This window comes from Pan paniscus, chromosome 19, assembly GCF_029289425.2.
Source record: "Pan paniscus chromosome 19, NHGRI_mPanPan1-v2.0_pri, whole genome shotgun sequence".
In the NCBI taxonomy this organism is placed as follows: Eukaryota; Metazoa; Chordata; class Mammalia; order Primates; family Hominidae; genus Pan; species Pan paniscus.
The window spans coordinates 73230926-73374271 of NC_073268.2; the positions used below are offsets into that span (position 1 = coordinate 73230926).

General features: G+C 46.1%; 1 protein-coding gene and 2 long non-coding RNA genes across 11 annotated transcripts; 2 read left to right on the forward strand and 1 right to left on the reverse strand.

Moving 5' to 3' along the window:
* Window positions 1-12639: 12639 nt before the first annotated feature.
* Window positions 12640-27800, reverse strand: LOC117976564 (uncharacterized). 2 transcript variants are annotated; one of them, XR_004667261.3, is made up of 3 exons: window positions 27594-27800; window positions 22059-22182; window positions 12640-15256 (listed from the first exon to the last, which is right to left on the reverse strand). It is a non-coding gene; the product is annotated as an uncharacterized LOC117976564 (long non-coding RNA). The 2 variants fall into 2 exon arrangements; XR_008621788.2 differs by lacking the exon at window positions 12640-15256 and having other exon boundaries at window positions 21065-22182; window positions 27594-27791.
* A 96-nt stretch (window positions 27801-27896) lies between these two features.
* AKAP1 (A-kinase anchoring protein 1) lies at window positions 27897-64165 on the forward strand. 8 transcript variants are annotated; one of them, XM_034942531.3, is made up of 12 exons: window positions 27965-28168; window positions 29143-29307; window positions 48240-49998; window positions 52845-52978; window positions 54624-54750; window positions 55317-55444; window positions 57286-57463; window positions 58936-59086; window positions 59685-59752; window positions 61203-61276; window positions 61804-61866; window positions 63059-64165. In XM_034942531.3, the coding sequence occupies exons 3-12, from the start codon at window positions 48264-48266 to the stop codon at window positions 63131-63133; spliced, it is 2733 nt and encodes a 910-aa protein (XP_034798422.2). In that variant the 5' UTR covers window positions 27965-28168; window positions 29143-29307; window positions 48240-48263; the 3' UTR covers window positions 63134-64165. The 8 variants fall into 8 exon arrangements, with proteins under 8 accessions (XP_054958132.2, XP_034798420.2, XP_034798422.2 ...); XM_008970603.5 differs by lacking the exon at window positions 27965-28168 and adding an exon at window positions 28492-28844; XM_034942530.3 differs by lacking the exon at window positions 27965-28168 and adding an exon at window positions 28492-28636.
* Window positions 64166-74159: 9994 nt separating this feature from the next.
* LOC117976709 (uncharacterized) lies at window positions 74160-77121 on the forward strand. Its single transcript, XR_004667450.3, has 3 exons — window positions 74160-74299; window positions 75151-75219; window positions 75453-77121. It is a non-coding gene; the product is annotated as an uncharacterized LOC117976709 (long non-coding RNA).
* Window positions 77122-143346: the final 66225 nt, after the last annotated feature.

Here is a 143346-nt window from a genome sequence, read left to right on the forward strand (position 1 = left end):
GTTCTATTTTGTGATACAGACTCCTTGACTGTAACTTGCACTGGTGGGCCAGAAATGCCAGAATTACAGGGTAAGCTGAAACTTAGAGCAATAAAGCACTAATAAGGCACTAATAAATGATAGCTAATATTTATTCAGCACTCACTCTGTACCAGGCATTGGGCTAAGTGTTTATGTGAAATATCTCATTCAATCTTCACAACAATCGTAAAAAGCAGGTATTATTTTTGTCCCCATTCTAGAGACAAGAAAATGGAGGCACAGACAAATTAACTAACTGGCTCAGGTCACAAAACTAGTATGTGATAGAGCTGGGATTTGAGTCTGGCTTGCTGGACTCTAGAGTCTGTCCTCTTAAACACTATGCTAGTGAGGAGCAAGGCAAAAAGATTATAAAAAGAAAGTGCTTCTCAAATGGCTATAATGGCTTTTAGCCATTACTGCTTAATGAGAAGTATAGACAGGTCTATTGATGAAGAAAGAAAAAGAACCTAAAATTGGAGGTGAAGTGGTCATCAAAGAACAAAAGGTCAACAAATTGAGTTTCAAAAATCTGATTAGCTTTTATTAGCAATTCATGAACCACGCAGCATCCAATCTACAAAACAGAAAGGAGCGCCAATGAGCTAGACAGAATGGGTAAGTTTTATAGGCAGAAAGAGACAGAGGAAAGCAGGAACAATGAACAAATGGTGGATTAATCATTTCAAGATTACTTTCCTTGTAAGAATGTAAGTGAAATCTTACTGGCTTAATAGGATTTGGTTATCATCTCTCTCCTGATTTCTTGAAGATCTGATCTTACAAGTAAGCAACTTTGGTTTGATTTGATGACATGGAACTTCAGCCTTGTTTGGGGCCTGCCGTTTTTTTTCTTTTCATACCAGATAGGTAATGTTCGAGACCAGCCTGACCAACATGGAGAAACCCTGTCTCTATTAAAAATACAAAATTAGGCCGAGTGTGGTGGCTCATGCCTGTAATCCCAGCATTTTGGGAGGCCGAGGCGGGCGGATCACAAGCTCAGGAGTTTAAGACCAGCCTGGCCAACATGGTGAAACCCCATCTCTAATAAAATACAAAAATTAGCTGAGCGTGGTGGTGAGCGCCTGTAATCCCAGCTACTTGGGAAGCTGAGGCAGGAGAATCGCTTGAATCCGGGAGGTGGAGGCTGCAGTGAGCGGAGATTGTGCCATTGTACTCCAGCCTGGGCAATAGAGTGAGACTCCATCTCAAAAAAAAAAAAAAGTAGCTGGGTGTGGTGGCGCATGCCTATAATCCCAGCTACCTGGGAGGCTGAGGCAGGAGAATCGCTTGAACCCAGGAGGTGGAGGTTACAGTGAGCCGAGATTGTGCCATTGCACTTCAGCCTGGGCAACAAGAGCAAAACTCCGTCTCAAAGAAAAAAAAAAAATGGAAAAAGGGATGAAGAAGGGTAAGTGGCAGGTCATGCATGCACTGACTCCTCACATATTGGCTCTCATGTCCTTGGTCAAAGCAAGTCTCATGACCATACCTCACTTCAAAGAGAGCATGGAAGTACATGCCTACTGCATGTTTGGAAAAGGAAAGAGAATATTTGTGATGAAAAAAAAATCAAGCATGATGATATTTGTGTCAATGACAGCTCAATGTTTATAGAAAACAGTGGACATTTTCTAGGTTTTATAGAAATTATGTGATGCAAAAATGTTTATCATGTAATACAGATTTTAAAAAATGCATTAAATGACCAGGCACAATGACTCATGACTGTAATCTTAGCACTTGGGTAGGCTAAGGTGGGAGGATCATTTGAGCCCAGGAGTTTGAGACTAACCTGTGCAATATAGTGAGACTTCATCTCTGTAAAAATAAAAATAAAAATAATTATATATTTTAAAATGCACTAAATGATCACCACGTAGAATGGAGAACTCAAAATGAGGTTACTACTTTAATTGGTTTTAAAGTGAGAGAAGAAATCATAGACAACATATCTAGAAGTAACTCTTACTCAGTTTAAATAGATTATATTATGGACAAAAATCATGGAAAACATGTATCATGTAGTATACATATTGATGAACAACCAGAAGGGAGAAAAAACAAAGATATTGAAATCAATTAATATTTCATTGGTTGTACATCTGCAGTAATCATTACATTCAGTTATCTTTGCTATTTCCCCTACTTTCAGTCATGTAAAAACCATAGTTCTATGAATTTTTAAAATTTCATTGTCATTAAAGTATCTGTTTTGTTGTTATAAAGCTATATTTGTTAAAGTAGGGAGTTAGACCATATTTTATTTATTTATTTATTTATTTTTAATTAATTATTATTATTATTATTATTTTGAGATGAAGTCTCACTCTGTCACCCAGGCTGCAGTGCAGCGGTGTGATCTTGGCTCACTGCAACCTCTGCCTCCCAGGTTCAAGTGATTCTCCCACCTCAGCCTCCTGAATAGCTGGGATTGCAGGCACATGCCACCGTGACTGGCTAATTTTTGTATTTTTAGTAAAGATGGAGTTTCACCATGTTGGCCAGGCTGATCTCAAACTCCTGACCTCAGGTGATCCACCCTTTCATAGTTGATGGGAAATAAATGTGAAGCTGCTGAAGGCCATTTTTGTTACGACCTGGGGAGACATCCACTGAGAACAAAGCCCAGGCAAAGGACAGATCGATGAGTGATGACATATTTGAGTACCTGGATCCAACTGTGTCTGAAGCCAACAACCCCTAGACTTAGGTGAGCCAGTAAATAAATTCCCTTTTCTGCTTAGGCCAGTTCTAATTTAATTTTTGCCATTTGCAACTGAAAGAGACCTATAGTATTCACTGGGCTCATCACAAATATTTAAAAATGTTTAAATATTCCATGCTTTTGTCCATAATATAATCTATTTAAACTGAGTAAGAGTTACTTCTAAATATGTTGTCTATGATTTCTTCTCTCACTTTAAAACCAATTAAAGTAGTAACCTCATTTTGAGTTCTCCATTCTACATGGCGATCATTTAGTGCATTTTAAAATATATAATTATTTTTATTTTTATTTTTACAGAGATGGAGTCTCACTATTTTGCCCAGGTTAGTCTCAAACTCCTGGGCTCAAATGATCCTCCCACCTTAGCCTACCCAAGTGCTAAGATCACAGGCATGAGTCATTGTGCCTGGTCATTTAATGCATTTTTTAAAACCTGTATTACATGATAAATGTTTTTGCATCACATAATTTCTATAAAACCTAGAAAATGTCCACTGTTTTCTATAAACATTGAGCTGTCATTGACACAAATATCATTATGCTTGATTTTTTTTTTTTTTTTTTGAGACGGAGTCTCACTCTGTCGCCCAGGCTAGAGTGCAGTGGTGTGATCTTGGCTCGCTGCAACCTCTGCCTCCTGGGTTCAAGCGATTCTCCTGCCTCAGCCTCCCAAGTAGCTGGGAATACAGGCGTCCGCCACCACAGCTGGCTAATTCTGGTATTTTTAGTAGAGATGGGGTTTCACCATGTTGTACAGGCTGGTCTCGAACTCCTGACCTCAAGTGATCTGCCTGCCTCGGCCTCCCAAAGTGCTGGGATTACAGGTGTGAGCCACTGCGCCCGGCCTATGCTTGATTTTTTCAATGCTTTTTTGTAAAATTGCCTTTATTTATTTATTGAGAGAGGGTATTTCTCTGTAGCCCAGAATTTGTTGTAAAACTCTGTCACAGTAGTAACAAAACACTTTGTACTTAGGCTATAAAAATATATATATAAAAAAAGTAACACCGATTTCTGCAATTTCTTTCTCCATCTAAAATAATTTTGACATAAAATTAAATAATTATCTGCCATGCTCATGCAGTGGGAAGTTGTAATGATTAATTTGTGGGTTTTTCTTTTTTTTTCTCTCTCTCTGCCACCCGGGCTGGAGTGCAGTGGTATGATCTTGGCTCACTGCAACCTCTGCCTCTTGGATTCAAGTGATTCTCCTACCTCAGCCTCCCGAGTAGCTGGGACAACAGGCACCTGCCACCACATCCAGCTATGTTTTTGTATTTTTAGTAGAGATGGGGTTTCACCACGTTGGCCAGGCTGGTCCCCAACTCCTGACCTCAGGAGATCCACCCACCTCGGCCTCCCAAAGTGCTGGGACTACAGGTGTGAGCCACCGCACCTGGCTCATTAATTTGAATTGAATTGCATTTTGCTAGAAACATCTTTATGCTATTAGAAGGATGTGATCACCATTTTTTAGGATCACCATCCAAAAAGCATAATAAAGCCCCAGAGGTTTTTGATTTTCACATTCAATTGCAGCTTTTATAAATGCAATTTTCTTCACATACTAATGGACATGCTGGAGTTGTTGCATTTGGGTTTTTGAGTTATAACTTTGTTACAAATAATTCTTTTCTTGTTCTTGTTTTGATCAATAATTCAGTCTTCATTTAGGGAAGAATGTCAAGTTGTACGGATTTCAACGGATCTTTTCAAATTATGGGTTTGAAGATATTTTTTGTTCATTTTCATACGATTAGTAATTAAATCTTTATTAAATAAGGAATTTGTGAAAGTCTTGTCTGCAAATTTTATGTGAGTCATGCTCAGCAGACGTCGATTCACTTTCATTGTTTCCAGTTTTTAGAAATTTAAGCAGACTGTGCCGGGCACGGTGGCTCACGCCTGTAATCCCTGCACTTTGGGAGGCCGAGGCGGGCAGATCACGAGGTCAGGAGATCGAGACCATCTTGGCTAACACCGTGAAACCCCGTCTCTACTAAAAAAATGCAAAAAATTAGCCGGGAGTGGTTGCAGGCGCCTGTAGTCCCGTGAACCTGGGAGGCGGAGCTTGCAGTGAGCCGAGATCGCACGACTGCACTCCGGCCTGGGTGACAGAGTGAGACTCCTTCTCAAAAAAAAAAAAAAGAAAGAAATTTAAGCAGACTGCTTTCAATTTTCTCTTCTTTCAGGCTTTTTGTTCTCTAAGTTCCACTTCTATATTTTCTTTCTTTCTTTCTTTCTTTCTTTCTTTCTTTCTTTCTTTCTTTCTTTTTCTTTCTTTTCTTTCTCTCTCTTTCTGCCTCTCTTTCTTTCTGTCTCTCTCTCTCTCTTTCTCTCTCTCTCTCTCTCTCTCTCTTTCTTTTGTGACACCGTTTCACTCTGTTGCCAAGGCTGGAGTGCAGTGCAGTGGTGAAATCTCGGCTCACTGCAACCTCCACCTCCTGGGTTCAAGCACATTTCCTGCCTCAGCCTCCTGAGTAGCTGGGACTACAGGCGTGTGCCACCATGCCCGGCTAATTTTTTTTGTATTATTAGTAGAGACGGGGTTTCACCATGTTGTCCAGGCTGGTCTCGAACTCCTGACCTCAAGTTATCTGCCTGCCCTCAGCCTCCCAAAGTGCTGGGATTACAGGTGTGAGCCACCGTGCCCAGCCCATTTCTGTGTTTTCTATCTCAATGTGATCTTGACTTATACTTATTTAAATTATTTATTTATACTTATTAAATTATACTTATTCAAATTATTTAAACAAATTTTAAATTATTTTATGTACAAATATTTAAATAAGGCTGAATTTGTATTTAAATTTCTGGAAATACTAATGTTTTTATAAAAATTCATAACTCTAGCATTCAGTGTCAATCTGGTTATCATTGTATTTGTCCATGTAGTTGTCAATTCATATTGTTTGATGAATGTTATCTCTATACCTGAGTATATACAAATATAAGAATAATAAGAATTATTTGATGTTACAAAATATTCAGCTGTCACTTGCAACTGTTGCAAATACCAGAATCATGCATCACTGACAAATGGTACCTTGTTATGCAAGAATCTATTGCACTTGTGCTGAGAAGATTTGACAAGTTCATTAGTCTTTTTTTATTAATGTCTCCTCCTCCCTGAGATCTAAAGCAGTGTCTAGCTCTATGTTAGCAGCGGCACAACTTACAAATCCCCATGGCATTCTGATTAATTTCCTTTTTTTGTTTCAAGGACATAGGACTAGGGTGTAAAGAAGGAATTTCTTGGGCCCTGAAACAGCGTAAGTCATGAGAACAGATGGGTGGGGTATATTGGTTGTATCATGCCAGCACTAAGGGGCAAATATCAAGTTGCAGACACCCATACATTCCTTAGTATACAAATGTGTTGTGTTTGTTATATGTGTGGTCCTCCAAAGCTCAAGTTCCCCGCTTGCCTGGGTTAAGGGCAGTGGTCACTTTGGATGTCGTCTTAGGAACTAGTCAAAGATCTCTGGAGAGTGGGATCTTCGGCAGACTAGAATAGGGAAAGGAGCCATGCTAGGTGAGATTTGAGAGACAGGGCGGAGGCAGATTTACCATGAGGCAAATGAAGCTTAAGTTTTGAGGTCCCTCATTTGTACGGATTGCGCCAAGGTTTTAGTGCTTGCTGATTTTGTGTTCTTTTTCTTGAAGATGCTCCCAGCTCACAAAAGTGAAGTTTAAAAAACTTAAGGCAGGATATCAGAGCCCAAACCAGACAGGTTCAGGGTAGTTCAGGGCAGGGTTCTCTTCTGGCAGTGTCCTGGAATACTTGACAGGAACCAAAGGCATATGAGCTGGGAGCAGAAGGTCTGGGCCAATCCAGTAGGGTTTTAGAGTGACTTCTGCAACTGCAGCAGTGAGGTGGGGCATGGTAGCTCCCAGCACTTTTGGAAGCCAAGGTAGGTGGATGCCTTGAGTCCAGTTTTGTCATGGGCAACATGAAAAGTCCTATCTCTACAAAAATTACAAAAATTAGCCGGGTGTGGTGGCGCATGCCTGTAGTCCCAACTACTCAGGAGGCTGAGGTGGGAGGATCACTTGAACCCGGGAGGGAGAGGTTGCAGGGAGCCGGGATCATGCTAATGCACTCCAGCCTGGGCGACAGAGTAAGACTGTCTCAAAAAAGAAAAAAAAAAAAAAAAAAGAAAGAAAGAAAGAAAAAAGAAACTGCAGTAGTGAGATTCATCTAGAGCAGCCCTGATCAATAGAAATACAATGAAAGTTACATGTATGCTTCTGAATTTTCTAGTGGTCACATTTAAATAAGTAAAAACAAACAGATGAAAGTAATTTTAATACTTTATTAAACCCCTTGTATCTAACATGTTAACTGAGTCCTTAAAATCTGTTTTGTTGTGTTGTTTTGTTTGAGATGGAGTCTTGCTCTGTCGCCCAGGCTGGAGTGTAGTGGTGCGATCCTGGTTCCCTGCAACCTCTGCCTCCCGGGTTCAAGTGATTCTCCTGCTTTGACCTCCTGAGTAGCTGGAATTACAGGCACCCGCCACCATGCCCAGCTAATTTTTGTATTTTAGTAGAGATGGGGTTTCAGCATGTTGCCCAGGCTGGTCTCAAACTCCTGACCTCAAACGATCCACCTGCCTCGGCCTCCCAAAGTGCTGGGATTACAGGCATGAGCCACCACGCCAGGCCTGGTGTGTATTTTATACTTACAGCACATTTCAATTCATATTAACCCCATTTCAACCGCTCAATAGCTACATGTGGCAAGCGGCTACCATATTGGGCAGCATGGCTCTGCCTCTATCTTCCCATCAGCGCTAGCTGGGACGCTGTAGTAGTTTCCTATTGTTGCTGGAATGAATCACCCTGAACTTAGTGCCATAAAATGGCACACATTTATTCTCTTACAGCTTTGGAGATAGAAATCGAAAATGTGTCTCACAGGGCTAAAATCAAGATGGTGGTCAGGCTATCTTTCTCCTGGAGACTCTGTTCCTCGCCTTTTTCAGCTTTCAGAGGCTGCCCATATTCCTTGGCTCATGGCTCTGCACTGCTTGGACTTCTGCTTCCATATTCACATCTCCTTCTCTGACTCTGACCCTCCTATAAGGACCTTTGTGTTAACAGTGGGCCCATACAGATAATCCAGGATAATCGCCCCACATCTCAAGATCTCCACCTCAATGACACCTTTATGGTGTAAGGTAGCATATTCACAGGTTCTGAGGATTAAGATATTTGGGGAGCCATGATTTGGCCTACAATAGGTGCTTAATAGGAGGGGCTACGGTTACAGAGGAAGAGTGCTCAGGCCTGTAGCCAAAATAGGGCTAGGGACAAAGGAATGACTCCATTTTGTCCAGAGTAAGAGCAAAGAACGAGCTGAAATTCCATAGGAGGAAAACTAGGGGAAGCTGAAGGTGTTGAGTCTTACTTAGGAGGACCTATGGTTTGAATATTTGTCTCCTCCAAAACTCATGTTGAAATCTAATTCCTAATGTGGCAGTGCTGAGAAGTGGCACATTTAAGAGGTGATTGGGTCATGAGGGCAGAACCCTCATGAATGGATTAGCTCATTCGTGGATTAAAGGGTTAATGGGTTCATGGATTAATGAGATATCATGGGAGTGAGACTGATGGCTTTATAAGAAGAGAAAGAGACTTTTGCTAGCACACTTAGCCCCTTGCCCTGTGATGCCCTGAGTTGCCTCCAGAGAGACCCCACCAGCAAGAAGACCCTCAGCAGATGCAAACTCTCCACCTGGGATTTCTCAGCTTCCATAATTATAAGAAATACGTTTCTTCTTCTTCCTCTTCTTCTTCTTCTTCTTCTTCTTCTTCTTCTTTTTGGCAACAGAGTCTTGCTCTGTTGCCCAGGCTGGAGTGCAATGGCACGGTTTGGGCTCACTGCAACCTCCACCTCCTGGGTTCAAGTGATTCTCCTGCCTCAGCCTCCCGGGTAGCTGGGATTACAGGCATCCGCCATCAGGTCCAGCTAATTTTTGTATTTTTAGTAGAGACGGGGTTTCACCATGTTAGCCAGGCTGGTCTCGAACTGCTGACCTTGTGATTCACCCGCCTTGGCCTCCCAAAGTGCTGGGATTACAGGTGTGAACCACCATGCCTGGCAATTTCTTTTATTTATAAATTACCCAGTTTCAGGTGTTCTGTTATAAAGAACTGAAAATGAACTAAGACGAGAGAAAACCTGGCCAAGGCCCATCCCAACTAACCAGCAGTCTCCCTATTCTACTCCCTATTCTATTTATTTATTTATTACCTTTTAGGAAACTTGTCACAGTTACAAGTCCTAGAACAGAGCTTTTCCTCCAAAGATTTTATACACACACACACACACACACACACACACACACACACACACACAGACACACACACACACATATTTTTTGAGACAGAGTCTAGCTCTTTCACCCAGGCTGGAGTGCAATGGCGTGATCTTGGCTCACTGCAACCTCCACCTCCCAGGTTCAAGCTGTTCTCCTGTCTCAGCCTCTCGAGTAGCTGGGATTACAGATGTGCGCCACCACACCCAGCTAACTTTTGTATTTTTAGTAGAGACAGAGTTTCACCATGTTGGCCAGGCTGGTCTCAAATTCCTGGTCTCAAGTGATGGCTTTGGCCTCCCAAAGTGCTGGGATTACAGGTGTGAGCCACCTGCCTTGCCCAAAGATCACACTTATTTCACGAAGTTTCAGGCTCAAGCCCTCCCCACTATTCTGTGCCACACATGCCCATAACCTCAGTGCCAAGTCAGAGGCTGAACGCTCATTATGTGCTTAGTGTAGGGTGGATTGTTTAAACATTAAAATATTCATGGAATGAAAAAAATAGGTACATTGCATTTTACCATAGGAAAACTAGTAAAATGGGACCACGTACTCCTGACCAAGGACTCAGAACTGAATAAGTCAAAAATACATCCTAAAAGATTATAAAAATCTGTAATCACCTAAAACAATAAACACGTGCCACTCCAGCATCTATAAAATGGGTTTGAGGTACTCTACACAGTGATTACACAGGGAGTCCAATGAACTGTAGAGCACATAGAAGTACCATTGGATCATACACTTGAACTCAAGCCTAATTTGATGGCTATCATGTGGTCAATTATAATCTTGCTGGACTAGTTAGACCTTAGCATGGTTCATATGAGATGATTTAATGATCCAAACATACCTCAAAGATGCCTTTATTTTCTCATGATCTGTTTCCCTGGAGAGCAAGCAGAGGTATTTGAAACAATTTCCATGAGTCAGTACCTTCAGTGCTTAATGTGCTATTGGTAATGACAGGCCTTCTAGCCAACTGGGTCTAGTATTGAGGAAACAAGATGCACTGGGAGGTGTGGACACCTGGCACATGACACGCCCACTGGGGTGGGGCATGTCCTGGGAGGGAAGCCCATGAGTGTGGGTGCCGGGAGGCCATCCAGTATGGCAGGCAGAACTTGGAACTTGGGGTGCAAGGAAGCTGATAATAAACAGTTTTATAGTAAAATGGGAGGCCTCAGAGTCATCTCGTATAACAAGAGGTGGACAGAGGGTAGCAACAGATCAGATATTTAATTAACACCCTTGGCATTCTTGGATACCACAGTCACCATTCAAAATACTGTGGGGTGATCCCAGAGATCCATGATATGTAGTCATTTGCCATTTTGCCAGGACAAGGATCTTAAACACCTGAGGACCTAAGAACGACTTAAGTGAATGGCTGGCTTTCCATCTCACCGTAACTTTGTGTTTCTTTGTTCATGGTTGGGTATGCAGAAATTTTCCTTCGGTAATTAAAAAAATAAAAATGACCACAGTGGTTTTTCTTTGGAAAAAAGTCAGCTGCTTCTTACTGGTATTAAACTGAAGAGAAATTCAGTCAGAAAATGAAATATAACTGAATGTGAAACTCAGCTGTGCTTGGCTAAAAGGGGTTGACCAGGCCCACTTGCACTTGTCTGTCTGTCTGTCTCTCTCTCTCTGTGTCTCCCTCTGTCACCGAGGCTGGAATGCAATGGTGTGATCACTACAGCCTCTAACTCCTGCCCATCCCAAAGTGCTGGATTACTTGAATGAGCCACTGCCCCTGGCCCCCACTTATACTCTAATTAAAAAAAAAAAAGACATTGAAGAAGCTATTTGAATATGACCCCAAAAAGGGTCATCAAAGGAGAGTTAAACTTTAGTGAAAGTTGAAAAGGAGGTTAACATGAGACGTGAGGCTATCCACAAGCAGCAGCGAGCCTTTGATTCTGGAGAAAAAGGGGCATCTGCATAAACAACACAGAGATTCAAAAAGGCTTGGAAAAGTGTTGCTCAAGCATGTTATGGGTTAGCTGTAATCAGAAATCAAGATTGGGGGAGCTGTTGTTGGGAAAGCATGTCAGCAGGTAAGCAGCATTGCCCCCCCACCGACCCCGCTGGATGGGTGGAGCATGGGGAGGGACTTAGTCCCGGAAGGCCTAGAGGGAGTGCTCAGCAGATCATCATCACACCACTGCACTATGCACTGCAGCCTGGGTGCAGATCCTGTGTCTTAAAAAAAAAAAAAAAAAAAAAAAAAAAGTTGGGGTTGGGGGAGGACTTTTGGCCCCGGGAGTGAGGCAGAAGCTAGCCAACAGAACCTAAGACAGGGGCCAGAAGTCCAAGCAGACCCCAGAGCAAACTTACTTTGTGTTGTATTCCCCAGTACCAAGCCAAACATCCTACTCTTTCTTTCTAAAATCAGGATCGCTCCTAAAAATTGTGGCAGGGCTGAGCCTCCAGGTTCAAAGGAGGTTCAAGAGCTCTGAGATATAGAGAAGAGGGCTGGAAAGGCTAGGAACCAGAAAGGGTGTGAGAAAATTTTCCCAATGAGAAGAGCGGGGGCAGACTGCTGCAGGGCTCCTGGATAAGTCAAATGATGTAACAACTGGTTCTCCTTCTTTGCTGGGGAACCTTTACATAAAGTCCTCAATTTGTGGCTGCCTGGCTTAAGGCTAGGGCAATTTGTACTGTGTCAACTTGAATAAGTTGGGATCTACATTTCCCAGAATCCCATTCCCCATATGGTTTCAAGAGTGAGTTCGCCAAAAGAGGAATTTGCAGGATATTAGACAGAGGTGAAGCAGCAGCCATTACCCTCTGTAGGCTGTCGTGATTAGAAGTGGTTACAGACAAATGCAGAGGTGCCTATGACCACTGGCACCTCTGGTTCCAGGTGTAGGGCCCGTTTTTTTTTTTTCTTGCTGTCTTCTGCTCCCAATCTACCTCTCCTTACCAACTGCTGATGTTATGGAACAATGGTGTTTTTGTTTGTTTTGTTTTGTTTTGTTTGACACAGAGTCTGGCTCTGTCCTCCAGACTGGAATGCAATGGCGTGACCTTGGCTCACTGAAACCTCCGCCTCCCGGGTTCAAGCAATTATTGTGCCTCAGCCTCCCAAGTAGCTGGGACTACAGGCGCATGCCACCACGTCCAGGTAATTTTTGTATTTTTAGTGGAGACTTGATTTCATCATGTTGGCCAGCCTGGTCTCAAACTCCTGGCCTCAAGTGATCCAACTGCCTTGGCCTCCCAAAGTGCTGGGATTACAGGTGTGAGCCATTGCACCCAGCCCAATGGTGACTCTTGACTCACCACCATATACTTGACAGTGATGCACAAAGGCAGTAGCTATGCAAAGGGACGGCTTCCCACTGACCTCCCATGAGCTTGTTTTGCCATCCTATTTTGGGGCTAGATGTGCTTAGCTTCTCAGATTGATCAAATAGTAATCTCTTCTCTGATCCCCTACTTTTCTCCTGGACCTTCACTTTCTTGGCTCCCCTTACAAATGTGTAAGATCTCATCCTAGAATACATTTCCTATCCTGTAAGTAGTAGTTCTGCTTCCCTGGATAACCTCTGACTATATACTAGGTAGACTGAAAAATCCAGGCAGGTGCTTACTTACTCTTAAGGATTATTTGGTTCCAAGAAACAGAAAGCCACGCTGAACTAATTTAAGCAAAAAAGGAGGCCTTTATTGGCTGATGTTCTCAAACCATGAAAGTGCTGGAGTGACTAGAGCCAGGAATTAAAAAATTGTCAGTCTCTTATCTCTGCTGCTCTTTTCCTGTTAGCTTTATTCTTCCCTCCATGGAGAAAGGCTGATCAGCCCAGCTTGGGTCATGTGTCCACTATGTGGACTAATCACAGGCTAGAGGAATAAGGCATTATAATTGATCTACCTGGGTCACTTGCCCACCTCCATGATTTGGAATTGAGCCTATTATTAGAAAAAAGTGTAGCATCAATGTGGCTGCTGAGAGAACTGTAAGCCAGGAAACTACCTCCAGTCACATCTACTACACTACATTTAGTAAAATTAAACTGGGCAATTTTGAGCATAACCAAAGCCCTTTCTAGCTAATGAATTTAAAGACATATCTAGCAGTTGGAGGACACAAATAAGTTGCATAGGCCCTTCATAGAATCTGATATTACAGGCTGGGCATTGTGGCTCACACCTGCAATCCCAGCACTTTGGGAGGCTGAGGCGGGCGGATCATCTGAGGTCAGGAGTTTGAGACCAGCCTGACCAACATGGTGAAGCCCCATCTCTACTAATAATACAAAAATTAGCCAGGTGTGGTGGCGCATGCCTGTAATTGCAGCTACTTGGGAGGCTGAGGCAGGAGAATCACTTGAACCAGGGAGGCGGAGGTTGCAGTGAGCCAAGATTGTACCACTGCACTTGTCTGGGCAACAAGGGCGAAACTCTGTCTCAAAAAAAAAAAAAAAAAAAAAAAAGAATCTGACATTACACTAAAATGCGTTGAGAGTTTTTTTTTTTTTTTTTTTTTTTGAGATGGAGTCATGCTCTGTCCCCCAGACTGGAGTGCAGTGGTGCAATCTCAGCTCACTGCAAGCTCCGCCTCCCAGGTTCACGCCATTCTCCTGCTTCAGCCTCCTGAGTAGCTGGGACTACAGGCGCCCGCCACCACGCCCAGCTAATTTTTTGAATTTTTAGTAGAAACAGGGTTTCACCGTGTTAGCCAGGATGGTCTCGATCTCCTGACCTCGTGATCCGCCCACCTTGGCCTCCCAAAGTGCTGGGATTACAGGCATGAGCCACCGTGCCCAGCTTGAGAGCTTTTTGTACTTTACTGGAAACCTTACAAACATCAGGTTATTGAGGATCTTTAGATGGAGCTCCAAAATGTGTCTCACTAGAGGCTTGCTAAGATGGGCAGAAGACATTCTGACAGTGAAAGAAGGGTGAGAAGAACAATATACGTTTTTTTTTTTTTTTTTAGATGGAGTCTTGCTTAGGCTGGAGTGTAGAGGCACAATCTTTGTTCACAGAAACCTCAGCCGCCCAGGTTCAAGTGATTCTCCTGCCTCAGCCTCCCAAGTAGCTGGGATTATAGGCATGAACCACTACATCCAGCTATTTTTTTTTTTTTTTATTTTTTTTATTTTTTAGTAGAGATAAGGTTTCACCTTATTGGCCAGGCTGGTCTTGAACTCCTGGCCTCATATGATCTGCCAGCCTTGGCCTCCCAAAGTGCTGGGATTACAGGTGTGAGCCACTGTGCGCAGCCAAGAGCAATATAAGTCTTAATTAGGAAGCAAAGGAAGTGAAAGATGGAGAAGATTACATCTTTACTACATTGAGTCTCTCTATCCATAAACATATTTAATAATGTCTCCATTTGTTTAAGAATTATTTTATGTCTTTAAATAAAGGCTATAAGTTTTCTCCATGAATGTTTTGGCCATATTTTAATAGACTTATTCTTAGATACTTTATAGATTTTGGTACTATTATAAATAGTATTTTAAAAATTATTCTAATTGTTTGCTATTAATATACAAGAAAGTATTTCCCCCTCCGGTGCCCCGGGCATTTTATATCCAGAAACTTTAGTGAACTTTCTCATTAGTTCTAAGAATTTATCTGGAGAGGCTCTTGAATTTTCTCTATATTGTCTCCTAATTTTTCACATTAAAGTTAATTTTTGCGAAAAATCCAAATTAAGTAATGTAAGCCTAGGACTATAATATCCTATATTAATGTTTTATGCCTTAACAACTAACAAAATTTATTTAGCTCTTACTGGAAATCATATTGGTCTGTGGAAGTGCTTTGCAAAGTGTGTTCCATCAGCCAGGAGAAAGTTTTCATACTTCACACTACATTCTTTTCTTGGAGATTCACAAAGGCCCTGAGAAGTCCTGCAAAGAATCTTCTCAAAACTGGGTAAAGCCTGCATTCCAAACTGACTTCATCATGGAACCCCCTTCCAAACAATGCTTTCCAGCCTTCTGAAGAACTACTTTTTATAAAGAACACACTTTGGGAAATGATGGTCTAACGAAACGAGTCATGAAAACTGGGTAACCCCAGGATTTTCTCAAGAATCTACTCTCTCATTCACAATGTTCTATGGAAGCTAAGCTGGGTGGAATAAGGCTCTATTTGGCTTTTTCTTTTTCTATTCTTCAGTCTGTAACAATAACTCCCTGTGGGTTAATGCCGGCATCTGAAAGAAAGAAAAATATGCACATTAAATCTCATGAGGCTACCCAGTATGTCTGTTCCTCAGGAAAGGGTCACAGCTGGTCACAGTGGGAGATTGTCCTTGGAATTCCCATCAGTATCTTTTAACCGATGTTGAGATCACATTTTTTTTGTTTGTTTCCCTTCCTGCTAAATCCCAGGCCATCAGCTCTCATGCCATGTGTTTTTCCTTACATTATACAGAACCACAAGTGTTTATCAAAAGCTGTCCTTTCTGTGTTCTGCATTATGTACAAAGGCTAAAAATTTGACAGAGTACAACTAAATAAATGGAAATATAAAAGCTCCACAAATAGGAACATATTTTATGTAAGTTTTCCTTGGACTGCTATTTCTGATCAGGGTGCTTATTACACTATCTGAAAGGATAATAATGAGTGTCCACCTTCGTGGGTCTCACATCAAACTTACTTGAGGAGCTCTGAAAAAATACAGGTTTTTCCCCAACTGGGACCCTCTGAATTAGAATCTCCAGTGACAAGCTTAAGCACTTGTATTTTTAAATGTTCTGGACTTCACTCTCTGGCATTTATTACATGGCCTTTCTTTTTAAATAAATCATCTTTCAAAATGGTCTTGCCTACATTTTTTTTCCTGACTTCGATTTAAAATAACAATAAAGAATATTTTTAAATAAAAAAAATCAATTCCGGCCAGAAGTGACAGCTCATGCCTGTAATCCCAGCGGTGTGATAGCTCATGCCTGTAGTCCCAGCTACTCAGGAGGCTGAGGTGGGAGAATGACTTGAGCCCAGGAGGTTGAGGCTGCAGTGAGCCGTGAATGCACCACTGCACTCCAGCCTGGGTGACAGAGTGAGACCCTGTCTCAAAACAAAACAAAACAGAACAACTTTCCAAACACAAACAAATGATATTTTTTCCATGTCTGGCTCTCATCCTTGTTCATATAGAGAAATTCTGGAATTCTGAATTTGTCACTTAGCATTTCATTTTTTTTAATTTCCGTGCTACCATACGGTAATTGTCATTTTTAGCAATTGCATAATATTCCAACATGTATTTATTTGTATCATAACTTAGCTAACCATTCCTTTACTATCAGACCTTTAAGCTATTTCTCTATTTTTAGTTGCCCTAAGGAGCTTGATATGTATGGATTTTGCTTTTGTTTTGAACCAATTCCCCCGGGATAATTTTCTGGAAGTCTGGTTATTGGGTCAAAGGATATGAACTTTTTTTATGTCTCTTGTTAATGATTACTAAATTGCTTCCCAAAAGGTTGAACAAATTCACAAAGCCATGCCCCAACTCCATGGCATAATTGCTGAGGTTTTCAGAGAGGGGCAGACAATACTAGAAGTCTGTTGGGTTTTCCCATGACAAATCAATAAATGACTCTAAAAATACAAGTCCTATTATTTTACCTAAGAAGAAAGGCAAGAAGCCTAGTAATAACAACAGTATTATTATGGCACTGCTCGACCATCTCACCCTCTATGGGCCAGCACTTTCCTTGCATTCTTTCTATTATATAATTCTAATATATATTCTATAATTCTGAATACCCTAGGAAGTTAGATCTTGCTGCTCCTCAGTTCACAGATGAGACAAAGGTGGGAAGAGAGGTTTAATGCCTTGCTCAAGGGTTATACAGTGAGTTAGTATTGTAATGTGGATTTGAACCCTGTGTTGGGCTTTTAAATTTTATTATTTCGTCTTTTTCAAAAACTTAAATTTTTTTTTTGTTTTCTTTTTTCTTTCTTTGCTGCTTGAATCAGAATGAACCCTGTGTTTTACAACTGCTGCTATGCTATCAGGTTGGTGCAAAAGTGATTGTGAGTTTTGCCATTACAGTTTACTTTTTTTTTTTTTTTGAGACAAAGTCTTTTTTTTTTTTTTTTTTGAGACGGAGTCTCGCTCTGTCACCCAGGCTGGAGTGCAGTGGCACGATCTCGGCTCACTGCAACCTCCGCCTCCCAGGCTCAAGCAATTCTCCTGCTTCAGCCTCCCTAGTAGCTGGGATTACAGGCACATGCCACCACGCCCGGCTAATTTTTGTATTTTTAGTAGAGATGGGGTTTCACCATGTTGGCCAGGCTGGTCTCGGACTCCTGACCTCAAGTGATCCACCCACCTTGGCATCCCAAAGTGCTGGGATGTGAGCTACCATGCCCTGCCTTACAGTTTACTTTTAATGACAAAACCCGCAATTACTTTTGCACCAACCTAATTAATTTCACACCATTGATTCCTAAAGCAGTCCCAAAATCTCACCAGCTAGGTGCCTCCTAATTCATAAATTGGCTGTAAAATGGAATAAGACACAATAGATGCAGCAGGTTAAGGATATCCACAATGTCCTGCTGCTTCTCCCATCAAGAGGTGGTCTATTGACCCTCCCCTTAAGTCTGGGCTGGCCTGTGACTTTTTTTTGACCAATAGAATGCAGCATCACTACATCACACCCAGACTTAGGTCTGACAGCTTCAGTGTTCACCCTCTTGGAGCCCCAAGCCACTATGTAAAGAGAATCAGTCTTTCTAGAGAGACCACAGAAGAAATGTGTGGCCAGCCCAGCTTTTTCAGCCATCACTGCTGAGGCTTTAGACATGATTGTCACCATCTTGGATCCTCTATCCTCAGTTAAGTCACCCAGTTGGCAATATGTGGAACAGAAACAAACCATCCCTGATGAGCTAAAAATCAGCTGTTGTTTTAAATGCTGTTAAATATTGAGGTGCTCTGTTATGCAACAAAAATAACTGAAGCAATAGGGTTTATTCTGGTGAAAACCAAATGCAGAAAGAGTATCAGCAATATGTTTAGTCTTCCCAAACCCTAACACAAGCAGAATAAAACTCACTGACATTTACCACCTCTCATGCCACCTAGCACTTAACCTCTATCATGACATTGACTCTGCTGCACGCAGCCTTAACTTACGTACACGTCTCCCTTCCCTACCAGATTAGGTGTAAATTACCTTGGTAACCACAGCCTTTTACACAAGGCCTGGCACAAAAGAGTTACTTAATACATATTTGTTGAATGAACTTTGACTTGCTCTTGATTGATTGATGAAAGCACTTGAAATGGAATAATAGCTTTTATTTATTGTGCTCAGCATTGTGCAAAGTATTTTACATAGATTATTTCATTTAATCTTCACAATGATCCCATGAAACAGGTCCTATGATTATCTTCATTTTACAGATGAGGAAACTAAGAGGCTAGGTAACTTGCTTGAGGTCACACTGCTAGGGGCCAGCGCAGATTCAAACCCCACTTTGCAAAGAGAAAATATTTTGTTATAAAACATTTCAATCACACAAATAACTATAGAGATGAATGTAACACACACCAATGTACTTCTGCTTCCCCAAAGCCTTAACCTTTTATATTTGCTTCAAGTCTTTACAATGCTTTTAAATAAATAAAATATTACAGATTCAGCTTAAGTTCCTTGTGTACTTGCCACTAGGAGGGTACACAGTGAACTTCAACTGATCTACATCCTTCTCTTCCTCCTTTATCCTTGATCCCAAGATAACCATCAACCTGAATCTGGTGTCACTCATGACAGGCAACTCAGGCCTGTTTTTGTTTTTTCAACGTATGCATGCATTCACAGGCAATGTTTTGTGGGTTTTAAAAAACTACATAAAAGGAATCAAATTGTTTACACCCTTCCATGCCAGAAATGGCTTTTTCTCAGTCAATAAATACATTTTTGAGATTCATCCACATTAATATATGTAGCTTTTTGATGCTGTATAATATTTCACTGTAGAACTACACCATAATTTATTTAGCCATTCACCTGTTGAAGGAAATTGTTTCCAAAAAGAATTTTTTTTTGTTGTTATTACAAACAATGTCTCAATGGACATTTGTATACATGTCTCCCTAAGCAGATCAGTAACAGTTTCCACCTAGGAGTCCAGTTGCTGGATTACAGTTTACATACATCTTTAACTTTACTAGATTTTTTCCAAATGTTGTGCAAAGTGGTTGTACTGATTAATATTCCCAGAGCCCAGTTTCTTAAACATTATGCAATTGTCTTTTTTTTTTTTTTTTTAAGACAGGGTCTCGCTCTGTTGCCCTGGCTGGAATGCAGTGGTGCAGTCATAGCTCACTGCAGCTTTGATCTCCCAGCCTCAAGTGATTCTCCCGCTTCCACCTCCCAAGTAGCTGGGACTACAGGTGCATGCCATTATGCCCAACTAATTTGTTTTATTTTTATTTTTAGTACAGATGAGGTTTCGCTATGTTGCCCAGGCTGGTCTTGAACTCCTGAGTTCAAGCAATCCTCCCACCTCAGCCTCCCAAAGCACCAGGATTATAGGCATGAGAGATACCGCACCCAACCGTAAGCAAAAATCTTGATATCAGTTCTAGGGTTATCACCAAACAAGTGTTTTTAAAGTATCTGTGCTGGGCAAGGCAATACTTTAGGCATTTGCAGCAATTAAATGAATGAAGCCATTGCAGTGTGTGCACAAAATCCTAAGAGGTCTGGTTGGTTGTGTCATGGTAGATAGCACTAGCTCTGTTAGGACTCACCTCCAACTACAAAAGTGTCTCAGAGGGCCATGCAGGTCAAGCCCTGCACATGGGCATCCAACCCAAGGGCAAGTAGGGGCTGAAGTCCAGGCTGGGCTTCTGCACTCCACTCACCATGAAGCCTCGCACAGGGCTGCGCCTGTCTATGGAATGGAACACCTGTTGCCTAATTTGCATAATGCCACTGAATAGGCTCATGGCAGTCCTGGGTAGAATGCATTCATCTGTGGGAAACTGGTGTGCCTGATCAAATGGGAGACAGAGATTAGTAAGAAATTTGCTAGGTTTTAGAATAGGTAAATCCAGAAAATGGTTCCAGAGAAATAGGAGGGGGTGTGTGGAGGTTGGTGGCAATGGAAAATTTGGGTGCAGTGTCTAAGTTCTCATATTGCTATGTACTCTGCCCCATCACTCCTAGGAGTGGGTCACCTTGGCCAAATGTCTCATCCCCAGGGAAGCTCCTGTCTCCCTGAAATTCTGCGAGACTTCTGGGTCTTGCTGTTTCAGACCATCTCAGCTGCAACTGTGTGTCTAAGGGTATGAAAACTAACAAAATAAATATGGTACATGAGATTGCAAACCTCACCCAGAAAGGGTTCACTGCAGTTTCCCTACAGATTCAAGCAATTCAAATGCCCATACACAGGCATCCAGCATGGTTGGGTGGCCTCCAGGAGGATCTCAATAGTTGGACCAGAAGGTATCTCCCATGGAATCAAATGACGTAAGTAACAGTGTTTGATGATTTAATTGCTTCTCTACATGCATGAACCTTGCTGTAGTTAAAGGACCTAAATTGGCTGTGGATAGAACCTCACCCTACCTGAAGGAGTCTGCAGAGTTTCTTAGGCTCCATTTCTAAACTAAATTCCAATTGGAAGAAGCTGGGAAGAATGGAGGGGGCTCTGGGAAGCTGGGAAATATGGCCAACCATATTCCTGACAGCCACCCACTAAACAGAACCAGAATCAGGATCTTAAATAACTAGCTAAAAAATTCCCAAGTAGTATGTGGTGGTGATGGTGCCTGGGTAGCAGGCCCCTTCATCACAGCCCCCTGGATGGGGCTCCTGCCCTGGGAAGCCAGGGCACCTGAGGTTCAGAAGAGAGTCAGCGGACAGCCCTCTTTTATCATGTTCTGAATGACATCACATTCCCTTTTACCAACTGCTGTCCATGGTTCAAGAAAGAAGGGCACTGTGTTAATTTCCTAGGGCCTCTGTAACAAAATACTGCAAACTGAGTGGCTTAAGACAGCAGAAATTTATTGTATCACAGTTCTAGTGGGAAGAAGTCCAAATCAAGGTGTCAGCAGGGCCATGCTCCCTCTCTGAAACCTGTAGGGGAATCCTTCTTTGCCTCTTCCTTACTTCTGGTGGTTTGCTGGCGATCTGGCATTCTTTGGCTTATAGATATATTAATCCAATTTTCTGTCTTCACATGGTGCTGTCTCTGTGTCTCCCTGCCTTCACATGGTTGTCTTCTGTTTTTTTTTTTTTTTGAGATGGAGTCTCGCTCTGTTGCCCAGGCTGGAGTACAGTGGCGCGATCTCGGCTGACTGCAACCTCCGCCTCCTGGGTTCACACCATTCTCCTGCCTCAGCCTTCCGAGTAGCTGGGACTACAGGCGCCCACCACCATGCCCGGCTAATTTTTTTGTATTTTTAGTAGACACAGGGTTTTACCATGTTAGCCAGGATGGTCTCGATCTCCTGACCTCACGATCTGCCCACCTTGGCCTCCCAAAGTATTGGGATTACAGGCGTGAGCCACCGCGCCCGACCAAAACATAATTTGCCCAGGCTGGAGTGTGGTGGCACCATCATAGCTCACTGCAGCCTCAACCTTTCATGCTCAAGTGATCCTCCCACCTCAGCCTTCCAAGTGGTTGGGACCACAGGCACATGCCACCATGCTGCACTAGTTTTTTGTATTTTTAGTAGAGACAGGGTTTCACCGTGTTAGCCAGGATGGTATTGATCTCCTAACCTTGTGATCCACCCGCCTCGGCCTCCCAAAGTGCTGGGATTACAGGTGTGAGCCACTGCGCCCGGCCTGGTTGTCTTCTTATAAAGACGCCAGTCACACTGGAGTAGGGGTCTAATCTATCCCAGGATGACCTCAGCTTAACTAATTACATTTGCAATAACCCTGTTCCCACATAAGGTCATGTTCTGAGGTACTGGGGGTTAGGGTTTCAACATTCTTTTGAAGGGACCTAATTCCACCCATAACAGACCTGTTTCTGTATAAACTGCTCCCTTGGTCTCTGGATTTGCCTCCAGTGGCAGTTGGTTAATCCATGGGTTCCAAGTCAGATTGCTTGGGTGAAAATCTTGCCATTGCTGTTGTGTGACTAAGGTCTGTGGAACAGAAATACAGTGATACAGATTGCTGCGATACAGAAATAAATACAGATAACAAGAGTATCTAGTATTTGAGGTTGATGGAGGATTAGGATAAAGGACTCTGCATGGTGCTGGGCATTAAGTGCTCATTAAGCCTTAGTTACTTAAGTGCCATTAGTATTGTTATTCCCCCAGCTCTTTCCATTGACTTCTCTAGGAGTGGGTTATTTATTCTTCCCTGCAGACACACATGGTCCTGGGGCATAACCAAATGCATCTCCATTTTAAGAGAACTGGGAGTGGGGTGGAGTGTGGGAGGGCTCCTTCAGTGTATACATATAAAGGAGACAGTTCGTATTTATTAGCACTAAAAAAGTTCTTTCTGTAGATGCTTCCAATAGAAAAGTAGGGCATTTCTCAAACATGTGCCCCTGAAATTGGAGGGACTGCCAAGAGAAGAAAACCAACTGACTAATTTTTTTTTTGAGACAGAGTCTTGTTATGTTGCCCAGGCTGGAGTGCAGTGGTGTGATCATAGCTCACTGCAACCTTGAACTCCCGGGCTCAAGACATCCCTCCACCTCAGTCTCTGGAGTAGTTAAGACTACAGGAGTGCACCACCACATCCAGCAAATTTTTTTTAATTTTTTTGAGACAGGGTCTCACTCTGTTGCCCAGGCTGCTATGCAGTGGCACAATCACAGTTCACTGCAGCCTCAGCCTCCTGGAGTCAGGCAGATCCTCCTGCCTCAGCCTCCTGAGTAGCTGGGACTACAGGTGAGCGCCACCATGCCCAGCTAATGTTTTTTATTTTTTGTAAGAGACAGGGTCTTCTTATGTTGCCTAGGCTGGTATAGAACTCCTAGGCTCAAGCACTCCTCCTGCGACAGCCTCCCAAAGTGTTGGGATTACAGGCGTGAACCACCGCACCTGGCCACGTATCGAGCCAATTTCTAAAATTTTCTTGTAGATACACAGTCTTGCTACATTGCCCATGCTGCTGTTGAACTCCTAGCCTCAAGAGATCTTCTTGCCTTGCCTCTCAAAGCTCTGGGATTATATAGGTATGAGCCACTGCACCCGGCTCATTAACTAGCTAACTGTTTTTTGTTTTTGTTTTTTCTTTTTTTGAGACAGAGTCTCACTTTGTTGCCTGGGCTACAGTGCAGTGGTGTGATGGATAGCTCATTACAGCCTCAACCTCCTGGGCTCAAGCAATCCTCCCGCCTCAGCTCCGCAAGTAGCAAGGATTAAAGGCAAGTACCAGCCTGTTTAGCTAATTTTTAAAATTTTTGTAGAGATGGGGTTTTGCCATTTTGTCCAGGCTGGTCTTGAACTCCTGGGCTCAAGCGATCCTTCTGCCTTGGCCTCTCAAAGTGCTGGGATTACATGCATGAGAATTAACTACCTTTTAAAAAGAGACTCACAAGGTGGCATTTACCTTGATGGATTTTCCCATGGTCCTGTGTCAAGCCCTCACTTAGCTTTAAAACAGCTTCAGAAACTTCACCATGTTCAAGTCCCAGAACTGAAAGCTGACTCATAATAAAAATATTCACATGATGTACAAGATACAGAAAATGAGAGAGGGTAGGTTATGTAATTTATAATGATAAAAATGTCATTGGTGGACCAGTGCCTTTCATCAGTCCGATCATGGCTTCTCTCCTTAGTGAGAATGATCAGAAGGCTGCTGGGTGGGTACAGAGTCAGAGTGAGGGGCTTGGGTCATAGAATTTAAATGAATAATAGCATTGGGTTCAGATCTGACTGGTTTGACTTCTCAGAGAGCCCAGCTTCTTGATTAAATGAGATTGGACACCTTCTTCCTTTCACAGACACTACTTCTTCTATTTTTATTTTTATTTTTTTGGTCTCCTTTGAATACTTTTATTTTTTACCTTCTTATTCTGACTGACATACTCCTTTCTGGATAAAATGTTTTGCTCTATTCACCAGATTCTAATTTTTTGTTGTTGTTGTTAAGGTCAGGATTAGAGTCTGATAGAAATGATCCATAACTAATCTGTATCGAAAAAATGCCATATTTATAAGACCATGCAAATGATTTCAGGGTGTTGTGGACATCCTTGATGTCCCAGGTTAAATTCCTATGCATCCTAGGTTAAAATTCCTGCCTTAGGCAGACCTTGCCCATTTTTGAGCTGACAAAGCTGAAGCCTAACAACCTTATCTTATTTTCCTCATGGCCAAGTTCTTAGGATCACCTTCCACCCTCACCTCTCTTCTCATTCCTCTACCTTCTAATCTTATATTAGGGCCACCGTGGTGACCTTGGAACTGTTCAGACCTTGTGGATACTTCCTCAGCCACAGGTACTGGGTTGAGGTCTAATGGTGATTGTAGTCAATCCTATTTTCTCACCTTTCCCCCTTTGACATGTATCTTGCACTTTCTCTAGTATTCCAGTTAACACACTCCTCTTTTCTTCCCTCATTCCTTTTTTCTGGCAGGCTGTGCCCATGTCCCCTTGCATCGGGTATGACTGACATATTTCTCTCATTCACCGCCGGTCTTTGTCCTTCTTTCTCATAACCATATTCATAGCCCCATCTCGCTGTTTTACTCCTTCCATCTTCCTGTTTTTCTTTCCTACCAATGCTTCCAGGGCTTACATCCCTGGACATCATTTTCTCAGTTTCTTTCTATTCCTACCTCCACTACTGCTAAGCATTGCCTTTTTTTTTTTCTCCTTTTTTTTTTTTTTTCCCGAGATGGAATCTTGCTCTGTCACCCAGGCTGGAGTGCAGTGATGCGATCTCAGCTCACTGCAACCTCTGACCCCCAGGTTCAAGTGATTCTCCTGCCTCAGCCTCCCGAGTAGCTGGGATTACAGGTGCACAACACGCCTGGCTAACTTTTGTATTTTTAGTAGAGACAGGATTTCACCATGTTGGCCAGGCTAGTCTTGATCTCCTGACCTCGTGATCCACCGGCCTCAGCCTCCCAAAGTGCTGTGATTATAGGTGTGAGCCACCGTGCCCGGCCTAGCATTGTCTTTAATATATCTTTTTAAACATGATTTTCAAACCATATTTGTATTTCCCATTCAGACCACTCCTCTGAGCTCCAGACTTGCGTATCCAACCTAATTACTATTTACACTTTGATGTCACAAAAACAATGGGTCAAAAATGAAACCAACACTTCTCTGCCCCCAGCTTTCTCCTTCTCAGGAAAGTGCACCCCAGTTCACATTGTAACTCAAGCCAGAAGAATCATCATTCATTGTTCCTTTTTCTTTACCACCACCAACATGAGTAAGTCTGCTCCTCTTTCAAAATATATCTTAAGTCCAAAGCAGTGTCTTCATCCCCAGAGCCATAATCCTTAGCTCAAACTAGCATCATTTCTTACCTGAACCACGTCCAGCATCCTCTTTCACTACTCTCCCTGATTTGACACTGATCTCTCTCTAATCTGTTCTTCCCACAGCAGCTACAGCTTGCTTTTAAAAACAGAAATTATGTCACTCTCTACTTAACCCTCTTTAATAGCTTCCTATTCATTCACGGAACACATTTTTACTGAACACCCTCTATGTACCAGGCCCTCAAAAATCCCTGCCCTCATGAAATAAATGAAGTCTAGACAGGGGTAAGGGTTATGAAGGAAAGAAGGGGTGAGGGATGGGGAGGGAGAGAGAGAGAGAGAGAGAGAGAGAGTGTGTGTGTGTGTGTGTGTGTGTGTGTGTGTGTTTACAATTTAAAAGAGAGTCCAGGCTAGGCACGGTGGCTCACGTCTGTAATCTCAGCACTTTGGGAGGCCGAGGCGGACAGATCACCTAAGGTTAGGAGTATGAGACCAGCCTGACCAACATGGTGAAACCCTGTCTCTACTAAAAATACAAAAAATTTTAGCTGGGCATGGTGCCACGTGCCTGTAGTGGGACTACTCTGGCGGCTGAGGGAGGAGAATCGCTTGAACCTGGTAGGTGGAGGTTGCAGTGAGCTGAGATCGCACGACTGCACTCCAGCCTGGGTGACAGAGACTCCTCAAAAAATAAAAAATAAAATAAAACAGAGAGTTCAGGGAAGACTTCCTGAGTCTGAGTAGGTGACCTTTGAGCAAAGGACTTGAAAGAGGTGAAGACAGTGAGCTTTGCAGAATATTCCATGTGGAGGGAGGCCCTGAGGTAGAGTCATGACTGACTTTGGGACTGAGCAGAATAGAATAAAATCCAAGCTTCACTATTTACTATGGCAAATACTAAGTATTTACTAAGGCAGCCCAGGCCTCTATTCCCCCAAAAAACAAAGACAAGAAATGATCCTTTTTATCTCCTTTCCTGACACTCCCTCCCTCAATACATACCATCCACACTGGTCTTCCAGTTTACCAGAAGTTGTTTCCTGCTTTTTCCTGTGTTGTGCATCTGCTAGGAATACTCCTCCAACCCTTATGCCCGTATACAATTTGCAAGGCTGGTTCCTTCTCATCCAATAAGTCTCAGTTTAAATTTCACTTTAGGCCTTTTCTGACCACAGGACCTAAAACATTTGGGCTCTTTTTGGCCGGGGGTGGTGGCTCACGCCTGTAATCCCAGCACTTTGGGAGGCCAAGGCGGGCGGATCACGAGGTCAGGAGATCGAGACCATCCTAGCTAACACGGTGAAACCCCGTCTCTACTAAAAATAGAAAAAATTAGCCGGGCGTGGTGGCGGGCGCCTGTAGTCCCAGCTACTCGGGAGGCTGAGGCAGGAGAATGGCGTGAACCTGGGAGGCGGAGCTTGCAGTGAGCCGAGATCGTGCCACTGCACTCCAGCCTGGGCGACAGAGCAAGACTCCGTCTCACAAAAAAAAATAAAAAATAGGGCTCTTTTTCTTTCTTTCCTATGTCAGTTTCCTATTTGTTTCCTTCCTGACATCTACCACACCATGCAATTGGGATTCATATATATATATGAATTTGACTTAAATCTCATTAGGTATAGTAAATGGCATCTGTCATTTAAACTTGCATTTGATCACTAGTGAAGATTAAGCATTTTCCCAAGTAATTGTTAGTTCTTAGCATGATCTATTTTCTATATTTTGGCCAAACAAATGTTCATTTAAAGTCACTTTGTTTTAAGGATGACAGCAGGGCTGGACAGCCAAAACCCTACCCTCTCCATTTATTTTGGAGGAATTTATTTTCCCAAGTTCCTGGCACAGATAGTGACTCACCGTGACTATCTCTGCAAAAATCATTCCAAAACCCACACCAATTCAGAGAAAAGTGCTTCATTTCGATAACATCGACTTGTGAAAACGAGCAAGAAAGTTGCATTTGAGTGGTACCAGGTTTCACCATTATGCAGTTATCGAGCAATTATTAATGGCCAACCCAATTATACGCTACAAGGAAATGACGGTCACAGGGAAGCTCAAAGCCCCGAAGCGAGGGAAGCCCTGCTCCTCACCGGCCCCTCCGCCTTTTCCAGGGCGCTCTCCGTCCCGAGGCAGGAGATGGCCTGGTTGACCCTTCGAGACAAGGCGGCAAAACCGGTGCTGGGCTTGCAGGGCAGGGCATCAAGGTTCCTCCGGGTGCTGTACCGTCCCGCCCGGCCCCTCTCCCGGGCACCGGAGAGATGACGGCTCTCTCGCGAGAGCGCGAGCAAGACCCGGCTCCGGGCGGCGGCGGGATGTTAGCCCAGCGCTGTAGACCGCGCCCCCTCTGGCGCAGCTGGGAGAGGCGCGGCGGAGGCACTGCCGGGAGCGGCCGGCGGTGCGCACGCGCAGGTGAGCGGGGCGGGCTCGGGAGCGCGGGGGCACAAGGGCGAGGGGCGGGGCCTGCGTCGCGCTGCGGGCACGTCGCCGCGCGTCTTCAGTATTTAATGTCTCTGTGTTCCACCCGCCTGGGCTAGCACGTGGGGGAGCTGCGGAAGCGGGGAGCTGCGGAAGCGCGGCGCTGCGGGCCGGGCCGCGGGGCACAGCCGGGGGCCGGCGGCGGCGCGCGGACTCCGCATCCCGCACCCCGATGGTAGCCGAGGAGCTGGTAGGTCGGGGGCAGCTGCGCCGGGGACCCCCTGCCGGAGACCCGAAGGCGGCGGGGTCGGGGCGATGGGGAGCCTGAGGTGCAGGTGCAGGGTGCGACGCGCCCTCCAGGTACCCCGGGGGCGGGACGCTCCGGACGCAGAGGTGTCCTGGGGGCTCTCGGCCGCCGCGCGCTGTCAGGCAGGCCCATCTTTCCCTCCCTCGTCTGCGCCCCCTCTCGTCCTCCCCCGCCGGTTGTCTGCCCGCGGGCTCCTGACAGATCGCGTGTGCGCGGCTCTGGGCGGCGCTCTGCGGCCGCGCGGTCCTCCCCACGCGCGTCACTGTCCTCGGGGGCGGGGGGCGAGGGCGCGACGCCCGGGTCGCCTCTCTGCACCTCAACTTAACCGGAGCGTGCACACCCGCCTGCGAGGCTGACCCGAGCGCGTCCCACCCAAGGTCGCCCAGCCCCGCGGGCGTTTACTTTTCAAAGGTCGTGTGTACACAGTCTGAGCCGGAGCTGCCCCTTCACTTCTGGAGCCTCGCCCAACTTCTCACCCTCGGCTCGCCCGCCGGCGCAGCCCCTGGGAGTTCCGTGCGGCGAGCCAGGGGAACTGGGAAGATGGGCCGGGACATCGGCCGGTTGTGATCCAACCGTGTTTCGGGCTGAGGGACCGTTCGAACCGAATTGGGGTCTGGAGGTCGGAGGCTCAGGGGCGTCTCGGGGGGAATTTGCATTCGTAGCCCCTGCAGGCGTGTCCGGAGGGGTGGAGGCCGTCCAGCCTGGGGTGTCTGCCGACCTCACGCCCGGGGGCGCCGACGGTCACGTGTCCGGCCCCGCCTGCGGCCCAGGGCCCCGGGTCTGCGATCTGGAGGGACCGCGCCAGTTTTGGGGTTACGATGTGCTAGGAGAGGCAGTGGCTGGATGCCTCGAACGCGGGCTTTCTGGCGTTCAACTCTTTTGTGCCCTAGCTGAAGGTCTTCCTGTTTCCCTTCCAGGGAGGGATAGGAGAAGAAAGGTGCTGATCGTGGTAGGCGGTGCTGTGGCGACTCGGAACGGCATGGGAGCCCTGGGCGTTTCGGGATCTTCCTCTCCTGGGGGATGTCCTGGGTGGCGGCGCCTTCCTGCCGCCGTTAACACAAACCCGGTGGACTTCGCTCCAGGTGCGAGTCGAGGCCTCTCAAGCTGGGTAGGGTGTATGCGCAGGGCAATTAGTGAGGTTAACCTGGGTATCTTTCCCCTGCTGTAGTGCGCGTTACTTCGTGTTTAAATTTGTCTCCAGTGAAATCTAGGCTGCTGGACCTGGTGCAACAGTATCTGTTAGTTACTGATCAAGGAACACCGTTCACAAAAAGCTATTAATTCTGGCAACTAGTAGCCTTACAAGCTCATGTAACTGCTAAGTCCTTCCCAAATTAGTACCTTTTTTTTTTTTTTAACTCTTTATTTAGAAAGCAAAGCTTGGACTCTTAGCACCACCCATCCACTTTGCTCTTAAAGGTACAGAACATCTTTGAAATGAAGAAGGCTGCCTGACTTGATCATTTATGTGATTCCTCTGATCTTGGCATTGAAGTGGTTCACCTGCTGATTATTTAAGACCCTGAGCACTGGAAGCAAGTGAAGTTATGTTTTGGGAGCCTTTTGACTTGTGTTGAACTTTTCTTTAACCTCTAACTGGTTTTGTAGGTTCTGCATAATTCCTGGGTGTATTCTCTTTGAAATATGGCCCTAGGTTAGTGGAGGTCCTCTGGATCCTACAGGCATGCAAATCACTAAAGCTTGAGTCCATTACTGGATTCATAGGCTCTGTCTTCATGCATGTTGTCAGATGATGGCTCAGAACTTGCAGGTAACAGATCCTAGCCAATGAGTGAGACAGGTCTAATGGATTTGTGTCTAGGTCTAGTTCCTCGTAGGAATATCTCTCCCATCTCCCAGTTGTTTCTAGGAAATGCATTCTCACTTGGCCACTGCAGGGTGACAGTGGAGGTGTCTGTTGTAAGTGGCCTGCTCAGGTGCTGAAGTCGATATGTCTCCAGTGTAAGGTTGCTGAACATCAATATTTAAAAGCAATTTCTCTTGCTGCCTGGTAACCCAAATTATTCTTGAGCTTTGGACATAGGCTGGGTTGCAGCCATATTTTAGGGGAAGGCTGGTGTTAGCCTCTACAGTATTCCCTTTTCCTGTCCTAAAGACAAATGGAGATCATATTTGTGATACTGGGGACTGTGATAGGTGCTTAAGCATTGCTCTTCCCCTCTCCTCCCTGAACAATCCCTGAGACTGACTTTGTTTCTCTTGAATTACTTGAGTGACTTGAATTCTATTAAAAGCACCCCTCTCCTTAGCCTCTGACCCAGAAGCTTGTTTGGGAGGAAAAACGAATTGGTTTCCCTAAGCTTTGCTGGCTAGCCTCCTACTCCCAGCCTGCAACATGACTTGATTGTGTGTGCATTTCAGGGCTTTGAAGAGCAGGCAGCTTGTAGCCAATGTACCCAGAGAGCTGGCCGTAGAGTTCCCCTAGGTCACTCCTTCCTAATCTTCCCTGTGAGTCTGAATGATTGGGCCTTTCTGTAGCTTGGTCTGTTTTCCTATTGTGGGGAAGTCAGTTGTTTCAGGTATGAGTTAATACCTTCAGCTTGTCATTCTCAGGCGTTTTCTTCCACTATGGGGAGGTAGTAGATCCTGTGGGCATCTTGTCCCGTTGAAATCATCTCATATACTGTTTGAGAGTTGCTCATCTTTATGGTGGGGGGTGTATTTTAGTCCTAAATCTTGCTTCTTAGGGCAAGTTCTGTTTCTTCCATGTTCCTTCCTGGTGTAATACCTCAGGCAGTTTTCACTTTTATGATCATTTAACATTAAGTTCCCATCATATGTGGCATCCCACTGAAGGAACCTCCTGGCCTTGGTACCTAATTTGAAGCTTGGGCTGTGGAAAACATCATCAGTGAGCATGTTTGGAGTAGGACAGAGTCTGGCTGGAGAAACAGGTAGTGGGGGAGCTGGGAGCTAAACTTGAGAGGATGCCTCTTTCTTGATAGTTACTGTGCTAGGTGAGTTATGAGCACACTAATCCTTTAATCCTCACACCTCTGAGAACAGTGAGGGTGAAGCTGGAGGTCATTCTGGATTGTTTCAGTGGCTGGCACACAAATTCAAATTGAGGGGTAGAGGAACTAGGAAGTGTGGGTGTGGAGTTAAAACTAGGTCCTCTGGATGGCTTTTGTGAGAAGAACCAAGGAATATTCTTAAATCCCTGGGCTTTTCTCCTAATCTTTCTGCTGCTTTCTAAGTAGATTGTTAACATCGTGTGTGTTATCATTCAGCATTCTGAGAATTAGCTTTCCAGCAATCAATAGCTTTCAAGGTGTCCTTTGCCTTAACTTTTTCATTTTACTAAATGGTGCAGCCTTGTCCACATTCTGTCCGGGTCTTCACCATCTGCTTGTTTTTCCGGCTTGGTTTGATAGTTTGCAGCAGTCAGTGGTAAACATTGTGTTCCCTGTTCTGTAATGGTGGCTGGTTGTGTTCACCGAGCCATGTGTCACTAAGGCCCAGTTGCACTTGGGAGCAAAGAAGGGCCCTGAGGTGAGTCCTGAAAGTAAAAGTGTGTATAACCTAGGGCTGATGGGTTTGTTTCACTGCTGGGCTTTGCTGACAAGAGCCTGGGACTTGCTGCAGCTCTCAGAGCTGAAACCTGGCGGTGATTCTAGGCAGGCTGGTTGGCCTTCCAGATCTTGGTTTATTCAGTGGCTAAAAGAGGGTTGGTCAAAATTATCAGTATTCAGATTATGGTCCTGGGAGCCTTGGAGTTAGACCAAACGTGCCCAGGGGCCACTGGAGTGATGTGTTTGGGCTGGGGAGCACAGCTCAATGGGTAGTACATGTCAAAGACTTAAGGGGAAAAAAAACAACTCACTGTTCATCTCAAGTTCTTAGCTCTAAGGTGTGCTACTGTTCTAAATATTTTTTATTTTTAAAGATAGCTTTATTTGCCTAAATTTGTCCTGGGTGTGGGGAGTTTAGAGCTGCCTTGTCTGTAGGGTAGCTGCTAGCTGTGTGACTAATTAAACTTTTGAAAGTATTTTTAAAAAAATTTCTTAGTGACATTAGCCACATTTCAGGTTCTCAGTGGCCTCGTGTAGCTAGTGGCTGCCGTCCTGGTCACTACAGGTCAAGAACATTTTCCATAATCGAAGAAAGTTTTGTTGGACAGCGCTGGCCTAGAAAGTTTTTTTTTCTCCAACTCTAAAAGCTTAATTGTCTCAACTTGTAAATCTCTAAAGCATAACATGTTTGAACTTAGTCTTCCAGAGTCCATAAACCCAACAGCTTTGGTGACAAATTATCTGCTGGTTGTCTCCATGGCATACTACAAGTGAGTTCTAGTCTGCCAGTTGGGAGTGGACGATCAGTTTTGAAACAGTTTGAGTGAGGACCTTCAGAAAGGACCTGGGGATAGGAGCGTGAAGCAAAGGTCCAGATGCTAAGCCCTTAGAAAGCCCTTTTGGTTTGAAGCCTGTTTCTTATCATAAAGATCCCTGCTGGTTTGTCCTTGGTCTCCAAATGTCAGATGTCAACATATTGTTACTTGGTCCTTCACCCACCTGATGACTTCCTACAGATCTCAGTGCGGCCCTTCTCTTAAACGAGGTTGTGGTTTCATTCTGCTGTTTCCAGTCCACCTAAATGTTAGGGGCCATTCTTCACAGAAGGTGTTGGGGGAGAGTGGGGCCACAGTGTGGATGCTAACGTGTTCTGTTGTGGCAGGGGTGGGGAGTTCTTTGTTTCCAGATGCCCCCTCTTCTAGTCCTGGGTGTGCTTTGTTTGAACCCTGCTAGATTGACCTTTGGTATATATAATGTGAGATCTCTTTTCTTGGAGCCAGGCAGCATAAAGGACACTTACTGATGAGCACCTACTGGCATATTAGTGGCTTTTTTTTTCTAACTGTGTCATTTTTATTCTCTGTCAGCCCTATGAGGTTAGTACAGTGATTAGTTTGTGGGTGAAGAAACAAGATCCGAGTAGAGTAAACTGGTCCCTGGACACAGCAAGGGCTGGACTGGCTTGGACCTGGGCTGGGGCGTGCTCCCCACCTCCTCCTCTGCCCCCGCCGCCCCCCATGCTCATTTTGGTTGTTGCTTATTTACTGCCCCTTTATCACCACATCCTCATTCAGGAAACTAAACTGGGTTTTAGAAAGATTAAAATCATTGATCCCACATATGGAGTCTGACTTAAGTGTGTTCAGCCTCGTTACAACTCTGTGAGGGAGATATTCCATATTACAGGACATCTTCATTTTATGGGAAACTGAAGTACAGGATCCTACTCTTAACTCTCTTGTCTTTCCAAAGCCATATTTTATCATCAGAATTATGCAACCATCGGGTGCTTTTGAAATGCACAAGTAATGACTATGAATAAAAAAAGCTGTGCCTGAGGGCTCAGGGAAACTGCTCTGAAGACTGAGCTGATTGAAAAAGACAATCCTGAAGTCACTAATTTGCCGACACCTGTCAGACCTCACTTGGAGGTCACAGACCATCTCCTGGCCCTGCAAAGGCTGTCACCCAGCAGTAGCTGGCCTCCTGATTAGAGGAGGCAGTAAGATCTGTTCAAGCACAGCCCCAGCCCCCATCCCTTCTCTGGCCTGGGCCTGGATGTGCCTTTGTGAGGTTGGGTCGATGACAGATCTGAAGGACAGTTCAGTCTTCTGTACACTCCTTCTTGCCCCTCCTTTCTGCCACTCCCAAGAAAAAGGAGCAGGAGTGATTCTCACTTTCCTGAACTGCCTTGGAGGGAGACCCACACTCAGCTGTGCCTTTAGCTGTCTCTGGGAGAAAAGGCCGTGCTGCAAATAACCTCCCTGCTTTGTCCTTTGGCTTTGGTGTGGCTCACCTGGCCAAGCATGTGCTGGTGCTATTTTTAGCAGGTGGCATCCTTTAGGAGGGCCAAGTGCATGTGGCTGCAGTGTACGGGACAGGTCCTGGTGCCAAAGCTGCTGCTGTCTCTGCTGCCACCGCCTCGTCAGGAGAGAGAGGAGAATAAAGCCACCCTGGAAGCTGCCAAGGGGTGTGTGGAGGGGGTGGCTGCTTAAGAGGTCTCCAGGGCTGCCTTTTCTATTCTGGATCTGTGGCAGGGGCCCAGCCTGCCTCCTGGTGCAGGCAGGCATGTGACTGAGGCAGCCCGGGGAGCTGGGGAGCTGGGGAGCTAGGTGTCAGACTGCTGCCTGGGGAGTGAGGACCCCTTGTTGCCCCAGCAGGCAATTTCTCAGGAAACCACATAACCCCATTAAAAACATTATTTATTTATTTATTTATTTAGAGATGAGGTCTTGCTTTGTCACCCAGGCTAGAGTACAGTGGCTCGATCATAGCTCACTGCTGCCTTGAATTCCTGGGTTCAAGGGATCCTCCTGCCTCAGCCTCCCAAGTACCCGGGACTATAGGTGCACATCATGATGCCTGGCTAGTTAAAAAAAACTTTTTTTGTAGTGATGGGGTCTCATCACCTTGCCCAGACCCATTTCAAGACTCCTAGGCTCAAGTGATCATTCCATGTTGGTCTCCCAAAGTGCTGAGATTACAGGTGTGAGCCACCGTGCCTGGCCCCATAACTTCATTTTTGTGTGAAGTTGCCCAGCCTAAAGGCTGACCACTAAATGGACACTTAAAAACTCTCTAATAGTGTGGATTGGTGGGCAGTCTGATTCCTCTGCCTTAAACCAAAATGCAAACATGAAAGGAGGCATGGCCATAGACCCCCAGTGAGAATTCTTTACTGTGATGACACAGAAGCTGAAGAGGGATGAAAAAGCAGTTTGACCAGCAAGCTTGCTGGTTCCCTAGGCCACCCTTTCTTCTCTCCTTTTCAGTTCCTCCTTCCTTCTAACTTGGAGCTGCTAACTCCAGCCCATCTAACTGTTTCTGATTAAGAAAGCTTCAAGCCTTATAAGGCCCTCTGTTGCCTATGGTTTATGTTGGCTGGAGAGCAAGGTTGTTTTTTGCAAAGTCTGATTCAAAGAAGTGGCAAGGGCTTACGTAGGCTGTGTGTGTCCGCCTCCTGGGGCTGGACTGCCTTATTGGAACAGGTTCCTTTGAGGGAGCCTGAGAGTAAGGGGGGCTTATTATCCCTTACCCTTAGTGGTGGCTCTGTAAGGCTAATGTGTGGTGTGGCCGCAGGGCTTCCTGGCAAGTGTATTCGCTGAGAACTTCAAGGTAAAAGCAAGCCCCTGTTTACCTACACAGTGTACCTGTCATGCTACCAGCCACAGAGGCATCCTGTTTCAGGAATCAAGTCTGGAAGCAGCTTCTGCTTATTAATTAAGAACTAAAGCCCCTTGGCTCTTCAGGCACATCACTTTCCCCTCTGGAGAAAGTTTGGTGGACCGTGTCCCTTGGGGTTCTTGCGAGTCCGACTGGCCTTCCGCGCAGTGATGTTGGAGAGCCCTTTCTCTGAGAGCCATGCTCTGACCTCATCTTCACCTCCCCTCTTGCTACCTCTTGAGTCAGCCAAGCCTGTTCCTGCCTTAGGACTTTGGCACATGTTCTTCCTGCCTGGAACTTTCTCCCCGCTCTCCTCCTGCCTCCCCCCAGATCTTGGCACAGTTCTCAAGTGTTCCAGTTCTGATGCCACCTCTTCCAAGAGGCATTCCCGCCTCATTCTGTCTGCAGCTTCCCCTTCCAAGTGCTCCATCCAGCCTTTCTCATTTCAACCACAGCACACAGAAAAGGACTAGGTGACCGTTCCTCAACTCTCCCAGCTGGTGCCCTGCTACATGCACAGGGATATAGGTAATTCAACACATGCAAGGGCAGCCTTAGGGTTCAGTTCTCTCAATCAGTTGAGAGAGGCTGCAGGTCTTTATATTTAAGTCGCGGAATCTTTGCAGTATCTTACCTGTAATTTGACTCTCTACCCTTCCTTCCACCTTTGCTTCCTGAGGGATCTCTTTGCCTTATGTGCCCAGCGAACTTGGCTCACAGTGCGTGTTCAACTCTTTGTTAAATGACTGGCCCTGAGAGGTCCAGCCATCTGATGCTGGCTAGCCCTCAATGCCTTGCTTCCAGAGGGATCTAACCTGCCAATAAGCATGCTCTCTTTTTGATATTACTATTATGTCAGCTGGGCAGTTGGGGGTCTCTGAAGCAAAATTGGCATCAATTATTATAGGAAAATAAGGCCTTACAAGTTTGTACACAGATGAGTTGACATTAATGCAAATTTAGGATGGTTAATCAGAAACATAAAGCTGTGTGGTAATAGAGCATGCATTGCTACTTGTATGTATCTTAATAATGTGTTTTCTATCAAAACATTACTTGTAGAAAGGATTTGGCTTTTGACTGTGTACAAGGCTTGAAAGGACAGTCCTTTGCCCACTGCCCCCCACCCCCATTACTTTCAATTCTTCCAGCTGTCCCCATCATTGTCAGTAGTATTATTTTCTTTCTTTTTAAGGATTATTATCTGATTTGTTTTTCTGCTGTGGGAGATAGGATTTAGCTCGTTCCTATGCTTTTTTCTTCCCTCATCATCCCAGTGTAGAGATAGCCCAAGTTTTGGTCAAGTTGCTCTTCAGAATATACATTATTATAATATGAACCTTGTTTATGGCTGCAAGGTTTTTAGTTTCCCATATTTCTTCTTTTCCTTCATTTTCTTCTTCTCCTCTCCTAGTTAATTTCCTTAGTTTCTTTTGCTTAATTTTCTGTCTCTCTCACCAGTTCCCTGAGCACCTCGCAGCCTCCACCATTGCTGTGGAATGCCTGTCATTGGGGGAAAGTGGCTCTCACTGTGGCTTCACATACCAGATACTCGCAACGGTTCCACGTTTCTCCTGGGCGCATCCCTTTTCCCTGGCTCTGCTTCCCCTTCAGCCTTGGAATTCCCTCTCCCCTTCTCTTGTCTCGTTTCTGGATCCAGTGCCCCTCCTTTCTTGGTTGATTTCCTTGTCTTGGGGGAGCCCATCATTCAGTAGCTTGCTGAGAAGGTGTGCGTGGTTTGTGGCCCACAAGAAGCCAGCCGATCCATGCAGGGACAGGCATCTTTGAAGGCATGGATTGGGCCTTCAGTTGGGTGGCTGAAGTCAGCAGACAACTAGGCCTGTGGAGCCCTTCCGCCAGGCCAGGCCAGCAGAAGGTCTGGCTTCACTTTTTAGAGAAGTTATAAATGTGGCGATCTGGATTTGGGTACCAGGTAGTGGTGAAAATGGGTCCCCCCCTACTTTTTTTTTTTTTTTTTTTTTAAAGACAGGTCTCACTGTCCCCCAGGCTGGAGTGCAGTAATGCCATCATAGCTCACTGCAGCCTTGATTTCCTGGGCTCAAGTGATCCTCCCACCTCAGCCTGCTGAGTAGCTGGGACAAGAGGCATGTACTACTATGCCCGACTAATTCTTTTAAATTTTTTTTTGTAGAGATGAGGTCTCACCACATTGCCCAGGCTAGTCTCGAACTCCTGGGCTCAAGTAATCTTCCAACTTCCCAAAGTGTTGGGATTACAGGTGTGAGCCATCGTGCCTGGCTGAAGATGGGTCTTGAATGAAAGTCTATATATTGAATGGGGCATCCCAACTCTCCTTGGCTCCCATAATGCTGGCATTCAGGCTTATATTCTCTCATTCCTACCCCAAGATACTAGAACATTCTAGTCTGAGGACACTGGCACCCCATTTTCTGTTCCTCCTTCACCCCTAACAGGGCACTTCCATGTCCTATGGACAAAACTTTCAGTTGGTCAGTAGCAGAGAGTGGCAGTAACAGGCCCACTGGAGAAAAGGTCATTGCTTGTTTTTTGAGACAAGGTGTCACTCTGTTGCCCAGGTTGGAGTGCAGTGGTGCGATCTCGGCTCACTGCAACCTCTGCCTCCTGGGTTCAAGCAATTCTCCCACCTCAGCCTCTCGAGTAGTTGGGACTACAGGTGTGCGCCACTATGCCTGGGTAATTAAAAAAAATTTTTTTTTTTTGTAGATACAAGGTCTCACTATATTGCCCAGGCTGGTCTTGAGCTCCTGGCCTCAAGCAATCCTCCCGAAGTGTTGGGGATTGTAGGCGTGAGCTACCGTGGTGGCCTGTTTGGGCTATTTTTTTTTTGTTTTTTAATTCTGCCCTCCACTCCTCCCCGCCAAGACTGAAAGTGCCTCGAGGGCAGTGCCTTGCCTGATTAATTTGTGTCCCACCATGCTTTTCTCTGTGAGTGCCAGTAATTATTTGTTGAATAGAAATTACCTTCTATGCTTTTATGTGATTTCTGGGGTGGTCGTAGTTCACTGTCTGCCATTAGGAAGATCAGGGTCTTAGCTCTTTGGTTTTGCCCATGTGAGGTGCTGCGAAGGGTTTCTTGCTGCACACCAACATCTTTTCTGATGTCTTTACTGGCTTTTAAGTCAGGTTGTTGTCAGATTGCCATTTCATACCTTTTGGGCAGTTTTGTGTAACGTCTTCTGTGGTCATGGGCGGGAACTCCATGTACCCAGGAAGGCATTCCTGGCACCTGTGTTGTGACCATCTTTAGAAACCTGGCGGAATTCACTTGTAAAGCAAGATGGTTGTCAAGGCCAGAGGTGAGGGGCAAGGTGAGTGTGACATAGTCTTCAAAGTTTTAAAATCCACACCCCTACCCCAAAATGAAGTGATTAGGAAGACCTTTGTAGGAGGTGCTGATGATTTTTCCTTCACAAAAAGAGGCATGTGACTTGGACCTGCCATGGATTTGGCCAGCAGAGCAGGAAGGAGACTGGGCAGTTCACCCTCGGGTACTAAGTTTTCCAGAGCAGGAGTTGGTTTAACTTTTAGTTGGGCTGGCGGAGCTCTTACTTTGAGGCCATGTCCAGAGATGGTATTTCTGGCTTTTGGCTTGTCTTACCTAGAGCACCTGGTAGTGGATTCAGGGTTTTCATTTTGGCCGTAGAAGGCTTTGCCAAGCAGGTACTCAGACACTACTGGGTTAAGCCTCTGGCCTTCTGGCCTTCCTTCTGTGAATTGGGCTGGGAAAGTGTCCCGAGTTCCTGACAGCTGCTCTACGTGGAAGGGCAGAAGCACCCACAAAGTATGCTGGTCTGGTGGTGCTGGCCCCCCTGGCTTCTCTGTGGGCCATCACAATGGAGGGTGGGGGACAGTCCTGGACAGGACCTCACAACCCCACTGTGAGCTAATTTGGGATCTCTAGGGTACCCACATGAAGTCATAGCTTACTGTGACTTACACAGGCCCCTGAGGATGAAGGTAACAGTCCTGTGAGCACTGAGGCTGGGCTGGGACCAACACCTGAGCCATGGCTCCAGCACTCTGATTCCTGGCCCAGCCATGCTGCTGAGGGTGCACAGCCCAGGCCTACCATCGCCCCCACCCTTGGTGGCAGAACCGAGCACTACCCAGCAAGGTAGGTGTTGGCGGCTGCAGCATGTATCCAGCCCTCCTGTTCATTGGGGCCTTCTGGGAACACCCTTTAGAGCTGCATTGTCCAGTAGGTAGCTGCCAGCTGCAGGTGGAGAGTTCAAGTTAACCTAAAGTAGAATTCAGTGCCCTAGTCACACTGGTCACATTTCAAGTGCTCAGTAACCTCCCATGACTAAGTGGCTGCCAGTATTGGATAGCAGTCACTCTTGAGGGTCACCGAGACCTTTACCTCTTGTGACCTACTCTACTTTACCATGTTGCAACTGCTGCGACTATGGCTCCTGTGGCAAAGGTCAAACTCGTTGTCTCGCCTGACCAGCACTTCAGCTCCTAGGATTTCTTCCTGTTTTACTTTGGGACTCACTGTTCCCTCCCATGCCCAGAGATATTAGAACCTCAATTTATGTCCTTTCCCCCTCCCTACCCACCCATTGCAGCCTAAGGAAATCCTGGTCCTCTTTGAGAAAGCCTTCCTGGGCTCCCTTTGCCCACTTCTCAGCTGCTTGTGGCGCAGGGATGTGTGTGTGAGTGAGTGAGAGAGATTGATTCTTCCATCAGAATCATGTGCTTCTGGTGATCAGAATCTGCTGCTTATAGCAACTTAAACATATTTGAATGAATGAGCAAGGTGAATGACTGTGACCTGATGAGGAAATAGGTAAATGCATCTGATACAAGCCAAGAGGCGCTTTTGGAATCTTGCGGAGAACTCCGAGTTTGTGATTTTCCTCCACCAAACTCCCATGGAAGGGAGTATGCCTCTGCCTGGCCACAGTCTGCTGTCATTCTCTGAATGCAGTGGCTGAAGTGCTGGGCTTTAGGTTCTGATTCCCTGCCCTTGGAAGACCCCCTTCAAAGGGAAGAGTCCCTCAGCAGGAACTTAATGAGCTGGGCACTCTGGAGGTGGAGTGTCTTGGGCAGGCTCCTTCCTATTGGTAGAACACCTGGGGACAGCCTTTGTCAGTGTGAACACTGGAATAATGGAAGAAATGTTCAAATTCCAGTGTAAATGTTCATTCAGAACGCAAAGTGGATGTGGCTTCACTGACCAGGCCCAAGCCCAAATTGGGCTTGTTGGGCACTTGGCTCCTAAGCTGTTGTTTTTATGGTGGACTTTCCCATCAGTTACATGCGGCTCTTTTTGCAGTAACTGCAGCCAAATTGGCTTAGTCACTGGGACCAACACTCTCTGTACCATTGCCAGGGATTTGTTTTCTTGTTTAGCAGAAGGCTGTAGCCTGCAGTTACCAGGTTTGTCAGCTGAGTTGAGAGTGAGGCCATTACTTTTCTGAGGGCTGTTCTGAGAAGCTGCAGGTACCTCCCTGGAGAAAGAAGAGATCCTTTGGAACCTGGAGTGAGCAGATGAATGCTGAGGCCTGTGGCTGTAGCACGTGCCTAACTTCAGCTCTGTGTGACCACTTGGCAACTAGCCAGTATGCATCTATTCCCAGGCAAATGGACCTGCTAAAAATAAGCAGGCAGCTATTTAATTCCAACAGATTCAAGATGACAGAGTGTCCTCCCCACCAACCCTAGGGCAGGGCTCTGCAGCATCCTTCTGGGAGGCTTTTCTCTGACTGCAGACAGGTCTGCCCTTAGTCCTGGGCCTGGCGGAGGAGCCAGCCTTTGATTAGCTTGTGAGTAGGAAGGCTTTGGGGACTACTGTGATACCACTTAAATGTTGAAGTTCAGGTTTACAAAAACAAACACCTCAGGGCAAAGAGAGCAACTCCGAAGAGTCTGGCCCAGTGCAGGAAGGAAGATGTCAGAAGAGCCTTGTAAGGCTGAAGGGGTATGTGTATGTATGAAAAGGTGGCACTACCTGGGCATTCAGGAAAGGCTGATGCATTTTATACCACCTCTTGTAGCCCTGTCGGACCACGTAAATTGGGCAAAATGGCATCTTACCAATTCCCAAGAAGTCTGTTTGACTGAGGTGAGAGTGGCTCAGGGGTGAGGGAGTGAGGGGCTAGCTGATTTTTTTTTTTTTTTTTTTTGAGACGGAGTCTCACTCTGTTGCCCAGGCTGGACTGCAGTGGTGCGATCTCAGCTCACTGCAAGCTCTGCCTCCCAGGTTCATGCCATTCTCCTGCCTCAGCCTCCCAAGTAGCTGGGACTACAGGTGCCCGCCACCAAGCCCCGCTATTTTTTTTTTTGTATTTTTAGTAGAGGCGGGGTTTCACTGTATTAGCCAGGATGGTCTTGATCTCCTGATCTCATGATCCGCCCGCCTCAGCCTCCCAAAGTGCTGGGATTACAGGCGTGAGCCACCACACCTAGCCTAGCTGATTTCTTGACTAGTGGGAAGTGGGGGCTGGTAGAGGGGCATCTGTGAGGTGTCTCCTGGCAATGGGTGCCCTTAGTGAGACCCAGCCAAGGCCTGCTGATCCCAGGGTCTCTTGGCTGTGTTCTTGTTGGAGGATGGTTCACATCTCTAGGCACAATTCCCTGGTAGCAAGGAAAAAAACACATCTTCCACTCTGCTCTTCGGGGATCTGCTAATCTCTGTTCTCAAGTGCTGGTGGAGCGCTTCGAGCCAGGCAGTTTCTGTTCCTGGAAGCAATGGTGTGAGAAGGGCTTTATCTTGAGCCACTCACTGCATAGAAGCAGTGACACCTGGTTCCTGATTGCTCAGCCTTGGGTCTCTGGCTCTAGTCCAGAGTGCGGGGTGAAGGCTGGGGAGAGATGGGCACTGGGAATTTAGGTGGGACATCCTGGATTCTGTGGGTTGGGTGAAATGGGTAGCAGTATTCAGTGCCTTCTAGGAGGCCTTCCCTGGCTTGGAAATGTTGTAGAAACCATGTTTTCCAGGCAGTAATTCTTCAGTAGCTCCAGTGACTATAGGGGTGACTCTAGAGGTGGTGGTCTGAGGGCTTAGAGCCTCAGTCTCTGGGGAACAAGCTGGGCAGGGAGGGCTAGTGGTGGTGTCCCGGTAAGCTACAGAGCAGCAGGCAGAGATGGGTGTTGTGGCCTGCAGTGGCGATTCTGTGCATTCTGTCTGAGGACTGAGAACAGGGCAGGTGAAGTGCAGGGAGCCTAGTGACAGAAGGTGCTGGGGACTGGGTATGGGTGGCCCAGGGTACAAGACCAAAGCCAGGGCAGAGGTGCGTGCTTTGAGTGTTGGGTCTCTACCTCACTGTAGTATAGCCCCCTTATGGGATCTTGGGAGGCTGGGTGTGGTGGTGTGGTGTGGGACCAGCAACTAACGGCTGGAGACAGGCAGGACCCCTTGGGATCAACTTTTAGTTCTAAAGGGGTGGGGCTTCTCCCAGCCATCTTGAGAGGTGGTTTGTGTTTTGAGCAGACAGCCAATTAGAGTCTGCGGCCTTGGGCCCTTGATATGTAAAATAAGGAGAACTGGCCCCCGGTGGGGTAGCTGTTAGGATTGTTTTTCTTCCTCTCTACCCATCCCATTTAATCTTTTTCCTGCGATCAGATAATTGCTATGGGAGTCACAGCTATAAATCTGGGTGAAATGGGATTGCCTAGTTAATAAGGAATCACAATCTAAATTTACTGACCTGGCCAGGCGTGGTGGCTCACGCCTATAATCCCAGCAGTTTTTGAGGCCAAGGTGGGTGGATCACTTGAGGTCAGGAGTTCGAGCCCAGCCTGGCCAACATGGTGTGAAACTCCATCTCTGCTAAAACACACACACACACACACACACACACACACACACACACACACACACACACACACAAACATTAGCCAGACATGGTGCCGTGTGCCTGTAATCCCAGCTACTTGGGAGGCTGAGGTGGGAGAATCACTTGAACCTAGGAGGCAGAGGTTGCTGTAAGCCGAGATCGTGCCCACTGCACTCCAGCTTGGGCGACAGAGCAAGACTCTGTCTTAAATAAATAAATAAGTAAACAAACAAACAAACTGACCGGATGAAAACCTGGGTTTAGACTCCACTCCTCTTCCTGCTGGCATGTCCCCTGTTAGGTAGGATTTGAATCTTCTGACAGCAGGCCACGGGCACACTCCCCTATCCATTGCAGCCTTTCCTCATAGCCACTTTCCCGTCTCAAACTGTCCTTACTCTTTTTTTTAAATTATTTTTTCCAGCCAGACCAACATGGAGAAACCCTGTCTCTACTAAAAATACAAAATTAGCTGGGTGTGGTGGCGCATGCCTGTAATGTCAGGTACTCAGGAGGCTGAGGCATAAGAATCACTTGAACCCGGGAGGCGGAGGTTGCGGTGAGCCAAGATCACGCCATTGCACTCCAGCCTGGACAACGAGAGCAAAACTCCCGTCTCAAAAAATTAAATAAAATTATTTTTATTGGGCAGCCCCCAAACCAGAATAGGTTTAGGGAGACTTCCCTGTCTTTACTCTTTTATTTGAAAGACAATTGAACACAAAGCAAATACAAGGCAAATCTCCCATCATTACCACTTTTTGGGGTGTGGGCGGGTTATTACAGAACAGTGATTCTCTCTTTCTTCCCCCCAGGATGGGGTCTCACTCTGTTGCAAGTGCAGTGGCACGATCTCAGTTCACTGCAACCTCCGCCTCCCTGGCTCAAGTGATCCTCCTGCCTCAGCCTCTGGAGCAGCTGGAATTATACCACCTGGCTAATGTTTTTTAGAGACAGGGTTTCACATGTTGCCCAGGCTGGTCTCAAACTCCTGGCCTCAAGCGATTTGCCGCCCCCTCCACCACCCCCAACCCCCGCCTCCCAAAGTGCTGGGATTTTGGGTATGAGCCACCACACCTGGCCTCAGAACAGTGATTCTCAAACTTGACTGCACATTGTAATCACCTTGGTTTAAAAAAAACCCTGCTGCTGGGGTCTCACTCTAAGATTCTGATTTAATAGGGCTGGTGCTGCCTTGGCCTTGGGCTTTTAAAAGCTTACCAGATGATGCTAATGTGAAGCCAAGTTGGAGAACCGTTGTGAAAGAAATTAAAAATCTCTCCTCCCAAAAGGAGGAAGTAAGACTCTCTATCTGTAGGTAAGAAATCCCAAGGAAATCTACTAAATGGTTAGAATTAGTGAGTTCAGCAAGTTTGCAGGATACAAGATCAGTGTGTAGAAACTTCCCCTCTCCTACAACTGAATGGCTTGTTGTGTGTCCTTCCTAGTTTTTCCATGGGATTATGTGAACATAGACATTCCATACACATGGTGGTCTGTACCTTTTTGTTTTACGTATCCAGGTGATTTTTTCCATGTCGGCACATGAGATCAACTTCTTTCGGTAACATCGGTATGTCCGTGGATTCCGTAATCCACCTAGCAGTGATTCCCCTGAAATGTTTGTTAATCCCAATTTTGTTTCAAATGATGCCTCAGCCTGTGCAGAGGTACGTGGGTTAAAAACATTTTGAAAAAAAATTTTTTAAGGGACTAGTCTCACTGTGTTGCCCAGGCTGGTGGCAACTCCTGGACTTCAGCGATCCTCCTGTCTCTGCCTCTTTAAGTAGCTGGGATCACAGGTGCTTGGCTTTGTGGATTTTTCTTTGTTGTGGTTTTGTTTTTGTTTTTTTAATTTAAAGATGCCAAGTGTGGGATTTCAGAGTTGTAGGATGTGGTTATGAGCTTTTAAGAGCTATCATAAGGCTCTCCGGAAAGGTAGTACAGACTTCCCCTTTTCTTGGCTCATATAGCGCCTCTTCCCCACAGTTCTAGAATAATGGGTTCCAGATTTAATGTGGAAGAGAATTTAGGTACCCATCCCTTGGCTGTATGCCTTGAGCTTTTTTTTTTTTTTGAGTCTCGCTCTGTCACCCAGACTGGAGTGCAGTGGCACTATCTTGGCTCACTGCAACCTCTGCCTCCCGGGTTCAAGTGATTCTCCCGCTCAGCCTCCCGAGTAGCTGGGAGTACACACTCCCGCCACAATGCCCGGCTCTCTCTCTCTCTCTTTTTTTTTTGTATTTTTAGTAGAAACAGGGTTTAACATGTTAACCAGGATGGTCTCAATCTCCTGACCTCGTGATCCACCCGCCTCAGCCTCTGAAAGTGCTAGGATTATAGGCGTGAGCCACCGCACCCAGCCTCCTTGAGCTATTTTAACCTTCAAGATAGTAATTCATTTGGCTGGGCGCCGTGGCCTGTCATCCCAGCACTTTGGGAGGCCGGCTGGCGGATCACCTGAGGTCTTGAGTTCCAGTCTAGCCAACATCGCGAAACCCCGTCTCTACCAAAAATACAAAAATTAGCCAAGTGTGGTGGTGGGCGCCTGTAGACCCAGCTACTCTGGAGGCTGAGACAGGAGAATTGCATGAACCTGGAGGCAGAGGTTGTAATGAGCCGAGATCACACCACTGCACTCCAGCCTGGACGACAGCGAGATGAGAGGAAAACAATCTAGCAAGGTTCTGTGTTTGAATGTGAAGCAAAACGGCAGCACTAAATTTCTTCCCTGAGGAATTGATGTAAAGCCTTAGCCCTGGCCACTGCCTAGCCCTGCATTGTGCTTCAAATGCTATCATTGTTGCTGCTTCAAATATCGCAAGAAAGTTTATCTTTAAAGATATAGGGACTTTCAAATGGAGGTGACCTTCTCACTACCACTGCCCCCACTTCATCACTTCAGGGGCAGAACACACCCCTTAGCATTCCTTCACAAACTGTAAGGGCCTTCTCAATCCCCTAGGGATCTTGTTAAAATGCAAGTCTGAGGTGAGACTGGGATACTGCATTTCTAGCAAGGTCCTAGGCAATATTCAGGACTTCTGGTACATGGATCGCACTTTCAGAAGCAGAGTCCTAGAGTAGTGGTTCCCAGCCTTGGCTGGAAAGTAGAACCTCTCAGGGAACTTTTAAAAGTACTGATGTTCTGGTTCTGCCAGAAAACAATGTAAGTCAAACCAATATGAGTTGTTAAAACATGTGCATTTGTTATCTCTAAAAGAAAACAAACCCAAATAAGGTGTAATTCAGCTTGTCTGTTCAAGGATTTTTGGTTTTAGAAAGACATTACTTTGGCAGAGAGATTTAAAGTTTGCTGGCATAGGAAGCATTGAATGTAAGTGTTCTAGAATAAGCCCATCGTATACCTTTAATGAGTGTTAACTGCTTTGCAAAGAACTTTCTATATCTCAGCTAATCCTTATACCAACCATCCATTAAGAGATGTGTCCCCATCTTACAGATGAGGAAAAATTGAGTTTTCTATCCCCTTTACATGTCTGTTGCCTTCTTCTAGGCCCTTACTATTCCTCCTTGCTTAGACCTAACTGACTTAGGTTTCTAGGTTCCTTCTGCTCGATATACTTCACTTTTCTTTTTTGAGATGGAGTCTTGATCTCGGCTCACTGCAACCTCCACCCCCCTGGGTTCAAGCAATTCTCCTGCCTCAGCCTCCTGAGTAGCTGGGATTAACAGGCGCCTGCCACCATGCCCAGCTAATTTTTGTATTTTTAGTAGAGACAGGGTTTCACCGTGTTGCCCAGGCTAGTCTCAAACTTCTGACCTTAGGTGATCTGCCCAGCTCTGCCTCCCAAAGTGCTGGGATTTCAGGCTTCAGGCATGAGCCACTGTGCCCAGCCTCGATGCACTTTTCATCCTGTTCCCAGAATTGCCTTCTAGAAACAATTTGGTGTGTGTGCCTTGCAGACCTATGCTGGTTCTCTGTTGTCTGCAGGATAAAGTCCAGACTACGCAGTGGGTCCCTAGGACACCCTCACTGACCCCACGATGGTACAGATGCTCCTCAGCTTACAATGGAGTTACATCCTGGTAGACCCATTGTAAGCTGAAAATAGCATAAATCGAAAATAAATACATCTAATGCACCTAACCTACTGAACACCATAGTTTAGCCTAGCCTACTTTACATGAGCTGAGAAGACTCACAGTAGTCTACAGTTGGGCAAAATCACCTAGCAACACTGTCCACTCTGGAGTGCCCGTTGTTCACCCTTGTGATAGAGTGGATGACTGGGAGCTAGCATCGCGAGAGAGTAGCGCATCACCTATCGGTAGTCCAGGAAAAGATCAGAATCCAAAATTGGAAGTATAGTTTCCACTGAATGGGTATTGTTTCCCACCATTGTAAAGTTGAAAAATTCTCAGTTGAGCCTTGGAAGATCAGGGAGCGCCTGTATTTGAATCTTCCAAGTCTGACCTGGACCTTCATGCTGCAGTTTGCTGTGTTGGTCCCTCACCCTGGAGCATCTCCTTAGCCATTGGGAATTTTATTCCTCCTTCATTCTCACTGTCTCTAATTGCTGAGTAACAAAGTTCCATTTCATTGACTCATGATTTTATGGGTAGATGTGAGGGAACCATGTACATGTGGATTCCATGGGGGTTTGAAATGCTCTGATGCCACTTGATAGAAAAAAATGTTCTGTGAGTTTAGAGAACTGAGCCACACTGAGCACAGCTAGCCCCTTTTTGGGGAACATAGGGAGAATTTGGCATCATGAAGTGATGAAGGGAGGGATTTGGGTTAAAGAATAGAATGCTCGGTTTGTTTCAAGAGGGTGGGTGAGTTGGGGAGCATGGAGGGGAAGATGCCTCTTCCTGGCCACTGACCCCCAGTGGATCACACAGAGGGTGGACTGGTACGAGCTGAGAGGTGTGCTCCTCTTGGAGGGCAGGGAAGGCGGAGGAGATGGCTCCAGCCCTACCCTGTTGACTGTCTTGCATGTGCGGTTGCCAGTATCCTCCTACCTGGCTCTGTAACATCCCTCCTCCCCGCTCTCCTGCTCTCCCCAGGTATAATTACTTCAAGCCTCCAGGATGGCAATCCAGTTCCGTTCGCTCTTCCCCTTGGCATTGCCTGGGATGCTGGCGCTCCTCGGCTGGTGGTGGTTTTTCTCTCGTAAAAAAGGCCATGTCAGCAGCCATGATGAGCAGCAGGTGGAGGCTGGTGCTGTGCAGCTGAGGGCTGACCCTGCCATCAAGGAACCTCTCCCCATGGAAGATGTCTGTCCCAAAGTAGTGTCCACACCCCCCAGTGTCACAGGGCCTCCAGAAAAGGAACTGTCCACCGTGAGCAAGCTGCCTGCAGAGCCCCCAGCATTGCTCCAGACACACCCACCTTGCCGAAGATCAGAGTCCTCGGGCATTTTTCCTAACACCACAGACATGAGATTGCGACCAGGAACACGCAGAGATGACAGTACAAAGCTGGAGCTAGCCCTGACAGGTGGTGAAGCCAAATCGATTCCTCTAGAGTGCCCCCTTTCATCCCCAAAGGGTGTACTATTCTCCAGCAAATCAGCTGAGGTGTGTAAGCAAGATTCCCCGTTCAGCAGGGTGCCAAGGAAGGTCCAGCCAGGCTACCCCGCAGTCCCCGCAGAGAAGCATAGCTCTGGGGAGAGGGCAAGAGAGACAGGTGGGGCCGAAGGGACTGGTGATGCCGTGTTGGGGGAAAAGGTGCTTGAAGAAGCTCTGTTGTCTCGGGAGCATGTCTTGGAATTGGAGAACAGCAAGGGCCCCAGCCTGGCCTCTTTAGAGGGGGAAGAAGATAAGGGGAAGAGCAGCTCATCCCAGGTGGTGGGGCCAGTGCAGGAGGAAGAGTATGTAGCAGAGAAGTTGCCAAGTAGGTTCATCGAGTCGGCTCACACAGAGCTGGCAAAGGACGATGTGGCGCCAGCACCCCCAGTCGCAGACGCCAAAGCCCAGGACAGAGGTGTCGAGGGAGAACTGGGCAATGAGGAGAGCTTGGATAGAAATGAGGAGGGCTTGGATAGAAATGAGGAGGGCTTGGATAGAAATGAGGAGGGCTTGGATAGAAATGAGGAGAGCTTGGATAGAAATGAGGAGGGCTTGGATAGAAATGAGGAGATTGAGCGGGCTGCCTTCCAGATAATCTCCCAAGTGATCTCAGAAGCAACCGAACAGGTGCTGGCCACCACGGTTGGCAAGGTTGCAGGTCGTGTGTGTCAGGCCAGTCAGCTCCAAGGGCAGAAGGAAGAGAGCTGTGTCCCAGTTCACCAGAAAACTGTCTTGAGCCCAGACACTGCGGAGCCTGCCACAGCAGAGGCAGCTGCTGCCCCGCCGGATGCTGGCCTCCCCTTGCCAGGCCTACCAGCAGAGGGCTCACTACCACCAAAGACCTACGTGAGCTGCCTGAAGAGCCTTCTGTCCAGCCCCACCAAGGACAGTAAGCCAAATATCTCTGCACACCACATCTCCCTGGCCTCCTGCCTGGCACCGACCACCCCCAGTGAAGAGTCGCCGGACCGGGCGGGCATCCTGGTGGAAGATGCCACCTGTGTCACCTGCATGTCAGACAGCAGCCAAAGTGTCCCTTTGGTGGCTTCCCCAGGACACTGCTCAGATTCTTTCAGCACTTCAGGGCTTGAAGACTCTTGCACAGAGACCAGCTCGAGCCCCAGGGACAAGGCCATCACCCCGCCACTGCCAGAAAGTACTGTGCCCTTCAGCAATGGGGTGCTGAAGGGGGAGTTGTCAGACTTGGGGGCTGAGGATGGATGGACGATGGATGCGGAAGGAGATCATTCAGGAGGTAGGAGGGTCTCGGGTTCGTTTAGAGGATGGGGCGCTCCCAGTATTTCTTGGAGAAAGGCTGCCAGTCTGCCTCTCCCTTCTGCTACTTGTGCAGCAAAGTCATGGTGCTCCTCAGCTCTTTATCGCAACCTGCAGAGGGCTGGACACAGCGTAGAGCTGGTGGGTAACTGAGGAGTTAGATTGCCCTGAAACCCCAAGTCATGGGAGCTGTAACTTGGTTCCTCAACCGGTGACCTTCCCCAGTGAGCCCTTCCCAAGGAACTAGTGCCAAGTTGGGCTCGCTGATTAACATTAGTGTGCCTCTTTTTCTTTGTTTAAAAAAATTATTATTATTTTGGTGCAGATGGAGTCTTCCTTTGTTGCCCAGGCTGGTCTCGCACTCCTGGGCTCAAGTGATCCTTCCGCCCTCGGCCTCCCAGAGTGCTGGGTTTATAGGTGTGAGTCACCATGCCCAGCCCATTTTTTTTTCTTTTTTAAACACTAACCTCTTTGTGTGTGCGTGTGTGTGTGTGTTTTAATGGAGAGGCCTCCTTAGCTTTACTTCCCTTGAGTGCCAGGTATGGGTGTGAGTGTTTTGAATGGTTTTTATTTCCTTTTAATCATGTGCTTGTTCCCATGTCTTCACCTGCTTTCCTTCTCCAGAAGCTCTTACAGGGTAAGTGCCCAAAGAACGGCCACAGCTTTGAATACTTGTGAGAGGCTTGAGCTTCCTGAGTTGTCGCTGTCACCTTTGCAGAAAGCCTCAGCCATTTTCTTTCTGTGCAGTTGCAGCTCCACCCCCGGGAAAGCGGGGCACTTTGATAACGAGGTGTCCTGGGTTTTTCGAGTGCTGACCCCAGCGTAGACAGTTCAGACCGCTAACTTACAGGTCAGCAGCTCCTGACCCTGCTTCTGCAGGCACCCTGGGGTGTTTTCATTTATCTCATGGAGAGAGGCCACGAATATCCCGAGTGGCTCTCTGACTTGTTTGTCCTGGAGCCATTCCCTCCCATTTCAGCTCCGGGAAGGTTGGGAATCTTTATTGGGAATTTTACCACTTTCAGCAGCATCTAGTTTGTACCACACGCTACATTTTGTCACCTCCAAGATGCTGTTAAGACACTACTGTTTTTATGTACCTTGGAAAGAAAAAAGTGCTGCCGGTCATGATTATAGAAGGCAAGATACTATATGATGCATCCTAATCTCGGGATGTTTAAGTGTTTCTTAAAATACTGCATCTGAAAATGGGTGATTTTTATTTTATTTATTTTTTAAGAATAAAGGAGTTTCCCTTTGCTTACTGCCCCTCAGCTGAATTAACAAGCCCTGCAGCCTTGTCTGCCAACTCTAGATGGATAGTAGTAGCTACTCAGACCTGTTGAAGTCTTCTGAGTTTAGGCTTGAACCTAAGCCGTGGTGATGGGCAGGGAGGTTTAGGGATGGCACGTGGAAATGAGGTAATACTGTCCACGAGCATGCGGTGGGTGCCAAGCACCAGGTTAGTGCCTCGCATGTACCTTCATGTCAGCCCTGCTTTGTTTGTGAGGAAGTTGAAGCTGAGAGGGGACCAGGGACCACCCCACTGAGGGAGCTCGAAGCTGGCCTTTGAGTGCAGCCTGCTAGAGTCCGGGTGTGGTTCTGAGCCACTGCTGGGAGCCATCGGGATGGCAGGTGTTAGCCAGTCCCATTCTGTGGGGCAGAGGCTGGATACTGTGAGTGAGCAGAGCTCCCCGCCCCCTCGCCCAACCCCTGTCAGCCTGTTATGCTTCCAGCAGGCTAGCCAAGCAGTCTTCCCCCAGAAGGGGTACTTTTCCCTGCATGAATCCTGTTCGAAGCGCCTAGTGTTAAGGGGGGAAGTCACTTTGAAGGTGATTCTTCCTTAGCTGGGAGCAGGATCTCTTGGGCCTTAGTTCTCTGCATCCAGTGTATGGGTTACTTGGCAAAGGATTATACTCAGGGTTTGGAGAAACCATGTGGAAGGTAACCTAATTGGTAGACTCTCAGGAGTGATCTATTTCTGGTGATTGAGTCGTCCATATTTAAGCCAGGGCCACTTCTCTTGAGCTGATCTGGACCCGCTTTTTTGTGACGGTCCCTTTGGCACGCTCTTGAGTGAGAGTGGAACAGCCCAGGTCGGGAGCAGAGTCTGTTCCCATTGGGTTTTCCTGGGCATGAGCTTTGGCTCAGTCTTTTGACCAAGGGAGTATTTGAGCCAGAAGAGTGTTCAGAGTTGCATGAATCAGGCCTAAGCAAAGGGAAAGGAGACTCTCCTTTTTTAGTCCACATATGGCAGAGGAACGAGCGGGTCCCCGCTAGGTATAAGAATGGGGCCCTCAGGCAGGCCAGTGAGGACTTTGTCTAGCTCTGCTGGGCTGAAGGCCAGTACCTGTGACCCTGGGACTGGGCCCTGGGGACAGGAGACCGACCCTTGGTCTGAGGGGGTAGGATAGTTGGAAGGGTGTCAAGGTGTTTGTGGTCCATCGGTCTGGCTCTCAGGACCATATGGACCTCAAGCGTGTCTCCTCCCCCGCCCTCTGGGCTCCCCTTCCCTGGGCGCAGTCTGTTTCTTCCAAGTTCACCACTTGTGTCTCTGCTCCAGCAGCTGTGGCTGGGTGCGGCTGCCAATTAAGCAAGTGGGACTGTAAGTGACAGGCTAAAATTAGGTGTATTGACACCCCCAGTCCTCCTTTCATTGGGGTTGTTCTGAGCCTTCTAGACTGTAAGTTGACAGTCACCTGCCAAGCTTGAGGAGCGGGTGTGGGGCAGGGCCTCCTGGGAATGTGAGTTTGGGAAGTTCTTGGTTACTGGCTGCTCTGAGCTGGGGTCTGTGTGTGTGCGCGCCTGCTGCTTCTTCCCCTGCAGGTTCTGACAGGAACAGCATGGATTCCGTGGATAGCTGTTGCAGTCTCAAGAAGACTGAGAGCTTCCAAAATGCCCAGGCAGGCTCCAACCCTAAGAAGGTCGACCTCATCATCTGGGAGATCGAGGTGCCAAAGGTAGGGGCGGAGTCCCCCAGGCTGGTTCTGTGGTAAGCGCAAAGCTCCCTGGGGCCAGGGCCATTAGACCTCAGGGAGGGAGGGGGCTGGGAGAGGGACAGTAAACCAGAAGGAGCCCTGGGTCAGTCAAAGGCTGCAGGGAAAGGACACGCTACACTTTGCCAAGGCTCAGAGAGCTTCCTGCAACATGGAATTCCTCCAGCTGCCTCCAGGAGCATCTTATTCTTGTACTTCTCAAACTCGCAGGCCTGTGTGTCTCCTTTAGGGGTGGTTCTTGCATATTCTGGGGCTCAGATCTATTTGGAAAAAAAACACCAAGGCCGTGGGGGCCAGCCAGAATCCCTTCACTGAGCTCTGCTCAAGTGCTCCAACGTAAAGTGTATTTTATAATTGAGCAAAGCATAAATCCATATTTTAGAGAACTTGAAAAGTATAGAAATACATGCAGAAAATAAAAATCAGCTCTAATCCTACCCTTGAGAGTGACTGTGAAAGACTTTTATTTCCTTCTCATCTTGCACCCTGTGGTTTTTAAACAAAACTGAGATTATGTCGCTTTAATTAATACTTTAAATATTTAACAATTTAATTTTCGTGTGTTATTCTTTGAAAATGTAATTGTAACTGCATTATTCATTGTGTGGATGTCAGTTTACTTCATCAGTCCCCCATTCCTGAGTGCTTAAGTGGTTTCGAGCTTCTTGCTGTTAGAACTTCCAACATATTAGCTTGATCTTGATGTTTATCTCTGGGGCTCAGAAATAATTTGTCAGACCGCATTCTCCCAGGGCCCTGGGCTCTGTGCTCAGGTGGAGACTTGGCTTGGTCTGAACTCTGGGTCAGAGTGGCTGTTTTGACCGTGGGTTGCGAGGTCTCTTGGTGGTTTCCTCCCTGGGGGGCCCTGTTATCCGTCCTGCCTGCTTTTCCTTCAGTGGTTACAAAGGGCATGAAGAGAAAGGCTGTGCCTGAGGATGGACCATGTCCCCAATAGCTCCTCTGGGAGGGGGTCGTTGGCGGTTGTGTGGAAGCCCATCTTATGTAAGGGCTAAGTTTGGCTGCTTCTATCTGCCTTGAACTCTGGCGCACTGGGCACTTATGCATGCCTCCTGCTCTGCAGGCTTCAGCCTGCTGTCACTTGGCAGCGGGAGCCCAGGGTTCTTAGACCTTCATTTTCAAATCGAGCCCCTTTATCTTTGGATCTGAGTAGACTTGAGGGAGAGGGGCACGAGAAATCGAGAAACTGTGTGCTGGTGAAACTTCTCAGCATGGGTTTTAGAGGAGAAGATGCTGCTGCCTTTGCAGCTTTCCGGGTCTGGGCCACATTGTTGGGATGAAATGGGAACTGCTTGGTCCTGGAGCCAGACTGCCTGGTTCAACTTCCTGGTTAGCAGCTGTGTGACCTTAAGGTAGTTACTTAGCCTCTCTGGGCTTGTTTCCCCATATACAGAATGGTGATAAAGTTATCTGTGTTTCACAGGTACTATGAGTAAATGTAAGTGCTTAGAATAGTCCTGGAAAATAAATGCTGACATGGTAACAGCTAATATGTTTGAGCATGATCTTGTGTAAAACAGAAGTAGGTCTTTGGGTGTCCGGGGAATTAGTTTCCCTTTAACCCTCTCATCTCTTTTTGTCTTTCTGGAAGCACTTAGTCGGTCGGCTAATTGGCAAGCAGGGGCGCTATGTGAGTTTTCTGAAGCAAACATCTGGTGCCAAGATCTACATTTCAACCCTGCCTTACACCCAGAGCATCCAGATCTGCCACATAGAAGGTCAGTAGCATCTGCTGCTTGTATTGCCTCTTACCTGAAATATTAAATAGAAGTGAATAGCATCTGAGTTTCAATTGCTATCTTTTTGGAATAGGAAACCCTGCTTCTCATCCCAGGGAAGGGAGCATTAGGTATCTTCCCTGCAGCCTTTTCCCCATTTCAGGTGCCTGCGGGAGACTCAGGTCCCTCCCTACTCTGATCTTTGGCCAGGAGAAGTGTGGGTGCTTGGTTGGGCGGGGCCTGGGTCCTGGGTTCATAGTGCCCCCCACCCCATAAAGGCTTCTCTCAAAGCAGAAGTGCCCTGTGTGCAATTCCCCCTTGGCATTTTCACAGCTGCCTGCCTCTTCTGTTGCATTGAAAGCATGGATCATAATGGCAGAGGTATCATTTGAAAGGCTTAGATGCCTTTCTTCCTAAAGCAGAGCTTAAGTGTTTTGGTACCTCAAAGATGCACTTGAACTCTATGCAAAGTCCAGTGGAGTGGGGTCTGTGGCTGTGTTTTTGTGAGTGTGGGTGTGAGTTTCCTCTTACAGTGATTGTATGTCCTGCCCCCATCCACTATTTAGGCTCTCAACATCATGTAGACAAAGCGCTGAACTTGATTGGGAAGAAGTTCAAAGAGCTGAACCTCACCAATATCTACGCTCCCCCATTGCCTTCACTGGCACTGCCTTCTCTGCCAATGACATCCTGGGTGAGTGTGCTACTGGGTGATCCGGACTTCTTGCCACTTTCCCCTAAACCTACCCCAAACAAGAAACTCCCCAGACCTCAGGCTAAGAAGGCCAAGTGCACATGAGTGCCTGTGCCCTCTCTTCTCTGGCCTCTACTGGTCGGTTCTGCTATGGGACTGTGTTCTGGGGACAGGGCTTAGGTGGTGATAGCGCTGGCAGGAAACCAGAGGCCTCTTGGTCCCCACGTGGGAGGACTACTTTCCCTGGCTCTGCCCCCTGAGCACCTTTTAAGTTTTCTAGGCATTTGCTTAGAAAGGATGGTGTAGTTCAGCCAGGAGATTGGGTGTGTCCAGGGTCTCCATTCAACACCTGAGACCTGGGTGGGACTAGAATCATGGGTTTGGATGGCGGTTGTTCTTTCTTCTGGTTGAGTCAGGCCTTAGCAGTGGCCCTGGTGAAGGATCTCCTTCCCCTTCCCCCTCCCCAGGAGGTGCCTAAATTACAAAGAAGAATGAATACTCCCCACCAGGCCCGGAAGTCCAGTGACTCTTTGGAGGTTGCCCCAGGAGTTTGGCAGAGGGAAGAGCTGCTATCTCCAGGGCCCCTGTGTGCTGCTGACTGCAGGGTATCTCAGGGCCGTCGCCCATATCCTGCCGTGTGCCTCTGGCCCTGGTTGGGTCTTATCTCACTGGGAGTAGAATTGCAGAATTCTGTGGGCCAACGACTGTTGACTACATTTTACACAGATGGACAGATGGGCTGACTATAGCTCCAAGGAAATTGTCCTCCTTCGTGTTTTTTTTTTTGTTTTTTGTTTTTTTTTTTATGGATGGTAGGCATTTCAGTTTTGTGTCTTCCCCTTTGCAAAGGCCCTTGGGCTGGAGGGAAAGGATTGGGATATCTTTTTCCTGTGGATATGTGAGAGTAGGCTGAATACCACTTTATGCTTTACTCCTGAATCAAGAGTTTTTTCCCAGGAGGCTCGGTCGTAGACTCACTCTCTCTCTTTTTTTTTTTTTTTTGAGACAGAGTCTCACTCTGTTGCCCAGTCTGGAGTGTAGTGGCATGATCTTGGCTCACTGCAACCTCTGCCCACCAGGTTCAAACGATTATCCTGCCCCAGCCTCCTGAGTAGCTGGGATTACAGGTGTGCTCCACCATGCCCAGCTAATTTTTATGTTTTTAGTAGAGATGGGATTTCACCATGTTTGCCAGGCTGGTCTTGAACTCCTGACCTCAGGAGGGTAAGCAGTAGGAGGGAGAGCAAATAGGAAGCAGACTCTGCTAGACCTTGACCATGGACCTGACCTGAGGCCACTGCTTGCTCTTGGGAGGGCAGCGTAGATGCTGTCAGACCATAGGCTCCTGGGGTTGTCTGCCAGTCCACAGGAGTTGGCTGAAGGGCCTGGGGGCCTGCCTACTGCTTATTTTCAGGAGTCTTGTTCTCAGCGGCCACCTCATTCCTGTGTTGCCCTCCCTGGGTCTTATAGATTCATCAACAGAAGTGGGAGGGAGGGCACTGCTGGTAGGTGGACCCTGCCCAGGCCTGTGCAAGGCCCAGCACTACCTCTGCAGTTGCTTCTTGGTTGCCCAGTGTCTGTGGGACCCTCCCTGCCTGGCCCTGAGGTGAGACTGCCCCTAATGGCTGCTCGTGGTATTGCAGGACAACAGCCACAGGTGTGTCGAACACTTTCTGTTGTTAAAGTAGTCCTTCAACCTCTGCCTTCTGGGTGCCATGTTGTCTTGAGTTGCCCTTTTCAAAGATATGCCAGCCCAGAGACTTGCCCTTGGGTCTCGGGACTTATTCAAAGATGAGATAAGAAGGATTGTTTCAGTGACCGCTCCCCCTTCCCCTCTACAGCTCATGCTGCCTGATGGCATCACCGTGGAGGTCATTGTGGTCAACCAGGTCAATGCCGGGCACCTGTTCGTGCAGCAGCACACACACCCTACCTTCCACGCGCTGCGCAGCCTCGACCAGCAGATGTACCTCTGTTACTCTCAGCCTGGAATCCCCACCTTGCCCACCCCAGTGGAAAGTAAGCAGTGCCCTGAGGGGTCGGGAAGGGGGACCCCTGCGGTTGCCTGTTCTGCCCTGGATCCTGATCAGGAGGAGGCTGTTCTGCGATCCTTCATGGAAGCAGCATCCTTCAATTCTTGCCATTGTTGTGGAGCTGGGGTGGGTTTCCTGGCAAGGCAGAGCTGGGGTTTCCACTGGCTGGCAGAGTGTTGGGTGTTGGAGTAGAGTTTTGACACAGGGATTCAGATCCCAGCTCTGCCACTAATTTTTTTTTTTATTTTTTCTTTTTTTTTCCCTCAAAGCCAGTGTCATAGTATCTGCCACCTATTTATTATCTGTTAAAGAGGGTGATACCCACTTGTTCCAGGAATTAGTGTTGAATACTGTATGTATTACATATAAAGCACTTATGCATATAATGGTTACCACAAAAAAATCCCCAAGTCCAACAAGCCTGTGCAGCGTGTTGGGTCATCTCCATTTAACAGATGAGAAAACTGGGCCTCAAGTGACTTGCCCAAGTGAGCAGGATCTGGGGTCTGAGCCCAGCCTTTGTCATTATTATCTTTGTTGTCCTTATCACAGAGGATGGAATGTCAGAACATCACCCATTCCTCACCAGGGGATGGCAGGGTCACTCAGTGCAGTAGAAAACCTTCTGAAGTGATCTCTGTAGCCTTTTGTGTGTATTTTTTCCTTTTGGAAGGATAAGGACTTAGTTTTCATTGGCTTCTCTAAAGTTGCCTTAACCCAGCAGTAAAGACTGAACTGGAGCCTGAGGGGTAACTGCCAGGGGTTCTCTCCAAGGGTCAGGACCCAGCACAGTCAGCCTCATGTCACAGGTCCTCATCCTGGCCAGTGTGGGCAGCTGTTGGGGTGCTGCTGGGAACGTTTACCTCCTGGTCTCGTCTGCCTCTGACCCACAGTGGGTTAGTGACCCCTAGATCCTGGGTGGCTGCCCAGGTGCTGTCAGCACCTTCCAGAGGCAAAGGCTAGAAGAAGGGGGTTTAGGCCCAGGAGGCCCCTTCTGGTCAAGCTCTCCAGCTGAGTTGTGGGCTGGAGCACACCCTAGGTATGAGGATGCTGAGATCTGCTGCACTTGATTTCTTCAGGGACTTTCTTTTAAATGTAAGGCTGGCCCTGGCCCCCATTCCCCGAGTGCCATATTTACTTGGTTTATTCCTATTCATCTGTGTCCCTCTTGGGTCCCAGAAGTTTTGGAGTAATGGATCTAGACTGAATGCTTCTCAGTCTGGATGGCCTCGGGGGCGGCACACTTGCTAGGCTGAACTTCTCACATCCAGGTTTTTCCCTCGGCTGGTCTTGGGCTTGGGGGAGGCTTTGCTTGGGGCCGGTTGCTGTTCCTGTCCCCTGCACTGTGGAGGTTGCAGGCCTCTGAGAGGTAACGCAGGGAGGTGGGTAGTGGCCAGGTGGCCCTTGGTGCCCTGCCCTGGCCCAGGCGTTCCACGCACTCTGCTCCCTACCCTGCAGTAACGGTCATCTGTGCTGCCCCTGGTGCGGACGGGGCCTGGTGGCGAGCCCAAGTGGTTGCCTCCTACGAGGAGACCAACGAAGTGGAGATTCGATACGTGGACTACGGCGGATATAAGAGGGTGAAAGTAGACGTGCTCCGGCAAATCAGGTGAGCGGAGATGCCTCAGACAGGCCTACGCCCTGCTTGTTCTGGGATGCGTGATCTCTGCGTGGCTGGCTCAGTTGTGCCAGGGCTTGGGTGAGGGTTAATTCTTCCCTCCTGCTGCCTACTGTGTTTTAGCAGAGTCTGATAGAAACAAACTCGATTACTCGCTTAGCCAAACTGAGCTAGAAGGCCTGTATTGTGGAAGAATCCCCAGCATCATCCTTCAAAAGTGAAGCTGGGCCAGGTGTGGTGGCCTGCTGCAAATCCCAGCGCTTTGGGAGGGTCACTTGAGTGCAGGAGTTCAAGACCAGACCGGGCAGTATAGCGAGACCTCATCTCTACAACATCAACAAAAAAGGAAAAAAGTGAAGCAGGCTCCTTTTTAGGAATTGGTCATAGGAAGTCCCTCTGAGGTCAGGCTTGCAGCAGGGTCGGCTGGCTGTGTTTGGGTGTGCCGTGAGCCGTGGCCTGCTGCAAAGTACGAACCCTCTGCTTTGCTGCATCCCAGGTTATGGGCGTCACTGTACAAAGATGAATACTGGCTTGGAGTGGAGTCAGCCTTCATGTCCACATTAAACTTGTTCCTTTCTTGCCTTCCCAGGTCTGACTTTGTCACCCTGCCGTTTCAGGGAGCAGAAGTCCTTCTGGACAGTGTGATGCCCCTGTCAGGTAACAGCTGAGGCCTTTGGCTTGGGGGATTGTTGGGGACAGTTGTTGAGAGTAGGTCTTTCTCAGAGCCTCCGTTCTCACCTGGAGGATTTATGCTAACATAAGTTGCTACCACTCAAGAGTTTCTGACTGAATAGGTCTGGGCTTAGGCCCAGGAACTTACATTGCTATCAAGTTCCCAGGTGAGACCAGTGCTGCTGATCCTTTGAGATCCACTGCTCTAGACTGTACTCAGACCTCAGGCATCAAGGGGCTTCCAACAAAGGCACTTTCCAGATTATAGTCCAGACCCAGAGTCTTAGCCCCGGTGGTTGAGGGCGTGCTGGTCACTGATACTGCTCAGCCAGGCCATACCTCCATAGGGCACAGTGGGGACACCCTATCTGGTGTCTTAGACTATGAAAGCATTGTCAGAGGGAAGAGGACTGGCAAAATCTTGGGTAAATGACTTAGCCTCAATTTTCACCCCAGAACATGGGAATGGTACCTGTCTTTGATGCTGGCTGTGAGAATTACATAAACCTAAGATCTGGTGTGTAGAGGGTGGCGAAATGGCAGCTGTTTATGGCTAGGAATTTTATATTTGTAGGTGATAGTTCATCCCATCCCACTCCCTCCCCAGGTTTGCCCCTTCTGATCTTCTTCTTGCTTGTCTTAAGCAATTTGCATGCATTAGAAATACTACAGTCTAGCTGGAGTCGGCTTAGAGGGAGCACTGGGGCAAGATCTTTGTTTTGCTTCTTTCATTGCTGTTGCCCCTCCTTCCTCTCTGCTTCTGTCCATCTAAGCGATCTGTCCAGACCCAGCTGAAACTTTCTCCTTCGTAAGATTTTCCCGGATCTTCCTTGGTAAACCCCTGTCTCTCCCATCCTTGCCACTGCTTGCCTTGGGTATGGTGTTCTATGTAACTTTTGTAATCCAGCAAAGCTGAATGCTGCCGCAGCGCCTTGCCCACTCTGAGTGGCTGGCCTTATTGGGCTGTGTGGCCAACTGCCTGGGTTTGATTCCCACCTTCACCACTTGGGAGCTGGTTGACCTTCAGGAATCCACCTTTGCCTCAGTGTTCTCTCCTGTAAAGTGGGGATAGCACTTGGTGTTACTAATTTGGTGGAAGAACACATATGCTCTGCACTGCCAGCACCCGAGTTGGTGGGGGTGGTGGTGGTGCTGCTGCTGGTGGTATTGGTGGTGGTGTTAGTGGTGAAGTTTCTGTCCATCTGTTGTCTGTGCTCCAGTGGGCAACATGCAGTAGCGGCTCTTAGTTTATCCACTGGGAGTCATATGGAGGCCTAGGCTCCGTCTCTGACCTGGGTGGATCTCCTCAGTGCAGTTCTCAAGTCCCACAGCATCTGAAGCATTCTACTTGGAATGCACCTGAAACTTGTGTACATGACAAGGGTGCCTTGCCTCAGTGAGAGCCTAAATGCCGCTTTTCCTTTTCCTCCTGAAGACGATGACCAGTTTTCACCGGAAGCAGATGCCGCCATGAGCGAGATGACAGGGAATACAGCACTGCTTGCTCAGGTGTGTGGTTGGCAGGGGTGGGGGAGGCAGGCTGGCTGGGTTCTTGGGAACTGACCTTTCAATGCCTTCTTTCCTGTGGCTTGGCCCTGGATTGACCAGCAGTATTTAAGGAAAGGTGCATGAAGTAGCTAATACTTGATATTAGTCTGTTCTCACATTGCTGTAAAGAAATACCTGGGACTGAATAATCTATAAAGGAAAGAGGTGTAATTGACTCACAATTCTGCGGGCCTGGGGAGACCTCAGGAAACTTACAATCATGGCAGAAAGGGAAGAGGCACGTCTTACATGATGGGCAGGCAAGAGGCAGTATGTGAAGGAGGAACTGTCAGATACTTATAAAACCATCAGATCTCATGAGAAGTCACTATGACGAGAACAGCATGGGCACACCGCCTCATGATCCAATCACCTCCCACCAGGTCTCTCCCTCGACACATGGGGATTATGGAGATTACAATTCAAGATGATATTTGAGTGGGGACACAAAACCTAACCATATTATTCTTTCCACCCCCCTTCTTCAGGTGACAAGTTACAGTCCAACTGGTCTTCCTCTGATTCAGCTGTGGAGTGTGGTTGGAGATGAAGTAAGTTCTGCCTTCTTTTCCTTCTGTGTTGCTGGCCCGAAGTAATGGATTGATTAGGAGCTGGTCCTGGGATTTGTGTTAATCAGAGGATATAACTGTAGACAAGCACCTCCTAGGGGACACTTTGGATGTCCTGATTGGCAGTGGTGATGCCAGTGTCCTCTAGTGGGTAGAGGCCAAGGATGCCACTAAACATCCCATAGTATTCAGGACAGCCCCCCACAGCAAATAATTATCCAACCCCAAATGTCAATAGCGCCAAGGTGGAGAAACCCTGTGTGAGACTTTCTGGGACCTTCTGTCTGTTGAGTTTTTCTGTCCTCTATCTTATGGTATGAAAGCTTAGATTTCTTCAGCATATTAAAAAGCCTGTCCTGGCCAGGTACAGTGGCTCACTCCTGTAATCCCAGCACTTTGGGAGGCCGAGACGGGCAGATCACTTGAGGTCAGGAGTTTGAGACCAGCCTGGCCAACATGGCGAAACCCCCATCTCTACTAAAAATGCAAAAATCTGCTGGGTGTGGTGATGCACACCTGTGATCCCAGCTGCTTGGGAGGCTGAGGCAGGAGAATCACTTGAACCTGGGAGACGGAGGTTGCAGTGAACCAACATTGTGCCACTGCACTCCAGCCTGGGTGACAGAGCAAGACTCTGTCTCAAAAAACAAAAACAAAAAAACCCTATCCTTATGCCACAGCAGCCAACAGAACACTTAAATAAATGTTCCTGTTGGCTAGAGCATAAGCCATGTCCCCCACCCTGTTACTTTTTTTTTTTTTTTTTTTTTTTTTTTGAGATAGTCTTGCTCTTGTTATCCAGGCTGGAGTGCAGTGGCGTGATCTTGGCTCACTGTAACCTCCGCCTCCGGGGTTCAAGCGATTCTGCTTCAGCCTCAGTAACTGGGATTACAGGTGCCTGCCACCACACCTGGCTAATTTTTGTATGTTTAATAGAGACGGAGTTTCACCATGTTGGCCAGGCTGGTCTCGAACTCCTGACCTCAGGTGATCCACCTGCCTCAGCCTCCCAAAATGCTAGGATTACAGGCATGAGCCACTGCGTCTGGCCTACACTGTTACTCTCATACATCTGTTGCCTGCAGTGGCAACCGGGGAGGGGAGAACTCATGTCGGCTAGGGAGATGGCCCCAGGATGCCATGGACAAAGCTTTAAGGGAACTTTCTTTTCTAGGTGGTGTTGATAAACCGGTCCCTGGTGGAGCGAGGCCTTGCCCAGTGGGTAGACAGCTACTACACAAGCCTTTGACCCCCATGCTGCTTCCTGAGAGTCTTTTTTTGCACTGTTGAAATTGGGCTTGGCACTCAAGTCAAAGATGAACATCGGAATAACAAACATTGTCCTCTCCAGAAAGTCCTTTCTTTCTCCATACTGTAGTCCTATTGAGAAGACATTTCGTCTCTGAGAAAAAAGGATGGAACTATGGGTTCTCTTCTCAAAGCCAAAGGATAGTGTTTAACAAGCCAGCTGGCTTATCCTGGTTCTCAGCTGTTTAAAAAAAAAAAAAAAAAAGGAATAGAAACAGTTTCAACCAGATTGTCCTATTCCCCCTGTTCCATTCCCCTCTTCTTCCTTCTATCTCCTTCCCCGGCAAAAACCAAACAAACTGGCAGACAGGCCAGGGATGTATGTTGCTTGCTTGAGAGGGTTTCTTTTACTTCAAAATCTTTCTTCAGGGAGCAAGACATGAACTGACTAATTGGTATCCACTACTTGTACAGCTTACATAAATGAATTGATGATATTTAACCAGTTTTTATAAACTTCATTTAGGTCTCTAAACACAGACTTTTTAAATTGCAACTGTAAATATGAAATGGTCATCACATCTGACCTTGGTCAGTGGGGAGGGGAACTGGTATCCTGCCAAGCCTGGTTGTAATTTGTAACCATTTTCTATTTGTGCAAACTCTGTAAATATGTGTTTAAACAAATGTAATATTTTGTACAAGATACACTGGAGAACAAAGGGAACTCAAGATTTTTCCAGCCACATGTCACCTGTAGGTAGAAGTAAGCTCTGCAGTGCAGCTTCTGCTCTTGGCCCCTCTGGCCAGGGCCCCTGTGGCTTCCTGCACACTGGACAGGTGACTGTATGGTAGAGACTGTGATCTGGGAACTTTTTGCTGTACAAATCTGTTTAAAAAAAAAAAAAAAGTAACTCATTGAATTAACTTGCAGTGGTGTGTTTGATTATTTTTTAGACTGGCTTCAGCATTGTGCAGTTTAAAAATAAGTAACTTAAGTAACTTACATAAATCTTCAATTGTATGAACTGCAGCTTTGAGTCCATTTTTTTCCAGTGGTGAAGAATTGGGGGGGGGCGGAGAGTGAAGAGGGGGGCGGTGAATGTGGCGAACTGGATCACAGGCCCCACACAACTGCCGCTGCAGGAGACCCATGGTTTTTTGAAGACAATTTGGCCAGAAATTTCTATCTGGCCTTTTCCTCTTTCTCCTTGTCCCACCAGGTGGCAGCCAAGCGTCCTCCGACTTCTTCACTGCATGTTAACTGGCCAGACTCAGTTTAAAGCACTGGCTTCCAAAACGGGTTGTGCCTTCTTTGGTTGTCATTCTTAATAGATTCGTGAAGTTATTTAATTTACTGTAGTGATAAGAATGATGTAAAAAATACATGTAAGTTATGGGATGAGATACTGCCTCAATTTAATAGCCCCTGCTCTTAAAGAAGGCTGGCCACTGCAGCCCAGGCCTACCCCAGTGCCCTGCCCCTGCCCCCTACGTTTGAGGCCTCTGGCTGCAGGGCTGTTGAGCTTGAGCTCTAGTTTTTAGAGAGCTGACGTAGCCTGAGGGTCATTCTGATTGGAGATATCCTCCCACCGCACACCCACTCCTGGGAGCTCCTCCCAGTTCCAACCCAGCTGGCTTGTTCTTTCCGTCTCTCTGTCCTGGCCAAGCCTGAGCTGTGGCCATTGTCAGGTGCCCATCTTCCCCTCCATCCAGGTTCTCGCCTGTGTGGTTAACAGCCTCTGTTTCCCTCATCTGTAAGATGAGATAACCTCATAAGGCAATTTAATCATGGAAATGCCCTCTGCTTCTACAGTGCTTGGTCCCAGGGAGCTCCCCTGCAGTTCCTTAGCCACTATTGGCTTTAAGTCCTGGCAGGAATTGGGTGTGACTTTGGCCAAGTCACCATACACCCAGGTCTAAGTTTTTCCTCTATAATCCAGCGTTGCTGGAGCATGAAAAGGTCTACGGAAGCCTTCCGACTAACTTAGGGAATGCTCACAGAGCCTGGTGTGCAGATTTAGCTTTTATCTCCAGGGAAACATTGAGGGGTTTCAAACATTAAAACATGCTTCTGGTGCAGGGAGAAGGGTGGGTGAGGTGGAGGTGTAGACATGAGAAAAAAGGGATTCCCCTGGGATGGAGCCTGGGACAGACAAGATGTGATGAAGTCAGGATCCTCAGATAAAGCCTCCTGGGCTTTGATGAGCGGGATGGGCTGCTACCCGGGACTCCCACGCCTTAGAGTCCTACCCTGCAAGGGTGCCTCCATTAAACTCGGTTTGGAATGCTGGAGGAAGAGCAAGTTGGAGGCTGGTGAAGGACTTGTACTCCTCGAATAAATGCTTCTCAGATTGTTATGGGCCTTTGATTAATTTCCAGAGTTCTGAAAAACTTGACTTTTAACCATTTTGCCAGAAATCTCATTGTTCTTAAGGAGGAGCAGATTTATGAAGGTCCTCGCCCCATCCCTCCGCAAGTCAGCTGCCTGGGCAAGTGCATTTGAGACGCCCTCTTTTAATTACCTGTGGGGCATCCAGGGGATGTCTTGGTGTGAATTGGAAACTCACGGGAGAAGCCAGTGCTGGCAAGAGATCTGGTAATCTACCCAGGGTGTAGGGGAGAGGGGTGGAATGCTGGATGCAGGAGGCTAGAGCTTCCACCCTGTTCTCACTGTAGGCATTGGTGTCAGTACTGCCCCTCTGGTCTCTGGGGCATCACCATGGCGGCTGGGTTTTAGGGTTACTGCTATACCTTGTACAACTTCAGGTATGCCACTTGTAGACATCAACATCTGTCAGACGATAACTAATGTCAGTTCTAAGATAAAATGAGAGTTGTAGCTAGAGTTAGGGAGTGCTTACTGTGTCAGGTGCTGTCTCTTTTACAGGTAACACTGAGTCCTTGACACAACCCAGGGAGGCAGGGAGTCCGTAGATGAGCAGACCCAAGAGGTAGAAGATGTTGATTTTGGAAAGTGGTTCGTAGATAGAGCAGAGCTGAAACTAAAAACCAGGCTGCTACCCCAGGCCAGGTGCTCTTCACCACCACCCCTAAAGCAGCGTGGATTCATCTTGCCCCAGTCCACATCCCCAAATAAATGCCACAGTGATTAAATGATCAGTCCATGGAAAAGCTTTGGAACTTAGAGTGGGAAAGATACCATGACAAGAGAGATCAATGATTTTGCTTTTATGGAAAATTTAAATCTTAAGTAACATAAAGCCAAGAGACACTTGCAGCAGCTAGGGCCAAAGAGTGGACGTTTTGAATCTGTGATAACGTAAAACAAGGAAAACTGGCCAGGCACGGTGGATCGCGCCTGTAATCCCCGCATTTCAGGAGGCTGAGTTGGGTGGATCACTTGAGGCCAGGAGTTCGAGACCAGCCAGGCCAACATAGCAAAAACCCCATCTCTACAAGAAAAATGACATGGTGGCACGCACCTGTAATCCCAGCTACTTGGGAAGCTGAGACAGGAGAGTCGCTGGAACCTAGAAGGCGGAGGTTGCAGTGAGCTGAGATCACACCACTGGACTCCAGCCTGGGTGACCAGAGCCAGACTGTCTCAAAAAAACAAAGAAAAAACCCAAAACAAATCTCTAAGTTTCCATTGGGAAATATCATAAAGGATATGGATGGAAAATCTGGGTCTGTTCCTAGACCAGCAGTGTCCAATAGAAATATGTGAGCCACATCTGTAATTTAAAACTTTCTAGGAGCCACAATTAAAAAGTGCAAAGAAACAGATGAAATTAATTTTCATAATACTTTAAGTCATATCATTTCAGCATGTAATGGATATGAAACATATTAATGAGTTGTTTTACAGTATTTTTCCTACTAAGTCCAGTGTGCATTTTACACTTCAGCATATCTCTGTTCAGGCCGGCCATATTTCAAGGGCTTGATAGCCACGTGTGGCTTGTGGCTACCACGTTGGACAGTGTAGGCCTGGACTATTCCATTGATCACTATCACACTGATACTGACAGCCTTATTTATGTTCTTCCTTATTCAAAAAGTTGTATGTCCTTTTGCACATTTATTTTTCCAGATGAACTTTAGAATCATTTTGCAGGGAAGGGGGCCATACTAAATATTCTATTGGTATTTGAAAATAATGCACGCTATTGAGTTGGTATAAAGTTTTATATAATCTATGAAGTTGGGTGTGTAAAATATTTGAATTTATTGTTTTCCTTTCTCGCCCTCTCCTTCCCTGGTTTTTTTTTTTTTTTAAATTCAGGGTCTCGATCTGCTGCCCAGACTGGAGTGCAGTAGTGCAGTCAGCTCATTGCAGCCTCGAACTCCCTGACTCAAGCAATCCTCCCTCCTCAGCCTCCTGAGCAGCTGGGAGCACAGGCGCATGCCACCACACCGAACTAATTTGTTTTTTCATTGTTTTTGTAGAGATGAGGTCTTGCCATGTTGCCCAGGCTGGTCTTGATCTCCTGGCCTCAAGCGATCTCCGCTACCTCAGCCCCCAAAGTGCTGGGATTACAGACACAAGACACTGCACCCAGCCCTGAAATTGTTGTCAGAGCATGTATGAGACCTTGTACATCAACATTTTTTTTTGTAGTTTGGCTGGGCATCTCTGGTAGACTGGATGTCTTGCCAAAAATTCTGTCTTCCTCACGGTAGGATCGTACATCCTACTGTGTTTTGTTGGACTCAGGCATGGACTCATCCTGGTCAGTGGAAGATGGGTAAAGGTGGCACAAGTCACCAAGGCAGATGCCTTGAGCCAGTATGTGGTTCGCTTGTCTTCTCCCTCTGCACCAGCATTGGCTACATGCCAGGTAGATACCCATCCACCCACCTGGGTCCCAGTGTGAAGATAACATGGAACAGGGCTGCAGCCAGCTCTCAATGGGTGTGTGGTTTGTGAAACATCTCACATGAGCCTCTGAGGTTCGGGGCTTGTGTGTTCCCCATGGCCTGTCATTCTAGGGTCCCACACCTTTCCTCCAAGGGCTCAGAGCTCTGGCCATAAAAGCTGCCAGGGTACCATGTTCTTATGCCTGACTGGGGACAAGCTCCTCGCCCTCTCTTCTCATAACCCCATCTGTAAACAGTGGGGGTGAATTAGGTGAGTGCTGACATCCTTGCCAGGTTTGACTTTTGACTGATCTGTGAATAGGAGCCTTCCTGAAGATTCCTCTTAATGAGGCTGACTTGTATTTTTACAAAGCAAATCATCTAAGAGAGATCTTGGCTGTTTCTTGTTAGAAATAGGCCCAACTGACATCTGGTGGGGACAGACAGTATTTGAGAAGCCCTGATGCTCTGGGCAAGGAAGGCGGATACCTCCTACCTGGAGCTGGGATGGATTTCTTGTCTTTCACCAGCCTCCCTGGCTTGGTGACAGGCAGGAGCTCTGACTGCTCCCACTGATTTCTTTCTCTCCATTGAGCACCTGCTGTATGCCAAGCATCCTGCTGGGGGCTTCAAAGATGAAACAAACATTGAGCCTTTAGGGAGCGTCTCTGTTTTGGGAGTGGGGTTTGATGATCTCGGTGCAGATGGTGCTTTCCTGAGTGGGTGCCTTCTCCCACTTTGTAATGGGATCCTGGCAATTGCTGGTGAGGTAGGAAGGAAACTGAGGCTTCAAATCAGCAGAGCCAGACTTGAACCGGGTCTTCTGCACTCCAGACTCTGTCTTTGCTTGCATGTGATGCCTCTGCTTCTCTTTATGATGGCCCGAGCACCAAAGGGACATGTTGACAAGAAGGATGAATGAGGCGACAGGTGGGAGGGCTCCTCTCCAGAGCTGGCCTCGTCCAGGCTTTGAAGGAAGAGGAGGCCGAACAGAGTGGCATGGCAGGTGAGGGAGAAGCTGCATGGCCAGGGTCATTGCCATGATGGGAGGCACTTCCTGCTGAGATTGGGGCTGGTCCTGTGATCTGGCTCATGGACACTTGGAAAAGGAGATGGTAAAAGAGCAGGGGCTGGGCACGATGGCTCACACTTACAATCCCAGCACTTTGGGAGGTCGGGGTGGAAGGATCACTTGAGCCCAGGAGTTGGAGACCAGCCTGGGCAACATAGTGAAACCCCATCTCTACTAAAAATACAAAAATTAGCCAGGTGTGGTGGTGCATGCCTGTAGTCCCAGCTACTTGGGAGACTGAGGCAAGAGGTGGAGGCTATAGTTGAGCCATGATTGCACCACTGCACTCCAGCCTGGACAATAAAGTGAGACCCTGTCTCTAAAAAATAAAAATAAAGTGAGAGGATGACATGATCACAGGAAGCTGTCTGTGAAAACATCACTTATAGAAGTCCTGTCTTTTTCATCTTTTAATAGGTAATAAACACATAATACATGATTCCAAAGATACTTAAGGATAACCAGAAAAAAGGAAATCCTCCTGTTTCCCCCAGACACCCACATTTTCTCTCTGGAGGACACTATATCTAGTTTCTTGTGTTTCTTACCAGAGGTTCAATCCCTGCACACCTAGCACACATAGATGATAGCATAACATAAACAGGGTCACACACTAGGCCGGGGTTTGTCAATAAAGTTTTATTGGAACAGGCATGACCATTTGTTTATGTATTGCCTGTGGCTGTGTTTGTGCTACAGCCACAGAGGTGAGTACCTACAATAGACTGGATGCCCTGCAAAGCCAAAAATATCTAGTCTTTCACAGAAAGTTTGCTGGCCCCTGCTGGAAACACTCGTGTGCAATTCCTAACCCCCACCACCCTCCATTTAATCAAACTTAAATGCAGCTTTGATATTTATTTGCCTCTTTTCCAACCATGAGTTTTTTTGGTCTGTTTTTTTTTTGAGACAGAGTCTCGCTCTGTCGCCCAGGCTGGAGTGCAGTGGCACCATCCCGGCTCACTGCAACCTCCACCTCCCGGGTTCACGCAATTCTCCTGCCTCAGCCTTGTGAGTAGCTGGGATTACAGGTGTGCACCACCATACCCAGCTAATTTTTGTATTTTTAGTAGAGATGGGGTTTCACTATGTTGCCCAGGCTGGTCTCGAACTCCTGAGCTCAAGCAGTCCACCCACCTCTGCCTCCCAAAGTGCTGGGATTAGAGGCGTGAGCCACAGCGCCGGGCCAACCATGAGTTCTTTAGATTTTGAAAATTGCAGAATCTCAGCTTCCTTGTGATGATAGTAGGCAGCTCTGTGCCTTGTAGACCTCCTTCCTGGTACCTGCCTTGTTCCTGGTAGAGTGATCAGGCACAGAACCCTCCACCCCCAGAGGGTGGGCAGTCTTCTCAGGATAGACTGGGAAGACCCTCTTTAGACAGCAGTGTGGTCCAGGAACCTGCAGCGCTGGCAGCTCCTGGGAGCAGAATCTCAGGCTCCACCCTCCTGAATCCTCATTTTTGTGACTCCCAGGCTATTCATACATTCATCAAAGTTTGAACACTTGATGAGCCCAGGGCATGGATGCTCAACCCTGGCTGCATATTGGAATCATTCTGAAAACTACTGATGCCTTCGCAGGACATGCTTAAGTTATGGCTAAAAAAACAAACAACAATAACAACAAAAAAAGTTTAAATGACTTGATGCCAGAGACCTGTTTTCAAAGACACGGATTTAATTGGTCTGGGCTACACCCTGGGCACTGGGAGAGATTTAGAAAAAGTATTACCTTTGGAGTGTAACGTGTACACCAAAGCACACCAAGTGCACACATCTTGAGTGTAGATCATGATGCATTTTCACAAACTTGTGCATCTGGGTAACCATCACCAGAGGAAGTTAAAGGAACATTTCTAGGATCCCAGGAGTTGACCTCATGCCCTTGTTTAATCAATACCTTGTCCCCTAGGGAACTGTAATTTTACCACTGTAAGATTAATTTTCCGCCGGGCGCGGTGGCTCACGCCTGTAATCCCAGCACTTTGGGAGGCCGAGGAGGGTGGATCACGAGGTCAGGAGATCGAGACCATCCTGGCTAACACGGTGAAACCCCGTCTCTACTAAAAATACAAAAAATTAGCCGGGCGTGGTGGTGGGCGCCTGTAGTCCCAGCTACTCGGGAGGCTGAGGCAGGAGAATGGCATGAACCCAGGAGGCGGAGCTTGCAGTGAGCGGAGATCGCGCCACCGCCACCGCACTCCAGCCTGGATGACAGAGCGAGACTCCGTCTCAAAAATAAATAAATAAATAAATAAAATATTAATTTTCCTACTCTGGAACTTCGTATTAATGGGATGATGCAGTCTGCACTCTTGCATCTTAGTGTTTGCACTCACCGTTTTGCCTGAGATGGCACGTACCTCAGCTCTCTTGTGTGCATCCCACTGTATGAATATACTATAATTTATTTACCCATTCTTTGATGTTCATTGAGGTTTCTGGTTTTAGGCTGTAATGCATAAAGCTCCTATCCTTCATTTTTGTATTTTTAGTGGATGCATGTATTCATTTCTCTTGGGCACACACCTGTGAGGGTCACACACCACAGAGTAGGAACATGTTTAGCTCCAGTAATTATTTGTGTCTTGGGATTTTTGTTTGTTTGTTTTTTTGAGACAGGATCTCTCTCTGTTGCCCAGGCTGGAGTGCAGTAGCACAATTTTGGCTCACTGCAACCTCTGCCTCCTGGGCCCAAGGGATCCTCCTACCTCAGTCTCCCAAGTAGCTGAAACTACAGGCTCGTGTCACCATGCCTGGCTAATTTTCGTATTTATTGTAGAGATGGGGTTTCACCATGTTGCCCAGACTGGTCTAGGACTCCTGGACTCAAGCAATCCTCCTGCCTCAACCCCCTAAAGTGCTGGGATTATAAGCAGGAGCCACCTCGCCCATCTATGTATTTGGATTGTTAAAGCTCACCAGGTGATTCTGATTTGCTGCTGGAATCAAGAATCCCTGTTCCCAGCTGGGCACAGTGGCTCAAGCCTGTAATCCCAGCACTTTGGGAGGCTTAGGTGGGCAGATCACCTGAGGTCAGGAGTTCAAGACCACCCTGGCCAACATGGTAAAACCCCGTCTCTACTAAAAGTACAAAAATTAGCCAGGCATGGTGGCAGGTACTGATAATCCCAGCTACTTGAGAGGCTGAGGCAGGAGAATAGCTTGAACTCGGAGGGTGGAGGTTGCGGTGAGCTGAGATCACACCACTTCACTCCAGCCTGGGTGAAAGAGTGAAACTCCACCTCAAAAAAAAAAAAAAAAAATCCTTGCTCTAGAGAGATGGCTGTCAACTCATGCTGCCAAGTGCTGCTCTGAGGGCAGTGGTTGAACTCTTCCAGCAGCCATTCTGTGAGTTTCCTCAGTAGCCTTCCAATAAATCCCTAATCCATTTCTGTTGCTTGCCACCAATGAGCCCTATCCAACCAGACACACGGTTCCAGTACAACTCCCACCCGGCCCTCCGGTTCAGTGTTTACATCTCTTCCTATCATCACTGTTGATTGGATTTCAGTCTCAACCTCCTGTGTCCCCTGCCAGAGCCCTCAATATCTGCTGCCGCCTAGCTCAGACTCTTGACAGAGTCTTTCTTCTGTGTTCTCCGGGTCATTTTGAATACGGCCATCTGAATATATGAACATGGTAGTGGGAGTCGGAGATTCACAACACCCTCTGTATCTTGAGACTACTAACATAGGGTTGATGTGAGGCTGAAATGGCCTAGAACATGTAAAGCTCTTACCACAAGGCCTGGCATGTAGAAATTACTCAATAAATGATGCCTGAATGCAGGTGATTTCCATCGTCACACAAAGTTTTAATGGACTGCATTCCACTATCCTATAGGGTAGCCATTGGCCATCTGGGGCTATTGAGCATTTGAACCGTGACTTGTCTGAATTGAGAAGTGTTATAAATATAAAATATACACCTTATAAGAAAAATAATAATTACACATTGAAATATTATTTTGGACATTGCGGGTTAAATAAAACACAGTTACACTTTTTTTTTCTTTTTTTGAGACAGAGTCTCACTCTGTCACCCAGGCTGGAGTGCAGTGGTGCGATCTCAGCTCACTGCAAGCTCTACCTCCCGGGTTCACGCCATTCTCCTGCCTCAGCATCCTGAGTAGCTGGGACTACAAGTGCCCGCCACCACACCCGGCTAATTTTTTTTTTTTTTTTTTGTATTTTTAGTAGAGACGGAGTTTCACCGGTTACACTTGTTTTTTTAAAGGGTGGCTAGTGGACATGCTAAGATCACATGTGTGGCTCTTAGTCCTGTTGGACAGCATGGGGTGGAGGAACATCATTATAGGAGGTCACACCCTTTCAGACAGTGTTTCTCAAATGAGGGAGCTCAGGCCATTAGCCTCAGTTTACCTGGAGTGCTTGTTAAAAAAAGCAAAGTGCTGGGACCTGGACTCTACATTTTCAATAAGCCTCCCAGGCTAAACTCATGCCCACTGCTCCTATAACTAGGGACCATTTGATTTTACTCATAAACAGGCATGCTCCCTTGCTTTAGGTTGTGAATTGACGGAATCCTTGTTTCCTACGTTGACTTGGCTGCTAGGAAGTGTTCGGGACTAAGTTTTTGGTTAAGTTAGGGTTTAATTATTGTGTAATCTGGGTGGCTGTGTCGCTGTCTTCCAATGTCTTGCCTTAGGCTGGAAGTATCCCGAGGACAAATACCAAAGTCTATTTGCACAGTTGAAAGTTTCTCGCCTTAAAACAGCTGTCTTCCAGTCTCAGTTCTGTCGCTGTGGGACTTTGGGCAGGACACAGTCTGTAAAGATCCCATTCTCTTGTGGTTGTTCAGAGTATGAAAAGTGATCGTTTATCTTCAATAAAACACTTACTTAAAAAAAATAGAGATGATAAAGGTGAAGGCGCTTGGAGAGGGCTAGTTTTCAGGGTTACTCAATGCACACAGCACAGATTGCTGCCACTATGTCTTAGACCACTAGATGGTGCCACAGCACAAGCTACTGGAAGTGTCCTCCCCGCCTTCCACCTCCCCCCATCCCCACCCCGCCCCCAGTAGTTAGAACAGCCGTCCTCCAAGCGATCTTATTATTAGAACTTAATAGAAACGCACATTCTCAGGTCCTCCCCCAGACCTCCTGAATCCAAACTCTTTTAACACACTGTCCTGATGCACACTTAAGTTTGAAAATCACGGTCCTAGAATCAGCCTCTGGGTAACTTGGGAAGAAGTGAGCAGGAAGCGGTGAAATAGAGGGTGGGCCGGCTGCAGGGGATGAGGGTAGGTGTGCTGGAGGGGGTGAGGATGGGCCGGCTGGAGGAGTTGAGGGTGGGCGTGCTGGAGGGTGTGAGGGTGGGTGTGTTGGAGGGGGTGAGGGTGGGTGTGCTGGAGGGGGTGAGGGTGGGCCGGCTGGAGGGGGTGAGGGTGGGTGTGCTGGAGGGGGTGAGGGTGGGTGTGCTGGAGGGGGTGAGGGTGGGTGTGCTGGAGGGGGTGAGGATGGGCCGGCTGGAGGGGTTGAGGGTGGGCGTGCTGGAGGGGGTGAGGGTGGGTGTGTTGGAGGGGGTGAGGGTGGGTGTGCTGGAGGGGGTGAGGGTGGGCCGGCTGGAGGGGGTGAGGGTGGGCGTGCTGGAGGGGGTGAGGGTGGGTGTGCTGGAGGGGGTGAGGGTGGGTGTGCTGGAGGGGGTGAGGATGGGCCGGCTGGAGGGGTTGAGGGTGGGCGTGCTGGAGGGGGTGAGGGTGGGTGTGCTGGAGGGGGTGAGGGTGGGTGTGCTGGAGGGGGTGAGGATGGGCCGGCTGGAGGGGTTGAGGGTGGGCGTGCTGGAGGGGGTGAGGGTGGGTGTGCTGGAGGGGGTGAGGGTGGGTGTGCTGGAGGGGGTGAGGGTGGGCCGGCTGGAGGGGGTGAGGGTGGGTGTGCTGGAGGGGATGAGGGTGGGTGTGCTGGAGCGGGTGAGGGTGGGTGTGCTGGAGGGGATGAGGGTGGGTGTGCTGGAGCGGGTGAGGGTGGGTGGGCTGGAGGGGGTGAGGGTGGGCGTGCTGGAGGGGGTGAGGGTGGGTGTGCTGGAGGGGGTGAGGGTGGGTGGGCTGAGGAAGGGCTGCTGAGTGAAGGTCACAGTGCAAGAACAATTCCACAGCGCTTGTCCCAATCAGGGAACCTTTAAGGAACAAGATATCGGATGGCAATTTTGTATTTTCCTTTTTAGGTAAGACATATCCAATGCTGTCAGCTGGATAGAGGGAAAGGGGGGGGGCTACTAGGGGACCCGCAACTTAGGGGCAAGGTCTTGGACCAGGAGCAGAAACACAGGGGCTGGCTGAGTGCCGCAGGGAGCCCTCAGCCAACCTGTGTCCCCACTCTGGCTGCTTGTCTCTGCCTGTTGAGATTTCACCAAACTACCACTGTGTTAATGGACTAAAATCTTGCAACCCTCTCTAGATGACCCAGGAAAATGGATGCTCAGAAATCAAAAAGAAGCTTGAGACTGCATGGAAAAATCACTAGTGAATTAAAATCTTATTTCTGTTTTTTTCAATCCTGTCTGTATCCTAAGAAAAAGCTGGTGCCGGAATGAATGCGTATCTTTTTGTTGTTGTTGTTTTGACACTGACAAAAATTCCTTTTGCAGATGGCTACTGAGGCCTCAAAGGGGCAATGTATCATGCAAATAATTTTTTTCAGCTATGACGTGTACAGTTCAGTTTGATTTATTTTTGATGTCAGAAACAAAATGGAAAGTTAGCGCTTTAAAAATGAGCATGGCTGGCTGAATAAATAAATAATATGCTCTTGGCCAGAATCTGCCAGTGCCTCCTTAATTGTCCATTGATTCTTTAATTCTCTGCACTTTAACATCTACGGAAATTAAGAGGCCACAGAGCATGGAGATGTCTTTTGTTAAACAAATTAAGGAAACTGGGTTTTAGAAGGTTTAGTTCTTCCTCGGGCTTTGACCTAGCATTTAAAGGCGGGAAGCGAAGTTGCCCAATGAAAGCCAGTTGCCCTCCGTGGTTTCTTCTGGAGCACGACTGTACTCTCACCTTGTTTTTCCAGCCATGAATATTTATAGCGTGTCCTCAGGCCACGCACATATAGAACATGGTGTGACTCAGAGAGCAACGGAGACCCTGAGCGTCCCTCCTGTCAATTACTGGGAGGTATGGAGGTGGCCTGGTGTGGCTTCCCTCCAGAAGATGCTGGTTCCCATGTTTTAGATCCTGGCAGACCAGCCCCAGGATACCCAGCAAGGGTCCTGGGAAGTCTCCTCCATTTCTTGCAGGGAGAGAAACACTCTGGAATCTTTGTTTCTTTTCTTTCTTTTTTCCTTTCCTTCCTTCCCTCCCTTCCCTTCTGCTTCCGCTTCCCCTTCCTTCCTCCCTCCTTCCCTCTCTCTTTTTCTGTTTCTTTCCTTTCTTTTTCTTTTTTCTTTCTTCTTTTTTTTTTTTTTTTTTTGACAGAGTCTCGCTCTGTTGCCCAGGCTGGAGTGCAGTGGTGTGATCTCAGCTCACTGCAACCTTCGCCTCCCGGTTTCAAGCAATTCTCCTGCCTCAGCCTCCCAAGTAGCTTGGATTACAGGTGTGTGCCACCATGTCCGGCTAATTTTTGTATTTTTAGTAGAGATGGGGTTTCACCATGTTGGCCAGGCTGGTCTTAAACTACTAACCTCAAGTGATCCCCCCACCTTGGCCTCCCAAAGTGCTGCGATTACAGGTGTGAGCCACTGGGCCTGGACTGGAATCTTTCTTTTATCCCCATTTCCAGCTGGATCAGAGTCACCAGCCATTCTTAGTGCCCCCAACAGAGGCTTCCAATACCATCCAGAAAGGCTCCCAGAACCCCATGGCCACCAGAGCCTCCTGGCTCACCAACCCCCGACTTCCAGTCTTCTAAACTGCAGAAAGTCTGCGTTCTCTCCCCACCTCCACCCCTTGCCTTTCCCCTAACACTGCACTCTGAGGCTCCCTCTTCCAGGAAGAATTTCTGAACCCTCACCCTGGCCTCCCACCAGGTGTGGAATGGCGGCCCCTCAGTTCCCATGGCCTGCTGTGATTCAGCTGCTGGTACTGTGGGCCCCTCCAGAGCAGGGCGTAGTTTTTTATTATGTAACCCCAGCATATAAAACAGGACCCAGAACATCATCTGCTCTCAAAAATATTTTGTCAAATGAATAAACAAGTAAGTCCATTTCCCCCAAGCAAATACTATAGATAGAGGTGCATTTAACAGAGGGTGAGATGCCCAAAGGGAATTCCATGACTGCATCCTTGTCTTGTGTGTTCCAGCATCTCAGGCCCCTTTGAAAGGGCCTTCCTTATATTCCTTCTAAGCACCCCACTTTGGGGTCAGGTAAGGTCTGATGAGGTTAGATAAGAAAATGAGTGCAGAATACCCAGTGAGCAGCTCACACCAGTGGCAGGGAACCTCCTTTGCACCTCGTGACTCGTGGAAGGTTTTGGACAGGTGGTGCCATCTTAGCCTCTGGTGGATGCAGACTAGGCCTGTCAGGATACTTGTGAGTGATATGAAGAAAAAGCCGGATCCTGCCAGGCTTTAGACCCTTGAACCTTAGATCTCTGACCACATCAATGTGTCACTAAGGCTGAAACCTCCCAACCTGCAAAGGCAAATGTACATGCCTGGACAGTTCTGGGTTGGCTGTGCCAGTTAAGAGCTGTGTGATCTTCGAGAAGTTACTCCACTTCTCTGGGCCTCAGTTTGCTCCTCTATAAACTAGGGTCAATAATAGTGCCGCCTCAAAAGGTGATTGTAGGACTTAAACATGAAGCCCTGGCATCCGGGTTGCACTCAATCTATATTTTATTATTTATGTCCCTTAGCTGCGGCCTGAAGACAACAAGATCTGCTGAATGCTTCTCTGTAGAAATCTCAAGCAGGCCAGCTTTGTCTGCTTCTATGCGTTCTTCCAGAGTCGCGGCTACCCCATCTCTCTAAGTCCATAGGGGTCCGTCATCTCCCCCACGCTGGAGACCCAGTTGCCAGTCCTCCCTCCACTTTCCCCTGGAACTGCCATGGGATGCTCCTTGGCTGTAATTATGGCCCCAGGGTGCAGCTGCCATCAGAACACCTGCTGCCCAGGCCCTGCTCTCAGGGTGCGAAGCTGGGATCCCCTGTTCAGGCACAAAGACCTCAGCTGGCTGCCTTAGGGACCCCTCACCTGCCTCTCCGCTCTGAGTCCTCATTTCCCTCTCCATCAGCATCATTACATTAGAATTCTCGCCCTTCCACTTATCAAATCAGCATCGTGCCTGTCTGTCTCCGCCACTGTCAACAACGCAGCTTCTTGTGTCTCTTGCAACCGGGCGTCTGGGCCGCCCCTCTCTCTCTGGCAATTATGATTCCTTCCCCAGCTCACATCGAAAGTCTTTGTTCTTCTCCCTGAACGTTCAAGTTAATTTCCACTGACTGTTTATTCAGCCTTTGTACTGGCTGGCTTGCTACTCGCTCAGGAAAGGCAGGCCTTTGAGGCAGAGTGGGAAGGCAGAGCAACAGTTTGGGACAGGAAGGAAAGACACTTCAGAGAGTGAGGGGGCGAGGCAGGAGTCCTGAGGGCCCCGGAACGTGGGCGTGGGGAGGGGAGGAGGGAACCCAAGAGGGGTAGCCTGCCAATTCCCAGGTTCTGCTTTTCGGGTTAGCATCTTGGGGTATTTCTTCCCCGTGTAAGCGTGCGTGCAGATGCACGTGGCTACGAAGGCGCGTAGAGTCACAAACCTACAGATGCGGGAGGCAGAAAAAAATAGCTCTTGGCAGTTGCAGCTATCTCTCTGTGGGCCTTCTGTTCTGCCGAGCATCTGAGAGTTTGGGAGGAGGTTCTGGGCCAGCAGAATTGCGCTGCTCTGAAAAGGGAAGAATTTGGGGGCAGAGAAGAACCTGATCCCACAGGGAGGAACAAAGAGGAGAGAGGGGACTGGAAGGGGAGATGGGGAGGGAGGGAAGGCTGGGGTGGCGTGGCCGCAGGGGAGGAAGTCCCGGCCAGGGCGGCCTGAGGAATACCACGCGCCCTTTTAAGGTGTTTGCCCTGTGGTGCCGATTCGGTTTCGGGTAGCAGCCTTGTATTTGAGGTGCTTGGAGATGGGGCTGGGGGTGAGGTGGGGTCGGGCCAGGAAACGAGGAGGGAAAGGAAGGGATGTCTCATTTATGAATGCTTAACCAGAGTGGAGATAAAGCCACAGCCAGGAGACCCAGGGCTGAGCAGAATTTGGGGGAGGCTGGAAGTCTAGAAACTCAGCTCTCTGGAATTTGGAGAAATTTTGGAGATAGTTTTGGACTGTGGAAATAGAAATGGGCGGTCTAATCAATGCTACCCACCTTATGGGGCCAGGAGACCCCAGCTGACATCTGGGATTCTCTATATAAACACAGCCCTCCAGTATTTTCATAATCTAAAAATGCATACAAGCAATTATATGTAACACACAACATAAGACATTTATAAATCTATGAAATCATATGAAAATATAAATGAGAAAATCAAATATATTTAATATAAATACACGTATAAATATACATTTTAGTATGTAATCATATATATACATAAAATGTAGAATACATAATCATATTTTTAATATATGTAATATAAATAATATCTTGGAACACAAAATAAAGTCACGTCTTTTACTTTCCCCATTCTGACCGCCTCTAACTTGTATTTGAAGTGTATAGGCCATTTACATTTTTTAACTTTATTGATGTATAATTAGAATAAAATAAACTGTACGTCTTTAAAGTATGCAACTTTAAAAGTTTTTTTTTTTTTTTTTTTGAGACAGAGTCTCACTGTGTCACCTAGGGTGGAGTGCAGTGGCGCAATCTCGGCTCACTGTGACTTCTGCCTCCCAGGTTCAAGTGATTCTGCTGCCTCAGCCTCCAGAGTAGCTGGGATTACAGGTGCCCGCCACCATGCCCGGCTAATGTTTTGTATTTTTAGTAGAGATGGGGTTTCACCATGTTGGCTAGGCTGGTCTTGAACTCCTGACCTCAAGTTATCCACCCGCCTTGGCCTCCCAAAATGCTGGAATTACGGGTGTGAGACACCACGCCCGGCCATACAACTTTATAAGTTTTGACCTATGTACACATCCGTGAACTCATCACCACAATCAAGATAATGAACATATCCATCACCCCCCAAGTTTACTTTTTTCTAGGTAGTCCTTTCTGCCCCTCCCTCCCATCCCCCCAGACAACCAACAATCTGCTTTACATCACTGGAGATTCGTTTGCATTTTCTGGAATTTTAAATAAATGGAATCAGGCGTATGATTCTACTTGGCTTCTTTCACCCGGCATCACTTTTTGAGACTTATTCATTTGCTTTGCGTATCAATAGTTCTTTCCTTTTTACTGCTGAGTTCCACTGAATGGTTGTACCACACTTTGTTAATCCAGCCACCTGCTGAAGGACATTTGGGTTTAACATTTAAATGAAAATGCCTCCCACATCCCATATCATGAATTGTAAGAAGTTCCTCTCTTTTCCTGAGTTTCTCCTCATTTCTGGAGTGCCCCAAGAGCTGCAGGGTTAATTTCTCCCTGGGCCAGTAAGTTCAGGACCTGCTGCCAGCACAGGTAAGCTGCTCAGTCTCCTGCCCTGGGCCAGGCTCCTCACTGCTCTGCCCCATCGGCCCCTCACAGGACAGCGTGGGCATAGGAGGCAGGCTCACACCGTGCCTCAGGGAGCTGGTCAGGAGCCCAGGCAAGCCCTGCTCTCAGCTCTCTCCAAGCAGACACAGCTGTGCCTCTCCACTCGGTCAGGGCACATTCTGGGCCTCCCCAGGGGTACACACTTGCACACATGGCCACACTCCCCTGGAAGTGAGCACTGCAAAGTCTCAGCCTCTGCTGGGGCCGCACAAGCCTCCCAGCTGTTTCAAGGAGGCTCTTCTCACTGCAGTCTCCCATGTTTCCATCCCCGCCTCCTGACTAGTCTCTCCCTCTCCTTCAATCCCCTTCAACCACACTGGCCCTTTGCTGTTCCTTAAGCACACAGGTGTACTCCTGCCCCAGCACTTTTGCACGTGCCCTTCCCTCTGCCCAGAATGCTTTTCCCTCAGGTGAGTACTCCTTCACTTCCTTCAGGCCTTTACTCAAAAGTCGCCTTCTCGAGGAAGCCTGCTGTGGCCACCTTATACCTAAAATTTCAGCTGGGCACGGTGGCTCATGCCTGTAATTCCAGTGCTTTGGGAGGCTGAGGTGAGTGGATCACTTGAGCCCAGGACTTCAAGACCAGCCTGGGCAACATAGCAAGACCCCTGTCTCTCCAAAAAAAAAAAAAAAAATTAGCTGGGCATGGTGGTTGAGTCGGGAGGATCGCTTGAGCCCCAGAGATCGAGGCTGCAGTGAGCTATGATCACACCACTGCACTCCAGCCTGGGCGACGGAGTGAAACCCTGACTCTAAAATTACATTACATAAAGTAAAATTTCACCCCACGACCCTTTAATTTTCCCTTTCCCAGGCTGACTTTTCTCTTTGGCAGGAGTCACCATTGCACGGCATAGTTTACTTCTCTCTTGTTTATCATTGTCTCCCCCATTGGACTGTAAGCTGAGGGCAGTAAGTAGTCTGCTTTGTTCATCACAATTCCCCACCCCTAGAGGGCCTGGCACATAGTAGGTGCTTAAATACTTGTCAAAAGAATGAGTGGATAAATGGACATTTGTTTCACATTCATTCTATTGGAAAAGAGAGTCCCCATCCCTCCAGGATGAATAGCCAAGGGCGATTTCAATCTGAACAGGATGTGTAATTTCCATACTGAGAGATGGGCACATTTAGCTCACTTAGTAAGTCCTGATGCAACCTGATCCTGTGCTGACACCGAATCACACGGCTGTCAGAGTCTCCCCAGGCCTTAAGGAACAGCACCTCTAGTTGTTTGCAAACTTAAAAAAAAAAGGTACAGTGGATCTCCTCTTTTTTTCCTCAAAGAAATCTTTCTGGAATTTCATTATACAAAACATATAACATTGATGTTTTGTTAGCATGAAACTACATGCACACATTTATAGTATTTACTTATTAAATAAGGACATCGAGATTGATGAAAATACAAAGTTGACTACGTGCAATGTGATATATCGGATTGGATCCTGGAACAGAAAAACGACATCAGTGGAAAAACAAGTGAAATCTGAGTAAAATCTAGAGTTCACTTCAAAGTGACATACCGCTGTTGGTTTCTTAGTTTTGATAAATGGTAATGGATGTGGGTAATATTAGGAAAAAGTGAAAGTGGGGGAGGGGTATTTAGGAACTGTTGGTGCTATCTTTACAAGTTTTCTGTGAATATAAAATTATTCCCAAAAAGAAAGTTTATTATTTATTTATTTATTTATTTTGAGACAGAGTCCCACTCTGTCGCCCAGGCTGGAGTGCAGTGGCATAATCTTGGCTCACTGCAACCTCCGCCTCCCGGGTTCAAGTGATTCTCTTGCCTCAGCCTCCGAAGTAGCTGGGATTATATATGTGTGTCACCACGCCCGGCTAATTTTTTTGTATTTTTAGTAGAGACGGTGTTTCACCATGTTGGCCAGGCTGGTCTTGAACTCCTGACCTCAGGTGATCTACCCACTTCAGCCTCCCAAAAGTGCTGGGATTATAGGTGTGAGCTACCTTGCCTGGCCTAAAGAGAAAGTGTATTTAACAAATGTATATTGCATCCCTGGAGGTTTAGTGGTTAGGATGTGGTGCCTCTCTCACCGGTGCAGCCCAAGTTTGTTTCCTGGTCAGGGGAAAAAAAAATATTTCTTATTGCATTAGTAAATAGATTTAACAAACAAAAAATACAAATTTGAAATTACGGTTATGGATGACAATTAGCATCTTCCACAACATATAAATTATTGCCATGTTTTGCTTTGGTGATACAATATTGAAAAAATCTTGACTCTCCCAGCTAAGCAGTCCAAAATGGCAACAGATTTTGACAGCTGCTCGCCTTGCGGTCGTAGGATATGCTCCAATTAAACTGAGAAGGCGAGAGAGGCTCATTTCGAGTTCTCTAGAAGAATGGGGAAAGCAGATAGTCCACATGAGTGCAGCGCTGGTCTGCAAGGGGTTATCATTTTGAACAAAGCACATTAGAATATGCACGTTGTTGCCTCTAGTTTTAAAATAGTTTTAAATATTTTTGAAAGGTGATTAGATTAAACATTTGCAGACCCTGTGAAGCATCGCTAGGACTTTGGCAAACACAATCTGAAAACCACTGGTCTCATCCTCAGTTCCCATTTTACAGATAAGAAAACTGGGGCCTGGAGGCCAGGTGCCGTGGCTCACGCCTGTAATCCCAGCACTTTGGGAGGCCGAGGTGGGGGGGGTGTGGATTGCTTGAGGTCAGGAGTTCGAGACCAGCCTGACCAAAATGATAAAACCCCATCTCTACTAAAAATACAAAAATTAGCCTGGCATGGTGGTGCATGCCTGTGATCCCAGCTACTCGGGAGGCTGAGGCAAGAGAATTGCTTGAACTCAGGAGGCACAGGTTGCAGTGAGCCGAGATCATGCCACTGCACTCCAGCCTGGGTAACAGAGCAAGACTCTGTCTCAAAAAAAAAAGAAAAGAAAAGAAAGAAAGAAAGAAAACTGGGGCCTGGAGAGGATAAAGGACTGAGTGTTCGCAAGTAGAGGATAAGCCCATGGTGGTCATATTTCCACCATGAGATTCATTCCTATGGATGGATTTCACTGGCTATTTTTCCTAAATGCTCAGATAGAAAGCCATTGCATGCTTCATTCTATCTGTTCTCTTGAGGGTCATTTAGTTAGCACCATTTTTTTTTCCTTCCATAAGCAGAGAGTGGCTTCCTGTGGCTCAACATCCTCACTGGTGCTTGGTACTGTCAGAATGGAAGGAGGAAGTTTCCCTTTCTACTCTAGAAACCGTGATGGTCCCAGGACCTGGGTTCTTGCCCTGAGTCTGCTCTCGCTCACTTCTTGACCTTGAGTGACTTTGACTGTCCTTATTTGTGACATGAGGAGGTAGGCGTAGCTCAGAGGTTCATAATTTGAGTGTTTTTGTTTGTTTTTGTTTTTGTATTTTTTTTTGAGACGGAGTTTTGGTCTCGTCATTCTGGCTGGAGTGCAATGGTGCAATCTTGGCTCACTGCAACCTCCATCTCCCGGGTTCAAGTGATTCTCCTGCCTCAGTCCCCCAAGTAGCTGGGATTACAGGCGTGTGCCACCGTGCCTAGCTAATTTTTGTATTTTTAATAGAGACTGGGTTTCACCATGTTGGTGAGGCTGGTCTTGTACTCCTGACCTCAGGTGATCCACCTGCCTCAGCCTCCAAAAGTGCTGGGATTACAGGTGTGAGCCACTGCACCTGGCCCTTTGAATGTTTGTTTTTTTTTTAATTACAATTTCACAAACCTCCTCCATAATAGCAGATGTAGTTGTAGTATTTGCTGATTGAGAAAATACCTGATCCTAGGTGACTCTGAATTCAGTAATAATTTACATTATTAATTTGTATTTCATTAAACACTGTAACATGTAAGACATTTTGAAATGGCTGTGCATGTATCTGTGATCAGCATATTTATTCAGTTTATCCACAATGCTTTTTACACATATGGACTCATACTCCATACCCCATGTTTATTCACACCCCCCCCCCATCTCCCCACCCCACAGTCACAACCCAGGCTTGGAAAATATCGGACTAGAGAATGTCAGTGAGGGGGGAAGGGAGCATAGTGGTTTCAGAAAGCCCTGGATTTGAATCCTGCTTCTGCCACTTGCTAGCTAATGACCTCGGGCGAGTTACTTGCTTCCTGAACCCTAGTTTTCTCTTACGTGGGCACACATGCACCAGGCACTGTTCGAAGTGTCTTCTATATATTAATGTTGTATGCTTAGAACAGCTCCTGGCACCTAAGTGTTCTTTAAATGTTAGCTCTTTTTGTTATTTCAGTTAATCCTCCCAACCATCTTAATAACAGAGTTACCATTCATTTATGTATTTTATTTATTATTTTATTTATTGAGACAGAGTCTGTCTCTGTCACCCAGGCTGCAGTTCAGTGGCACAAACATGGCTCACCACAACCGCAACCTCCTAGGTTCAAGCAATCCTCCCACTTTAGCTTTCAGAGTAGCTGGGACCACAGGCATGCGCCATTACACCTGGCTAATTTTTAAATTTGTTGTAGAGATGGAGTCTCGCTATGTTGCCCAGGCTGGTCTTGAACTTCTGGGCTCAAGAGATCCTCCTGTTTTGGCCTCCCAACAAGCAGGTGCTGGGATTATAGGCATGAGCCACTGTGCCCAGCTCATTCATTTATTTATTCAATAGATATCTATTAAACATAAATATGTTCCAGGCATTGATTAGGCACTGGGGATATATCAGTGAACAAAACAATAAAAAACTACTGCCTTTATGGAGCACACCATTATCCCAATTTTACACTGAAGGAGGCTGAAGCCCAGAGAGGCTAAGTGCCTTTTCCAAGTCCACACAGTGAGTATAGAGAAAAAGCATTCGGGTTGCTTTGTCTGATGACACACAAAATTCTCCCACACTGTCTGGGAACTGTTCCTGCCCACACCCAGTTCATCGAATGCTTCCTGCAGCAGCTGCTCTGGGTTCGTGACCCTGCTCCTGACCCTTGAGCCACACGGGGAACTTGGATTCCATTCCTTGTACTTGGGACCAGAGAAAGTACAAAGTCAGTTCGTGGAAACTGTAAGAGGCAAAACTTGGGAGCTGGTGGCTGCCATGTTTTCTTCCATATGGAGAATGATAATCTGGAGCAAGAGGGAAGAATGGAGCTAAGGACCAGAGAAAGGCAGAGATGCATAAGAGAGAGGCATTTGTAGCCATTTTGAGACCCAGCCCCATGCCTCTCCTTGAGCTCCTGGAGACACCCAATATCCTTATAACAAGCTTCCCTTTTTTGCTTAAACTTGCAACCAAAGGAATCCTAGTTAATACCGTGGGATATGGCAAGTACCTAGCGAGTGACTGCTGTAAGATTCTTTGAGCTCTTGCCACACCCTAGACTTGCTGTTTTGGCTTCTGGAGCTGAGAGTGTCCTGCTCTTAGATAACTTTGCAATAGATTCACTACTTCAGAGCATGTGGCTGCAACCTAACTCTTAATAAATCAGACAGGAGCTTTCTGCATGGAAAAGAGCTTCTGCCATACATCATTTTTGTTTTCCTCTTGGGGAGAACAGCTATGCTACAGCAATAACCTGCCACGTATACATCTCAAAGCCCTATTTATATAGCCATATGGATAAATATATATAAATAGGACTCGGGAATAATAGATTAAAGGATCTGCTCATCCATAGAAGACTTATGGGGCTTTCAGGACCTAATGGTGGCCTGATTCAGTAAGAAAAATGGGTCTCTAGTAGGATGTGGCCAATAATTAGATGAGTCCATAATGTGACAGATGCTCACCTGGGAGATAGAGAGGTCGGGGGACCTTGTGAGGGGCCAGGGACTCCAACAGAATAAGCTGTAAGCGGGAACAGGAAGGGAACGGATGTGCAAAGTCATGAACTCTGAGCTGTCTTCCTAGCTCAGCTCCTGTTCTGTGTGACCTTGAGCAGGTCACTTGCCTTCTCTGAGCCTTAGTTCCTCATCTATAAATGAGGAATGTGGACGTGCTGACCTACAAGATTCTTTTTTTTTTTTTTTTTTTTTGAGATTGAGTCTCACTCTGTGTCCCAGGCTGCAGTGCAATGGCTCACTGCAGCCTCAACCTCCTGGGCTCAGGTGATCCTCCCACCTAAGCCTCCTGAGTAACTGGGACTACAGGCATGTGCCACCATGCCTGTCTAATTTTTGCATTTTTTTTTTCAGTAGAGACAGGGCTTTGCCATGTTACTCAGGCTAGTTTTGAACTCCTGGGCTCAAGTGATCTGCCTGCCTCATCCTCCCAAAGTGTTGGGATTATAGGCCTGAGCCACTGCGCCCAGCTGGTTCTTTTCTTCTCTGACATTAAAATGACTCTGAGGCCTATGATCATGGTCCTGTGGGTGGGGAAGGTTGGGAAGATCTCATTTGAGTTTAGCTTATCCCTAGGCCTTGACCAATCGCTGATGCTCCTTAAGGGTCTCCTACATTTTGGAGGCATATGCAGAAGGAACCTGAAGTTACAAGATCAGAGGTCCTGGGGCAGTTTAAATAACAATAATAACAACTGCTACGACTACTTCTCCCATTATTCGGCACAACTGCAGCTGGGTGATTTAGGTTCATGATCTGCAGCTAACATTTATTGCGGACTTACTCTGGGCCAGGCACCATTCCTTACGCTTTATGTATATTATTCTGCTTCACTCTCCCAACAACCCCAGGAGGTAGGTACTGTAGCTTCTACAGGAGGTAGGAGCAGAAGCACAGAAGCCTAGTGTGTGTCCCAGGCCACACAACCGGTAAGTGAGATTGTTAAGATGCCCCCGGGAGTCTGTCTCCAGAATCTGTGTTCCTCATCACTCCTGCATACTCCCCATTTACAAGGGCAGAAACTGAGGCTACAGGAGGTTAATTGATCTGTGAACAGCCAGGATCCTGGGAGTTCTCAGACCTGTCCATTTTGTGAGAAGGGAAAAAGTCTCGCTGCTCCTTGTGTTTCTTTCTGTTTTTCCAAGTCAGTCCATTTTTTTTCTTGTAACAAAAGTCTATTTACGGAAGAGACATATAGGACCCAAGATAACCATGCATCAGCCATGCTTCAGTGAACTCCCAAATCAAAGATGGGCTGTATAACGTGTACCCGACTCTCTTGGCTTTTTCAGCATTTCAGACGTTTTTGTTGTTGTTCCCTCTGTGGGTTGAAACCAGGCTTTTGTGACTTGATGAGGACACATTTTTCCTGGGGTGTAATAATGCCACTGGTCTTAGCCCTAATGCTGAAGAAAGAACATTTGCTATTTTGGAAGAGTTAATCCCAAAGCTTCTTTCTTTTGCTCCTGCCTTTAGAAAAGGCATTTCTGAGGTAGGTCCAGGCAAGAGTGCTGCCTCTGTAATCCGCCCTCAATCATCTTAGCGCTAATCACCGAGCTTCATTGAGTACTTTGTAATGTGCCAAGCTGGGAGCTGAAGGCTGATTTGATTCTCTTAACATCTTCTGAACGGGTATAGCTGTTACCCCCATATTACAGATAGGGCACTGAGGCATGAAGCTTAAATGGCTTGACCAAGATGCCCCGGCAGCAAGGGGCAGAGCTGGGAATAGAACCCCGACTCCAGACATAGGCTATTAATGCCACGGTCTGCTACTCCAGGACTGACCATTACGTTTGTGGGGAGTGGGAGGGGAATGAAACTGCAGGGCCTCTTGTTCAACAAAGATTAAGACTTTAAGACTGCTGGGTGCAGTGGCTGAAGCAGTTTGGGATGCTGAGGTGGGAGGGTTGCTTGAGCCCAGGAGTTCAAGACCAGCCTGGGTAACATAATGAGACCTCCGTCTCTATCTTTTAAATATAAAAAACTAAAAAATTAAAAATAAAAATAATGTAGGCCGGGCATGGTGGCTCACGCCTGTAATCCTAGCACTTTGAGAGGCCAAGGCAGGTGGATCACCTGAGGTCAAGAGTTCAAGACCAGCCTGGTCAACATGGCGAAACCCCATCTCTACTAAAAATACAAAACTTAGCCAGGTGTGGTGGCATATGCCTGTAATCCCAGCTACTCAGGAGGCTGAGGCAGAAGAATCGCTTGAACCCGAGAGTTGGAGGTTTCAGTGAGCCAAGATCGCGCCATTGCACTCCAGCCTGGGCAACAAGAGTGAAACTCCGTCTCAAAAAAAAAAAAAAAAAGTGTTAAGACTGTGACGGCAGAGTATTAACCAACTGTGGAGCCCTTCTCAGTATGAGGCCCTGTGTGACTGCACAGGACAGATGCCCAGGAAGCTGGCCCTGACTACCCCTTTGGGCAGTTCCCTGGCTGTCTTCCAGCTTCCAGCCCTCTTTTCCAGGGGGACAAAAGCACCTTGGCCCAGGCAATGTGCTTTATACCGCCCTGACAGCTATGAAAAAGAATGGCACAGCCTGGGCTTTAGAAAGCTTGGGTTGCTGCAGGTTCCTTCTGAGCAGCAGGCAGAGAGGGCTCAAGCCGAGACTGGGTGCCCCAGCCCATCTTCTGCCTCATCGGTGCCCCCGAGGGCTGGCACTTGGCGAAGCCCCACCCCACCTCCAGGCTGTGTCTTGTGGAGAACACAGCCCCTCTGGACTCCTCCCTGTCTCTGCCCATCCTGTGGCTATGTTCATGATGGGGCCTCCTGGAGGTTCAGAGAGGGCCAGAACATTGTCCTTTCTTTAAGCTTTGGTTTATTAAACAATGGAGAAATGTCAAAACAGATTGCAAAAATTGTGGTGTGCTTCAAATGTGTGCATGTTTAAAATCAAGGCCATTATTATAAAAATAAATAAGATGCAATATAAATGTGCTTTTCCCAAGACAGTTACTGGATTTATTCATTCCCAGCTCACATACACAGTAGAACCCGGTAATGGAATACGTGGTGTTATGATATAGATGGGCTGTTGTCCACGGCTTCTGCTTCATATCTCCCATAGCCCCTGTTACAGCCTTTACTTATAATGTTGGGTGTATTAGGCCTCAGGGGCAGGCTTCAGGAAACAGAATCTCTCTCTTGCCCTCCATTCACCTAACTCAAGATAGGACTCTCATTTTTTTTTTTTTTTATTGAGATGGAGTCTCGCTTTGTCACCCAGGCTGGAGTGTAGTGGCGCAATCTCAGCTCACTCCAACCTCCGCCTCCTGGGTTCAAGTAATTCTCCTGCCTCAGCCTCCTGAGTAGCTGGAATTACAGGTGCCCACCACCATGGCCAGCTAATTTTTGTATTTTTAGTAGAGACACAGTTTCATCATGTTGGCCAGGCTAGTCTTGAACTCTTGATCTCAGGTGATCCGCCCACCTCAGCCTCACAAAGTGTTGGGATCACTGGTATGAACCACTTTACCCAGCCTCAACTTCCCCTACCTTTCTGATTGTGGGTCTTAAGGCTTTCTTCAGAGAGGGTCCCACCCTGTACCCTGGGGGGAAAATGCTTTGAAACTTCCATAAATACCCAAGAGGACTGGGTTGGGGGAGCTCCCGGATAGCTGAACGTGTGAAGCCTGGTATCCCAGGGAGGGGATGGAAGCTCCACGCCCTTTCTCCTATACCCTATGCATCTCTTCATCTGTATCCTTTGCAATATCCTTTTTTGGAGACAGAGTCTTGCTCTGTGCCCAGGCTGGAGTACAGTGGTATGATCTTGGCTCACTGCAACCTCTGCCTCCCGGGCTAAAGCCATCCTCCCACCTCAGCCTCTTGAGTAGCTGGGATTACAGCCATGCGCCATCACACCTGGCTAATTTTTGTATTTTTTGTAGAGATGAGGTTTCACTATGTTGGCCAGGCTGGTCTGGAACTCCTGGCCTCGAGTGATCTGCCCACCTTGGCCTCCCAACATGCTTGGATTACAGGCATGAGCCACTGTGCCTGGCTGCAATATTCCTCATAATGAACTGGTAAATGCGAGTGTTTCCCTGAGTTCTGTGAGCTGCTCCAGCAAATTAATTGAACCCAAAGAGGGTGGTGGGCGCAATTGTGAAGCCAATCAGTCAGAAGTTTCAGAGGTCTGGACTTGCCACTGGTGTGTGCTGGAGGGCAGTCACGGGGACTAAGCCCTCAGCCTGTGGGAGCTGACGCTATCGTAGTGTCTGAACTGAATTGGAGGACACCCCCCTGGGGTCCGCTGCTTGGTGTGTGGGGAAGAAACACACATACCTTTGGTCATAAAAATTCTGTGTTGATTGCTGTGGTGTGACAGTTGAGGAAAAATGTGGCTGGAGAGAGTTTTTCCCTATAGAATATAATTATTTTTTAGTTTTCATTGAGGTATAATGCACGAAGTATGGGGAAAGTGCACTGATCTTAGGTGTTCCACTTGCTTTTTATATATGTATATACCTCTATAACCACTACCGACATCAGGATATTTACAGCACCTAGAAGTTTCTCTCACCCCCCTTCAAAGTCAGTACCCCCCAAGAGGTCAGTGCCATTATGGGTTCTATCACCTAATGATTGGTTTTACCTGTTCTTGGATTTCCTATAAATGGAATAATACAGTGTATATTCTTTTGTGCTTGGTGTCTTTCTCTGAACATAATGTCTGTGAAATCACCTATGTTTTTGCATGTGGCAGTGGTTTATTCTTTTTATTGTTGAGTAGAATTCCATTACGTGAATATGCTGCAATATATTCCCCATTCTCTTGCTGAAATGGGCATTTGGGTTGCATCCAGTTTGGGGCTATTAGGAGGAAAATGCTGTCAACATTCTTGGACACTCTTTTTTTGGTGGATATATGCACCCATTTCTCTTGGCTAGGGTATGCATATGTTCAGTTTTCTGAAGTGGTTGTACCAGTTACCACTCGTATAGCAATGCATGAGGGAAAATATACATTTAAAACTGTAGGATGAATGTCCTCTTCTTTCGATCTATTTGGTATCCCTCTGTGAATGCAGCATTTTGCAGAGATGTCCAAGTTTGAATAGGATGCTGGGCAGCCCCCTGGTGCCCCACTGCGACCATATCTGATAAGAAAATTCCACGGAGACACTGCTTTCTCTCAGGAGCCTCTGTACCCCATCTCCTCCACATTACTCTCCAGCTGCCGGGGCAGGGGCTTTGGAGGTAGGATGCCTCCAATCTGACTAGCTCTGTCAATGAGGTCATGGAAGGGAAAACTAAACCAAGAAAGAAAGAGCCAGAGGGGAAAAATGAGGGGGAAGGAAGTGGTTGCATGTGACAGAGAGTCCTGTAGGATCTTGGGAAAGCCGTGTGGATATCTAACCCGGGATCCTCAGCTGCCTTCACTTTTTGGGCAGCTCCCATGGGCCAGGCACATCTGCTGCTTCGTGCAACCATTCCAACAACCTTGTAAATTCGCTATTATTAGACCTTCCCCTGTGTTAGGCACCTTGCTAATGTTCATGATCTCTAATCTTCATGACTCCTCTGTGGACAAAAGAGAAAAAGGCAGAGCAGAAAGACAAGCTACTTGCACAGGACCACATAGCCAGGAAGTGCCATCCTAGGACTCGAACCAGACCCTGCTGGGCACAGAGGGGAAGCCTTGTGGTACCCGACAAGCGGAGCCTCTGTCATCAGAAGTTATTTACTCCCATGATGTGTGACCTGTGTACATGTATCACAGGTATATGAGAATGAACACAACTTCCGGCATAGGTGTTGCTCATCTGAAAGGCTAAGCACAAATGGATGTTTTACAAGTTGAATTACATTACTTACCAGGGGAGTTGACTTTTTTAAAAAAGATCTAAGAGGAGACATAGGGAGAGGCCATTGGGAAATGTGACCATATCTTCTGTGTGGATTTTATAGTTGGGACTCGCATGGACCCACTCCCCGCTGCCTCCCTCCCACTGTAGTGCTAGCATGTGTACATTGCAAGAGGCTCAGTGTCCTATCTTGGTTTGCAGAGACCCCGAAGTGGTCAGAGCCCCTGACTCTGGCTCTTTGCTTTGTGGCCAGGTAGGTGTCCACAGGATTCAGGTTCACGCATGAGGGGCAGGCTCCTCTCCTTTCCCTACTTCCTACCCCAGCACTTGTGGAGAGACCAGTCATTTCTGCCAGGTCTGTTTATTTCAGCCTGTGAAGCAAGCTAACACAGCTAATGAAGTCATAGAAAGGGATGCCCTGCAGTTCCAAAAATAATTGTTCTGTTTGTCCCCTCAGATGGGTGAGAGGAGCAATCACGAGCTCTGGATGGGACGTGCTCATGCTATGGCTGGTCGCCGTGATCACTCAGTCATCTAAGGGGGGCAGTCCTGGTGCCGGCCATACCACTCTTGGGCATGGGGGCTGTTACCAGTGGTAGTTATCCATACGGGTCTGCAGCAATCTCAGTTTTTGCCTCCTCAGAAGAAAGAATTCGACTGAAGGACATAAGAAAGAAGGAGAGACTGAGGCAAGTTTTAGAGCAGGAGTTAAAGCTTATTAAAAAGCTTTAGAGCAGTAAGGAAAGGAAGGAAAGTACACTTGGAAGAGGGCCAGGTGGGCAACTTGAGAGACCAAGGGCACAGCTTGACCTCTTGACTTGGGGTTTTATACGTTGGCATACTTCCGGGATCTTGCGTTACTTCTCCCCACTCTGCAGATCTTATTGGGAAGTTGCTGATCAGTTTTAGGTGTTTTCTGTCTACTAGGAGACTGCCTTTCCCTGGCGCTGGCTGTGACCAATTATTATTTTAGAGAAACAGTTAACAACTGCCTGACCATCACCTGATGGTTGCCCATCACTCCTAGTGTGTGTGGTGTCAGGGAGCCGTCTCCTCCCCTGCTCTACCTGACTAGCTACCTCGTGTGGGAAGGGGCCCCCCCAACTCCCACTGCCCAGGCTGCTCCTCTCTAGAACAGCCAGACTTTGTGGCCACAAAGAATTCTTTGAGCTAGGCACAGTGGCTCACACCTGTATTCCCAGCACTTTAGGAGGCTGAGGCAGGAGGATCGCTGGAGCCCAGGAATTCAAGACCAGCCTGGGTAATGTAGCAAGACCCTGTCTCTACTAAAAAAAATTTTTAAAAATAGTTCTTGGCGGGAGATGTCCTTGCTTCTGCCCAGGAACAGCTGGCAAAGCCAAGTCAACAGTAGCAGAGGGCTTTTCTGTGAGTTCTCAGAAGGGCCACCCTTAAAGGCAGGCACCAGAAGGCTGGGCGCAGTGGCTCATGCCTTTAATCTCAGCACTTTGGGAGGCCAAGGCAGGCAGATCACTTGAGCTTAGTAGTTAGAGACCAGCCTGGCCAACATGGTGAAACTCTGTCTCTACTAAAAATACAAAAATTAGCCGGGCATGATGGTGTTCATTTGTAATCCCAGCTACTCGGGAGGCTGAGGCAGGAGAATCGTTTGAACCCGGGAGGTGGAGGTTGCAGTGAGCCAAGATTGTGCCACTGCACTCCAGCCTGAGCGACTGAGCAAGACTCCATCTCAAAAAAAAAAAGGCAGGCACTAGAGCTTCTGGAGCTACGAAAATGTATTGTTCTGAGAGGTGACAGAAGGGCAAAAGATGAAGGTTAGATGAATGGAGGGGAGTTCATATTTTTTTAGTACCTACAATGTGCTAGGAACTGTGTGAGGTGCTTCCACATGCCTTATCCTGTTTGATTTTCACAGCAGTCCCATGAAATAGATAGTATGCATTATAAATCCCAGCCCCCCGCCCCGCTTTGCTGGCCCGCAACCAGTGTGCTCATAGGGAGTCCTGTGCTCAGAAGGACACCTGTGCTGTTTAATGCCCTGTTGTCACTGTGATGTGGTTTGGCTCTGTGTCCTCACCCAAATCTCATCTTGAATTGTAATCCCCGCATGTCGAGGGAGAGGCCTGGTGGGAGGTGATTGGATCATGGGGGCAGTCTCCCTGCTGCTGTTCTCATGATAGTGAGTTCTCACGATAGTGAGTGAGTTCTCACGAGATTTGATGGCTTTAAAGTGTGGCGTTTCTTCCCTCGCGTTCTCTCTCTCTTTCCTGCTGCCTTGTGAAGAAGGTGCTTGCTTCTCCCTTTGCCTTCTGCCAAGATTGTAAGTTTCCTGAGGACTCCTCAGCCATACAGAACTGTGAGTCATTTAAGCCTCTTTCCTTTATAAATCACCCAGTCTCAGGTATATTGTTATAGCAGTGTGAGAATGAACTACTATGTGCCGCATTTCCATCTTGCACTGGACTCCACAAATTTGGTAGTAGGTCATGATTATACCCACTTTATAAATGAGGAAACTGAGGCTCCAAAAGGTTATATAACCTGCCCAAGGCCATAGCTAGGAAATGGTGGATTTTGCACTTGGTAGTCAGACAGCCCTGTCTGTGTTCAAGACCAAACTCACCATTATGGTGCATTTCATTCAACAAAGTGTATATATTGAGGCCGGGTACAGGGGCTCACACCAGTAATTCCAGCATTTTAGGAAGCCAAGGCAGGAGGATTGCTTGAGGCCAGGAGTTTGACTGGCCTGGGCAACATAGCAAGACACTGTCTCTATTCTATGAAAATGAAAGTATAGGTATTGAGCATCTGCTCTAAGGCTGATATTCTCTTAGGCTCTTGGGATTCATCAGTGAGCAAAATAAAGTCCCTACCCTCATGGGGCTTGCACTCTAACAAGGTGTGTGGTATGCGAGTGCTTTGGCTCTTAAGGTGAGGTCCCTGGATCTGCAGCATCTAACAAGAAAACTTGTTAGAATCAGACACTCTGGGGGTGGGCCCAACAGTCGGTGTTTTAACAGTCCCTCCAGGTGATTCTAATGCAACTCGAGTTTGAGAAATACTGACCTAAAAGGTAATACAGATAAAAAGTGCAGAGCAATGAGGGAGGGAGATGGGGAGTCTGCAGTTTAAACAGGATAGTCAAGGAGGGGCTCAGTGAAGGCTTCCCTCTGAGCAAAGCTGTGAAGGACATGAGGAGGTTGCCCCCTCTGGGGCACACATGAGCCAGGCAGAGGCGGTGGCTGGCAGAGAGGCCTGAGGGCGGGAGTGTGACTGAAGAGCATGAGGGATACTGTGGGGCCATTGGCAGGGACGAAGTGTGGCAATGATGAGGCCATGTTTCATGTGTCACCAAGCCTCTGATTCTAATATGCTTTTCTTGCATATTCCAGCCATGTGACTGTTGCCTGGAGGGACCATTTTGGTATAGCCACCCACAGAGAAGCAGGACAAATAAGGAGTTGTTTCTCAAGATGGGCAATCACGCCCTTCAAGGAGAAGACAGAGGACCCAAGTGTTCTGCAGTTTCCCCTCCAGCTTGAGTTATCTGAAAGCACTGCTTAATGAATACACAGATCGGGCTTCACTGGGAAACAGAGGCTCCTAGCCAAGGCCCCTGATGTGGCATTCTCATTTTCTGGGTGGTAACCCTGAGGATAGATCAGGGACATTTTCATTAAGTGTCAAGCGTTCCTTGAGCTCCAGCAAATGACGCAGGAAGCTTCAGGACTCTACCACAGGGACAGCAAGTCTGCCATCTAAAGCTTTTCCTCAAAATTTCAGGGCCACACTTGTCATGCAGCATGAAATCCCAAGGGAGAAAAATGTTGACACAGTTGACCAACAGGGGCTCACCCTCTGCCTTAGAAGAGGCCCTGCCTCTGGTGACTTTGTAGTCTCATGTCCCAGGGAGGGCCCCCCTCCTCCTCTGTCTCTTTCTCATTGTGTTCCTAGTCTCGGCCCATTTTATAGACGTGAAAGCTGAATCTCAGCTGGGAAATCATCTATAAAATGGGGATAATGAGGAATTCAATGATATACATTGTGCACTTAATATACTATCTGACATAATAAAATCAGCACTCAATTAAATGTTGGCTAATATTATCCAGGTGTCCAACCTGGAAGTTACCTTCCATTTTGCTTTCTTATCACCCACACGTGCAATCCTTCATCCAGTCTATTCATCCTACACCCTTAATATTTCTTCCCTTCCTCTTTCCTTCTACCACTACTAAGAGTCCTAGTCCTCATCATCCTGCATTTGAGGGAGGTACAGATTCTGCACAAGGGCTGAGATGGAGCTAGTAAATGGTGGATTTGGCATGGAAACCCAGGCCTGCTGAGATCCAAGACTTCAGTGATTCTCACATTAACACATTTATCGGAATCACCTGGAATACTTGTTAAGCTACGGATTACTGGGCCCTGTTTCCGAGGGGTCTGATTCAGTGATTCTCACATTAACGCATGTATTGGTATCACCTGGAATGCTTGTTAAGCTACAGATTACTGGAGCCTATTTCCGGGGGTCTGACTCAGTGATTCTCACATTAACGCATGTATTGGAATCACCTGGAATGCTTGTTAAGCTACAGATTACTGGAGCCTATTTCCGGGGGTCTGACTCAGTGATTCTCACATTAACGCATGTATTGGAATCACCTGGAAACCTGGAATGCTTGTTAAGCTACAGATTACAGGACCCTATTTCCGGGGGTCTGATTCCGTGATTCTCACATTAACGCATGTATTGGAATCACCTGGAATGCTTGTTAAAATACAGATTACGGGGCCCTATTTCTGAGGGGTCTGATTCAGTGAGTCTCACATTCATGCATGTATCGGAATCACCTGGAATGCTTGTTAAAATACAGATTGCTGGGCCCTATTTCCAGGGGGTCTGATCCAGTGGGTCTTGGGTGAGGCCCAAGAATTTGCTTTTCTAACAAGTTCCCAGGTGATGCTGATGCTGTTGATTCAAGGACTACACTTTGGGAACCAATGCATTTTAGCAAACTAGTGGTTCTTAACCCTGGCTGTACATTGCAATCACCTGGGCACTTAAAAATTCTGATGCCAGCCCCCGTCTCTGAAAGTCTGATTGAATTGGTCCACAGTGGTGTCTAGACATTGGCGTTGTTTTCTAATGTGCAGCCAGGAGTGAGGACTACTCCTCTAAACGCTGTCAATAGGGAGTATAGAAGGAGTAGCAGGTTCCTGAAGGCAAATAATGGTCCCTTTTCCCTAAAATACAGAAACATAATGACTTCTGCTTTCAAGCTCAAAACCCACAGCATTATAAACCAATCTGTTCAGCCCCAGTTAGATGCTAATTGAGTTTCCTCTCTGGGCTGGGTCTTGTTCTCTGTGGCTTTTTCAACAACCTGAGTGTGGACTGATTGGGGCCAACTGGTTGGTGGGAAATGACAAGATGGAAATCCATTGAGAAGCTGATGACAGGTCTACCTTGCAACTGGGCATTTTTCTTGCAAATAATAATCTGTGGTGATTTCACTTAAGTTTGCAGCAGCATGTTTTACGACCACAGTCCTTGCATAATTATGCAATGGAAATGTATTTGAAATTGCTTAAATGGTTATATATAGGCAGGATTTGCTCAAGCATTTGATGTATACTTTTAAAAAGTCCACATGCATTTGGATTACCATTGAAATGTGCTTTTGAAATTGGAGTTTGCTGTTCCCAGTTTAGTGCTGAGAAACAGGAGGGTTTTTTTGTATAACCTAAAAGCAATAATGCATTTAGAAGGTGGCATTAATTCTTTCTAAGGATGATTAAATCTTATCTGGTGATAAATTGTTTAGGAACTAGGCAGGGAGGCTGGGGCTACTGCCTTAAAGTGCAAGGAAAGTAAAAACAAACAAACCCCCCCAAACCAAAAAAGTCCAAACAAACAAGAAAAGTTGAATATCTTAGTTCATTGGCTATTATCAATACAAAAACAAAAATGGTGAGGATGTTGTCTGGATACAGGATGAAGAAGAGAAATTGTAATCATGGGGTGGTAGGCCTTCAGACTTGGAGCTGAAGAAGGAGTCTAACCAGGGAGCTCAAGTCCACTGCCTACGGAAGTCTAAATGAAGGACCAGCATGTGCCCCTTTATCTTTCTTTCTTTTTCTCTTTTTTTTTTTTTTTGAGATGGAGTTTCGCTCTTGTTGCCCAGGCTGGAGTGTAATGGTGCGATCTTGGCTCACTGCAACCTCCACCTCCCGGGTTCAAGCAATTCTTCTGCCTCAGCCTCCTGAGTTGCTGGGACTACAGGTGTGTGCCACCACACCCAGCTAATTTTTGTATTTTTAGTAGAGACAGGGTTTCAGCATATTGGCCAGGCTGGTCTCGAACTCCTGACCTCATGATCTGCCTGCCTCAGCCTCCCAAAGTGCTGGGATTACAGGCGTGAGCCACTGCGCCCAGCCTGTATTATTATCATTATTTTTTTTTTCCCGTAGAGATGGGGTTTCTCCATGTTGGTCAGGCTGGTCTCTAACTCCCGACCTCAGATGATCCACCCACCTCGGCCTCCCAAAGTGCTGGGATTACAGGTGTAAGCCACCATGCCTGGCCTTGCCCCTTTCAAAAGGAGCAGCCAGCTGTTCCATCCATGAATGTGGGCCCCATTTCATCACACTCCTCTGAGTTTTCAAGAGAAGACAGAATTCAAGATTTTTTGTTTTGTTTTGAGACAGGGCCTCACTCTGTCACCCAGGCTGGCGTGCAGTGGCGCGATCTCGGCTCACTGCAACCTCTGCTTCCTGGGCTCAAGCAATTATCTTGCCTCATCCTCCTTAGTAGCTAGGACTATAGGTGTGAGCTACCAATGGCTGGCTAATTTTTGTAGAGATGGGGTTTCACTCTGTTGGCCAGGCTGGTTTCAAACTCCTGAGTTCAAAGCAATCCACTCACCTCGGCTTCCCAAAGCACTGGGATTATAGGCATCAGCCACAGAGCCCAGCCTAGAATTCAAGATGTTAATATAAACTTTCTCAATTTAAAATGCTTGCTTAGGCTGGGTGTGGTGGCTCACCCAGCACTTTGGGAGGCCGAGGCAGGCGGATCACCTAAGGTCAGGAGTTTGAGACCAGCCTGGCCAACATGGCAAAACTCCTGTCTCTACTAAAAATGCAAAAATTACCCGGGCGTGGTCGCAGGTGCCTGTAATCCCAGCTACTCAGGAGGCTGAGACAGGAGAATCACTTGAACCTGGGAGGCAGAGGTTGCAGTGAGCCGAGATGGCGCCACTGCACTCCAGTCCGGGTGACAAAAGTGAAACTCCGTCTCAAAAAAAAAAAAATGCTCATTTAGGCTAGGCATGGTGGCTCATGCCTGCAATCCCAGCACTTTGGGAGGCTGACGTGGGAAGATTGATTGAGGCCAGGAGTTTGAGACCAGCCTAAGCAATATAGCAAAACCACATCTCCACAAAAAATTATATTAAAAAAAGCCAGGCAACCAGGCGTGGTGGCTCACATCTGTAATCCCAGCACTTTGGGAGGCCAAGGCGGGTGGATCATGAGGTCAGGAGATCAAGACCATCCTGGGTAACACGGTGAAACCCCATCTCTGCTAAAAATACAAAAAATTAGCCAGGCATAAACCCCATCTCTACTAAAAATACAATACTCAGCCAGGTGTGGTGGCACGCACCTGTAGCCCCAGCTACTCAGGAGGCTGAGGCAGGAGAATCGCTTGAACCCGGGAGGCAGAGGTTACAGTGAGCCGAGATCACGCCACTGCACTCCAGCCTGGGAGACAGCGAGACTCCATCACAAAAAACAAAACAAAAATAAAACAACCAGGCATGATGACATATGACCGTAGTCCCAGCTACTCAGGAGGCTAAGGTGGGAGGATGTCTTGAGCCCAGGAGTTAAAGGGTGCAGTGAGCTATCATAGCACCACGGCACTCCAGCCTGGGTGACAGAGCAAGATCTTTTCTCTCTTTTTTTTTTTTTTTTTGAGATGGAGTCTCACTCTGTCGCTCAGGCTGGAGTGCAGTGGCGTGATCTTGGCTCACTGCAACCTCTGCCTCCTGTGTTCAAGCGATTCTCCTGCCTCAGCCTCCCAAGAAGCTGGGACTACAGGTGCGCACCACCATGCCTGGCTAATTTTTTTGTATTTTTAGTAGAGATGGGGTTTTACCATGTTTGCCAGGCTGGTCTCAATCTCCTGGCCTCAAGTGATCTGCTCACCTCGGCCTCCCAAAGTGCTGGGATTACAGGCATAAGCCATCATACCCAGCCAGGACCTTGTCTCTTAAAAGAAAGAAAGAAAAAAAGCTTGCTTAAGTAAGATAAATATTCTGTGGGCTTTATTTAGATCATATCAATGATCTTGCCCAATCCCCTTGTTTTACAGAGAAGAAACATGCCCTAGAGGGTTTATTGATTTAAATAAAGGCAGTCCACTCAGAGATCCTTTGCCTTCAGGGCGTTCATAGTCATGTGTGGGGAAAAGGTAGGAAATAGAGGTAGACTATAATGGAGTGGCCTCTAGAATGCAGTTAATGGAGAGGCAGTGGTCTCATCTGGCCTAGCGATCAGGAAGGACTTCTCTCCAGGGAGGAATTCTCAGCTGAGTCTTGGCAGAGGAATAGGAGTTAGCCAACTGGAATGGTGCTGCTTTGCAAACACCCAGGGACCATCATGAATGGTTGAAGAACTGCAGGCAGCTGCGGGACAGAACCCAGGTATAGAACCAAAAGGTCACAGGCTGAACCCCAAGGAGACTGAGCAATTGGGAGATTCTGATATGGCTAAAACTGTAGCCCAGGCCCCAAGATGTATTTTCACAGTGGTGAAGGAAAAAGATGAGTTAAGTGTCTGAGAATCTGAGAGCGGGGGCTTAGCCACGCCTGAGGAAAAGGGTGACATGTCAGGTGGTGAAGTATAGTTTTGGCTTTTGTTTTTTTTCCTACTTGCTCTGAAATCAGCATTCCAAGCTCTGTCATCAGAACCCCTGAAAGGCTGCCTGATTCCTTCATGGAAATGGCTTCTTCTGCTTTTAAGAGCTCCTGGTGTTCTGAGTGGATGAGTCTTCACATTTCAAAAATCAACGTGATTTCCCTTTGGTAACCTTGGCATTCATTGCACCTGATCAGGGAGGTTTTCTTTTTCAGTCCTGATGCCTTAAAAGAGGGAATCCAGATTGTTTTTCTGTGTTTCATGTGCTTTGGGGAGTTTTCTTTTTTTTTTTTTTTCTACTCATATTGTTACTCAAACAGGGACCACTAGGTGTGGACAGAAATAAAGGTTGTCTTATTTCCTCCCTAGGTCAATTGTTAACTGGCTGTCTCCATGACTTCTCTAAGTGTTGACGTCTCACTATTTTCAGTATTTCCTTGGCACTGTGATAGACTTTAGGATCTGGACTCTGCCCCTGCCCCCATGAAGCAGGAAAGAGACAGCCATGGGTGATCAAAGTTGATATGGTTTGGCTTTGTGTCCCCGCCCAAATCTCACCTTGAATTGTAATCCCTATAATCCTCACCTGTCAAAGGCAGGAACAGGTGGAGGTAATTGAATCATGGGGATGGTTTTCCCCCATGCTGTTCTCGAGATATTGAGTCTCATGAGATCTGACGGTTTTATAAGTGTCTGGCATTTCCTCTGCTGGCACTCATTCTCTCTCCTGCCACACTGTGAAGAGGTGCCTTCCGTTGTGATTGTAAGTTTCCTGAGGCCTTCCCAGACCTGCAGAGCTGTCAGTTACACCTCTTTCCCTTATAAATTATGCAGGCTTGGGTACTCCTTCATCGCAGCGTGAGAATGGACTAATACAAAAGTCATGACATGGTTAAATATGACGTCTTCCAACTGCAACAACAACAATAAAATTACAAAACAGAACCAGGGGTTTAGCAGGAATCTTATGGCAGGGAGTCAAGAGTTTGATTCCTTTTATTGTTGGGAACACTGATTCTACAAGCAAACAAATCTTGACCTGCCATTTATTTTTCATTTCTCTTAAATTAAAAAAAGAAGAAGAAATGGGCCAGGTATTGTGGCTCATGCCTTTAATCCCAGCACTTTGGGAGGCCAAGGAAGGTGGATCACCTGAGGTCAGGAGTTTGAGACCAGCCTGGCCAACATGGCGAAATTCCGTCTCCACTAAAAAAAAAAAAAAAAAAAAGCCAGGTGTGGTGGTGTTTGCCTGTAATCCCAGCTACTCAGGAGCCTGGGGAAGGAGAATCACTTGACCCCGGGGGACAGAGGCTGCAGTGAGCCGAGATTGTGCCACACACTCTGGCCTGGGTGACACAGCAAGACTCCATCTCAAAAAAAAAAAAAAAAGGTGGGGTGCAGTGGCTCACGCCTATAATCCCAGCACTCTGGGAGGCCGAGGTGGGTGGATCACGAGGTCAGGAGATCGAGACCATCCTGGGTAACATGGTGAAACCCCATCTCTACTAAAAAAAATTAGCTGAGCGTGGTGGTGGGCGCCTGTAGTCCCAGCTACTTGGGAGGCTGAGACAGGAGAATGGCGTGAACCCAGGAGGCGGAGCTTGCAGTGAGCTGAGATAGCACCACTGCACTCCAGCCTGGGTGAGACTGTCTCAAAAAAAAAAAAAAACCAGAAGAAATGGAGGTAAAATTTACATAACATAAAAATCACCATTTTAACCACTTTCAAGTATTGAGTTTAGTTATTTTTTTTTTAGCATAATGCCATGTAACCATCACCATGATCTAATCTCTGAACATATTTATTACACCTGAAAGAAACCCCATACCCGCTCCTCATTCTCCTACCCCTAGCTCCTGGCAAACAATAATCTACTTTCTATCTCTCTGGATTTGCCCATGGACATTTCGTATAAATGGAATCATGCAATATGTGGCCTTTTCTTTCTGGCTTCTTTCACTTAGCATAATGTTTTCAAGGTTCATCCATGTTGTAGCATGCATCAATACATCATTGCTTTTTATGGCTGAATAATGTTCCATTGTATGGATATACTAAATTTTGTTTATCCATTCATCAGTTGATGGGCATAGGGGTTGTTACCACATTTTGGCTATTGTGAGTAGTGTGCCTATGAACACCTGTGTACAAATTTTTGTTTGAACACTTGTTTCAGTTATTTTCAGATATACAGCTAGGAGGTGAATTGCTGAGTCATGAGGTAATTCTACGTTTAACTTTTCGACGAACTGCCACATGTTTTTCACAGTGGCTGAACCATTATACATTCCTACCAGCAATTTATTAGGGTTGCAATTTCTCCACATTCTCACCAACACTTGTCATTGTTTGTCTTTTTTATTATAGCCATCCTTGTGAGTGTGAAGTGTTATCTCATTGTAGTTTTAATTTTCATTTCCCTGATGGCTAGTGATGCTGAGCATCTTTTTATATGCTTGTTGGCCATTTATATATGCTCTTTGGAGAAATGTCTATTCAAGTTCTTTGTTCATTTTTCATTGGGTTGGTTGTTTTTGTTTTGTTTTCCTTCTTACAGATAGGATCTTGGTTTGTCACCCAGGCTGGAGTGCAGTGGCACAATCATAGCTCATGCAGCTTCAAACTCCTGGGCTGAAGTGATTTTCCTGCCTTGTCCTCCCAGGTAGCTGGGACTAGAGGTACATGCCACCATGCCCAGCTAATTTCTAAGTTTTTTGTAGAGACAGGGTCTTGCTTTGTTGCCCAGGCTTGTCTCCCACTCCTGGTTTCAAGTGATCCTCAAGCCTCAGCCTCCTAGAGCACTGGGATTACAGATGTGAGCCACTGTGTCTGGCCTGTTTGTCTTTTTGTTGTTGACTTGTAAGAGGTCTTTATATATTCTGGATTCTTTATATGTTCTGGACTCATATCTGTGATTTGTAAATATTTTCTCCCATTCTGTAGACTATCTTTTCAACTTCTTGACAGTGTTCTTTGAGGCACAAAAGTTTTAAATTTTGATGAAATCCAATTTATCTATGTTTTCTTTTGTTGTTTGTGCTTTTGGGGTTCTAGCTAGGAAAATTTTGCCTAATCCAAGGTCAGAAAAATTTACACCTATGTTTTATTCTAAGAACTGGGTTCTTACATTTAGGTCTTGGATCCATTTTGAATTAACGTTTGTGGTATGAGGTGGGGACCCAGCTTTATTTTTTTGCATGTGGATATCTAGTTGTCTTGGCAACATTTATTGGAAAGACTATTCTTTCACCATTACATGGTCTTGGCAGTCTTGCCAAAAATCAATTGACAATAGATGTGTGGGTTTATTTCTGAACTCTCAATTCTATTTTTACCATTTATCCTTATGCTAGTATCACACTGGTTAGATTACTATAGCTTTGTAATATAGTTGTGTCCAATGTAGTTGTGTCACACCCCCACCTCCCCCCAGCCCCCATTTAATTGCCTTGGCTAGAACCTCTAGTACAATGCCAAATAGAAATGGCAAGAGTGGAAGTGCTTGTCTACTTCCTGATCTTTAAGGGGAACGCCTTCAGTCTTTTGCCATTAAGTATGATGATGGTGGAGGCACTTTCATAGATGCCCTTATCAAGGTTGATGAAGGTTTCCTTCCTGTAGAGTATTTTCATTATGAAAGGGTGTTGAATTTTTTAAAGTATTCTGTGTCTATTGACATGGTCATGTATTTTTTTCTTATTCTATTAATATATGAGATTTTTTTTCTTCTCGACACCAAATACATGGTATCTTTTCCAATACCACTTCTCAAGTTCTTTGACGCCAACTGCATGGCCAATAATCCAATTCAATTCTGATATGAACTATCCAAAGTTAGCCCAGACCCTAGAGGTTAAAGTCTCAGTCCCATAAGACTGCTCCCACTTCAGACACCAGCCATAAATGGAGTGACCAGGATACTCACATTTCTTCCCCGCCGACTACAATTTTGGGAGTTCCAATCACCCCTCCCCAGGTTCAATAATTGAATAGAATGACTCTCAGAACTCAGGAAAACACTATTTCCAGTTTGTTATAAAATATGCAACTCAGGAATAGCCAAATGGAAGACATGCATTGGGCAAGGTACATGATTAAAAAACTCAGTAAATATTGATTGCATTAATGACATAAATGCCACTGCCTAACAACAGAGTATTTCTGAATATTTTAGTTGTGTATGTGTGGTTAATTGGTGGTGGTGGTGGTGTTTCTATAGCATTTAAGGTGAATTGCCCCTAGTCATCACTGTCCTATATCTCAGTGTACCTGACTTGTCACAACCTCTTAGAAATGGCTCTCCAGGGGTTCATACAGGTGAGCCTTTCCTGGAGTCAAACCAGAGCTGACAACTATACATAAATCCTGTGACCTTGACCATTTTAACATTTGGACTAGCTAAATCAGACAATAGATCTTTACCTTCCAAATGTTCAGGCCTAAAATGTTAATGTCAACTCCTAAGTGCGTTGTTCATTAGAAAGCTACAAAGAGTTAATTCCAAGAAGCCATTCCTATTAATCTTGGTGTCTGGATAAAAACTAAATTTGGGACCTCAATTACCTGATCGCGTCCCATGTAGATTTAGCCGGCAGCAATATTGATGAGGGCAGCAATCATTTCTCCCACTTGGAAACCCAATTGCAATCCCATCCTAAGCAATCTGTCCTTCAAGTGCATCTGGAAGTGGGCATTATTTTCTCTTTTGTTTTGTTGTAGAGAGAGTTTTTCAGTTCCAGAATCTTTAACCCTTTCTGCTCCATAGCACAGCCCTACTTGACTGAAGAAGAGAAATCATACCACTAACATTTCAATTCTTTTATAGTTTAGGAAGCATTTAATGTTATCCTGTCTCAGTGAATCCTGATCATTGCTCAGTAAATACGTTTGGCTATGCTCATTCATCAGAGGCGGGACCTGAGGTTTGAAGACGTTAAGCCTCCTGCCTGTGCCATCCAGTTGGTAAGGGGCAGAGAGAGAGTTGGCACTCAAGCTGTGCTAGTTTCTCTGGGTTTATAGGCTACAGAGGATGTCATTAAATAGGTCCAGGTGTTTTCAAAAGGCCACAGACACAAAAGACCAAAACTTCAGTGGCTTGTGGGGGCGATGAAGGGCAAAGTCTGATTGAAGGACTGTGAGGGAGGACAGAGAAGGATTTTGAAGAGGGGATTGGAATGGGCACTATTGGCAGATGATACAGTGATACTGCCATCAACTGCTGAACATCCCAGCCTCTCCAGCTGTGGTTTGTGTCACTGACCTTCATTTATTTGTAGTTCCCCTACACCAACCCTTGTCAATTATCTCCCTGGTGAATTATTGGTGATATGTTTTTGATCCCAAACCACCTGGCGCATATCTGGTCATCTACCTAGACAGTGGGCATGTGGTCAGAGAGCATGAATTCCTCTGAGTAGGTCTCTATGCAAAATAAGTCATGGAAGCAAATCCTTATTTAAGAAATAGTCAAGCGGTGGTGGCAAAGGTCATGCACCCTGGGAAAGATGAAGAGCCTTCTCCAAGCCATGCTCCTGTCATTAGGACCAGCTGGTAACTGGTCCTGTAGGAAGAAGAGAGAGCAGTAGCTTTGTGAAGAGAGCAGCTTTATGTTACCTTCGCTCTTTCGCATTTTATCATTGAACAAAGGGAAAGAGAATGAGACCTGATGGAATTCGTCCATTCATCTATTCTTTGCATTTAATCCTGTATTCCTTCACTCAATAACTATGTATTGGCTGGGCATGGTGGCTCATGCCTCTAATCCCAGCACTTTGGGAGGCCAAGGCAGGTGGATCACCTGAGGTCAGGAGTTCGAGACCAGCCTGGCCAACATGGTGAAACCCTGTCTCTACTAAAAATACAAAAATTAGCCAGGTGTGGTGGTGTGTGCCTGTAATCCCAACTATTTGGGAGGCTGAGGCAGAAGAATCGCTTGAAGCTAGGAGGCGGAGATTGCAGTGAGCTGAGATCGCACCACTGCACTCCAGCCTGGGCAGCAGAAAAAGACTCCATCTCAAAAAAACAAACAAACAACAACAACAAAAACTATTATATTAAGCATCTACTGGGGTCTGTGCTGAGCACTCAGGATGCAGCAATGAGCAAACCAGATACCATCTTTGCCTTCACGAAGCTTGGAGTCTAATAGAGAAGGAGAAATAAATAATTACAAATAAGGTAAACAGCCAGTAGGAAAGTAAACAGGACCCCTTTGCTAGAGAACACTAAGAGACTTACTTGGATTCCATGGTCATAAAGATGTCTTTTTGAGGATGTGGCAGTTAAGTCCTGTTTTAAACATGAGAAGGAGCCCATTTCGAGGTAAAGAAAGTGGCTAGGGGAAGAAGAGTTTTCCATGCAAAGCACATTCTAAAGCACGAAGGAACAGCACATGCAAGGGCCCTGAGGCAGCAAAGAGATTAGGGCCTTAAAAAAAAAAAAACAGAACAAACCGGCTGGGCATGGTGGCTCATGCCTGTAATCCCAGCACTGTGGGAGGCCGAGGTGGGCAGATCACCTGAGCTCAGGAGTTTAAGGCCAACCTGGCCAACATGGTGAAACCCTGTTTCTACTAAAAATACGTAAATTAGCTGGGCGTGGTGGCACATGCCTGTAGTCCCAGCTACTTGGGAGGCTGAGGCACAAGAATTGCTTGAACCTGGGAGGCAGATGTTGCAGTGAGCCAAGATCACACCACTGTACTCTAGCCTGATCGTCAGAGCGAGACTATGTTTCCAACAACAACAAAAAAGAAACTCGTCACAGCTAATGAGTGAGGAGGAAGAAGAATGGTAGGCAGGGGCCAGACCATTGCAAGGCCTTGCTCCTTTCTCCAAAGCTGCCTACTCCCCACTAACCCATGAGACTTTGCAAGAGTGTGTCCAGTAGAAAAGGGCCAATCAATTTTTCACTCCTTCATATTCTACGTCTACTCTTCTACCATGGTCTCTTGACTTTGGGCTTGACCTTGTAACTTTGTTTTAGCCAATAGTATGTGAAGGTGGCAAGGGCTAGAAATGTGCTTATGCAGCTGGGAATATCCCCATGTGCTCCTGCCTTTTCCCATTAAAAGAACATGCTTTGGGGAGTCCCAGGAAGATGACAGACATCTGGAGCAGACCTGGACCCAACCTGAAGCCCAGAGTCAAGCTCCGCCAAGCCCAGGTTAAGGTAGTATGCCATTGAGTTCTTTGGTTTTTACTGAGTTTGTTTTTTTCCATTGAAATTTTGGAGAGGCTTGTTACACAGCATTATTCTTCCAATAGCTGACTAATACAAGCAGGACAATGAGAACTTCTCTAAGAAATGATTGACACAGAAGGCATATGTAGTCTGGAGAATGGAAGGAAAAAAGGAACCTAAGAAAGGAGAGTAAAATGTGTCACGTGACAGAAAGATGAGATTTGTTCCATGAAACCCTAAAGTAGATGTCTGAGATCCATGAGCGAATATACAGGGACACAGGTTTAGCCATACCTAGGGAAGAATTTTTTATCAACTAAAAAGTCAGGAAAATGAAATGACTTATCTCAGAGACTGTCTTTCACCACCGGAGGGCATAGAAATGATGATTAGTGCCTACTGTGTGCCAAGGACTCTCATATTTTTCTTTTATTTTGTGGTAATTCTCACACACACACACAAATTTTTGAGATAAGAATTATTCTACAGATAAGAGAATTGAGATTCAGAGAAGATAAGAAACTTGCAAAAAATCTATATCTAGCCAGTAAATTGCAGAAGCAGGATTTGAACCTAGATCTGGCTGGTACTAAGATCCTGCTGATTTAGAAGCTGGTTTCCAGGAGATCCAAGTGCAGAATGGAGAGTGATACCTAAAGCCTGGGTCCATAAGCCATCCCGTTTCGGGGATAAAGTTTTCACTTGTCTTTGGCAAGTTTTCACTACTGGGGAAAGAGGAGGAGTGGGGAGGGGAAGGGAGAAAGGTAATGAGTTTTTCATAATGCTGAATTGTTCCATTTAAATGGCTTTCTTTTATTCTGACATTCTATCTTTTCAATTATTCTTTAAAAAAAATCCAATAATGACATTTAATGATCCAATAATGTTCCTTGTCAGTGTCCCTGGATATTTTAGAATGATATGGGATGTGAAACTTGAAAGTCTAGAAGCCACTATCTGGATGACATCCAAGGACTCTTCCAGCCTAAACTTTTGTAACTTTTCTTTCTTAACTCTAAAGGTCAAATTACAGGCTCGAGGGCCTCAGGAATCAGCCCCGGCCTGCACTTGCCTCGAGGCTGAGGGAGGACTGCAAGGTTGGCTGCCTTCTCCTGGCTGGAAAAGGAGGGGAAAGCCTCCCGGATCGTTCGCTGCATGAGAGCTGTCTGCCTTTCTCTCAGGTCACCCATTTTGCTGATTCAATGGCAATTGGTCAGCGATGTCTCATCTGTAATGGTCTTTGTCATAACATTATGACAGAAAGGGTGTGGCTTGTCTAGGTGCCCTTTCTGAGATGAGAATACCTGTTAAGCAGCTAAGCTGAGCTGTGTTTATACTGATGAGCCCTCGCAGCAGAAACCTTAACCCCCACCCCTCAACAGAGAGTCAAAGTGGTCAAAGGTGGTAGGGTGGTGGGGAAGGGGGGTGGGGGCAGCTCCTTAGCCACAGGTGAAGCTAACTAGCAGGGACTCCTGGAAGGCTGCAGTCCTGACTGGTTTTTTTTTTTTTTTAAAGACAGGGTCTCTGTCCAGGTTGGAGTGCAGTGGTGCAATCACAGTTTACCGCAGCCTTGATCTCGCAGGCTCAGATGATCCTCTTGTCTCAGCTTCCCAAGTAGCTGGGACTACAGGCTTGCACTACCCTGCCTGGCTAATTTTTGTACCTTTTGTAGACATGGGTTCTTGCTGTGTTGCTCAGGCTAGTCTCACGCTCCTAGGCTCAAACAATCCTCCTACCTCAGCCTCCCAAAGTGCTGGGATTACAGGCATGAACCACTATTCCCACCTCCACCCTACCAGTTTTTTAAAACAGCTTCATTGAGATATAATTTACATATCATATAATTCACCCATTTAAAGTGTATGATTCAGTGATTTTTAGTATTAATGTATTCACAAATACACGCAACTCTCACCACAGTCAATTTTAGAACATTTTCATCACCTCAAAAAGAAACCCATACCTTTTAGCTGTCACTTCCCCTCTCGTTCATTCCATACCCTCCTGCCTCTGGCAGCCACGAGTCTAGTGTCTGTCTCTATCAATTTCCCTATTCTGGACATTTCATATAAATGGAATCATATAATATGTGGCCTTTTGTGACTGGCTTTTTTCACGTAGCATGGTGGTTTCAGGATTTATCTATGTTGTAGCATGTCTCAACACTTCATTCCATTTTTTTAGACTTTATTTTGTAGAACAGTTTTAGGTTCACAGCAAAAATGAGCAGAAAGTACAGAGAATTTCCTCAACCCCACACATGTATAGCCTCCCCCACTGTCAGCACTGGCACCAGTGGTTCATTTGTTAGAACTGGTGAAACTATATGGATACGTTGTTATCATTTAAAGTCCATAGTTTACATTAGGATTCACTGTTGGTGGACATTCTATAGATGCTGACAAGTGCGTAATGGCATTGGCGGGTATTCACCATTACAGTATTACACAGAATAGTTTCACTGCCCTAAAAATCCTCTCTGCTTTGCTATTCGTCCCTCCTCCGAAGTAACTGTTGATATTTTTACTGTCTCCATAGTTTTGCTTTTTCTGGAATGTCATGTAGTTAGAATCACGCAGTATGTGGGCTTTTCAGATTAGCTTCTTTCACTTAGTAGCGTGTCGATAACATTTCATTGTCTGGATATACCACAGTTTCTCTATTCACCTACTGAAGGACATCTTGGTTGCTTTCAAGTTTGGGCAGTTATCAATACGGCTGCTATACTTTATTTCTTTTCTTGGTTGAATAATATTCCATGGATATAACATTTTGTTTATCTACTTATAGTTGATGGGCATTTAGGTTGTTTCCACCTTTTGGCTATTGTGAACAGTGCTGTTATGAACAAATTGAGCCTGTTTTCAAACAAATATTGTTTTCAGTTCTTTTGGGCATATACCTAGGAGAGCAATTGCTGGGCCATATGGTAACTCTATATTTAACCATGAGATGAACTACCAAACTGTTTTGTAAAGCGAGTGTATCATTTCACATTACCACCAGCAGTATATGAAGATTCTGATTTTTCTACATCCTTGTCCGAAGTTTTTATTCTAGCCATCCTAGTGGGTGTGAAGTGGTATCTCACTGTGGTTTTGTTTTGCATTTCCCTGATGACTAATGACACAGAGCATCTTTTCATATGCTTATTAGCCATTTGCATATCATCCTTGGAGAAATGTCTATTCAGATCCTTTGCCCATTTTTTAATTGGGTTATTTGTCTTTTTATTATTGAGTTGTGAGAGTTTTTTTTTCTTCTATATTCTGGATACAAGTCTCTTATCAGATATATGATTTGCAAATAATGTCTCCCACCATCCACTCTTACACAGTGCTCTCCTCCCCCTTCCTGCCCCCTGCAAAGCTGGTAACACAGTAGGAGAGTTTTTATTTGTTTTTAAAAACTCATCTACTTCTGGATATATACCCTGTATTAGTCCATTCTCACACTGCTATAAAGAACTACTTGAGACTGGGTAAGTTGTAAAGAAAAGAGGTTTAATTGGCTTATAGTTCAACAGGCTGTACAGGAAGCATGGCTGGGGAGACCTCAGGAAACTTACAATCATGGCAGAAGGTGAAGGGGAAGCCAGCACATCTTCACATGGCAGCAGGAGAGAGAGAGCAAAGGGGGAAGTCCTATATACTTGTTAACCAGTTCTCAAGAGAACTCTATCAGGAGACAGCACTAGGGGGATGGTGCTAAACCATTAGAAACCACCCCCATGATCCAATCACCTCTCACCAGGCCCCACCTCCAACACTTGGGATCACAATTCAATGTGAGATTTGGATGGGGATACAGAGCCAAACCATATCATACCCCAAAGAATTGAAAACAGAGACTCAAACATAGAAGATATCTGTATACCAATGTTCATAGTAGCATTATTCACAATAGCCAAAAGGGGAAACAACTCAAATGACCGTTAATGGATGAAAAGATAAGCAAAATGTAGTATATACATACCATGGAATATTATTCCACTTAAAAAAACAATGAGCCTGGCATGGTGGCTCATGCCTGTAATCCCAGCACTTTTGGAGGCTGAGGCAGGCAGATCACTTGAGCTCAAGAGCTTGAGACCAGCCTGGGCAACATGGTGAGACCCTGTCTCTACCAAAAATACAAAAACATAGCCAGGCATGGTGGTGTGCACCTGTGGTCCCAACTACTCAGGAGGCTGAGGTGGGAGGATCACTTGAACCCAGAGGGTGAGGCAGAGGCTGCAGTGAGCCTACATTATGCCACTGCATGTCAGCCTGGTGACAGAGTGAGACCCTGTCTCAAAAAAAATTTGACACATGCTACAACATAGGTAAACCTTGAGGACTTCATACTAAGTGAAATAAGCCAGACACAAAGGAGAAATATTGTATGATTCTACTTATATCAAGTACTTAGAGTAGTCAAATTCCTAGAGACAAAGTAGAATGGTGGTTGTCAGGGGCTGGTGAGGAGGGAAGGGAGAATGGAGAACTGTTTAATGGTTATAGAGTTTCAGTTTCAGAAGGTGGAAGAAGTTCTAGAGCTGGAAGGTGGCAATAGTCATACGTCAATGTGAATATACTGGCAGTGGTTCAGGCCTGTAATCCCAAAATTTTGGGAGGCCGAAGCTGGTGGAGCACCTGAGCTCAGGAGTTTGAGACCAGCCTGGACAACATGGCAAAACCCCATATCTACTAAAAATACAAAAAATTAGCCGGGTGTGGTGGCAGGTGCCTGTAATCACAGCTACTCGGGAGGCTGAGGCAGGAGAATCACTTGAACCCAGGAGGCAGAGGTTGCAGTGAGTGAGATCGCACCACTGCACTCCAGTCTCGGCGACAGAGCAAGACTCTGTCTCAAAACCAAAAATAAAAACAAAACAAAACCAGCTTAGCCAACATGGTTAGACTCCGTCTCTACTAAAAATAAAAAATAAAACATTAGCCAGGCAGGGTGGTACACACTTGTAATCCCAGCTACTCGGGAGGCTGAGACAGGAGAACCACTTGAACCCAGGAGGTGGAGGTTGCAGTGAACCAAGATCGTGCCACTGCACTCAAGCCTGGGTGACAGAGGGAGACTCCGTCTCAAAAAAAAAAAAAGGTTAAAATGGTAAATCTTATGTATATTTTACCATAAGTATCAATTAAACAAATGAAAGAAAACTGAAAAGAAAAAAAAAACCCAACTCACCCATGGACTCTGCCCAAGAAGCATGCCTCTCCTGCAGCTGGCTCTGGGTTGAGCCTGGGGGTTCCTCTAAAACGAATGTGGACAGCCCGGCACTGACCTGAGGGCTGCCACCTGCCAAGACTGAGAACAGGTGGTAGAAGTGATGAGAATGCGGAAAAACAAGAGAGGCACTCTGAGATGGAGGGGCCTGGGGAGGCCATGCAGATTGTTGGAACGAGATCTGGAGTCAGCTTGCCTGAATTTGACTTCTGGTTCTACTATGTGACCTCAGGCAAGTTACCTTGCCTCTCTGGGCCCCAGCTTCCTCACCTGTAAAAATGGGGGTGGTAATAATTATTTCTTGGGAAGATGTGTGCCTCAGAGAGAGAGTGTGCCAAGAGATGGCCAATGTCAGGAACGCTGGCCTTGGAGAGAAAGTCCTGGAGGAAGGTTTCTACTCTGCCCCATCCTTGCTGTCTGTCTGATGTCGGTAGGCAAGATGCTCGATCATGCCAGACTTCAGTTTTCCCATCTGCAAAGTGGAGATAATTATACCAGCCTCTGTTATATGCTCTGAAGTTATGGGCTGGATAAGAATACCTTCTGTAAATGGAACAGCCTTATATAAAAGCAAAATGGAGGTTAAAGAATAAAGATATCCTTGGCATTATAATGAACTGTTAACCCAGGGTATTATAGTTAATTAAAAATGATCCTGCATAATATGTAGCCATTAAAACAAATAATTATGCAGACTGTGTAAAAACAACACCATTTATAAGAGGTAGAATGCTTACAAAATTATGTGTACATGAGGATCAGAACTGTGTAGAATTATGTATAATGCAGACAAAGACTAGAAAAGGATCACGAAAAATCTAATTGTGCACAGGCATGGCGAAGATGATGGGTGATTTAAACACATTCCTTTAAAGTCATTGTTATATTGTTTTGACAATAATATGATTTAAAAAAAATAGATGTGGCAGGGGGTCATATGGGGACAGCCTGTATTTGAATTCTGGCTTTGTGTGCTGCTGGGAATGAAATCACATTGTTTTGCTGGGTCATGTGGTAATTCAGGAGTTTGAGTTGCCCCTGCAGAGCCCTGCCCAGCCTTCCCTGTCTGTCCTGTTCTCAGTACCACCGGCTCTTCCCCTGCTGATTTCAGGACTGACAGATGTCAACACGAGATGGACCAAGCACCCGTCCTAGCACCACCGCTGCGGAAGTGGGCCATTTCACATTCTGACAAGTTACTCAGCCTCCTAAGCCTGGATCCTGTATGTAAAATGAGGAGACCTAGTCCCCGCCCTCACATTCCCAACTCATAGGGTTGGGAAGAGGATAGAATGAAATAGTAGATGTAGAATAACCCAACCCGCTGGATCCCACCAAACAAATATGGGCGTCACTGCTCCTATTTAACTGCAGAGGGAAGAGGGGCTCCACATCAGTGCAGCTAACTGCAACCGAAGCCAGCTTCCTTCTCATTCCAACCCCTAGCTATACTTGAGAAATCTCCAATTTATTTATTAACATGTTTACATCCCTTCAAGTATAGAACATATGGGATATAACTGTGCTTTCATTTAAGATGCTTTTTTAAGTCAAATAACAGAGTCCCCTGTTCTTCAATCCCCACAGCCACCACTTCCCACCTTTTTAGATGTTTTTCTCTGAATGTTTTCTGCATGTCTTTAAGTAAATACTGCTTTTTAAAATTTTTTACTTTTTTATTTTTTTTGAGACGGAGTCTCGCTCTGTTGCCAGGCTGGAGTGCAGTCGCATGATCTTGGCTCACTGCAACCTCCCCATCTCAGGTTCAAGCGATTCTCCTGCCTCAGCTTCCCAAGTAGCTGAGACTACAGGGGCGCGCTACCACACCCACCTAATTTTTGTATTTTTAGTAGAGACGGGGTTTCACCACGTTGCCTAGGCTGGTCTTGAACTCCTGACCTCAGGTGATCCACCCACCTCGGCCTCCCAAAGTGCTGGGATTACAGGTGTGAGCCACCGTGCCCGGCCGGTTTTTTATTTCACATTTTAAATGCCTACTCATTGACTTCCTGCTACACTGGAAAATGACTTAGCTCACTTACACCCCTCCTCCATCTCCCTTCCTCTCATTCTCCCAACACAGCTATATCACTATTTTGGCTACAATTGTCACCTTCAGAAATAGGCTTAGACTGCCTCTTGTTCATCTACTAGTATCTCCTGACACCGCCCACCAATGCTTTATAAGAGCGGCTGGTGCCTCAGCCTTCCTTCTTCTCTCCTCCTTCCTTTTCTCTCCAAGCCTCTGTCATATATACTTTTACATTCTACTGACTGAAAGCTTCCTCATTCTGTTTCATAATTCTAATTAAGTCTTCTATGCTTTGCTTATAGATTGACTGTAAAATCAATAAACAATGCTTACATTATTGAAACCATACTCCTATGGTTCTTTGTCCAGCCGGTATTATATCTGTTTATGATTGCTTTCTTGTGATACTTTTCTTTGATCTGGAATTGCAAAATGCTTTTTTTTTCTTGCACTATTTGACTTTATCATGTTCTCAATTTCCCCCTGACTTTCCCTCCCAGTGGGCATTCTATTGAGTTTTTTTGTCCTCCCCAAGGTCTACCTTCTACAGCCCGTCCTCCTTTTTTGGTCTGGACAGTTATCATTTGGGGACTTCACGCCATGCTTTCCTGGGTTCAGACACAATTTCTGAGACTTAGGTTGCCATCTAGATTTTTCTTTATTTTGCCAGAGCATACCCACTAAGTGACATCCTACACAGAAGTGTGTGGTAGGTAAAACTTCTGAATCCTTTATGATTAGAAATTTACTTATTCTGCCTTTCTACTTGACTGATAATGGGGCTGGGCATTGAATCCTCGGTTGTAAATAGAATTCCCTTAAAATTTGAAGGCACTGATCTATTCCCCTCCATATTGATTTTCCTATTGAAAAATCCTGATTCTTGCTTTACATACTTACAAGCAAAAAAGAAAAAATATTTGGGCTGGGCACAGTGGCTCATGCCTGTAATCTCAGCACTTTGGGAGGCTGAGGCAAATGGATTACATGAGGTCAGGAGTTCGAGACCAGTCTGGCGAAACCCCGTCTCTACTAAAAATACAAAAATTAGCCGGGCATGGTGGCGCATGCCTGTAATCCCAGCTACTCAGGAGGCTGAGGCAGGAGAATCGCTTGAACCTGGGAGGTGGAGATTGTAGTGAGCCGAGATCATGCCACTGCACTCCAGGCTCAAAAAAAAAAAATTTTTTTTTAAAAGAAAACACGGATTCATTGTTATTATTGCTTCATAAGGAATCTGACCTTCCATGGGAGTTTTATGGTGCTCTTTTCATCCCTGGTGACCTCTTATTTCATAGTGTAGTTTCTAGGTGTGAGTCTTGTTTCATTCATTGTCCTGAGATCTCTTAATCTCAGCTCTTCTGTCTTTCACCTCTGAGAAATTTTCCTATATTATTTCTTTGATAATTTCCTCTTCTGTTTTTCCTGTCCTCTTTTTTCAGAAACTCCTATTAGTTGGATCCCAGTTTGATCCTCTATGCCCCTTATCTATTGGCTCATTTTTTTCCATCTCTTTGTCTTGATATTTTCAAATTCAAATATTTAAGTGTGAGAACAATTTATCTTTTCTGGCTGCTACGTAGAGTCTTACATGAAAATGTATTTCTTGTTATATTGTTTCTGTAATAACAGAGTGACAGACATTTCAAACAAGTTTCACTTAATGGTTTAAGAATTACCATAAAAGAGGAACCAAAATTGCCTTAAATGAGCAAGGCTCTGAAAACTTAACTACAAAATGAGAGTAAGGGCTTTTAGAGGCATAAAAGGAGGATTGCGGTAACTACGCTAGGCGAGGCAGGAGCCAGCTCAGGGGAAAAGTGCTATCTTAGCGAGTGGTTGCAGGTGCTGCCTTAGGTCAACAGGCTTGTGGGCATGCTGTCCCCTGCTCCCCATTCCTGCCAAGAAGTGGGTAATGTCAGCAAGTCAGGTAGTGGGGCTGAAAGAGTCAAATCCCAAATCTGTGATAGGGTCTTCTCTGAGCAAGGCAGCTGGATGAAGAGTGCCGGTGGTCTTCTTAGCAAGGAGACAAACCCATCAATGCACTAGGCAGGGGGAGGCAGGAGCCAGGCAGGCAAATGAAGAATTAGGCTCAGGCAAGGCCTCAGGGCTCAGCTCGAGTGGATGACAGGGGCGGCTAATAAGTGGACAGAGGCATTGAATGCTGATGGGCACTCAAGGCCATGTGGATCAAAGGAAGCAGCACTCTCCTGGCCCGTGGGGCTGAAGAAACTCTTCCCCAACGTATGCCTTCTACCTCCAGGCCACAGGATCTTCCTCCAATGAAGATGAGGCGGCAGAGTAACTGGATACAACAGAGGTTCAAGGGCCTTTTTGATGTTCTGGGACCCTGCGTGTGTGACTTACCCTTAAGCCCATGTTCATCCTTTGTGCATGCTCTGATGTTGCCCAAAGCATCTCCGCAGTCCTGTGCCATTTGCAGTCAGGTTTCATTGTGAAGGAATAAGAGGCAGTACACACACACACATGCACCCCATCACCACCACCACACCAACTCGTTCTTTTCTGCACACACAAGTGTGTGGAGAATCTGCCCATCTCCGTGCCTGCACAGAGTGTGGGCTGGAACCCCAACACTGAATTGGATGCCCTTCCCGTTTCTGTGTCCCACAGGGGAGCAGACATGTGCACAGAGGAGGGCTGGCAATTCCTTCATGGTTCAGCTGCCTCCAAATGAGATGTTTGGCAGGAGAGGAGGACTGTCGCCTGTTGTCCCTATGTTCATTGTTTATTTGCTAAAGGAATAATTTAGGTAATTAGTTATTCATGCAAATGTTTACTTACTCAAAAAATGTTTGGTAGTTCCAATAATAGTAATAATAATTAGCACTCACTGAGTGCACACTATATGTCAGGCACAGTGCTAAGCCCTTTAACCTCCACTATGTGCCAGATTTTAGAAAGATAAAGAAGTAATAACAATATTCAAGGAGTAGCGAGACCAGTGATCAACATTGCAACCAATTTTTGAAACCTTCACAACAGCCTTGGGAAGCATTATTCTTGAAGTGTAACATAATGGTTAATAGTAAGGCCTTTTCTAGCCGGGTGTGGCAGTGTGCACCTGTAGTCCCAGCTGCTTGGGAGGCTGAGGCTAGAGGATCACTTGAGCCCAGGAGTCTGAGGCTGCAGTGAGCCAAGATCGTGCCACTGCACTCCAGTATGGGCAACAGAGTGAGACCCTGACTCTTAAAAAGAGTAAGGCTTTTGTACTGGGGACCTGGATTGAAACCTGTCTATAGCTCTTATTAGCTGTGCAACCTTAGGAAAGTTACTTAAATGCTCTAAGCCTCAGTTTTTCCTTCTATAAAATAGGCATGGAATTAATAACAGGTATACCTAATGAAGTTGCAATGGTCAAATGAGATAATGCATATAAAATGTTAACACATTGCTGGGAACATAGTGAGTTGTTATTAAGTCCAGGGTACTATAGGATCCCAGGAATGAACTTAGCATAATGTTAGATTAAGGCAGCCAAAGGCATTAATATTCACAGGATGTAGCAGTTAGACAAAATAGGAAGTGGAATCATTCTAAATGATTCCTATTATTCTGCTTGGAAACCCAGTATCTCCCCCCATCCGTATTTCTATGCAATGACACAAGCCTCTTCAGTTCCACGTTCTACCACCATATCGCACAATGGGTAATTACCATAGGCCTTGGGAAGTCTTTTCTTACATCTGGGCTTCAGATTCTTCATCTTTACAGAGAAACAGCTGTAACAATCCAACTTAGATCTATCCTTCAAGGATGTTGACTATGTCATTGCTTATAATAGCAAAAACTTAGGAGAAATCTAAATGTCCATCAATGGGGAAACAGTTTGATAAATTATGGTACATTCATACAACAGAAGATTATACAGCTGCTAAAAAGGTAAATTTACTCAGAGGTAAGCCCATATGAGCTGATATAGAGAAATGTACTTTACTGAGCCATAATTTACATATTCTAAGGATGAGTCTGTATGCATTTTTACTAATATATTCACCTGTGTCAATACTACCCTGATCAAGATAAAAAACATTTCCATCACTGAAAATTTCCCTTATGCCTCCTTTTGGTCAGTTTCTCCCCACCCACACAGAGGCAACCACTGTTTTGATTTCTAACACCATAGATCATTTCTTTGTTCTTCATATTTTTTGAATTATAGGTCTTTTTATATTCAGTCATGTTGCAAGGATCAGTAGTTTCCTTTTTGTTGCTGTTTTGGACATTTTTACCTCCCCCCCAAATTCATATATTGAAGCCCTAATTCCTCAGCGTGGCTGTATTTGGAGATGGGACCTCCAAGGAAGTAATTAAGATTAAATTACTTAATTAAGATGGTCCCACCCCCACCACCATCACTTTGTGGACACCTTAGCTTGGACTTCCTAGCCTTCAGAGCTGTGGTATTTTGCCATGGCAGCCAGAGCAGACTAAGACAGTTGCAGAGTAGTATGCCATTACTCATTTGTATACCATGGTTTGTTTATTCACAGTGGATGGACGTTTAGGATGTTTCCGTTTTTGGCCATTATGTATAAAAGTGTGACCATTCTTGTATGAGTCTTTTGTGCATATATGTATATATATCATTTCTCTTGGGTATACACCTAGGAATTGAATTGCTGTGTCAGGCCGGGCGCGGTGGCCTTTGCCTATAATCCCAGCACTTTGGGAGGCTGAGGCAGGTGGATCACTTGAGCTCACGAATTCGAGACCAGCCTGGGCAACAAGGTGAGACCCTGTCTCTTAAAAAAAAACAAAAGCAGCAATGAAAGAATCGCTGTGTCATATGATGAATGTTTGTTTAACTTCATTAAAAACTGCTAAGCAGGATCACGAAGTCAGGAGATCGAGACCATCCTGGCTAACACGGTGAAACCTCATCTCTACTAAAAATACAAAAAATTAGCCGGGCGTAGTGGCGGTCGTCTGTGGTCCCCGCTACTCGGGAGGCTGAGGCAGGAGAATGGCGTGAACCCAGGAGGCGGAGCTTGCAGTGAGCAGAGATCAAGCCACTGCACTCCAGCCTGGGGGACAGTGCAAGACTCCGTCTCAAAAAAACAAACAAACAAAAACTGCCAAGCAGTTTTCAAAGTAGTAGTACTATTTCACACTTCTACCAGAATACATGAAAGTTCCAATGGATCCATATTCTTACCTACATTGTGTATTTTCAATCTTTTAAATCTTAGCCATTTAGTGTGTTTAATGGTCTATTTTGTGGTTTTAATTTATATTTATCTGATGACAAATGATGTGGAACACCTTTTCGTATGATTATTGGATATTCAAATACCGTCTTTTAAAATTTCTTTTTTTTTGAGACAGAATTTTGCTCTTGTTGCCCAGGCTGGAATGCAATGGTGCAATCTCGGCTAACCACAACCTCTGCCTCCCGGGTTCAAGCGATTCTCCTGCCTCAGCCTCCTGAGTGGCTGCAATTACAGGCATGCGCCACCACGCCTGGCTAATTTTGTATTTTTAGTAGAGATGGGGTTTCTCCATGTTGGTCAAGCTGGTCTCGAACTCCTGACCTCGTGATCCACCCGCCTCGGCCTCCCAAAGTTCTGGGATTACAGGCGTGAGCCACTGCGCCTGGCCTCGAAATGCTTTTAAAAGTCTTTTGCCCTTTATTTTTTTTACTGCATTCTTATTTTTTTTTTCTTTTTAGTTTGTACAAGTTTTGATAAACAGCCCTCCATATCTTTGGGTTCTGTAGTCACAGATTCAACTAATCACAGATGAAAAAGTTTTAAAAAAATAAAAAATAACAATACAACAATACAAATAATACAAATTTTAAAAATACAGTATAACAACAATTTGCATAGCATTTACATCGTATTAGGTATTATAAGTAATCTAGAGATGAGTTAAAGTGTACAAGAGGATGTGCATAGGATATATGCAAATACTACACTGTTTTATATAAGAGAATGGAGCGGCCGGGTGTGGTGGCTCACGCCTGTAATCCCAGCACTTGGGTTTTGGTATCCACAGGGGTTCCTAGAACCAAGTCCCCACAGATATTGAGAGATGACTGTATTCTGGATATGAATCATTTGTCAGGCATATATATTGCATATATTTTCTTCTAGTATGTGATTTGTCTTTTCATTTTTTTAAAATTATGCATTCTGAAAAATATGTTTTTAATTTTGATGAAGTACAACTTATTTATTTTTATTTTATATTTAATACTTTTGTGTCTTAAGAAATCTTTATTGCCAGGTGTGGTGGCTTATGCCTGTAATCCCAGCACTTTGGAGGCCGAGGTGGGTAGATCACTTACGGCCAGGAGTTCGAGACCAGGCTGGCCAATATGGTGAAATCCTGTCTCTACTAAAAATACAAAAATTAGCCGGGCATGGTGGCACATGCCTGTAATCCTAGCTACTTGGGAGGCTGAGGCAGGGGAGTTGGTTGAACCCAGGAGGCAGAGGCTGCAGTGAGCTGAGATCACACCACTGCACTCCAGCCTGGGTGACAGAGTGAGACTTTGTCTGAAAGAAGAAAGGAAAGAAGGGAGAAAGGGAGAAAGGGAGGAAGGGAGGAAGGGAGGGAGGGAGGGAGGGAGGAAGGAAGGAAATCTTTGCTTACTCCAAGGTTATATTTACCTATTTATTCTAGAGGTTTTATAGTTTTAGCTGTCATATTAGGCCTCTAATCCATTTGAGTTGATTTTTATGTATGCTGTAAGGTATGGGTAGAAGTTTATTATTTTGCATCTGGGTATACAGTTGTTACAGCACCATATGTTGAAAAGACTGTCTCTTCCTCATTAAATTAGCTTTGGAACTTTGTCCAAATTCAATTGAAGCTCTATGTGCATTTGTCTACTTCTAGACTCTATTCTGTTCCCACTGATCTTTATGTCTATCCTCATGTCAATACCATAGTAAATCTTGAAAGCAGTTCATGTAAGGCTTCCGAGTTTGTTGTTTTTCTAACTATTTTGACTATTCTATGTCATTCACATTTCCATGTAAATTTTGGAATGTTGGATGTCAATTTGTATAAAAAAAAAAAAACCCAAAACAAACCCCAAAACCCTGCTAGGACTTTAGTTAGGATTGCATTGAATATATAGATCAATTTGTGGAAGAATTGATAACAATATCGAGTCTTCCAGTCAATGAACATGGTATATCTTTACAATTATTTAGATCTTTTAAAATTCCCTCTTGGCAATGTTTTATAGTTTTCAATGTATATATTTTGGACATATTGCATTAAAAATTTCCCTAAGTATTTGATGTTTTTGGTATTTTTGTGAAAGTTATTTTATTTTTGCTTTTGTAGAGACAGGTCTCACTATGTTGTCCAGGCTGGTCTTGAACTCCTGGGCTCAAAGGATCCTCCTGCCTCAGCCCCCCAAATGTAAATGTTATTTTTAAATTTTATTTTTAAAGTCTTCATTGCTACTATATAGAAATACAATTGATTTTTATACATTGACTTTGTATCTTGCAAATTTTCTCTTTAGTTCTAGTAGTGGTTTCATAGATTTCTTTGGATTTCTATGCATTAAATTATGTTATCTGCAAATAAAGACAGTTTTATTCTTCATTTTCAATCTCTCTATATATAGTGTCTTTTTCTATATATATATATATATATATATATAGTGTCTTTTTCTCATTGCACTGGCTAGGACCTCCAGAATGATGTTAAACAGATGTGAGAATGTACATCTTTGCTTTTTTCCCAATATTAAGGGAAAATGTTCAATCTTGCACCACTGTGATGTTAGCTGTTGGTTTTCATAAATGTCCTTTATTAGGTTGAGAAAATTTCATGTTAGCCCTTGTTTGTGGAGAGTTTTCTTTTTTTTAAAAAAAATCATGAATTACTCTGGATTTTGTTATATACATCTTGTGCATTTATTGAGATGATCACATGGTTGTTATCCTTTGTAATTGTGAATTACATTGATTCATTTTTTTTTTTTTTTTTTTTTTTTTTGGAGACAGAGTCTCACTCTTTTGCCCCAGCTGGAGTGCAATGGTGTAATGATAGCTCAGTGCAGCCTCGGCCCCCCAGGTGCAAGTGATCCTCCTGTCTCAGTGCTTTGAGTAGCTGGGATTACAGGTGTGCACCACCATGCCCAGCTAATTTTTATATTTTTTGTAGAGATGGGGTTTCACCATGTTGCCCAGTCTGGTCTCAAACTCCTGGGCTCAAGTGACCCACCCACCTTGGCCTCCCAAAGTGCTGGGATTACAGGCATGAGCCACTGTGCCCAGCCACACTGATTGATTTTTAAATATTAACCCTGCCTTGTATTCCTGGGATAAACCACATGTAGCCAGATGCATTTTTAAATGTACTGATAGATTTAATTTGCCAATATTTTGTTTAGATTTTTAATTTGTTTCAGACAGGGTCTTGTCACCCAGGCTGAAGTGCAGTGGTGCAATGGTGTGATCACAGTTCACTGCAGCCTCCATTTCCCAGGCTTAAACAATCCTCCTACCTCAGCCTCCCAAGTAGCTGGGACTACAAATGTGCACCACCATGCCTGGCTAGTTTTTTTTTTTTTTTTAATTTTTAGTAGAGACAAGGTCTCAGTATGTTCCCCAGGCTGGTCTCAAACTCCTGAGCTCAAGCAACCCTCTTGCCTTGGCCTCCTAAAGTACTGGAATTATAGGCAGCAGCCACTGTGGCTGGCCTTTGTTTAGGATTTTTGTCTATGTCTATGTTCATAAATGATTTTGGTTTAAAATTTTCTTTTCCTTATAATGGCCTTGTGAGAATTTGATATCAGTTTTCTGCTGAGTTGGGTATTATTGGGTATTATTTTATCTTCCTCAGTTCTCTGAAAACATTTGTATAACATTAGTATTATTTATTTTCAAAAATTTTAATAGGATTCACCAGTGAAGGCATATGGACCTGTAGTTTTCTCTTTTTTTTTTGAGACGGAGTCTCACTCTGTCACCCAGGCTGGAGCGCAGTGGCGCCATCTCGGCTCACTGCAAGCTTCACCTCGCAGGTTCACGCCATTCTCCTGTCTCAGCCTCCCAAGTAGCTGGGACTACAGGTACCTGTCACCACACCCGGCTAATTTTTTTGTATTTTTAGTACAGACAGGGTTTCACCATGTTAGCCAGGATGTTCTCATCTCCTGACCTTGTGATCTGCCTGTCTCAGCCTCCCAAAGTGCTGGGATTACAGGTGTGAGCCACTGCACCCGGCCATGGACCTGTAGTTTTCTTTGTGAAAAGGTTTTAAATGATGAATTCAATTTGTTTTTGTTTTTGTTTTTGTTTTTATTATAGTTTAAGTTTTAGGGTACATGTGCACATTGTGCAGGTTAGTTACATATGTATACATGTGCCATGCTGGAGCGCTGCACCCACTAACTCGTCATCTAGCATTAGGTATATCTCCCAATGCTATCCCTCCCCCCTCCCCACCACAGTCCCCAGAGTGTGATATTCCCCTTCCTGTGTCCATGTGATCTCATTGTTCAATTCCCACCTATGAGTGAGAATATGCGGTGTTTGGTTTTTTGTTCTTGCGATAGTTTACTGAGAATGATGGTTTCCAGTTTCATCCATGTCCCTACAAAGGACATGAACTCATCATTTTTTATGGCTGCATAGTATTCCATGGTGTATATGTGCCACATTTTCTTAATCCAGTCTATCATTGTTGGACATTTGGGTTGGTTCCAAGTCTTTGCTATTGTGAATAATGCCGCAATAAACATACGTGTGCATGTGTCTTTATAGCAGCATGATTTACCTTTGACAAAATTCAACAACCCTTCATGCTAAAAACTCTCAATAAATTAGGTATTGATGGGACGTAGTTCAAAATAATAAGAGCTATCTATGACAAACCCACAGCCAATATCATACTGAATGGTCAAAAACTGGAAGCATTCCCTTTGAAAACTGGCACAAGACAGGGATGCCCTCTCTCACCGCTCCTATTCAACATAGTGTTGGAAGTTCTGGCCAGGGCAATCAGGCAGGAGAAGGAAATAAAGGGTATTCAATTAGGAAAAGAGGAAGTCAAATTGTCCCTGTTTGCAGATGACATGATTGTTTATCTAGAAAACCCCATCGTCTCAGCCCAAAATCTCCTTAAGCTGATAAGCAACTTCAGCAAAGTCTCAGGATACAAAATCAATGTACAAAAATCACAAGCATTCCTATACACCAACAACAGACAAACAGAGAGCCAAATCATGAGTGAACTCCCATTCACAATTGCTTCAAAGAGAATAAAATACCTAGGAATCCAACTTACAAGGGATGTGAAGGACCTCTTCAAGGAGAACTACAAACCACTGCTCAAGGAACTAAAAGAGGATACAAACAAATGGAAGAACATTCCATGCTCATGGGTAGGAAGAATCAATATCGTGAAAATAGCCATACTGCCCAAGGTAATTTACAGATTCAATGCCATCCCCATCAAGCTACCAATGACTTTCTTCACAGAATTGGAAAAAACTACTTTAAAGTTCATATGGAACCAAAAAAGAGCCCGCATCGCCAAGTCAATCCTAAGCCAAAAGAACAAAGCTGGAGGCATCACACTACCTGACTTCAAACTATACTACAAGGCTACAGTAACCAAAACAGCATGGTACTGGTACCAAAACAGAGATATAGATCAATGGAACAGAACAGAGCCCTCAGAAATAATGCCACTTACCTACAACTATCTGATCTTTGACAAACCTGAGAAAAAGAAGCAATGGGGAAAGGATTCCCTATTTAATAAATGGTGCTGGGAAAACTGGCTAGCCATATGTAGAAAGCTGAAACTGGATCCCTTCCTTACACCTTATACAAAAATCAATTCAAGATGGATTAAAGATTTAAACGTTAGACCTAAAACCATAAAAACCCTAGAAGAAAACCTAGGCATTACCATTCAGGACATAGGCGTGGGCAAGGACTTCATGTCCAAAACACCAAAAGCAATGGCAACAAAAGCCAAAATTGACAAATGGGATCTAATTAAACTAAAGAGCTTCTGCACAGCAAAAGAAACTACCATCAGAGTGAACAGGCAACCTACAGCATGGGAGAAAATTTTCGCAACCTACTCATCTGACAAAGGGCTTGTTTTTGTTTTGAGATGGAGTTTCACTCTTTTCACTTAGGCTGGAGTGCAATGGTGCAATCTTGGCTCACTGCAACCTCCGCCTCCCAGGTTCAAGTGATTCTCCTGCTTCAGCCTCCCGAGTAGCTGGGTTTACAAGCGTGCACCAACACACTCAGCTAATTTTTGTATTTTTAGTAGAGATGGGGTTTCTCCATGTTGGCTAGGCTGGTCTTGAACTCCTGACCTCAGGTGATCTGCCCACCTTGGTCTCCCAAAGTGCTGGAATTACAGGAGTGAGCCACCACACACAGCCGATGAATTCAATTTTTAACAAATATAGGATGATTCATATTTTTTATTCCTTCTTGGATCAGTTTCAAAAGTTTTCTTTTTCAAAAAATGTTTTCATTTCCTCTAAGTAATTGAATGTATTGTTGTAAGTTATAGTTAAGATGGACTAACAGGAACCAGATTTGCCCTTCTGCCTGGAGTGACTAAAAAAAATAATAATAATAAATAAATAAAGTAGAATATCAGGCAACAATGGCTAATGACAATTGAGGTTAGGGAGTCAAATAAGATGAGCTTCCTACAATTGCCCCAGCTCTTTGCCTAGAGACAGATTCCAGGCCTCAGAATACGTAGGGAAAACCCACATGGAAGCCAGCAGTTTCCCTGAATTGAGGATATGGAGCTGGGAGCCTGGGGAGGCCAAGGTAATTAGAGTTTGTAGGACAGAGTATTAGGGAGAATAGAGCTTGGATAGGGGTGGGAGATCGGGAGGCAAGGGGAAAGGGAACTGGAGGAGAAGGGAGGGGAAGAGAGTTCTGGAGACATTTGGAGAACTCTCCTTGAGTCTTCAGCTAAATACTTGTCAGTGCATGCATGTGAGAAAACCATGCAGAACTGAAGAAAGAACAACCGAAGAGCATCAGAGAGAACGACGCCCCAAACTTACGCAGGACTGGGAATAATTCCTGTTTCTGCCAGAATAGAAAGCCTCATGATTCAGAGAGTCCCCAGTTAGTGTCCTCAGAAGAGTTTTGCCTCAAATAATGGTACAAAATTAGCCCAAAATGCTGCTTTAGTCTCACCTGACAAAGCTTAAAACCTGAAAGAATCAAACTGTCTCTAAGTAACTTAATCATATCACAGGACAAAGGCCAAGAACATAGAAAGAGAAAAATGGGTAGTAATTTTTCATTACATTCTTGCTATTGTGACTGATGTATCATAGCGACTCTGGATTTTAAAAATGTTTTTCTAAAGAGTGTTGAATTTTTTGGGGGTGGGGGCAGGTAGCTAAATTTTTGGTGGGTCACCTCGCTCTTGTTGAGGTTTGGTTTTAGTTTTTGTTAAGGTGGATCTATTTCAGTTTCACCCTTATTCCTAGGCCAAGCACCTGCTCCTAGGACATGGTCCTTATTTCTACAACGAGGTCTTTCTGGGGGGTCTCTACTGAAGGCCCTGTGTGTCTTGGCTCTGTCTGGGTCAGAATTCCAAAGGCTTGCCAGTATTCTTTTTTTTTTTTTTTTTTTTTTTTTTTTTTGAGACAGGGTCTTGCTCTGTTGCCCAGGCTGGGCTGCAGTGGTGCAATCTCAGCTCACTGCAACCTCTGCCACCCAGCTTCAAACAATTCTCTTGCCTCAGCCTCCCAAGTAGCTGGCATTAAAGGTGCCCACCACCACACCTGGCTAATTTTTGTATTTTTAGTAGAGATGGGGTTTCACCATGTTGTCCAGGCTGGTCTTGAACTCCTGGTCTCAAGTGATCCACCCACCTCGGCCTCCCAAGTGCTGGAATTCCAGGCATGAGCCACAGTGCCCGGGGATTTCAATCCTTGAAAGCTCTGTTCAACTGTCAGCCCTTCGGCAGCTGTTCTCTACCAGACCTTGTGAATTACCACCCTGGGCACAAGCAGCTCAGGATTTGTCCAGGTGCTTGAAGGGAACCGCTTCACAGATTTCTGGGTTTCCTTTTCTGCAGTTCCCTCTGCTCCATAGCCCACAAGTTCCAGCCATCTTAGAGCCCTGAACTCTGATCTGTCTCCTCCACCAGGTCCCTGTTTTTTCTGCCCAGTGCAACACTACACCATGGTTGGGCTCCACTGCCTCCACTACGGCTTGGAAACCACCCTCCCAGGCAGAAAGCCAGGGCGAATATGGGGTTGCCACTGCCACAAAGACACAGCTCAGCACTTGCCCAATGCCTGAAATCAGTTGCTTCCTATCTTTTGTTCATGATTATGGTTATTTACAGTTGAGGTTGAAACCAGTTACTGAGTCGTGGCTGAAACTGGAAAATCGAGGATATATTTTTATTTATTTATTTTTAGTGAGGTAACATTCACATAACATAAAATTAACCATTTTATTTTATTTTATTTTTTGAGAAGGAGTCTCACTCTGTCGCCCAGGCTGGAGTGCAGTGGCACAATCTCGGCTCACTGCAACCTCCGCCTCCCTCGTTCAAGCGATTCTCCTGCCTCAGCCTCCCGAGTAGCTGGGACTACAGGCGCCTGCCATCACGCCCAGCTAATTTTTTGTATTTTTAGTAGAGACAGGTTTTCACTGTGTTAGCCAGGATGGTCTCGATCTCCTGACCTCGTGATCCGCCCATGTTGGCCTCCCAAAGTGCTGGGATTACAGGCGTGAGGCACTGCACCCAGCCACAATTAACCACTTTAAAGTGAACAATTCAGTGGTGTTCAACACATTCACAATTTTTTTTTTTTTTTTGAGACGGAGTCCTCACTGCAAGCTCTGCCTCCCTGGTTCACGCCATTCTGCTGCCTCAGCCTCCCCAGCAGCTGGAACTACAGGCGCATGCCACCATGTCCGGCTAATTTTTTTTGTATTTTTAATAGAGATGGGGTTTCACCGTGTTCGCCAGGATGGTCTCGATCTCCTAACCTCGTGATCCACCCGCCTTGGCCTCACAAAGCGCTGGGATTACAGGCATGAGCCACCGCGCCCTGCCAACATTCACAATGTTGTGTAACCATCATCACTTCTATCTACTTCTGAAACATTTTCATCACTCCCAAATGAGACCTGTATAAATAAAGCAGCCCTGAGCAACAACCAATCTTCTATTTCTATGGATTCACCTGTTCTTGATCATTCATATAAATGGAGTTCTGCAATACGTGGCCTTTTGTGTCTGGCTTCTTTCCCTAAAGGTTCATCCACATTGTAGCATGTGTTCGTGCTTCATTCCTTCTTTTTTGTTTGGTTTTTTATTTTAAGAGATGGGGTCAGCTGGGCATGGTGGCTCATGCCTATAATCCCAGCACTTTGCGAGGCTGAGGCGGGCAAATCACCTGATGTCACGAGTTTGAGACCAGCCTGGGCAACATGGTGAAACTCTGTCTCTACTAAAAATAGAAAAATTAGCCAGGTATGGTGGCACGTGCCTGTAATCCCAGCTACTTGGGAGGCTGAGGCAGGAGAATCACTTGAACCTGGGAGGCAGATGTTGCAGTGATCTAAGATCGTGCCACTGCACTCCAGTCTGGGCAACAGAGTGAGACTCCATCTCAAAAAAAAAGAGAGATGGGGGTCTCGTTACCCAGGCTGGTTATATGCATAGAAAAGATGTCTTTAAAGAAAGTCCATTGTTAACAGGGAATACCACCAGAGAATAGCAATGGAGAGGAATGGGGACACTTAAAAAAACTGATGTAGTTTTGTATTGTTTGAATTTGTTAAAACAAGTGTATATTAGAAAATAAAGATTTTAATTAAAAAATTGGGCATGGTGGCATGTGCCTGTGGTCCCAGCTACTCAGGAGGCTGAGGTAGGAGGATGGCTTGAGCCCAGGAGGTTGAGGCTGGAGTGAGCTGTGATGGTGCACTCCAGCCGGGGTGACAGAGCTGGGCAGACAGAGACAGAGACCCTATCTCAAAACAAAAACAAAAACAAAAATAAAGAAAATAAAGATTAAAAATAAAACTTGATGAAAAATAAGGGAATTTTCTGCTTTAAAGTTTAACTTTAGCCTTAACCCTCAACCCAAGGCTGTTCACAGCTGTTGCAGCTTGCCAGATGGCCTTGTCCTGCCAGATGGCCAGATGGGATAGTCCTGCCTATCCCTCCCCTGGATTCCCTCGCTGCCCCCCATCTCTGTTCTCCCACTACTCAACTTCCTCTAGTTCCTGGAACACCTTGCTTTCTCGTGCTGAAGAGACTCACAGTTTTTTCACTCCCTCTGCCAGGAATTCTGTCTCAGACTCATCTCCTTCCTGTCCCTCTTTCAAGCTGGGTGGGGTGTCCCTCCCTCCTCTGCACTTGTCCAGTGCTCTGTGTGATCTCAAGTTTACCTCTTGTCACAACATATTGGGAATTGCCTGTCTGTCTCCTATGATGGTGAACTAGCAGGACAGAGGCCATGTTTATTTCCATCACAGCCTCGTGGTCCTGTTTCCAAAGGCTGGCACACAGCCTGGAACATGAGAAGTGCCCACTGCACGTGTTGAATGAGAGAATAAAGGAAGGGGAGAGCTGTGGTTCTCTAGTCAGAAACCCAAGCTTCAGTCATCAACTGCGTGTCCTGGTTTACTTGGCATATAGCTTCATGCCTCATAGACATGGGGCTTTCAGGATCTAAAGAAAATCCTCTAGAGGAAATTTCCCCAAATGGAAAGCTAAGTAGACCGTACATCCTTGCCCCTTCTCTCAACAGAGCTGCCTGCGGATTCCCAAAGAACTGATGACTATCACCCGCCCAATTCTCTTGGATATTACTGAAGGATCATTTCCGTCTTGGAAATAAAGCAAGATGGCTTATATGTGTGTTTTTTTCCCTAAGCCCATGAGTCTCAAAACACCTACCCCCTCAAGTTCCAGAGGTGGTGTGGCTGTTCTTTAAAAAAAATGAAAATAACCAGAAAAATGTATTTTACCTCCCTGAGAAATAAAAATCTCCTTGTTTCCAAAATTTCCAAAAGAAATAATTAGGATGTCCTGAGTGTCCAGTATGTGTTCCTGACACGGGAACACCATGAGGTTGAGAGGCTAACACTGAGTTAGGTCTCCAAGCGTCCTTAAGAACAGTGTTGCACAAATGAGGTACCACATCAAGGCACGAGCAGAACAACAGAGCTCCCATGACATGTTATTCAGGAAGGGGCCCAGCCAGGAGAGTACATTTCTCCATGAGCCAACGTCCAGAGCAAAGATTTATCGCCAAACTTAAAAAAATCCACTGTGGGTTATTGTTGTTATTGGTGTGAATTATTATAACTCTTGTTATCTTTGGCTTGTGTGTTCTGGTATGTCTGTTTTGGTTGTTATGGTAATGTTGGGGTTGAGTGTGTATTTTACCTGCCGTTTTAAAAGAAAATTCTTTTTGTGGGATTTATGGGACTCCGGTGGTAAACAATGGCTCTTGCCATTTTGGGTGAAAAGGGTTTCAGATGCAGGGATGATTAGAATATAGGAGAGCTTCCTGTAGGTGAGCCACCGATCACAGCCAACCTGGGGGAGATGCTCACCTTGGCCTCTTGCACCCAGACCAACAAGACTACTGATGCCTTGAGATCAGCTGCCTCAAGTCTCATGGCAGATGAGCAGAATGTCTTTGCTGAAGCACCCTTCCATCTTCTGAGCACACTCATCACCTCGCAGGTTTCCAGGGACTGGGAGGCTGGCACTGCCTGCCTCCCACAATGCCCCATGTCCCAGCCCAGACTGAAGCTGATCACCCTTGAGATTTCTGGAGCAGCCAACATGTGATCTGGCCTTCAAAGAGGGCTTTGTAACCGGGGGTGGAGGTAGCTGTAGCCTGAGTTACTCTTCCGCTTCTTAATATCCAAGACAGGCCTGGGTGTCTCACAGTGCCAATAATATTAACATTAATTACCACCATATTGTCTCTATGAGTATTTACTATATACCAGGCACTCTGCTGAACATTTGAGATGGAATATTTTATCTGATCTTCCCAAGAATCCTATAGGGTTTACTCCTGTTTTACAAATAAGGAACTTGCGGCTGAGAGGCTAAGCAACTTGCCTGAGATCACCTAACCTAACTACTTGTAAGTGAAGAAGACAAGATACGAAAACAGGCAGTAGCTCCCAGGCAGTGGTGGACACACCCTAAGGTGACTTCCAATGACCATGTCCTTGTATAATCCTGTCCCCTTGAGTGTGGCCACAACCTCTGACTGGCTTCTTGTCAATAGAATGATGCAAAGGTGATAAACATCACTCTCATGATTATGCTACCCTATTTATTTATTTATTTATTTATTTATTTATTTATTTTTTGAGACAGAGTCTTGCTCTGTCACCCAGGCTGGAGTGCAGTGGCGCGATCTCGGCTCACTGCAAGCTCCGCCTCCCGGGTTCATGACATTCTCCTGCCTCAGCCTCCCAAGTAGCTGGGACTACAGGCACCCGCCACCACGCCCAGCTAATTTTTTGTATTTTTTAATAGAGACGGGGTTTACCATGTTAGCCAGGATGGTCTCGATCTCTTGACCTTGTGATCTGCCCACCTCAGTCTCCCAAAGTGCTGGGATTACAGGTGTGAGCCACTGTGCCCGGCCTGTGCTACCTTATTTAAAACTCTGGCTTAGCCAACTGGAGCAAGAGAGAGTCTCCCGATGGCTATAAAGAAGCAAGTACCCCTGTCGTGAACTGCCTTGTGAGGGCCACATGGGAAAGATTGTGGGTGGCCTCTAGGACACGAGGGCCACCTCCAGCCACAGCCAGTAAGAAGCTGGGGCTCCCACACATACCACCACGAGGAAATGGATTCTGCCAATAACCTGAAGGATTTGGGGGCAAATTATTTCTTAGTTGAGCCTCTAGATGAGAAGGCGGCTTGGCCAACACCTTGATTGCAGCCTTGTGAGACGCTGAGCAGAGGATCCAGCTAAGCCGTTCTCAGACTCCTGACCCACAGAAACTGTGATAATACAAGTGTGTTGTTTCAACCCACTAAGTTTGTAGTGATTTGTTACACAGCATAGGAAACGAATACACAGCCCACGCATTTAACCTGGCCCCGTCCACATTTGTAGCAGGTCCTGTGCTCTGTGCATGGGTCCTCCTACAGAGTTTCCCTTTGCCACTTCAGGGAGTTCCAGCCTAATTTCTTGGAAAATGACCAGAGCAAGGGACTCCTGGGCTGCTTTCTGACCAGGAGACAGAGAAGCAGGGAACCCAGGCACAATCAACTCTGTGTGAAAGAAGGATCAGCAAGAAGCATGTGAAGCCCTCCTGCCTTGCAGCAGCTACAGGCACACAGAGATTGGGATTAGGATTAAAGCTATCATCTGAGGATTGGTCCTAGCAGAAATGTGCCCTAATGATACTATGCAGTGGGAAGGGGAATATTTTGGGATCTGAATCTATACTTATATAATTATGGGTTGTTGTTGTTTTTTTTCGAGACAAATTCTTGCTCTGTCACCTAGGCTGGAGTACAGTGGCACAATCTCAGCTCACCGCACCCTCCGCTTCCTGGGTTCAAGTGATTCTCATGCCTCAACCTCCCAAATGGCTGGGACTACAGGCCCGCACCACCACGCCCAGCTCATTTTTGTATTTTTGTAGAGATGGGGGTCTCGTCATGTTGCCCAGGCTGGTCTCAAACTCCTGGCCTCAGTGTTCCACCTGCCTCGGCCTCCCAAAGTGCTGGGATTACAGGCGTGAGCCACTGTGCCTGGCCAATTATGGTGTTTAATTGAGTTAGTGCTGGGCTTCTAGGGTGCATTTCACCTTGACTTTGAGTGCTGGAATTTAAAGTGTGGCCCACCAGCCACACGCAGCTGGAATGGTATTGCATCTGTTGGATACTTTCAATTTATCTACTTCATTGAGCATGGCAGTAAAATGTCAATACCACAAGACAGGGCTGCCTGTATAATTCTGCAAAAATAAAATGTAGCCGTATGTTTGGGGACTAATACAAGTGGAAGGTTCCCCTGTCATGTTGGCCGTGTTTGTGCAATCAGGCCTGTGCAGAGCCTGGTCTAACAAGGGCAGCCATATGAGGCCATTTAAAAAGGCATTTCCAGTCTCTGCCCCAGTGACCAGGGACACTGGACTCCTTCACTAGTTACCACGAGAGGCTGAAAGCCACACAAGGGCCCGCCCAGAGTGGGCCTCCCCTCCAGGCAAAGCTGACACCATCCTGGTGGCCTGTGGGTTTACCTTTACTCATCACAACTTCCATAGAAGAGGAAGGAACACCCACACCCAGGCTGTGGCTGGGCTGGGGACTTGGCCTGCTGGGCATTGGGGTGGCAATTGTGTTTCTCAGCAAGTTGCCTCAAGAAGCGAGAATGGCTACTGATTCTTCTCTTATAGGATCCACACAGCATTCAGTCCTTCTACTGGCAACTGAAAGGGACAAAACACTTGCCTGTTCAAAAAGGTCTTTTGCCAAGAGGGTGTGGCTCATGCCTGTAATCCCAGCATTTGGGGACGCCGAGGCAGGAGGATCAATTGAGCCCAGGAGTTCAAGACCAGCCTGGGCAACATAGGGAGACCCTCATCTCTTGTTTTTATTAATTAATTAATTAATTAGTTATTTACTGACTCTTCATTCTGGTCTGAAGGGAGACCTCATCTCAACAAAAAATTTAAAAATTAATTTGGCTTAGTGGTGCATGCCTACAGTCCCAGCTACTTGGGAGGCTGAGGTGGGAGAATAGCTTGAGCCCAAGAGTTTGAGGCTGCAGTGAGCAGTGATCATGCCACTGCACTCCAGCCTGGGCAACAGAGTAAGATCTTGTCTAAAAAAAAAAAAAATGTCTTTTTAGGAGATGTCAGCTGGGCAAGACTGTCATCCTGCTGTGTCCAGCTCCAGTCTATCTGCCTTCCTGGGCCAGAATTTTTTTGGGAGATAGAGAATCAGCTGTAGGTGAGGCTTTGGGAGGAATGGAAGAAGACTTTCTTCTCTGTGGATTGGGTGAGAGGCAGGAGATCAGCCTCAGAGAACCTAAGGGGAGGAGCAGCCCCCCAGCTCTGGAGCGAGTTTGGCCCTCAGAAACCGGAGGATTCCTGGGCTGCTGTTTGCACATGAAAGCCAAGTGGCTAGACAGGAGCTGGATGGCTGGGCTGGGTCCTTGGGTCACCATGGAAAGATGGCTCAGAAACAACAGAATTTGGCCAGGCGCGGTGGCTCACACCTGTAATCCCGGCACTTTGGTGAGGCGGAGGCGGGTGAATCACTGAGGCGAGGAATTCGAGGCCAGCCTGGCTAACACGGTGAGATCCTATCTGTACCCAAAAGTACAAAAATTAGCCAGGCATGGTGGCATGTACCCGTAGTCCCAGCTACTCAGGAGGCTGAGGCAGGAGAATCACTTGAACCCGGGAGGCGGAGGCTACAGTGAGCCGACATAGTGCCACACTGCACTCCAGCCTGGGTGACAGAATCTCTAAAGAACCAACAGAATTTGTGCCAAATGAAAAAGACACAAGCATCCACATTAGCCAAAAATTAATAAGCACACTCAAGAAGACTCAGGAGGGATTGCTTACAAAAAAAAAAAGAAGACTCAGGAGATGCACAAAACAACGGGAGTGTGCAGATGCGCAAAAACTGAGAGCATATCACTCACATCCCTCTCTGTGAACAATAGTTGAGAAAGACTGGCAAAACAACCAATGAATCCACTACAGACCTCAGGACATAGCAAGATGAAGAAGCAATGCCCTCATCTTGCTGGCTCGGACAGGAAAGGTGCGATCTCACTCATGTTCCGTGTCCCTTATGAGCACGGCAGCTCTATTCCACATCCTCTTCACTTGGGACCCTTTCGGTGTAAAAGTCCATAAATGTGCTTTTAGTGCTTCCATTTTGTGTTGATTATTTTTTCCATTGTTTCTTCTTTTCATTTCCCGTCCTTTGACCAGTTGGATCCAATTCCTATTCATTCTGCTTCTCACCTGCTCAGCTAAGGAATACCACTGCACTTTCCATTTAACCAAGACTCACTTTTCTACCATTCACTAAAGAACGCACAATTATCTACTATTATTTGAAAGTGACATGCCAACTAAGAACGACAGAAAAGAAGGACAAGTGTGGGTCCCTGGTGACTGGGAGCTTTCCTGTGAACCCAAGATTGCCTATTTGGGGCTTATTTTGCAAGAGAGAAGAGCAGCTTGCATATTTGCCTGTGGTATATGGGGCTTTCTATTACATGCGGCAAGGATAGATTCTATTGTTGAAGACATTTCCTGTCTCTTTCTGGGTGGGGGGATTATGTACCTGCTTTATTGAGGACAGACTCACATATGACTGGTTTGGGCCAATGAAAATTTAGCAGAGGTGACCTGTGCCACTTCTACGCAGAAGCTTTGAGAACCACCGTGTCATTCCACCATTTTCTCTTTTTCTATGCCTGAGCCCAGTAATGCCCCAGGTCAGAGACACTCTGACAGCCCAGGTCCCAAAGTTAATAGCACTTGGAGCAAAGCAGTACCCCCACCACAACAGAACAGTTAAGTGAGCAAGAACTAAATCTCGAAACCCCTGAGATTTTTGGAATCATTTGTTAACACAGATTATCCCAGTCTATTCACACTGATACAATAGTTAAACATAATTCTAGCTTCTGGTGTTGCTGCCTAAAATGTATTTCATTTAACAATGCATCATGTCATCTAATATTTAATCACCATTCTGGACTTATAATTAACCCTATTTTCTGAGGCAGTGATGGGGACATAGGGAGATTAGGTCACCTTTCCAGAACAGCACAGCCAGTAAAGGGAGCAGAGCCAGATTTCAAACTCCGAAGACTCAATCTCTTGCTCATTTTACTGCAAAAGCTGCCACAGGGGAAATGGTAGCAGCCTCACTGGCATCACAACAGAAGTGCATGAAGGACTGTGGTTTCAAATTGGGGTTTTCTCATTCAATTCCATTTTTAGCTAGAATGGCACATGGTGGTAGGTTGCTGACTGTTATCCTTGGAGTCTGATTGACTTATTACATAATAAGGATCTTCTAGCCCTCAAGCTTCTCATGCTTTTAAAAAAATAAAAATAAAAAGGAGCCAGGCATGATGGTGTGTGCCTGTATTCCCAGCGACTTGGGAGGCTGAGGTGGAAGAATAGCTTGAGCCCAGAAGTTCAAAGCTGCAGTGAGCAGAGATGGCGCCACTGCACTCCAGACTGGGTAACAAGAGTGAGCGGGACCCCTGTCTCTAAAAAATAGTAATAATGGCCGGGTACCATGGCTCATGCCTGTAATCCCAACACTTTGGGAGGCTGAGGCAGGATTGTTTTAACCTAGGAGTTTGAGACCAGCCTGGGCAACATAGTGAGACCATGTCTCTACAAAAAATGAGGTAGAAGGATCACTTGAACCCACGAGGCCGAGGCTACAATCAGCTGTGATCTTGCCACTGTACTCCCACCTGGGTAACAGACTGAGACCCTGCCTCAAAATAATAATCATAAATAAAGAAAGAAAAACGTAACTGTCAATGTCCAACTCCCACTGCCAAACTGGGCCTAAAAATGAATGTTCAGTATAAGTATTCCATACCTTCTGAACCCGAGGCCTGAAGAATCAGCTTCCTGGATTGGGGGAGGTTATCCTCAGTTTCACTTTTGTGCGGTAATTCTAGGCTTCTGGCGGGATTCAAATCTCAGGGGCGTGTACTTAGCAGAACAGCGTCCCCATTATCTGGGAGTCTGGGACTCGATGACTGTCTCTGCTTCACACTCTGCTCTGAGTTTGGCAGAATGGTCACCTTTCTCAAGAAACTCAGGCAGTCCCCAGCCGTCTCCCTGGGAGGGAGCAAAACTATTCAAGGGCCCCTTTCATGAGGAGAAAAAAAATAATCATCCAAAAACCTCACACCAGCATAAACCAAAGTATTCAGGGCCCTCTTACAGATTTTTAAACAAGGCTTTAAGGGGAAAAAGAGAGGAGATGGGAAGAAGAAGAGAGAAGAAAGAACTCTTGGAATTCGATTGAGCAAATCTGGACATGAACAAGGAAATGGTGCACATACCAGTTGATGGTGGGGATTGGAAAGGCTGTGAAAATCATTGGAAGTTCCACAGACTAAACTTTCCATTTTTATCTTGACATTTTTCCTACCTGAGCTTTTATGCAAGTGGGTTTTTGGATCTCCAGGCTATAATTTATGTAATATTTAATGATGAAAAAAATGGATTTGGACCAAAGCACTCCACTTCTCAAAAAGCTGACTGATTGCCTCCTGCCCCTCTCAGAAGTTCACTTTGAAAGAGGCCTTGTGTCGCTTTCTGATCAAGGCTCTTCCCAAGCCTTATGCCTGTACTGAGTTGTACAAGTTAGGGACCACCATCCCTCAACCTGGGAAAAGGCCTGGCACAAAGAACAGAGAGAAATATTTGGTGCATGGAATCGGTAAAATAAGGGTGTGCAAGGATGGGCTGTGGAAGCGCCTAGAGGTGCTGGGTATGTTGGGGCATTTGGTTTGCTGTCTGAATTGTGGACAAGGGACTATTACAGCCATGCCCATGAGAAAGATGGGAGCATTTGGTTTGCTGTCTGAATTGTGGACAAGGGAGTATTACAACCATGCCCATGAGAAAGATGGACGCCATAGGCTGGTGGGGTATCATATCTTGGTTTGTATTTGGAGTAAGTTTTCTCAGATGGCTTGAAAAGTCTGATGTAAGAGGTATCTAGAGTCCTTTTTTTTTTTTTTTTTCTTTGCTCTGTTGCCCAGGCTGGAGTGCACTGGCACGATCTCGGTTTACTGCAACCTCTGCCTCCTGGGCTCAAGCCATCCTCCCACCTCCACCTCCCATGTGGCTGGGACTACAGGTGTGCACCACCACACCTGGCTAATTTTTGTATTTTTTGTAGAGACAGAGTTTTGCCATGTTGCCCAGGCTGGTCTCAAACTCCTGTGCTCAAGCAATCCGCCCACCTCAGCCTCCCAAAGTGCTAGGATTACAGGCATGAGCCACCATGCCCAGCCTATCCAGAGTCTTGACATCAAGATAGATCACAGAGTCCTAGAGGAGTGAGATTGTTGCCACCTGCACAGCACGTGACCCTAACTCAAGGATTTGTTGCTTCATGTTCAACCTTTGATCCTAACAAGGTACCCATGAACAGATTTAATAGAATGGTGTTCACTGGCAGTAAGAAGTTGATCCAGGTGGGGCCTGGTGGCTCATGCCTGTAATCCCAGCACTTTGGGAGGCCGAGGTGGGTGGGTCGCTTGAGGCCAGGAGTTCGAGACAAGCCTGGCCAACATGGTGAAACTCTGTCTCTACTAAAATACAAAAAAATTGCCGGGTGTGGTGGTGCATGCTGGTGATCCCAGCTACTCGGGAGGCTGAGGCATGAGAATCACTTGAACCCAGGAGTTGGAGGTTGCAGTGATCCGAGATTGCACCACTGCACTCCAGCTTGGGTGACAGAGGGAGACCCTGTCTCAAAAAAAAAAGTAAGAAGTTGATTCAGGTTAGAAGCATGGATTTCCAAAGAACTTGTGGACTTCATAAAGATGTAAGAAACCCCAAGATCATCTGCAAGACTTTTAGGATGACTCATTACCACATGCTGTCCTGAAATGAAGATGTTGTATTTGGCTCCCTGGTATCAAAGGCACTTTCTCTCAAAGTAAGAATAGATTAAGCAGAGGCTCGAGTCACCTCTATGTATCAGTTAGTTACTGTTGTGTAACAAAACACCCCCAAACTTCATGGCTTATTAAAGCAAACAGTTCTTATTCCTCACAGGTCATCTATGGAACAATTGTGGTTTCTTCTGGTCTGGGCTAGACTAGGCTGTTTATGGCATGGCTGGCTCATGCCTCTCTTGCCAGCTGGCAGGTTGGCTGGGGGCTGGCTGGTCTTGGATGGCTTCACTCATATGTTTGGTGATTGACTGGCTTTTGGCTGCAGCGATGGCAGTGACTGAGTCATGAATCTCTCTGTATCTAGCGGGCTAGCCTAGGCTTGTTCCCTTGGTGGTGGCAGAGTTCCCAGAGAATACGTAGAGGTGTGAATCCTGGCCTCGGAACTGGCTCAGTGTCACTTTTACCTCCATTCCATCAGCCAAAGCAATCCATAAGGTCAGCATGAATTCAAGGACAGGGGAAATAAACTCCATCCCTTGATGGGAGGAGCTGCAAAATCACATCATCAATGGTGTGGGTAAAGGCAGGTTTGGAGCATTGGAGCCATATTTGTAGACAGCCTACACAAATGGGTTGGCTGTATTTTCAAGATGGCTGACCTGGGCCAGGGGTACAATGTGTGACCTGGAACTGAGGCCATCTCTGTATGAAACGAGTATACCATAGAGGAATCAGACACATAGCCCTAACCTCAATGGGCCTGTGTCCCTAAGCCAGCAACTGTAGGTCCAAAGTGTTTCCCATTTCAAAATATTACCTACGATTTCTTCTCTCAATACCCTTGTGAGTGTTTCCTGCATTTTGCAGTAAAGGGAACCACAAAATAAGGGCTTGGGGCTATTTTTTTTTTTTTTTTTGACAGATATTTCTTTTTGAAATAAGGTTTAAACCAATCAAACATTCTTCTTTGGAAAAAACTGATTGCAATATTTCTACTCTATAGTTTCACTGATTCCTGCTGACTTCCTAAGGTACTGCGCACATGGAAGAGGTAGGGGGAGTAAGCCAAGCTTTGTGGTTTAAAGGCTGTAAATCAAATTTTGTAAATCTAGGGCACAAATGTGACCTACTAAGGACTGTAGTGAACCGTGGTGCCCCATCCAGTTATTGAGAGCAAGGCTTTCAAGCATTCAACTTGGCTGTATCAGTTGGTCTTGAATCATGTCCTTGAATATGTCTAGAGCCGCCTACACAGACCCATGATGCTGCCATCTCTGGGAGAAAAGAAGCAGCATTCGTGAGGTGGCTAGATTCCCTGATCAACCCACCCCACCCCATGGTGATACAATAAAAAAAAGAAAAGTTGCTTCTTAGGCTGGGCATGGTGGCTTGCGCCTGTAATCCTAGCATTTTAGGAGGCCGAGGCAGGTGAATCGCTTGAGCTCAGGAGTTCGAGACTAACCTGGGCAACATGGCGAAACTCCGTCTCTACAAAAAATACAAAAATTAGCCAGGTGTGGTGGCGTGCACTTGTACTTCCAGCTACTTGGGGGGCTGAGGCAGGAGGATCGCTTGAACCTGGGTGGTCAAGGCTGCAGTAAGCTATCACACCACTGCACTCTAGCCTGGATGACAAAGTGAGAACCTGCCTAAAAAAAAAAAAAAAGAAGTTTCTTCTTACTGAAAAGTCAATGTGGCAATTATTGCTGGTTACTTACCCAATAGCTGTTCCTTACTGCCCCCACACACTTTGCTTTCTTCCAGGCTAACAGAACCCTAATTTGGTTTCAGTACAAGTAGCAAGGCGTTTTGGCAAGATAGGACCCTCCATTTCCCCAGAGAATGAACTGTGACTGGTCCAAGGTAACCACTGTACTCCCTTTTTCCTGTGGTAATGACTGGTTTCAGGGTGGTCATGTGACCTAATTCTGACCAATAGTACTAAGAGGGAGTCTGCCAGGGGCTTCTGGGAAAGATTTCTCCTTGATAAAAAAGAGAGGTGAACTAAGAGAATCCTTCATCCCTTCCTTCCTGCTTTTAGACTTTATTTCTGGATGAAGAAAAGTGATGTTTGGAGATGTGGCAGCCATGTCATCACCACAAAGGGAGGGCTAAGAGAATCTCTCAGAAACGGACCCAAGCCCTGACATTGTGATGCTGAGCCAGCCTGGAACCAGGGATGGAGTGTAGCCGGAAGTATGATCCAGCAGCAATGGTTGTTTAAGGCTAGGCTTTATTCTGACTGGTCAGGCTTCGGTTCTCATTTGTCAATGTCTGGGACAGATTGGTTGTTAAGTATTTCGAATACCCCTTGGTTGGAATCAATGCCTCTGGATTTATTGGTATGTAATGAAAATAAACACTTTTTTAAAAAGCACTTAATTGGATATTCAGTTACTTGCAGCCAAAAGCTTTCTAACTACATAGTTTGGGTTCACAGAACCCAGTCACGTCTGAACTGCATCTGTGGGGACTTCACTTGCACAGCTTTGGGGGACTGCAGCCCTGTTAGCATCTATCTCATTCCTTCCTCACCACCACTCCCGCCCCCTACCCATTGTTAGGTAGCAATAATGTCTTTCTGTGTTTATTTTATATATCAGGTGGTGGTGGGAGGGTAAAGGCAAACTATCTAATATCTGTGGCCTGGAAAAGAAAGCTGTTGTAGCTCTATCAGTGTACTGTATCTGCTCTTCATGGAAGAGTCGAGATAGAAATTTATCCTCTCTGGCAGAATGTAGGAGATTTAGCTAACTTCTACCTAATCTATCCATTTGCTCTTTTGCTATACCATTTGATTAGCCATATTGATAATGTCTTTTTTAGGAATGAGGCTTGGGTAGCCATCAGTCAACCAGTCAACCAGTCAATCTTGTTGATGCATGCCATCAGTAACAAGAGAAGATTTCAGGGAGAGGGTCTAGGGGCACACGTGCTGCTTTGCATTGTAATTTTTTTTTCTGTGTCCATCTTCCCTGTTAGACTATGAGCAATTTAATGGCAAGAACGGTATCTTCAATCTCTGTATTCCTAGGGT

Excerpts from the sequence above, each read along its gene's own strand:
- AKAP1 (XM_055102157.2), top strand. The coding sequence starts at position 48,264 with ATGGCAATCCAGTTCCGTTCGCTCTTCCCCTTGGCATTGCCTGGGATG. Across the intron at positions 49,999-52,844 it reads GGAAGGAGATCATTCAGGAG|GTTCTGACAGGAACAGCATG; the intron begins GTAGGAGGGTCT and ends CTTCCCCTGCAG. Across the intron at positions 57,464-58,935 it reads CTTGCCCACCCCAGTGGAAA|TAACGGTCATCTGTGCTGCC; the intron begins GTAAGCAGTGCC and ends CCTACCCTGCAG.